Source organism: Melanotaenia boesemani, chromosome 14 (genome assembly GCF_017639745.1).
Source record: "Melanotaenia boesemani isolate fMelBoe1 chromosome 14, fMelBoe1.pri, whole genome shotgun sequence".
Lineage (NCBI taxonomy): Eukaryota > Metazoa > Chordata > Actinopteri > Atheriniformes > Melanotaeniidae > Melanotaenia > Melanotaenia boesemani.
Window position 1 is genome coordinate 10,872,966 of NC_055695.1, and position 144,179 is coordinate 11,017,144.

Consider the following 144,179-nt stretch of genomic DNA (forward strand, 5'->3'; position numbering starts at 1 on the left):
CAGATGTCTAGTTTGACCTTTTTGTGCCATTATTTCCTGGAAACTTTCTCAGTTGACCTGCAGACATCATACATGAGTAGACAAAGACACTTTTGATGCTTTGTTTGACTGTTTCTCTCTGCAAAGTTCATTCATTCTGATCAATTCCCTGCAAGAACTAATGGAGGCGTCACTCCAGGCACCAGCTTCCTGGATGGGGCCGCGATGGGCCTGGCCTCACTATGTGACACTGCTTCTAATGGCCAGCGACCTTCACCTGGTGGACCCCCAGTGTCCAGCCCCTGTGTATGGAGGTGTGGCTGGACTGCTGGGGTCAATACTGGACTTTTTCCTGGGAGCTCACATTAATTTGAAATACTCAGTCTTAGTCACAACTGTCAGGGCCTCAGATATTTTAATTGAACTGACAGTTGAAAAAGGGGCACACAAAAAATTCTAATGTAGGAAATAGCTGGCTGGTTGGAAAATCCCAACCATTTCACTTTGCCAACAGGTTACCAGCACATGTAGTGGATGTGATGGCAGAGCGCCCTCTGCTGGATCATAAGGCAAATTACTTCTAATAGTATGTCATGGAGCTCTCAAGATTTTGAGATTATACACATATTTAAAATGTTTTGACACAAGATAGTGGTGTCACTTGAGAAACCTATATTTATCATTTGTAAATAGGTGGTCTGAGTTTGACTCCCGGCCTGACTTTGTGTACCAGTCCAACCATGAGGATATGTGTATTGTAGTTTGAGCCAAGTACTATACAGTACAAAGAGGAGCCTGATGCCATTTGACTACATTTACACACTGAAGCCTCATGGTGCCTTGATGCAGTGATGAGTCTTTGTTTGATTTATGCTTTTCTAATAGTCACTAGTACAATTTCTGTCTTTTTTCTGCTCTTGCAGATCTGATCATACTTACAAAATAACCAATATTAAATCGATATGTTATTTCTGCTGCTCACTGTATAAAAAGTACACCCGATAAATGCATACTGGTACTGTTTGAATGAAAAAGTTAGAAATATTAGTGTATCTTTACTCAGAAAATTTGCAGTTCTGATTAAAACCCATCACTGATTAAAAGTCACCTAACCAATAACAACTGAATACTACTATCAAACAAATGACGAATATCCACAGTACTTTATAACCACAATTTAAAAAAAAAAAAGCAAGATCTTTTCACACAAACAATTTCTGACAATGTTTCTATATTTGCAGTAGTTTCAATTTCCCTCAAAGACAAAAGTAGATCTCATATTTTGCCCAAACTGAAACAAAGTTACAAATACATTATAGCACAAAATACATGGGCAGGTCATGCAGGTGTTGCATGAACTGCCCATGAATGCAGTGAACGTCTAAAGAATCTCCTTTATTCACTCAGGCTGGTTTCATTTAGTAACTGTTTAAAAGTCAATGTTGCCTGAAAAATATATCTTTTTCATCCTTTTTGAATTCCTATTTGTTCCATTTGTTTATTTTTCCTGCATCAGTCACTGATACTACAAAAAAAGAAGTACGTATTTATGAGGCATGTACCTTTTTGATGTGCATTTTCACAGAACATAATTGTAGCAATAATGCATATAATTTTACAGTCTTTCTTAAATTCCACTGTCTTTTTTTTTTATTTTCTGGGTACACATCATTTAATCTTCAAAGTAGTGCGATGTAAATCTTTAGTAAATGCTAAAGCATGACACAGTTTACAATGTATTTAATTTAATGAAGCATATTTTAAATCAATGGTGGGACTTGATTCCTTGAGGTTAGACAGAGTTGCCCTGTGCATGGAGCAGTTCTGCACTGAGGCATGTAAAGCGAGGGGAAGCCACATGCTGACACTGACCGCATCTCCGAGTGGAGCAGAGGACGCAACAACACAGAACAGTCCTGTCTGTGCAAGACAGCATTTCCAGGAAGCTCATTTTTTGTTTTCTCACCTCTCTGCTTCTCTTCCTTGGTCTCCTCATTCTCTACTAGATGTTCCATGCCTAAATAATATAATTCCTCCTTTTCCCCTCCTTCACCCATTTGCTTTGCCATTTTGCACAGGTCCTTCATAGTATTGGAAAAAGAGGTGCGTCTGGGCTTTTTGACCTCTGTACTGTGACAACTGCCCGACTCCCACAGTTCACTGCTGAGAGATAATAAAATGTCTGAGTTGATGGCAGAGTAAATTTCCTTATCACAGGAGCTGCTGCCACTACCATCCTTGTGATCAAAATGAATGGGCTGCTGAACAGTGGGGTGCACTTTAGCATATACAACTGAAGACTGGGCTGAGCTGTCAGAGCTTCCTGGATGCTGGTCAACTAGGGGATGAATTGGTGGCAATTCATTTCTACTTAGATTTGAAATTGAGAAGGAAAATCCATCAAGGAATGCCTCACTCTCCACCAACTTGTTAACTGAATGGATTAGGCCTTCGCTTGAAGATTTATCAACGATGATAACTTTGGAAATATCCTCGGAGGGCAGGAGCGGTGGCAAAGCTTGCAAACATTCCAGAGACTGAAACGGGTTACCAGAAGAGTCCATCTGGAGAGACAATAAAAGCATTTCAGTCAGGATATTAACTGAAATGAACTCTGACACATATTTAGTAGTGAGTGTTGTAGAACTGTAACTTTAGCCTCTATGGCATGGCACAGAAAATAGATTCATCATAAGATAAATACAGCAGACCAAACAAAAAGACTTGATTATTGGAAGAGACTGTGGAAATTGATGTGAACAGAAAGAATATGAGTACTTTGCCGGTCATAAAGGGTGATGGGACAGACTGGAGTAGAAGATCATTGTACAGTAAAGTTCTTATGAGTATTATGAACAAATGGTAAGCTGCATTGGATTTTCAATTAGTATTCAAATTATAAAGCAACATGCAAATAAAAAACATCTTTTAAAGGGAAAACATTAAAAAGAGAGATTAACTGCACAGACACAGAGAAACTTGTGATATATGTTACAATGTTACGGGAAAAAAAATGGAGAATTTAGTAAATCTAAAGTTTGCCTTTATTTATTTTAATTGTTTTTTTGTGGTGGCTGTTCTATGTTTACTTGTTCAATTAAATGTTGGATTAAAATATTAAATAGTAACAATTTTTTGCATAAAAATAATGTTTTCATGAAAAATCTGAAATAAAAATTACTTAACATACAAACCAATCACAATCACTACATTAGGCTAAAATAGAAGCTCCAAGTGATACTGAATGAAGGGTCATTTGGGAGCTGAAAGAACCATCGACCGAAAAGAATTGAGTCTTTGAAATAAAAAAAAAAAAACGGACCTTCCGTCACTGCCATGAGATTACATGGGGGTGATGTGGAAAAATCAAATTTATGAACTTTTCAATTTTTGTCGGAAAATGGATCAAGGTTCATCATCCAATTTATTTATTTATTTATTTTATTATTTATCTTGTTTTTGGAAACGAAAAGTAGGGAAAAACGTGTTTTTTATGTGTTGTCATGTTTTGCTTCAAATAACAAAAACTGCCTGAAAGTCCATTGACCTACTGTTTGTTTTGTTTGTTTAACTGTGTTAAAACACAAAAAAAGATATCTGGCAGTAAGACAGTTGAGTACTTCTGTGCAAGTATAAAAGAGCTTCAAGTAATTTCGTTTTACCTTTTTGAAGTCTAGTCCTTTAGCCCATGAGCATTTGTTTGGGTTGGGGACATCCTTCCACACTAACTTTTTCATCCTGTAAATTCAATATTGCACATGTTCAGGATGAGCATACTATTGAAACAACCCTACTCCCTTTCTTTCTCTTCTGTTATCCCTCCACCTCCTATTAGCCAAGCTAAAGTGTGAGTTACAGCCCTTACTAAATGTCACACTTCAAATTGTTCATAATTAGTGTCACTGTGCCCTTCATTAAACTGCAACCCAGAGATTACCATCATTTATCATTCCTTACAGGTGTGTGTGTAAAAGTCTCATTCATTTTACCCGAATGCCCAACAATTAACACCTTAAACAAGATAAATACAAGACTTAACATGATCAGTCTCATTTGAATAACACAAGCTTACGGTTTTTGGAAGAAAAACAGGGTGACCAACAGGAAGGTGCAAAGGAAAGAGATGGACATCAGCATCCCATAGGCTGTAGACCCTCCTCTGGATGCTTTAAGAAATGAAGCATACACATAAAAATATTTAATAATACAATGAATGTCATGACATTTATTCTTGCATATGATACCGATAGAAATCTGTGAACAGTAAGCATACCTGAAGTGATTACTGGCTCCCCTTCCCCATCAGAAAACACAGGGTACAAATGGAAGTTGTACTCTTCAAACAAAAAAACTCCTGACATGGAGCACAAAAATAGGTACTGATCAGTTTGATGAGAGCACTTGCAGAGTAATAAATAGACAAAAAGAGACAGCAGAAATTTTTTTACTGTGTATATAGACGGGAAAAACGGTGTAGGGTAGTCTGACCCATGAATTTTGACTCCAGTCATAGTCCTTAAGGTTTTGCCGCCTTTGTGGGAACCACTGAACCACCATGAACTGAGGCACAGAGCTGCTGTCTAACAAGCTCCATGACAGAGATGCACAGGTGCTGTTTTTAAGTACCACGTGAAACGACTTCACACAGCGACCTGCAGTGCAAAAGAGCAGAAGAAAAATTGAGTTAGATGGAGATGCTGATGTGGTTCATGCTGCTGTATAAAGGCCCTGGGTATTTGTCACTTTAAAATGTGTTGAGTGTCCAGGATGAAACTGACATCTGAATCAGCTGCTTCTAAAATGTTTTATTACTGTGTCTGCAAACTTTAGGGTATTTTATATTTGTCTACAAATTTGACACAAAACGTGATGAATTTTCTGGCAAATACAACTATCGGGCATACCTCGATCTGTCCATAACAATCTAGTAATTCTGCTCCTTTTTCTGTGCATGTGAGCTCTGACTAGGAGTCTGTAAGCGATGATTATTGTTTCACAAAGTGAACCACGGATTTTAACACACAACAGACATCCTTTCATCTCAGACAGACATCAGCCAAAGCTCCAATGTTGAGAAGCTGCAACTCTTTCTGCTCATAAATTCTCACAAATTAACAAATGATGTGCTCCTATACAATCACGGTGGATTATATGGAAAGGTCCACACCACTGTGATGAGGGCATATTCTCAAGTATTGTGAGTAAAGCAGATTATTTTCCCTGAGCAATTGTTCAAACTCCCTTAAGATTCCTTCTCACTCACGTTTAGGTTGTTTCTCCAGGGTCATGTTTATGTTGTTGATGGAGCTTCCCAGACTATTAAAGGCCTCCACAGTCACAGTATGGTGCTCCTGATTCCAGTCAAAGCTGTAGGGAGACAACTGACTGATCCTTTCTCTCTGGATAGATCCATCTGAGTACAGATGCTGAATAATAAATCCATCCACACAGTAGGAGTTCCAAAATACCGGGAAAGACTGGGAAGACAAGATGTTCCAGTCTTTAGAAAAGCAGAAGAAAACCATCAACATAGTAATATGAAAACAATCTAACTTTAACATCAACTTTAAACTGCTCTTTTAGATGCAATACAAAAATCCACAACTGGCAATCACTCCTTCATCATTTAAATATTTTATTAAACATCAATTTGTACCCAAGTCCAAAAGAAAACAGAGCCCAGCTTTAAATATCCCCAAATCATCCTTCTTAACAAGTCAGTGTCTACCTCAAACAGCACAGTGATGTTCGAGTGGTTTCTGTCGGTGGCATCTTGACGAATTCTCCAGAAATTAGGGCCACGTTCAGGAACTGAGGAGGAAACAGATCACTTTACATTAGATGGCTTTTACTCTTTCGACAACTTGCAATGAATGTGCTGGACCATAAAAGCAAAAATCACAAGTCATGATGTAAGTTAACATATTAGACCCAAATCAAGCTGCATGTGTCAAGATTATCATTAGATCAGAGGGGAAATTGTTTTACCTCTGCTATTTTCAGGTATAGACTTAACAGAGTCACTCCAATCACTCCAGTAGCCTTTCCCACTTTTGAGCATGCAGCGTACTTGAACTATGTACACTTTGCACATATTTGGTACCACAACCTCTGCCCAGTGAGACTGCAACGGACCCTGGACCTGCGAACAAAACATTTTTAAAGATCAGAATGCAAACAGACACCACTAATGGAAATTAGATGGGTACTAAGACAAAAATTAATTGAATTATAATTTATTAAAGGGGGACACATTAAACACTTAGGCCCCCACCTAGGCACCTACCTGTTCGGTCTCTGCTCATAAAATGCATATAATGAGTATACCTCTGCAACAAGGTCTATTTGAATATTTCTGGAGTCATAGTAAAGGGCACATTTGTAAGATTTTTTAAGATGTGTAAACATCAGAACATGAAGATGGCACATAGCATAAATGAAAAAAGTTTCAGGCTCACCCAACAAAAAAAAAAAAACACTTTCAGGATGAATGTCACTTAGGTATTACACAGCCTGTTAACGTTCTGCGTGCTTTGCTCTATTGCAGTGTTGATTTATAGTTGTTGTTTTAAGTTCTGTCTTGTTTTGGGTTTATTTCGTTGAGTTTATTCCCTTTTGTTCTTTTCACCTTATTTCCTGCTCTAGTTACCACACCTGGTTTCTTTTGCTGATTGTCTCACCTGCTGCTTATTTTGTCCTTAGTTCCATGTGTTTTTAGGCTCCTGGTTTTCATTGTTTGTTACTTCCTGTTTCGGTTTCTGTAGTTTCTGATATTTCATCATCAAAACCCTAGATGTCCTTTTCAACACCCTCATTCTCATTGGACCATCTATCATCTATTAAATCATGGCACAATTTGTGAACATTATCTCTGCAAAGGAAAACAAAAAACAACAACAAATGTTAAGCAGAGCTAAAATAGCTAAGTATTAGTACAGAGTTCAGGTAATGTTCCCATATGGTCTGTTTGGCATACTTTGGCACCATTTGTTCCCAAAGTCCTCCAATTGTGGACTTCAGGTTTTAAAAGGTTAACATTTTATTCAACAACTCTTTAAGATGAGGTGGGTAAAGTTAAATCACTTGATAACGTTTTCCAGTCCTTTTTATCATTGTCTGTCTAATTTCAACTTCTTTTTTTATTGGCTCTCATCATTAGTTCTATAACATTAGTTCACTTAACTAAAGAAACAAATCAGTTAATATTACTCTACCATTACGCTGATGTTTTATACGTCGATAAGGAAATCTGACTTCTTACTGACATATTTTAATATTTCTACCTGTTGGAAGTTGGTATTCCTACTTCCATTTTATTACTGAAAGCACCAACAATATAGCGTTTAATCATTTGGAGCAGATATGTGATGGGCGAGTTATGATGCGAGTTCTTGTGTTAATAACCGACCAGGAGTAATAATGGATGGTCTTAGATGTGCACTGCCGAATTTTTTAATTAATCCAAATTTTTAGGAAGCCCAAATAAGAAGAGACTGCAGTTACGGGAATGGAGGCTATAAACACGTATGGATGTACTGTAATTAATTACTATTAATGTTACCTAGACAGAATGTGGGATTGACATGACAGGGTATTGTCGAGGATGACACCCAGACTCTTGACCTGAGGGGGGGGTCAAACAGAGGAGCTGTCAACTGTGATGAAAAAAACATCTGTTTTGGATTGTTTTGAAATTTAGTGTCATTGCTGTTATTTTTAGGAAATTTGAGTAGAGCTAGAATTTTAATAAAGTAAGCTAGTGGTGATGAAGAAAAATTGGAGGATGCAACAAGGTTTGTTGGAAAGACAGAGCTAGGTGTCATCCACGTAAAAATGAAAATGGTTTTCCAGAAAATATTGATGGTAGAAGAAGGTGGATGGTAGAAGGCAGAAAATGAAAAGAAGGGAACCGCTTGCAGGAGCACACCAGTGGTATCATGAAAGAAGTGAGAGGTGAAAGATTTTAGTTGGATGAACTGAAACCAGATAAAGGTGAAAATTAATAAAAGAAGGATCTACTGGCATGTCTCTCTAAACCAAAGCATGTCATAAACATTTTACTAAGACCTCAGGGAATTGTGTCAGTTTTTGTGGAAAAACATCATTAAATTTCCCCGTTATTCACTGAAGGAAAAGTATGTATCTCTGAAAAAGGGACATTTTTGTAAGTTAACTTCAAATCCTGCTTTCAGAATCAAAACAATAATAAATAGACCGCATCCCATTTTCCATTTCTGAAGTTTTACAATTGGAAGAAATCATTTTTGAATATTTTATTCTAATGAGTTAAAGCAATCCCTGGCCAAAATTTCAGTAAACACCTTTGATAGCCAAGCTAAGCCAAGCCAACTTTATTTATAAATCACTTTACAACAGCAGCTGCTGAACAAAGTGCTATACATAAGATAACTAATACATTAAAAGACATAAACAGCGCAAAAATTCACCTTCCAGTTCTCTGTATCAGTGGATCTCAAGCGGTATTGAAATTGGAGGCTCTGAACAGGCAGTTTCGGACGCACCCAAGTTACTTTCAGGACCCCACTGCTCTTGCTGTTTGCCATCACATTTGTTGGTTGGTGAGGTTTGACTGCAGTGGGGACAAAGAAAAGCACAAAGTTTTTGTTGGCTTCATTAAATGTCCACAAATCTAATATATAATACTGAATTCAAAATCAATTACAGAACATGATGTTGTAAAAGAATTTCTTTCATTTTAGCATCAGAGATGAACAAATAAGAAGGGCATTGTTAAATATACAAGTAAGTTATGTAAATATTTTTCATATATCTTGCTCACCATGATCCAAAGGTGATATGTAGATGGGCTTGGACTGGATGGTACACTCCGTGGAACTGCTATCCTTCTCACACAGCCCCATCCATAGTTTGTAGCAGTAGCTTACTTTCAGAGGACTAATGGTGCAGAACTTGTCTGAGGATTTCACCGCCTTGCAAGAAGAGCTATCCTTCAACACTTCCTTGCCAGAACTTTCCACCTCCTTCATCATGTCACATGTTAAACTAGTCCACCTACCGAGAAATAAATGCAAAGAAATGAGGTCATGTTTTGTCTCATGCCACTCATGGATCCTTTCTCTCCATTGAACTTGAACTTGAATAAAATGCTGCTGACTGGAAAGCGCATCAGATGTCCACATAAATAAATTAAAAGAGAATTATTTTTCTTGAGCTTTACTTTGGCATCAGATTGATAATTTACTTTTCCAGAAAATATTATTGGTTGCTCATGAGCTCCCCACACACTGAGCCCCTGTCCGCTAAGGTATCCTTAATTTGTAATATCACCGATACTTTCAACAAGGCCTCTGTATTTGCTGTGCAAGTCAATATCAGGTGGTCTTAGAATCGCCTGGTATTGTGTTTGCATCACACAATTTCTTTAAACAATTATCACATATTCCACCTTTTCCTAACCCCTCTGCCATGAATAAAAGTCCAAATTTGCCATGAATTAGGGTTGCATATAAAATTACAGTTTGTCTGGTCCAAACAGCAAGATGTTACTCAAATCTATAAATTTCTTCAAGTGCTTTTTTCTATCTAGTTAAAAAAAAAAAAAAAAAGAGTTCAGAAAGAGAACAGAGAAAGATTTTGGTTTTGCACAGCTGATATCTGAAATCCATCTGTCAGAAACAAGAGCTTTCAAATTGAGGATACTTGTTGTGCTGATGAGGCAAAACATGCAGTTGAAATTGTCTAAAGCATCACTTCACTAAATGAAGGGTTGCGTATTAGTATTTCCAGGGTGTTTCCGGTACACTGTGTTTAGTGACTTCCGGGTTTCCAACACACCAAGTCCTAAATGTTTGCAATAATAAAGTCGCTGTCTGTCTGTTTACACACAGAAACGCTAAATACAGGGAATGAAAATAATATGTCAAATGCTGCCTTACTCAAAAAATAATATAAGTGTATGTCGTTCTTTGTTTGTCCACTTGCATTTCATAGCATCGATGTCACCGCTGGTCATACAGTTTATATCAATGAAACCCCCTGAAAAAGAGACATAGACGCAGCCAAGTTTAGGGACAGAAAAACACAAATGAAGTAGAATAATATCCTGTGTTTGTTTTGCTTCACACAGTAAAACTGTCTCTATCTTTCCTGTTTTTGTTGACTTCAAGAAAAAAAAGCAGCTTCACTAAATATTGATGTTAAAATAATTTTTTTAAAACCATTTATGCATTCCTTCCATTAAACTTGAAACTGGATTCATAATCCTCTGAATTGTTTTAAATTTTGTTTTTATTTATGCACAGGAACTCACCTTGTACATAGATCTGACTGTAAGGTATCGAAAAATTATTTTTGCATTGCAGCTCGTCATACAGCCCAGTCTCAGATGCACAGAATGTAATCTGGCTGACCTGTTAGGAAAAGAAAAGAAAAAAAGATATTTACAATGAATACAGTTCTTTAAACTTCTCTTGCTTCACTTCTCACTTTGCTAAAAAGTTTGAGAGTTAGATAAGGCCCAGGTTTTCTTACCCACTCGTTAACCGGGTGGGACAGACTGTGATCAAGCTCTTTGCCATTTAACTTCCACACGGCTGTGCTGGCGTTCATCCTGCGGTCATTGAATACACAATACACTGATACATTCTCCCCTGTTTGTGCCACCACTTGTTCAGGGATGTAACTCACTTCTGCAGACAGAACGATTTGGAAAAACATTTAAAAATCTCTTACTCAAATTGCTCTTTAGAATAAAAGACATTGAATAGATGTCAAATGAAATAAAAGAGACTTAAGCATAACAAACACTTGACTCATTCTAAAATGTTCCATTTAGCTTTTGTTTACATGTCGTAGAGTCATGTGAAATCAACCTGAAGAAATGAAATAATTTTTCCTGAGAGCAATGGCTCATCTCATTTCATTTACTGTTTGGAGGACTTTCTCTTAGCACTTGAGGGAAATTGTGCAACTTATTTCTGCTGAATTATTTAAAGCTGCTGACGAGCAAAACTGCTCATGCACAGACATGTTTTAAACATTAAAGTCAAGCAACTTTTACTAACACCCAATATAAAGAGGACAGGTCTTTTTTAAACATAAGTTTTTAGCTTGTTTCATTTTTAACATTATTCCTCAAAAAACTGACTGAGTGCCAGTTTTGTCATAGAACAGAGAAGAACAGGGGGAAGTATATGGGGGAAAATACTACTTCTCTGTTCCTTTTCCATGTAAGGAAGGAAATTATCCTTACCTCCCAGGTAGATGAAGTGAGGTTTGCTCCAGTTGCTCCACAGTGGAGGTTCTTCCAGGCTGGAGCAGCGAACCTGAATAGTGTATTTCACAAAGGGCTCCAGATGCAGAGAAACCCTGGGCTGATCAGAAACAGACACCACCTGGAGACAGAGGAAGGGGAATGAACACAAATATGCACAAACACTCTTTGATGTGTAACAGGTGAGTATCTACCTGTATGGTTGGGTGGGTGGTACTGAAGGAGTATTGAACCTCATATCTCAGTGGACCAGAGCTAAAGTCTGATGGGTCTTTCCACTGGACAATGAGTTCTGCTTTATTAGTCTGAAAGTGAGACAGGCTGACAGGAGGGCTTGGCTTTACTGTAGAAAAAAAGAAGTTCTTAATCGGTATGCTATGCATATGACAAATAACTCAAAATGATAACTCAGTTTTGATCCTGTCATCAAAAATGCATTAATGCATCATCACATTTGTATTATTAAAAATATGAGAGGAATCAGTTTGCAACAAAATACAGTTCTGAATAATTCCTGCTGTTATCTGCCAGTTTTCATGCAAGGAGAATCAGTAATCTCCTGTCCTCTTGTCAGTTTGATCAAAATTACATAAATTAATCCATAACAGCCCTCTGATAACCTGCATGTCATTTTGTTTTTCTTTTAGCATAAATAGTAAATTAATTAAAATTTGATCCATTTTTTGTCTAAATATGATTTATACATGTTCAAAAACCAACAATGTCTAACTTCACAAAATCATAAAAACACAGAGGAATACCTTGACTTGACAGACCAAAGTTTCATATTCAGTGTCTTGTATAAAAATGACCCATCCAGCTGAGCTCCATGCCATAAATTAAAGCTTGTTTGTCTTTTCTGAGCTGCTCATTAGTTGCAATTAGACTCAAGGAACATTTTCCAGGACCAGGCTCTTTTAGCCAAGATGGCAAAGAAACCCAAATTTATTCATTCAGTTTTAACAAAAAATCCAGAAGCAGCTGATTCTTATAAAACTAAGAACATTTAAGGATCATTTTATGAATTTAATGCTGGGAAAACAAAACAAAAACGCAATAGATGGTGCTGCAGAGATCTCACAGCTTCTCTGTGGCTGCACACACAAACAAGGCCATGAACCAGCTGCTCTCAGCTGTATTCCACTCATGTCTGCAGCCACAGCTGAACAGCCATCTCCAACCTTATCGGTCTAGATTCAATCTTAAAGCTTGATTATTCCAGAAATGGCGTAGCTTTCAACAATGAGAGGATCCTCCTCATTATCATCAGCATCATCATCATCATGCAGAACTGAGGGCAATCGTTACCTCTGAAAAAGGGTAAATGCCAGGAAGTTGTTTCCTTGGTCTCTTACTGGTATTGACTTAAAACAATTGTGCTCATACATGTAAAATAAAACCATTTTTACTTATTCTTCAGTGAATGAACATTTGGTTTAAGGGTTCATATCTGTTTACTTTAAACTTCCCACCAGCAATATCTATGCTTATCTATGTGGATCATGTTAACTTTGTACTGACCAACTTTGTTGTGAAGATGTGATAAGCCAAGGATAACAGATAAGGTCATTTATATGTTTATTTTGTGTGTGTGTGTGTGTGTGTGAGTATGAGTGTGTGTGTGTGTTTTTAAGATGCATCAAGATTGCAGCCAAATCATGCTGTCTTATGTGTTTTTGGGTAATTTTTTACAAAATCCTTGCAACATGACTAGTCTATAAACATGAATCAGCACTTTTCTTTGGAGCTGAAGGAATTGAAGGACTGAAGCTTAATAACTGTGTTCAAGATTTACTATTAATTAAATTTGAAAGTATTCATTTTAAACTAAACACATTTCTGGACTTTGTTTCTTACCAGGTACGGCAAGATTTCTGAGCAGAACTGGTGGAGCCATGGCATTGGAGATATTAACGGTTACCATGGTGACAAAATTTCTTGCAGGGTCAACATGGAGTGAGCACACTATGGTATCCTCCCCTTTACAAACAATAGGATACATAGATGCTGGATTGGACACTTCCGTGCTGTTTTTCTCAAACCTGAAAACAGATGAAAATGCCCTTTATTAGAGAACTTAAAATATGAAATATGATCAAAGTGAACATTGTTAACAGTCCAAAGTGCAGCAAAACAATTTAAATAAACCATTAACATTCTGCATAAATAAATGGAAACATTTCTGCTTTAAGCCATCCTTCCCCCTCTGTTAATTGTGTGCTGGATTAGTATTTGTCTTTTTCTCCTTGCCAATCCAATCTTATGCCACTTATCTTCCCGTCTACTCATCAAAGCAGAAGTTGAAACAGAAGCAGCTGAGAAAGACTTGGAAATACGAAGCACTCATTTTCCCATGAAAAAAGGAAACAGCATCATACTTACAGCTGCTGAAAACTGACAACCGTACGCCCAGCCCTCAGGGTTCCTGATGGTTGGTTGTGATGCTGAAATTCACAAGTCAAATTTGGCCAACTTTCACCGATTCTGCACTGTATGTCCAAACAGGTACCTGAAAATAAATTACAAATTAGATTGTGCACCTCTCCTGAAGTCCTCTGTGAAAACGGCCAAGCTTAAGATTCTGAGAACTGAGTCATATATGAAACTATAAACGTTTATCTGGGAAAAATTAACATTTGCTGGTATCAGTCTGGTGACTGTCACTCCTCCAGCTGGGCGATTTGGCCATTAAGCCACAAAAAAAAGGGATTAAACTCTGACTTACTGTATGCTGAAGCCATTAAATCACTTACATATGTGGCAAGGGTCTGATGTATATTAGGGAATTTTAGTAAGTACACATCTGAAATCTTTTTTACAATAAGCTGAGAGCACTTATGTAGAAATGCCTCAAAGATGAATGCAAACAAACAAATCCTCCTCACACCCCTGCGTCATGAATAGCAACAAAAACATTTTTCATAATGTTGACTAAATGACTCATGTTGGCTGTTTTAAATGAATGATCTGCTAACCCCATTGAGAAGGCAAGCCCTGTTGTGTGGAATGACACAAGGAACAATCCTAAAAAGTAATTCAAGTGTAAAGAGGGCGCCGTCCTGAAACTCTGTCAGGAGAAAGTGATCCCAATCTGATGTTACAGGTGGTTTATTTTACAGCTTAACACCTAAAAACAACCTGACCCAGCCAGTACAGGACGCTGTTTGCTCCAAACTAATATTATAGAGTGAATGGATAATGGATTCAGTGTTAAGTGTTTTGTCCCTTTTAAAAGCACTATATAAATTCCATTATGTTTTTGTGGTCGTTGACATTATAGCCTGAAGCCTGATGGATTCTCTTGTGAATGTGATTGCAAAAATCTAGAAGGAATCCCACTGCTTGTTAAAGTGAAGCTGTGGGAGACAGGATCAATTTAATGCAGGATTATGCTCACAACAAGGTGGTTTGAACAATGCTTGAAGTGATGAATAGCATCTACTTGGTGCAGTTACCCTAATGCATTTTTTAAACAAGCAGATTGACATTCAGGGTGCATGTAGAAACTGGTGTTAGTTCTGTACTGATTTGAGACAATTAGCGAGGGGTATGATCTACTACTTACTGTCATTTATTATACAACAAGGTCACTGGGAGCTTCTTCACTGATTTTTTTTTTTTTTTTTTTTGGGGGGGGGGGGGGGCAGGACTTGTCTAAATCTGACTGTAAAATGTATGTTTTTTTTTTTTGTTTTTTCTTTTAAAATAATTTCTAAAGTTCACTGAACCGGATTGAGTTTGGTTTAGTTTTAGCTCTTAGAACTAACAAGATCAACATCAAGATCCAATTTCATAACTTCATTTTAGATAATCACTCTGTTCTAAGATGCCTTTAAAAAAATAAAACAAACATAACGGAATCAACTTCCATGTCTGCAAATACAGCTGAATGGTGCAGCATGAGAGAATTAAACTTATTTTGATTTCTGTTCAACCTGAATTTAACCAGGAGATTAGACGCTTGAGATTTTAAATCATTCATTAACACCTTGCTTGATCAAAGTGATTTTAGAAGACTGTGATAAAGACTGACATTTAACTGGCATTGTAGATCCTGACTGGTATACACTTTTTAATATATGAATAAGTTTGGTTTGAAAGTATAAAAACACAGAGATGGCTTGAATTTATCATGACTTTGCACCAACTCTCTCAGCAGAGCTTTATCAGTCTGAACAGAAGAAACTTGGTGATTACTTTTCTCTGTTTTTATAAAAAGAAGAGTGTGTTTAACTGAGACAACGATAACACAATACCAGTTTCAAGCACAGACTCTTACCGCCAGGCGGCTCATTAGGCTGCGATTCCCTTGAGTTCCTGAAGTTGCAGCGGGGACAGTGTGGGAGGTTAGATTCAGAACAGTTTGTCTCTGCTGCATGCATGGCACCTCCCTTTACACTGAACTGGACAAGAGGTGAATCACAGCACAGCTCATCTCGCCAAGGGAGCTTAAAGGCAGCTGGAAGAGGAAAGGCTTTGTCCTCAGGCATCAAACACTGAACACCCGCTGACAGAGAGGCAGCAAATACAGCAAGATCAAGGGATCAAGGGTTATAGAAAGAACTTTTGATCCAGATTTTTAAATTTAACTGCAACAAAGTTAATTTTAAGGGTTTTTTTTGTTTTGTTTTTTTTTTTTTGCTTTTTTTTTTAAGGTTGTTTCTCAAAAATCAGCGACTCAGAGGTACCTTTCATTTACATCTTCATTTCAATGTGATGCAATTTTCACAAAGTAAAATCAGAGTCTTTGTGCATCAGTGATAAACACAGGACCAAAGGGAGGGGGGAACATGGAAAAATTAAAAGAACAATAAAACTAGAAGCACTCAGAGCACAGACATCCATGAAGATATTGTAATTTTGGGGCAGTTTTTTGCCAATGATTATGTCTTTCTCCCCATCGTAAAGAATCCTTGGCGGAGGTAATGAGTTTTCCAAATATAAAAATTGTGATCTACCAAAAGTTCCAAGTGCTCAAAACACGAGTTGAATAAGAAGACAAAGACTTTATCTAAAAACACGTAGCTTTTGTTGTTTGCGAGGGTCTAACTCTAAATGAAGATCTTTATGACTGAGTCATCTGCATGAATACAAAGAAAAAAAAGTCTCAGGAAAAAAGTAAAAACACATTTAGGGAAAACAATAGATAAAATAGAACCCAGAGAACTCTCTGACAATCTCTGTTATATGATAAATCACCAACTAAGACAGTCTCATATCAAACTGTCAAAATTAAAAAGTTTTGCTATTCATCAAAACTTAATCACAATTAAGGGATGATGAACACCAGCGGTGTGCAGAAACATGCTGTCAGTTTTATCTATAACTAAAACAAGATGAATCCAATGTTTTCCCAGTCTGAACTTAATCACTTCTGCAAGTTGAAGACATTATTTCCCTCAAAAAACATCTTAATCGTCATTTAAACATGCCATGATGTGTGTTTGTGGAGCTCATTAATGATGTAATTACTGGTATTAGTTTTTTTTTTTTTTTTTAAGACATGTTTGTTCTTTCTTCTCTTCACAGGTAAGAAATGTCCATTAAAAAAAAAAAAAAAAAAACACTTTAAATAATTAGCAAATGGCTCTCCAAATTTATATGGGCAACTAAAAAAAATTTTTAAAAGACTTTTTAGTACCAAAGAAACTTAATTTGAGAAAATATTATTGTGCAGCTCGGCTCAGATCAACGGTTGCCTGGATATCTCGGGATGAAGATAGTCTGTGGGTTGACATAAACAGAGTGACTTCCAAAATATGTAGTTAGACATAACTCCATTTATGAGCCAGGATACCTGGAGATTGAACAAAAATACTAACCTATGGATCAAAAACACCAATAAACATGGTCACAAGTGAGAAAATACCTCAGACTCCTAATGTCAGTATCTAGAGCAGTGAGAATCGAGCATAATGATTTTCTGCCATGTAAACTAGGCGCAGGCTTTAAAATGGGAAGAGACAGGTCTGAGTACGGTTGGACAGTTGTTTGATGGAGTAATCTAAATGTCCTATGAACACCATAGACAAAAGTATAACCTTCCATCTTTTTCAGATATCTAACTTAGACACTATTTAACAAATCACAAAAAATGGGACTACCATCAAAACTGGAACACTTTCTTATGATGGCAATTAAAGGAACTATCAACAAGAATTTTATTTCACACATATACAAAATATTACAAGAAAAACAAATAGATAATAGCTTAGATATCTAAGTAAAATATATATAAGTATTTTTTTGTACATGTATTTATGTGGAAATAAATGCAAGTACACAAGCAGTACTTTATCTGTTAGTATGCCTCTTATCTATCCGGATCCCTCTCTTTGTGGCCAATTGAACAACAAAAGATTAATCACTCTATATGTAAACTCTGTGAGCTGGATTATTAGGTGAATTTTTTTTTCAGTGCACTGGAGCTATATATGGACACTGGATGATGTCTATGAACTCCCCAATAGAACATGCTTGTGTGGTATCACTGAACATTGGACTTTATGGTTGATTATTATTTTGTTCAACTCAAAATCAAACAAGTTTAAAAAAAATAAATAAAAAAACACAAGTTACCAGATGAAAGCTCAAAGCTGTTGTGTTGCTTTGCGAACTCACCATGGGGTAGCAGGAAAATATGCATCAGGACTTTCAACATTACTGACCGAACCCTGTAAGAGAAATGCAGGCAATAAATATTTCATGTATGGAAAGACTAAGAATAAAACGGCAAACAAAAGAGCAAAATGTGAGCAGAACAGACACAGATGAAGAAAGAAATGTGATAGAAGAAAGCTGTAAGTTGGAGTATTAAGTGTGTAACATGCTTTTCATAAAACCTTTAATAATTTGTAGGATCTGATAGTTTTCAGAGCAATAACCACACCTAAGTGATCCATACTGATCTCACTGGGCATGTGACGATATGCTGCATGTAATCCATGCTTCATGACAAAAAAAAATAATAATAATGATTACCCAAGAACAGGTACTTATGGGAAAACAGTGGGAGGTCCAGGTGTGTGAGTAATCCACTACTAGAGAAAATGTTGCATACTGGAAGGACTCAACCTACTTATCCAAATATTGCAATGATTCACCTGTCAGAAACTCTGTTGCTGGAATATAAGATAAGGTACAGTCATTTTTCAACAGGCGTGGCAAGAAGTCGGTGCCTATTTGATTGTGTTTGCTGTTGCTACATGTATAAATTGTAGTGATGGAGGCTTTGTGGAAAAACTCAGCAAGATCTAATACCCTTTCTTGGATCCTGTATTCTATGTTTTCACTATATTTTAATAATTTTCCACAATCTCAAATGTTTTCTGACCACATGAAAAAATGTTTATTAGGTCTTACTTTTTACCAAATTTGAGAAAATGCTAGCATTTTCCTTCAGTTGCGCAGAATAGACCGAACAAAAAGAGGCTGAAATCCATGATTAATCTACACAACTGTGATCCATCATTAGTCTAATTCAATTCAACATTTGAGAAATGGAAGACTAGTTTAGACACTGCCGGACTTAAACTGCAGTGGTCATGGTAAGAGACGGGCTTTCACTGAGGAGAATCTCACTAAAGGAGTGAACACAGCTTTCAGAAGGCTTCTTATACTGCTAATGGTGCATTCCAGTTGAACCAGAAAGTCCAAACATCTGAGATCCCAGATGGGATGATTAATAGGAATTCATCCCCAAATTGAATGTGATTCACTAAATTTCACGATGAATGCCCTGCATATTCAAAGTGGTGACAGCTGCAGAAATAAACTGCCGTGCTATCGTCCCTCATTCTGCTGCTTGGACTTTTCATCCTGCTATGCTTCACTTCCTTTTACACATACTGTCAAGCTCAGTTACTTAGTATTTTTTTTATAAATCATACGTTATAGAGACTTTATTCTCTAACTTATTTTATTTTTTTCTCTTATTAACTATGTCATTCATTATTAATTCTTGTTTTGAGGCCTAACAAGCGAGGCAGAAAATAAATATGATAAATGTATTTTAATTCCTTGATGTTCTCAAACAAGCTGCGCATCAATGAGAAACAGTTCCACAGACAATAACGTGAAACTTTGTGTTTCATGTGTGAGACAAACTCAATTTATATACAACCTGATTCTGTCAACATAGACTGAATTTATATAACTCATCAGTGTTTAGTTATTGTGTTAGTGACATTTAGATGATGTTCCATTCCAGATAACAGAAAGGTGCACTTAAAATTGCCCCTAAATTTTAATTGCAAACAACACACACTTTACAGTCATGAGCAGGGAAGAAGAGGGGGGTCCTCTCATGGGTCCGGGGTCGTCTTCGTGGTGAGGTGGTTTGGGTTCGAGCTCCAGGATTGCTGCTGGTCGCCCGGGTCTCTGGACTGGCCTAGTCTGCCTCTAGCCTCCGTAGAGAAGTGGTCGCATTTACATGATCCCACTCACCTCATTGCTCGTACTCTGCATGCTGACACAGTCACTGAGCTGTCCAGTGGGTTTGTACACTAAGAGCTACTTTTGTTTAGGGTTTTTTTGTGTGTGTTTCTGGTACTTTGGTTGTTGTTGTGATACATGTTTTATTTATTTATTTATTTATTTATCTGCATTGTTTCTGTACAGGTGTTGCAGTTGGTTGTCTGGTGTTAGTTTGGATTGAAGGATCGCTGTCTTCCATCTGTTGTATCTTTGTCTTCTCTTTTTTCTACTTTTTTAACTTCTCTTCACTATTATCCTTTTTTCTGCCCCCTCCAGTCAAGTCCAGCAAGATTAAATAAATTTCATAATTCAAAATAAATAAATAAGATTAAAATAAATAAATAAAAAGATCAGATTATCAGAAGAACCCTTATACCCATTAAGCTCCTCTTGGCAAGCACATTTGTTCAGCACAATACAGCAGCCAGACCATCATTCTGTTTGCTACAATGCTGGACAAGTTAAAAATAAATAAATAAATAAATAAATAAGTAAATGTGGTGCAATTACCATTAACAAAAAGTTAAAGTTTGCTTGTTTTGGATGTGTGGTTTGATTTTATGTTTTAGCTACTGACAAATTTTCTACATAAAACTGGATATTTATTGCTCTTTTAAATAGAGCATTTGCATTAACATGACGTTTTCACTGTAAGCATTGATAAAATAATCTTAGATTGTTGGATTTAGAGATGGAATTTTGGAACAAAAACTTTCAGATTCTATTAAATCTTAAACGCTTTAAAAAATGTAATGACTTATTTGCATAATCTCTGTCTCAGCAAATGTGATTTTAAGTGAACATACAGAGCGAATAATACCACAGATGTTCAAGAAAATCTTCAGGAAGATGTCCCCAGACAACATCACCCAATAAGCGTGTCCCGTGTCAAATTTATGGATTAACCTAAACAGCAAACATTCCCCACAGATACAAATTAGAATTTAACATTGACGTAAAGAAATGAATCTGATCAGGATAGCTGTCACACCATAAACAGTCCAAATTTCTTGATTTTACAGGTAAACAGTTCTTATGACTCACTCAGCCACCTGCCTCACAGTCTGCACACACTTTTTGGCAAAGGATGAAAAGAAAAGAAGCATCTAAAGCAGCTTTTCACTTTGAGGAAAACAGTTTCAGGTGGTTCTTTTGCAACGTTAACCAGTCCTGTCCCTCAGCTGTGCATGTCTCCATCATGCTGGTAAACAGAAAGGTTGGTTTTTCATACAGATTCAGGAATTGTTCCTCACAACAGATGTGTGATTTATTCCCCACATGACAAAGAGACGATGGTGCAGAAACCCATAGAAGCGGCTGTTTGACTCATATTAAGCGTAAAACGCGGCATTGATTTAAAAAAAAAAGTTTCTTACATCTTTGCTGAGGAGCTTCGTGGAAGTTTCCCATTCAGGTTTCCCGTAGTCGCGTCCTCTAATGCAACTGAATCAGTTCACAGCTGGGAGGTGATGAGGATGTCCTCGAAAGGAAGGTTTTCAATTCCTCACGCTGATGTCGTTTTTTATGCCTAAAATTCAGTTGCACTTTCCAGCGAGAGGAAGCGGCTGCCTCTAATGAGGAGCAGAGGAGGAGTAAAGGAAGCGCCATCAGAGATACGCCCAGCCCACCGACGGGTGGGCAAGGTTTCAGGTTGAAGGACTTTATTATAATTTCCATGGCTCTAAATAAACTTTTGTGATCATCAGTCAGTGTAGCTGGTTGATTCCTAAAGTGACCAGTGAACCATAATTCCCACTTTTTTCCTCAAATAAAATAAGCCAGATTATGAATACAACTAATATATTTCAAGGCATGTAAAAAGGCCAGCCAATGATTGAATCCAGCCTGAATGCAATGATTGGCTGACATAAGTCTTCCTATTAACTTTTCACCTGCATGCGCTCTGCCTGCATTCACTACACAGGGGGTATCCAGGAAATCTGCAGTAGCCAAGATAAAGCAGACGTTAGTATGGAGTAGCCAAACAATATCACTGTCCAGCAGGATTAGTGTCATCGTTAACAAGGATTATTGGGTGTCTGGAACCCTTAAATAACAGTTTTAAGACCTTTCTAATGTCAAAAACAAACTTTAATGTTTACATTAAAAAATATAAAAGGTTTGAGCTTTGAAATATAACTAATTGTTATTACAAACTCAGAAACTCCATCTCACAGAGGAAAAAACTTGAAATATGACTAATATTACAGAGGAAAAGACCAACCATCAACCAATCAACACAAGTGCAGTTTTTGCTGCTGGAATCCACAGACTGAAAAGTGGTTCTATTTTTAAAGGTAACAGAGTGATACCCACCAAACCCTAAACCCCGCTACCCCCTGTCCCATGCCACCCATATGTCACAGACTGGTTATCCACGTATGCAATGTTGGTTCTATTGAATACATCTGAAACATTTGTTGTCATCTTTTTGTCATTAATTTAGAAAACATGACCATATTCAACTCAACTTTATTTAAACAGCACTTTATCAAATGCATGAGCAACCAAAGTGCTTCACAGTGCAAAAAAGTACATGAAAACAATTAAAACAATTTATGTTAAAAAATAATAATAATAAAGATGAAAAATTTAATAATTACAAAACCAAGGTTGGTATGAGTAAGAGGACAGGTGTTTACCTTGGTTCCTTTGCTAATAAACTTATCAAATAGTTGGGGTGGCCAATGAAATTTCAGGCATTGCCCAGGCCCACCGAGGTTCCCACCGCCCTAAAATCAACAATGGCATGTCTCCCGACCCAAAACCACCAAATGCTGCAGAACAATCCCAGTCTTTCCTTGCATCTTGTACCAATAAAAATGAAGTCCAGGCCCTTCTGAAGATTAGTCTCTTCTCATTTACCAGGAAAAAAATTGTCTCTTGGAGGCTGGCTCATCCACAAAGGACACATCACTACAGAGGACCGTCACTAGCTGAAGTTGACCACCATCTTTGTGGTTTACTTGAGACTGAGATCTGCACCACACTGTAAATATCTCAAGAAGCGCCTGTACTCACTGTGATGGGTTTTGACCAGTGGCTGCCCACCCTGTCTATCTGCTCCTCCTATGTCAAGAGGGAAGTGATTACACTTAAATACCAGCAAGAATAATAAGCTGTAATTGCTGTAATTGCTTCAGAATGAAATTACATTGATGGAATATATTTTTCAATGGATGATTTCATACTGAATGCCTCATCTCTAAAATAAAGATAGACCTACATATCATGGCATTACAGTGATGCCACAATGTCACCAAATTTCCAGGATCCTACTTAGGGGGGAAATAATTAAGAAACAGCATCCAAAGTCGGAATGTTCTAATTGATAATTCATGTGAACAAGTAGCAGACAGATTTAATTATACTTTTTATCTAATAAAACATTGTACAAAGTACTTTTAGAGCATTTTTAGCTTTTCCTTTTAATAAAGAGAGTTCTATAGACTAAATTCTTTTAAAAAGCAAAATAAAAGTTCTCGCTAAAACCCAAGAGTATATGCTTCTTCAGGTCATTGTGGCATTATGGCTAAAGTGCAAAAATATAAAGAAACTTTATTTAGTTAGATTAAGCATCCACTTCAGTCCAGTATCATTATGTCTGTGTCATCATTGGCTGTCTTAGGGTGATTTGGCCACAGAGCTACAGCATGAAGACAACGGTTAAAAAAGAAGATGTGAATCAATACAATGTGATGTCACGTTTTAGCAAACATCCTAATTCCCTGTCAGTATAAACAATCACCGGAATAAAAGCACAAAGATACTGTTTACATATATATATATATATGTATACATATATATATATATATATATATATATATATATATATATATTTATATATATCTGACCCCAAATTGCTCCTGATGAGTCATGGTTAGTGCATTGCATGGCAGCTTCCATGTGAGTCCTGTGTGCTTTTGTGTGAATGTGTGTTTGAGCAGGTCAATGTGATATATGAAAATACAGACCATTTACCATATATATATTGTTACCCTTAAATACCCTTAATTTCCGCTCATTTCCATGTCAAGTTCTGAGTGGACACCTTTCTGTGGAGGCACCTTGGTGCTGCTGCAGCAGTCTGTGTTGGAAGTCGTTCAAGGGGGAGGAGTGCTGGGAATCTGAGGTGGCAGGTCACATTGCAATTAAAGTCTAGTCACAAACTGCTGCCAAATAAATTATATTTCCCCTGAAACTGCTGTACTATAAGTAAGAAACTATTTCTTTTCAAATATCTTTAATAAACTATTTGATAATCACTATATAATCAGTCATTAGGAGAGGTGTATTATTTTAACTGTACTTGGCTTATTATATTACAGTAATTTGTCTTCCAGGGTAGCTTCTTTTAATCAAAAAATTTTTCTAGTCATTTTACTCAATTAATGAGCAACCAGCACAGTATCATAGGCCAGTATTACAGTATATTCTGTACATTGCTGCCCTCTTGTGTCCAGGAGGAGAATCACCAACATTCAGCCGAAGCCTGAAGACTGCAGCTCACTGCTGTTTTTGTCTCTTTTTACTGTTTATTGTTGTGCACTGCACTTGTTAATTATGTACATCCTGTAATGGTAACCAGAACTAAAAATAAACACATGAACATGAATTTTTACACAATTTAGTAATACTTGAACAGCAGACAGGCAAACACATGACATACAGTACTCAAACTCAGTTCATACATACCACAACTTCAAACAACACACATCCATTGACTACAATATAGAGATTAGCTTTTTAACATACAGTAGCTGTAAGATTGCAGATTCAGTCAGCTAGGGAGCTCACGAGGGTTATTTCACATGTAGGTCCTCAGTGTAAATGAAGCAGACTACACACTCCTCATATCTTGTAAGTCACCAAAAAAGAAGAGAAAAAAAGCAGAGGCTTCAAGTTCAATATTTTCAGCCTGAGACCCGGCGTCTTTACATGGACCCAGGACAAAATCTTCCTCCCATTTTTGTGGTGCGTTCTGAAAGAAACAACACTTTACTGCATCATTTTTGTTTCTGCGCTAGTCAGAATTCAATCAACATCCTGAATGCAGAGACATAAACTGAACACCCTGGGGTAGAACCAACTCCCAACAAATGGAAAATGTATAATGCCAAATGTCTGACAGTCTATAAACGTATAAAGGCAAATATTCTGCTAATTGTTTGTGCAGTGAGTGGTTTCTTTAAGGTACTGAACAGCAAAGTGAAATGGGTCTTCTGGCCAAAAAGAGCACAGACTTAAGAAGGTCATGTTGCCATCCTGACAAAACCTCAAATCCACAAAAATAAAAACAAAACAGATGACTGTTTTTAAATAAAACATTTTTGATTTTGCATATATATTAGTCATTTACCCACAGACCACAACCTAGGATTATGAAATAGCTTCTCTACAAGGAAACTGTGAATCACACATATAATGCAGAGAGAAATAAGTTCCCATCCATTAGATTAAAATGATTATAAACAGCACCTGCAGCATGGACATCTCTTCTGGACGAAGTGTCCTGTACCTCTAGGATGATATGAAATGGTGCCTGATCTGTGACAGCAACACATGCTTGCTATAAATAAAAGTGTCAGTGCATTGAAAGAAATATCTCAGAAAAGTAAACGAAATTAATCAAGTCAAAGTTTAAAATAAAACAAAGTGCAACAGCTGCAAAGTTTTGTTTTGATGACACTGTGATGATAGATTTGTGTAGGGCTGATTATAATCATCTACATACATGAATAATCTAAGAAATTATTTATCTTAAGCTTATTTCTAAGTGTGCTGTTGAGTTAAACAAAGATATAATATGCATTTTATTTTGAAAATTAATCTGAATAAAGCGGGCAACAAAAAATAAAAGTCCTTCCTTCAAAGCTGCTTAAACGATCTTTGTGCTTCACAGAGTTTCATTTGTAAAAATCACATTATTTTATGAGTGAGAATCATGAGGCCTGAAGGTGCTTCATGTAAGGAAATGTGCATGTGCTAACTATACAATATGTAATCCCCAGGTCCCAGAAAAACACAAAGCTTCATTACAGCAGACACTGAGAGTTAGTGACTCTCCTAAATAAATTAATTTCAAGTATCGTTTAAATATGTAGTCAGAAGTTTAAATGTTGTCTTCCTGCTGCTTACCTCAAATGAATGTAAATAAAAGCCAAACTGTAATCAGTGTACTTTGCTTCCATACATGTTTTCTTTCAGAATACTAGATTAGATCTACAACTGTAAAAAGAAAAAAAATGATGGAATACAAGCTTGGCTCTGTTTAACTTCACTGTTTAAGGTACAGTAACATGATGCTGTTGTTTTCTTTATTATTACTAGCAAGATTCACTTGTATGAAAGACTGGATTTGATATGATGGAGTTGATCATGGATTCCATTTTAACACACACCTTACAAAGCAAAATCAAAATCCCCAATGGCTTGAATGTTGTTGGATATTCGCTGAGCCTTAAGGCTTTCTGCCACTCTGAACCTTTTCTGTAGAGCAGTCTGTTTACTTGTTCAGTTTACTCCCTGATGTGTTTTTCTCTTATCTTGTGAGACCTTTGTCCCATGCTCTCTTTTGATCTGTCTCCCAGACATCTCAGTGACTTTGTTAGGTTGATTCAAAGCAAAGAGCTCAAAGACGGATAGAGTGGCACCACAAACATACAGAGGATACATCTAGGGTCATTTGTTCAGTATCACTGTTCATAGATTGCTCTGCAGTCTTTTGCCATCATTGATTTTGAGCAGGAAGATAAGCATGAGTCAAAGCGCAGGTATAAAGGCAGATGTTGTTGCAGGGCGCAGCCGTCAGAAGCCAAGTGGTAATATTTTTGGGGTTGGATGACCGAATCAACAGGAACATCCTCATGTCGCTTCACTTCCGCTCACTTGTCCTTTTTCAGTAAAGAGGTTTTTGTCCTTGGCTTTCAAATTCTGACCAGGCGTCATTTAGTTCCATGAAAATCATTTTGGCATATTGTTCATATGGTTGACCTGTTGCCTGTGAAGGAAAGCACACACAGTTTTACACAGATTAAAAATTTCAAAAACCTCAAAACTGTCACGCATGTTGTACTTCTGGCAAACACCTGGGTACAAAAATGCTCTGACATTAAACACAGTCAGAAAAAGAAAAAAACAACAACAACCTCAAATCTAATCAACAAAGAGTAACACAGCAGCATTTTCTACTTTTCTGATATGGTGGTGTTTTAAATTTAGCACTGATTCGCTCAGACTGTGGATGGAAAACACACGTGCTTGCACACAACATCATAGCAAATACATGTGACTAAGTCTGAGATAACAAATAGGTACAGCGGGTGGCAGCAGCTCAGAGATCTTATATCAGAGCCCCAAACAGGATGACAACAGTCGTGAAAAAAGTGAAGAAAAGAACCAGAAGTTACTAGGAGCACAAAATGTCTAAGTTTAACATATAATTTTGTGAAATTATACAAGTGAATTACATAAGATCAAAATTGCCACGATGCCTTGAGAATGATTACATTTCTGCTGTGTTGCTGCATTTGATAAGTGTATATTGATCCTGTGAAAGGGTCACGAAAGCCCTGTGATTGGCTACATTTTGAGTTGTATCTGCTCTATTGTCCTATTAAAAAGCAGGGTTGATAAAAACAGCACAAGTATTGCATCTTCTCCTGGCATAAATTCTAGTAAAGGTAATTCATGACAGATTTAGCAGAAAGGGAAAGCCTGACCTCAAGGCTGACACCACAGGTAAGGAGCAGTAGATTACTAGTAGATGCTAAGATTCAGATTTAAAGTTATTTTCTTCCTGATGGGGAACTCACTGCATCCTCTGTTCTCCAACTGTCAGTCATTCTCCTTTTTATTTTATGCATTTTACAGATCTGATTGGTGTTCCAGACTCTGGTTGATGGTGCTGATGTTCACCTCCTGCCTGGAGATTGGTCCTAAAGTAAACAGCCACTCCTATATAACAGATATATCCAGAGCCAGAATATTTACTTCAGCCACAATGTACCTTTTTCTTCATCTCTTCATACTGATCCTGGTGGAGTCCATCACTATACAGGCCATAATGAGTCCAGACATAAAAGATGACATCAATGTTTTCCTTACTATGGCATGGCAAGTAGCCAACCACCTCCGTCCTAATACCAGCTGCTATGTCTGTGGTTTGATGCCATACACAGCCGGAGTAGGTTTACCTCTCATGGCTTTGCCTGCCTCTGACTGTGACACATGTCATCTTCTGCATATTGACTTGCCTAAGCCTTATTCTCATCCTGACTGCCCCAGTATTAAAATGAGACCACTTGATTGTTCTGAAGGACATGGAAACTGCAACAGATGTCTCCAAACCCCAAAATCGGTTCCCATACTGCTCATTCCTCAGAGGTTCTCTTGGTGTCTTGAGAATGATGGTAAGACGTCAGTAGGACACTCAGACTGCCTTCGTACATTTAAGTGGAGCCCAGGGTGGGACAATACTGGATGGAAATCTCTGGATTCTGTTCCTCATCAATGTTTAAAAGCAGCAGGAGAGACTCGACTCAATGCGTTGGCTCATCGCACTGCTAGTTGTTCAATCTCTTCTCCCGTAGGTATGTACTGGGTGTGTGGGAACCTTGCATACCCATACCTTCCGGTGGATTACAAAGGAAGATGTGGCTTGGCATATGTGGTACCTGCTATGAGAGTGACACACTCTCTGCCAACGAGATCACCAATTAATAGAGTAAGACGTGGCACTTCAGATATATTTGGGACACATCATCAGTCACCTTTTAAGAATGCACTTGGTCCCCTTCTTCCGTTTTATGGAGTTATGTCAGCGTTAGATCAAATTGCTGATCTGTCTCATTCAATAGAGGTTATAGCTAATGTAACTGGAAAGGCTCTCATGCTCATCTCAAGTGAGCTCGCCTCTGTTAGACTTGTAGCTTTACAAAACAGAGCAGCTTTGGATTTTCTTTTAGCTGCCAGAGGTGGAACTTGTGCTGTCATTGGTTCTGAATGTTGCACGTTTGTACCTGATTATAATGTTACAATTAGTGAAATAGTCGACCACCTTCATGAAACTGCTGTATCTGTTCACCAGGATGGTAGCTCTTTGTTTGACTTCTTAAAGCCCGCTTTTGGATACTTCGCTTATCACATTATTCAGGTGCTGGTCATTTTGGTCATTTTTATTGTGCTCTTGTCTATTTTTACAGCATGTGTAAAAAAGTTATTCTTCAAAATGAGGTAAAGAACAAACAACTCTTGAACATCTTGCAAAAAAATGGCTATTTTATCTCTCAAATTCAAAAATAAAACAGTAGGGAACACCTTTTATGAATCTGAGAGCCACTGAGCATATTAGTGCAAGTTTGAACTTTGTGCATTTACATGAGCAGAGAGACACGCACAGTAGAGATGGGTCTTAATTCGGCATATGATTTTCCTTTCAAAGAGATTGCACTCATGCCATCATTACATAAATAGTGTTGCAGTGTTGTCCAAAAATTTTATACTAAATTAATTGGGGTTAAACGTTCTGCAGTGCTCAGGGGGCTGCAGCCTCTCCTCTCATCTACAAGCAATGATGATGTGGATGGTTAATCCCAGTGTATATGCATAACATCAACATACAGTTTAAATGCTTTTAAACAGTTGTTTCTCATTCTTTTTGTCTGAAATAATGTGATAAAATTACTCGGTACTGCAACTAATTTTTACAGGTAAAACCATGGGTGATGAAAATTTTGGCTGAACTGTAACCTGACCTCATTGGTTTCTTTTGAACATCTGAGTAGAAGTCAAATCAAGTCCTGCTCCTTCATGTTTGTACATTAATGTTACTGCAGCAGTTCATTCTTGTCTTGTTTTGAAAGTGGATTGTTTATTTTTCAAGGTAAGACCTAATCAGACTGTTATCAGTAATGTTAAGATAACGCAGCAGGCCAGTCATACACAACTGACACAAACAGATTTAGTTGCCACCATTAGAAAAACTGATTGTGTTTGATAAGTTGCTCTAAATAAATTACACCAAAATGATGCATTTGATTCCACCTGATGGACTTAATTTCAGTATTGACTTTCTTTTAGTTTTTTTTTATTTAGTTTTTTTTTTTTATCCCTGTAGCACTTTAGCTGCAAAACACCTTTCCAATATCTGAACTTGTCAGGAAAACCACTATGGAATCAGTCAAAGATTATTTAAACTACACACAACAAGCTTGTTTTGACTTTACGCAAAGCTAAAAATAGTAGTGAATATAAACAAATAAGTTGCCAAGCAAAACAAAAGAGTGAAATGTTCCTTTATGTTCCTTAAGGCAGAGGAATTGCACAACTGATTGAAGATCATATTATGGATCTATCATGAGCTGCTGTTCAAACCAGTGTTATAGACAAAAATAAGTTTTATATTGTTTTATTATAATTTGTTTGCTGAATTATCTGCTTTTTGCTTTTTTAGTATTAATCTCCAGAATATTATTATATTTAAATATTAATTTTTTGATTCATGAAATCATTTGAAAATAAGCTATTAATTTGGTTGAACCTATCCAATACCAGAGATGTTTTCTCTTGTTGCATCTTTACAGACACATATTCCTAATTTTTTAAATTTGAGTTGATAAGTCATTATCTGTCTCACCTTATCTGGGTGAACAACCAGCACTGCTTTGCGGTAAACCTTCTTGACCTGTTCTGGAGTGACCAGGTCAGCCATGCCCACAGGCTTCCAGCGTGTCTCACCCTCCCAGAGCACAGTGTGCATGGTGGACAGCAGAGCACGGATGTTACGCTCCTTCCCCTCAATCCAGTCCAGAATCTGGGACACAAAGAGAGGAGGCAAAGATGGGGAGCCATTAGCCAGAGAGGACCAGATTTGAAACAATTATTAGCATAAATGCTTTCAGAGATTTTGGCTCTGGTGAAATGCTACAGGAGTAATTAGATGAACCAAAGTTTGGTCCTGGGAAACCTACACTTGTTGCTTCATTAATTCTGGAATAAAAAAAGAGGCTTTGACACCCAAAGGCTTTTTGAGATCACTTTTCAACTTTTGGAAAGTGCTGAATTGCTGAACATGATAAAGGGATCAGGTGTTAATTCTACCCAGATGTCATGACACAGCAGTCAATAAGACATGATTTTGTATCTCAAATAAACATTTACAGCAATAAACTCATGTCTATTTTCATTACTATCAGAAAAGCAGATCTTGCCTTTATTTTCTCAGGGTCCATCTCTTTGGCCATCTCCTCCTTCCTCATCTCTGCTATAGTCCTGGGCCCTTTCTTCTCTTTGGTCCCTGCAAAGCCCTGACCAGACAGCAGGTCATCAAAATTGGCATCCGACGCTCTGGGCTTTGAACCTGGCACAAATACAGAGGAAATAAATAAATAAAAACCATTATAAACCACTCTGGGTGTGCACTCTGGGTAGGTAAGAATCTATTTTTAAGGGGGAGTTGTTTGTTTTTTAATTGAGCTTGTCAAGGTCACTCCACTATATCTTCATGCTCCACATAAATAATTTGAATTGTGCATTTTATAAGCCATAATTTAATAACTGGGTTTGGGAACTAATTATACAAATTTGATAACAACTCACATAAATTCCTTCTACAGTGCCATCTATAACTGTAAAACAATATGTTTTTGCCAAACAGCCAGAGTTAAAGGATTAGTTTGTGTGATTTAGTGACATCTAGTGTTGAAACTGCACAACACTGTAGAAATGTTTCGATGTAAGTCGATGCATTTCATGGAAGACCTATGCTATCAATGGATCCCACACTATAGTGTATATAAAACACAATGACTGATCATTGTACAGTAATGACAACACAGTTCTGAATATTATGTTCCTTTTACAAACACTGGAACTTTAAGAGACATCTAGTTTCATCTCTCTCAATCTATATCTTCTGCTTACCCATTCCAGCCTGTGCTTTGCTCCCTGCACTAGGAGAGCCTCCACCCATTGCAGAGAAGCTGACATTGTAGTTAGGTCTGTTCTGGGGTGATGTGTGAGGCATGGAGGTGTGGCTAGGGCTGGGCTTTGGCTGTGGAGTGGAGCCCTGTCCTTGGGCTTGCCACCCTCCACTGCCTCCCGTGCTGGGCTGCCACGAGGGGAAGCTTGGACCTGCGTGAGGCTGCCACGCTCCTGCATGTTGAGGTGATGGTGGAGGTCGTGAAGGAGAGCCCATTGGTGGGAAAGACGGGGTTGTTCCTGTTGGAGTGGTGGGCTTGCTGGAGAACCCAGAACCTCCTGGTGCAAGAATAGCAGTTATATAATATGAGGTAGTAGCAAATATGACAAAGCTTTAAGGAAATGGTCAATGTCATACCTCCAAGGCTTCCACTCAGGTTGCCGATGTCTGCAAATGGATCCAGAGTGTTTGGCTTTGTTTGGTGGGTAGGGGTGCTGTGAACGGAGCCAGTGGGACTGGTAGTGGCTGACCGACTGCCCATACCAAAGCCTCCTGCTGAATTAATCAGAAGACAGTACTTCAGAAGAGTGAATAAGATTAAGGCTTTGTTTACATGACAACATTTCCACACAAAACGCAAAGTTTTTCTTTTGCGTTTTTGAAAAAATAAATAAATAAATAAATAATTTATAGAACAGTGGAATGAAACTGCAGTAGAAAATGCAAAGAGGACCAGAAACAATGGAGTGCACATGCCAGGCGGTGTAACTTTGCAACAAAACACCCAGGTGTGCACCACTTCCTCATACGACCGGAAAACACAACACATCAACAGAAGTATTATATGCCAATCGGTGGGAAAAAAAAGGGAAGAGGGAGAACAGCAACAACAGAAGATGGCAACCGTGCATTCTAGTTTTGTGTGGAATAACAAACTAAATAAATTAAAAGGATGCAGCAGCACAAACATTACATGGAGGTCCAACATTGTTGTTGTGATTGTCATGGGTCTGAATGTGCAAGTGCAAGATGGCGTGAAAGACGTCATTGTGCAAAGAGATTCCACTTCCAGTTTACTCTGACGGAAATTGCGAGAAAATTTCACTCTGGAGGCCGTTGTCAAATCTTTGCGGTTTTATCCACCCAAAACTGTTGCTATGTAGACAAGAGGCCAGAACGCAACAAAACATTTGTATATTACTGTCTCAGCATTGTGGTGTAAACAGGGCCTAACATTCACTGCTATGTACGCTTGTGTGTTCACTGTCAAAGTGTGTGTTTATGTGGTGTTTGGGAGTACCTGTGTTTGTGGTAGCGGGTCTGTTCCAGTCCCATCCTCCCATGGCATTTTGCTGCTGAATGTTGACAGTTGGGGTGGTGGGTGGGACTGGGGAACTCCGGCCTGTTCAGGAAAATAAAGGTTGGTCACAAAGAGAACACAAAGGGGATGTGAACTGAGTGAGATCAACCAATGTAGCCAGAGAAAATAAATTTTCATAATAAGACTTATGATTAATGTTGTGAGAGAGTTGCAAGTTCTGAGGGTTCCTGAAACTAGTGCATTTGAAAAATCTAAACTCTTTCCTACACATTTGTTGCAAGACAGGTTCAGATTGTTTTCAATTACACTGGTTATATTTAAGCCAACAATCTAGATCACATGTTTAACTCTAAAATGAGACACTTTACACTTCTCTATCTTCAACAAAAACAACAACAAATAAAAGTAAAAATCTGAAGTGGAAGAACGCCAAGAATGCAGCTGAAATAATGTTTTTAGCCTGACAAAATATTGTTAAAAGATGCAGAATAGACTGTGTTGGGATTCAAGCTGTGCATGGACCGCAACTTAAAATTAACATACATCATGCAAACTCATTCATTGTAAAGCACGTATGAAAGTAGCAATAACAAAACAATTACTGCAAATGAGACCAAAAGTTTAAAAAAATGCAGTGCAGTCAGATTTATCCATCCATCCATCCATTTATCCATCCATCCATCCATTCACTTTCTATACCACTTAGTCCAATTCAGGGTCACAGGAAAGCTGGAGCCTAGCCCACCAATTAGCAGGCAAGAAGCAGGGTACAGAACACCAGTCTGTCGTAGTAGATTTATTTATTTATTTTTTGTTTTGTTTTACAAAAAAACAATCTTTCATGTGATGCTAAATCATTGTAGGCCAATATGTAAAGGCAGGCTTCCAAATTATGAAAAACATGCCTGAGCAATGGAATGTTTTTATGAGATCCCAGAGGATGTTGTGGGAGAATGTCAAAAGAGCAGCAGAAGCATGCCTTACCCTGGCTTGGAGGTTGCAGGGTGGGTGATGGAGAGCGAGCAGCATGCAGGAAAGGGTCTGGCTGCACAACATTACCTGGTCCGAGGAATGAATCCATCATGTCCTGAGGCTTAGGCATGGGACCTGCCCCAAAGGGATCAAATGCTGAAAGGTCAAAATAACCACCAGTGTTAGTGGTGAAAATATCCCAAGCCAAATAATTTATCTGAAGCTAGTTGGAATGACAATAGTTCTTGAATTATCTTCTATTCCCCCAAATGAATATCAAATGATTTTTGTCTGTTTTTCAAACATCTCACCCGGTGGAGCAGGAGACGGACATGGCGAGGCAGTGTTTGGGGTAACTTTGTGCGGAGTGGAGTGGGTGGATGAGGGTCCACTCACTGGCTGAGTTGGAGCCCCAAACAAGTCTCCTAAGAGGTCAGTGGTTGTAGCTGCTGAAGACGGAGGCTGAGATGAGGGGTGTAGACGGTTAATGTTCCCCCCATCCAGGCCAAGAAGATCCACTTCTTCAGCGGGTGCAGTTGCAGGAGTTGGAGTTGGAGGTTCAGGTTTATGTGGGGCAGTACTGATGCTGCTTCGTTGGCTGGATAGTGATAGCATTTCATCATCTGAGGGCTCGCTTTCCTCACCATGGCCTCGACCATCTGGACCTCCATGGGGCCGGCTTGGTTCTTTAAAGGGACAAAATAGTAACAGATAGTTGGATGTAAAGAGACAGCCTTGAGAAAGATGGATTCAAACTGGATAAAGCAGAGACTGAACTATATAAAAGCAGACAAAGGACATTAACTGGACTGAAGGCAGATACAAGCACAGTGCAGGCTAAAGAGGAAAGGGATGCGAATAAAGCAGAAAACAATGGGAGGTCCTCACCTTTGCCTATTCTCCAAATACTTTGTTCTATGCTTCTACACACAGTAAGCTCTAGCCGGTAGCTGCTTTTAGCTATTTGGAGGAGGTGTAAAACATTTCTCTTTACAAGAATCCAATCTGTATAATCTAGATGCTTTTTAAAGGGGATGGGGTGTGTGGTTAACCTCAGCTAGTATTAGTTTAAAGCAGTATTCCACCTTGGTAGAACATTTTGAACTCTGTGGTGTGTTACCTCCCCACCACCCCCACCATAATTTTCAATAGGATTGTGTATTTAATGTGCTCTCGAGATTTAGAAAAGGATATCTTCAAATCATCGTTCTAGAAACAGAAAAAAAACATTAACATGTGTCAGGGGATCTGCATAAAGGGATTAATTTAGTAATTTTACGCAGGGCCCAAGATAGATAGTATATTTTCACCAAATTTCTACCAAAGTGATTTATTGCTTTGTAACCAGGGTGGGTTTAATTTCAATTCAATCAATGCAAGTCATTAATACAAGCAGCAAATTGGATTTTACAGTAACAGAACGTGTATAGGTCAATATTTTAATCACCTTCTGGGGAAGAGTATATGATTGAATTGAACCAAGCCCAGTTCAATTAAGTCACTGTCCTATAATAGATCTGTGGTCTCCCTCTGCCTTACCCTCCAGGTCCAAGCCCTCCATCTCATCTTGCAAGGACAAAAATGGTTAACATTAGTTTGTTTCTGTGTCTGCATGTTAATGAATGTAAATGTGGCGATTTTTCAGCTATTCACACCATTTGAAGTCTTAACTATTAATGTCCTCACTCAGTTGCTGTTGGCCTATAACCTATTTAATTTATTTAGCTTGTCTTACCAGTCTAATTTCTAAGTAATTTTGGTACAGGGTTAAATAGTTAGTCAAGTTATTTCAGGGTCAGGATTGATGGGCTCATTTAGAACTGTGGTTAGTTTCAGGATTCTGTTAGCTGCTACATGGACCCAATAGCTCACAAACAATAGGTTTTTCCTTTTCACTATTCAAAAAAAGAATAAAATAATATATTTTTGTTTCAAACTTGCCCACTTAACATATTTCACACTCAAGTTGAAATGAGACAAACGTAGTTCTTGCTAGCAGCTAGCATAGAGATCCCACTTACTTGTTGTTTGCTCATTGAGCTTGTGAGCTAAAACTGGACATGCTATAGTGCTTCTCTCTATATGTTTTTATCTTGAAGTCATCAATGATTGACCTAGTCCACATTTGATAAGCAAGTTTGGATCTAGACTTTCAAGAGTCAGGTGTCCTGTATGTAACTGATAGCTTTGATAAAATGTTTTCTCTCTCACTCGTAAATTTGATTGATAGTATTGATTAAACACTAGTGTATGGTGCAGCTGTCTATATTACCAGCAATAGCCAGGGCGTCCTGATGTTCCTCATGGCCGGAAAAGAGCACATTGGGGCTCAGGTCTTTACAGGGAAACTGCTCCCATGGCGGTGTCAGGTCTTTCTGTTTGTCCACCCCTTCTACCTCCACATCCAGTATAACGTGGAATAGTTGGGGATATTTCTCAGGGGAGTCACAAGCATCGAGTTCTGGTCTGAGAGGAAAAATTAGTTGTGTGGAAAAGAAAATGTTATTGCAAAAGACAAAATAGATAACTGATTTGTTTTTTAAATACTGACAAATAATGACAAACAAATTTAATTTTCTCAGTTGAATTCAGCTAAAAACAAATAAATAAAAAATATTCTTACTTGTTAAACTTCAACACGTTGGTTCCAGGGGCAATAAATCCAGTGTGGAACTGAATCTGGAAGATCTGGGTGTTTGAGACCTAACAATGGCAGGACAAAATTATTATTATTATTTTAAGACAATGCATTTTAATTTAATTTGTTTAATATTTTTCAAGCACGTTCTTTAATGATAACCCACTACTGAGTAATTATGTAAGATAAGACAATCAGGTAAAAATCAACATAATGGACACATACATGCATACATACATACAGACATACATACATACATACATACATACACGCATACATACATACATACATACACGCATACATACATACATACATACATACATACATACATACATACATACATACACGCATACATACATACATACATACACGCATACATACATACATACATAATTAAATAAATAAATGCAAACAATAATTACAGGAAAACTTATTCACCAGGTCTGCTAATCCTGTTTGTATTCCTCTAAAGTCACTTACAAATGTTGGTAGCTGATGTGTTTTGTTATTTATTTATTTTTATTTTTATTTTTTATTTATTTATTTATTGTTGTGTTTTTATTTTTGTTTTATTCATATTTCTTTACATTTGTTGCCTATGTAATTTCCCTCTATGTCCCCTATCTCTTTCTATTATACCCAATGAATTAAGTAACCATTGTAACATCAAGTGTGGGGCATTTTAGAGAAAGTGTAAAGCTTCTGTAACTATGAAATACATGCACATCAAGCAGATCTTGATCAACATGCAGCACTGATAAACACTGAAGAAACACAACACTGTTCTCATTGCTGAAGTTCAAGGACACTGGATAAAGGAATACATGACATACATAAGCTGAAGGCGATGATCTTAATGGAGTGTGGGCAACTTGCATTTCACTTCAGTATTTTTATGTAATGCTTCTTTCTTTTGTGCCATTATATGTTTTAAGTTAATAGTATGTTTTGTATTCCTCAACACTTATCAAATTTTGGTGACAAGTTATTTATAAAATTTGAATTATTTTTAAAAAGTAGCAACTATCAAGAACCACTTTGTTATATACTATACAATAGTACAATAATCTTATGACTAATTTACAACTGTATACGTAGCTGCAGCTGCAACCAAAATTGTTGTCTGCATGTATGTATTTGTTATCATTGGTGCATTATGACTTCTACTAATGATCTGACACATTCTCGTAAGTGAAGAATTTTAGATTTGTTTATGCATATGACAGGTAAGCCGGTAGAGAAGTATCATGATGGTCTGTCATCTTGAAACTATAGCTGCCAGCAAGGGACAAATAGTACCAATGTGGAATCCTTGCAAGACAGCACACAGTGATTGATACGCCGGAGGAGAAGATAACCGAGAGAACCCTACTACCCCGGCAAGTTAAAAAATCTGTTAAATTGTTATTCACAAAATTGTAGGCTCATGCATATGCAGCAGCAGCATGGGAGCCATTTTCACCATCTCCAAAAGAATGAAAAAGGAGAATTAATAGGCAGCGTGACCAGACGATACAAAAAAAGAGGATCAGCGTCGCACTAGCTAGCCTTCCCCAGGTGGAAGGAGCTCAAGAAGGAGAAAGATTTTAAAAGGGATGCTGAAATTGCAGCTTTCTCCTCAGCAAGTAAGTCAGTGGTACTGCCAAACTGAGACTGAAGCTAACTTTTTCCATTTGGTTTTGTTAGACAGTGTTGCTCGTTACCATAGACAGCATAACAGTACACCCTGCAGCTGTAGACCCAGCCTCGATGGTATAGAAGTGTATGTTTACATGGTTTCAGTCGCTTATGTAGTCGAAGTAAATGTCGGCTTTCAGTCGCGGTAAAGTTGGACTAAAAGTTGGTGGGAAGGCTTTATAAGCTGGCTTTTACTATGACAAAAAGCCGGCGCTGTGTCGAGGCCAGTTTCCCCATCGAGATCCAGTCCCCCTTCCTTCTGAACACAGAGGAACAATATCTGACAGTTGCAGTTTAAAATTTTTATGAAATCATGAACCTCTTCACCTGAGTGAACACTAAATGAACTATCAAATGACATGCTTTGATTGGTGTTGTGGAGGCTTTCTGAGACACAGCGGCTACCATTGTTGCATAACATGTTTGAGAAAGTGAGAGACTTGAATGCACTATACATTAGAATGCGATTTATGATTCCAGCATTAGATGAAAGTAATTTTTACAAAGAAAACAAAGAATCTAGATGAATGATTTAGCCAAAACTGTCCCTGTGTCTGATCTTGCTGCAGTGACATGTTGAGAGTACCTTGGCTTGCAGGCGTCCTCCAATTGTCGATCTCATGTGGTAGACAGAAACCACAACGTCTCCTTGTACACTCACACCCAGAGGAAAAACAACTTTCCCCTCCTGAATTCTGTGCTCTCTGGGGCATGCAGACATTGTAGAAGGTACAAGCGTGAAGAATAAGTAGGGCCACAATTATCCGTGAAGGGGGACATTGCAGAGAAAGAAAATAACAGCATGATAATACTTTATTTATACTTCAATATTACACATTTTTTAAATACATTCATATATTTTATGTATATGTTATACTGTATAATACTGTTTAAAATCAGCAGACTCATTACATTACTCCAACTTACCTCATCCTCTCATATTCTTGCGCAGTGGTGAAGATCTTGGTTTCTCCAATGAGGACATCACAGAAGGGTCGACAGCCGCTACGTTGTTTGTTAAAACAGGGGACTGGACTCATAGTGAGAGCCTTTATCACCAAGGGCTTTGAATGGGGGAGGCTGGGCTTCTCCGATACCATGCTACATACATAACCTATGTATCTGCATGACAACAAAGACACAAATCTTTTTACTGTTTCTTTTTTTTATTCACTCAGTTCGCTTATTCTTGTTCTCAATCTTTTACAGACTAGTGTTCAGAGATGCAAACCTGCGGTGTGAAGGCCAGAGTCCAGAGCCCGGTCTCTTGGCGCTGAGCAGCTGCATGGCAGGAATTGGGTTGTTGAAAAGATGGCAGAAGCAGAACATGGCACAGACCAAAACACCAGAGGGAGCACGACCGTCCTGTGAACACACAACAAGGTAAATACTGACTGCTGAAATCTTTAGAGATCAGTTTCACTGATGTACCTTTAGGTGTCAGATAGTATTTAGTACATTTTTGTCTTAGCACTACAGCATAATTTGGGCAGATAACTTTCTAATATTTCTTCTGTGAAGGCAAAATTATTTAACTCTCCTATCAGGTTATACTGTATCAAACATTTCAGATGACTGAAACTAAATTCATTCACTGCTGCTTAGTTCATTTCAGGTTACAGGGAGACAAAAACATTCTTATGAGCTGATGCAGTTAAAAGAGAGAGAAAGGGGGGGGGGGTGTTTGTAAAAAGAATGGTTTGGTTTGATTATGCAAGAATAAGGAGTTTGCCAACCATGGCCAAGCCAAACTGTAGAGACTTGGCAAAAACATGCACCACCACCTGCCTGTGTACTGCACTGCTGTCACTGAATGAGAACAGACTGAAAGACAGTTTTACTCTGGTGGTCATTGGATTGAACAGTACAGTATGTGAAGTTTTAGCTGTGTTTAAAGCATGCCTGACATTGTTTGGTGTTATAATGTGGTGTGGTGAAACAGGTTGCATACAAAGTATTTTCCAGATAGTGGATGAAAATACTGTCTGCACTCAAACACAAATACCCAAATAAGAGTACAACAAAGACAGTTTATCTTCTCCAACTCTTTAAAAAGTGCTAAATTTGATCTGATCACTAAGTTAACAAGGACCAACAATGTTAATAAATAATTCACTGTTCAGTTATAAGAATTACAGATGGATGCAAGAGATTTTAACAATGACTCTGTTTTTAGTTAGTCATCTACAAGCATATTGCAAACATTGTGTTGGGCCCAAAAGTGGGTCACAGGACAAAGACGTGCTCCAATAATGTGTTGTTGGATGATCAAAACAATTCCTGCCTCATCAAACTGCATTACCATGCAGCTACATTTCATGATTAAGTAGCATTACTAAGTAAAATCAAGAAAAGATTATAGGACCTGTCTACAATTTTAAATATGTTTTTGAAAACTTGGCTGTGCTTGAGGCAGTCAGAATGCAAGCAATTAATAAAAACTGAATGAATATGGATGATTGGTATTGATCTGGATGTTTGAGTGTCTCCTTACCGAGCAGGTGATTACACATACATTCTTGGGATTCTGTTTAAGCCAGTTGTGCATATTCTTACAGACAGCAAACAGGTTGTGGAGGCTGGGAGCTTGGCGCGAAGGCCAATTACACTCTGAAACCTGGAAAGGGGTTGACACAAGGTATAAAAGAAGGAGAAAGGATTACAAAAAAGAAGAAAGAAAGAAAGAAAAAGAAAAACAAGGAGAAAATGGGGAGAGAGTAATAAAAAACCAAATGAGGTGGAAAAAGTAAAGAAAACACAAGAAAAGAATTAAACGTTTAAATAAAGAAGGGAGAGGAATGGGAGATGGTGGTTAGTAACAGCTCTACAGCACATAGCAACACAACTCATCAGCTGCCATGATGAGTCATTTGATGCACATATAGAAAGTTCCTCGAGCAGACGGGGCCTATTTTGGCCATATGAACTTCTCAACTGGACTTCTCAGCTTTTTTGGATTTATCTACCAGAGGGTAGCAGTCTTTTATTAATATGCATCTATTTGTCATTTCACTTAAATCTATAGCCAGCTGTGCAAAAGTACAGAATGTCATGAGCTAAAGTCCTTTTGTTGAAGATAATAAATCCACAAAGCATTTTGAATTTTTTTTTTTTTTTTTAGTTAATTGATTACCAGACTGGAATATTTAGATTAGTTACTCATAAATCATAAATATAAATTTTGTTTATTTTGATATAGTTCTGGGTACAAGCTATTATTGTGATGGTGACATGATTAAAACAGTTTTTTTTCTCCAGAAGTCCCCAACTCTATGTCTGATCATTGTTTGTTCACAAAAAACTGAAATGAAAGATGACTTTGTGAATCAATTATTTTGCAGGCCTTGATAATAAAATCATACATCTCTAAAGCATGAAAAGTGATGGGATTGTTCCTGTAAGTAGGGAAACCAGTTACTGTAGTGGAACAGAGTGGCTCTGTGTTTGCTTTCTGGCATTATGGTTGTCTTTCTATAGGTTGAACCAAAAACTACAATTACAATGTTTTATCTAGACAGCCAGCAATCTAAGTATCTTTTGAGAAGTCAAAAATGTAATAATTCAAAAAGTATAATTTCATGGTTTATCTAAATGTTTCTGAAGAGAGAACAGAAATTAATTGTTAAATACACCTTTCGGAGGCCTGAAATGGCTTTTATTGTGGAAACTAAAAGGCTATATTAGATCATCTACTGGTCATTTTGACATTAAAATGACAGTGATTGCTATATTGACAGTTCTCCTTTAATATAAGCTCGTAGCGTTTGTTTTCATAGGATTTTCTTCTATGGCAGTACACTTTCTATGTATGTACTAACATCTTTTTCAGAACATTCTGAGCTCAAAATCTTTACAATTTTCAGTAAGCTGCTGATGTTACCATTGTTGCTACTTTTCAGACAACCAAATATCAGGGCAAAACTTTCACACAAGTAAATAGCAGGGAAGCTGTTCTAGCTGTCCATCTCGAGCTGAACTTGTGTGATCTGTCAAGCAAAAATGCTTACAAGCACATGAAAGCCCATTTGTAGAAGCACATTTCTAGGACACTGATGTCACAGGCGTGTGCTGTGAACAACACTTGCAAGAGCTTTTTGACAAGGTGTTGAAATGAAGTGGTAAACAGTGCTATGCCTTTGTAACAGGAACTGGGAACACTGAGGTTTGTGAAGAACAGACTAACTAATCAGTACCAGGAGCACCAAGAGTCTTAAAGCAAATGTGTACCTACATGAAAAGCCTCGTGACCACTGAAAATAACACAGTAATTAACCAAGCTGCAGAAACCTGCACAATATTTCAAATGTATTATTAAAAAAAAGATTTCCACAAGCAACACTTTACCACTGCTGATAAAGCACCACTTTCAGATAAGGTGGGATTGACACTAGGCTCTTTCACACTTATACATTTGCAGAAATAAAAAATGCTAATATTTTATGGCATCTAGACTAACAGAGAAAAACATGTAAAGTTGGCTAATAATTTCCGGTGGATTTGCCACTGATTGACCTGTTTAATTGTAAACATACAAAAATTACCTGATGTATACTAAAAGGGGACATAAATTTTTATAACTTTTTTCTGTGAATTGAGAGCATATATTTGCATGACTGAAATCAGTACAAACTCAAATATTTAGAATAAAAATGCAACTCATTTTATCTATGGACCCCAAAATCTAAAAATGTGACTTTCAAAAGCTTGCTCAGATTTAAAGTCTGTCCTCGTGGTCTCCACCAAGATTCAACTTTAAATAATGCTGGCTTTGTTGTAACTAGTAAATGAGAAGTTGAAAAACATTGCCAGTCAGAAGTTAGCAATTCCTATTTCTCTTTTGTTTTTAAATGCAACATTGGTACAGTACTGGTATATGCCACAACAAAACCAAACACTGCAGAAATATCGGCCATATAAACAACAGTTCTTTAAGTTACCTGCTAAAAACATAAATAAAAAACATGGAAATGAGTGACAGTAAAGTCCAGAATTTATAGTTATATGAAAGAGGAATTAAAACTTGGCTTCTCAGAAGGGTTTATAAACAACAAAAAGCCTTTTTGTTCAGTGTTGATGCATAAACCACAACAAAACTATTTCTGAAAGAGCATTCATCAGACAGCTGTACGTGGTAAAACTGCAGAGGAGGGAAGTTAAAGTTATTATTTCATGGCATAACATGCGCTACAATGATTTTTAAGTACAATAGGGCTCAAATGAGGCAGACCCTGATTTAGTGACAGACAGATAGTAGTTGAGTGGGTAGCTCCACACCCCTAAAATAATCCACTGAATAGTGGTGAAAATCGCTGCTACAGTGTCTTTGTGTTATTTTTACAAAATCATGTCACAGACATTACAACAAGATCTCAAGAAACTATGTCAGCTCATGAAAAAGGCCATAAAATGCCTTATTTAATGACAGAATTGGGGCCATCAGTGACAGACCAGATTATGAAAATTTTATAGAATCATCACTATGTGTTCCTCTCTTCTATATTCTATTAAAACATCTAACACCAGTCCCCATTTAAAACGGCATCTAACCAAAACTAGCTAGAAAACTTCAAGTAAACATTTATATATTGCATAAAGGGAGTTAAAACTGTGCAACAACCAACTACTAACTACTAACAAAAATTGGCCCATCAGTTGCTTCAGGAGATGTAATCCCGCTCACCCTGTTTGAGAATTTGGCGCCACGGTAGTTACGCTGTGAGAGGTTGAAGACAGTGTAGTGGTCCGCATGGCGACTGTCAAGGAAGGAGCGGATGTCTTCAACATGGTTCTGATAGCCAATCTGCACTGATTCCGCTGGGTAGGTCATCACTAGTAAAAAAAAAAAAATAAGAAGAATAAAGAAAAATAAATCTCCTGCTTGTTTACAGGATTTTTTTTAACAGCCACAGACTTTTACATGTGTTTGTGAATTTAATACAATGACAACATAGTTTAGTACTCATAATTTATGAAAAGGTAAACTAAAAACTGAAATATGAGCAGTTTTTAGTTTGGTTATCAGAGGTGGCATGATGTAGGCCCTCAGGTGACAATTTGTCCTGCTGAGTGTGTCCTCTAAAAGTCAAGCTACTGTTCTGCACTCAAGATTATGTAATGCTGTAAGCGATTCAGCAGTAAGTGAGCAGGTCAGCCAAAGGTGCAGGTGTCTGTTTATCTGTGATTGTTGGAACTGTGCATGTGGAAACAATCTCTGAATCATACATGACCCCCCCCACACAAAATATATTCAAAGCCTTAACAGCGTTTCAGTGTGTGATTCGAACACACGTAGATGTAATATTTTTGTGCAATGTTCAGCACATACATGCTCAAAAGTCTATTATCTGCAATAAAATGTTTTTACCTATGATTCTTGATGTAATATAAGCAATGTCCAGCTCCCCTTTGGTGTACCTGTAAAAAAAAAGAGACTTTTAACAGTATTTTTTTACAGTTTATTTTCCCATTCTGTTTAAGCAGAGGGTCAAATGACTGTAAGAAGACAAAAAATTAAAAATAACTGGCATCAACATTTGTAAAAAGTGCACTTTACTTTAGATAAGACTTAGATAAGACATGTCCATAGTGCTTTTGCTCTCCAAAAGGTCTGATGCTGCACTTGAAAAACATTAAACAATCAAAAAAGACAATCGTGCCTGAGCATCCAAATGGTTGATCCACCCCACTGCCTCTTGCTGTTGGTGCATCAGACAGCATGGCATGCATATCTAAGTCATTATACTCAACAGGCTTTGGAGTGGAAGCTTCTGCATGTCAGGCTGGGTGGAAGTTCGTTTTTCAGGCTCATTGCCCTCTGCTGTACTGCCCAGGATCAAAGGGATGCCATATGTGAATTCTTCAAATGAGCAACATTGCCTTTCATTGCCAAAATTAGCCATTCCATATGTTTTAGTTTTTTTGTTTGTTTCTTATTTTTTTGTTTTGTTTTTTTTTGTTGTTTTTGTTTTTTTTAACGGGCGCAGCTGCCCTGCACACATACACACAAGTACAACACTACAGCTGCATTGTATGAAAAATGATGGAGTGCAGCGTGAAGTTAAATTGGAATTTAAGAACTGACAGCAACAAAAAAAAGGACATATTTGTAGGTTAATGTGTTTCCAACTGAGCTGACTCGTTGCATACTGTGAAAATCCTGCAAGGAAGGCTGATCTGGGTGTTTCAGTGTGGTCATGGATCAGTGCCATATGGCTTCAAAGCTATCCTAGTCCTGGTTATGTAATGCTCTGCTCCTCATCTAGTCTGCTTAGGACTGAGAGACACCTAAATGTGTCTTAGGATTTCTGTAAAACTTGAATCCAAATCATGCAATCCTATTTTTAATCCAATTCTGTGTTGATACTAGATTGAAAAAAGGAATGAAAAAAGGAATATGAAAGATGATGTATAAAACTTAAATAAAAGAGTTCAGTTCATACTTTAACACTCAGTATAATCTTGTCTTAAATTAAGATGAGACAGTGCAACACACACTTTCCATTATTTTGCAGAAATGAAGAATATTTGAATGTGTTCAACAACATATTTTCCATAGTGTCTGAACATAATGCAACCTGGATAGTCAGCTATAAAAGAAATGTGCAGTTTCACCTGTCCTGAAATAAACTGTTGATCATTAGAGGACTAAAGCAGGTCAGGTGTCAGGTTTAAATGGTCATGGCCAGTAGCCATGGAGTATGCAAATGAGCAGTGTCATTGACCTCTGGTAGTAGCGTTAGAGCTAATTAGAATCCAGAGTTAGAGGTGATGAAAAGATGGAAATTAGAGTGGGGAAGAAGGGCAAAGCGCACAGGTGTGAAACTAAATTGGTCAGTGAATATTGGTCTTTAGATTCTCCCTGGGAGTGAGTGTCAGTGTGACTGTTTCTGTCTCTCTATGTTGGTCTGTGTTGGATTGGCAGCCTGTCAATCCTTTACCCCACATCTCACCTGATACCAGCTAAGATAGGCTCCAGTCTCCCCACATCACTGAACTGAATTAAGTGTGTATAGAAAATGAATGAATTAATGATTGTTGGCCTTTCTGTTTAACTAAAAAGCTCCCAGTTATGTTCTTGATATTCTAATTCATAACTTATTATTCACTATACAAATAAACAAAAAAATAACAGCACAAATAAACCTTAAACTTCTACTTTTCAACAACACCACAACTATTTTGATGACTATAAAGTGCATGATATGCTTTTTGTGCTATATTTACTGATTCATAAAATAATTAACTTTGATTATGGCATAAAATCTACTAGAAGTCTGATTTTAGTAGGTTGTTTGGGATTATCTGAAGACTATTTTCTTCTTTTACAAACATTTATAAACCATTAGACTCATTTCATCCCCACGGAAACTGCATGTTTCCTTATGTAGAAACATGCAACATTTCTATTTTACAACTTGTATTTTTTTAACTACTCCTTGTATAAAGAGTGTAAAGTAAGGGGGGCAATACAAGGGCTTTAGGGGTTAATTTTGAGTCACCACTGGTTAATGTGATTGAAGACAGTGCACTTAACACTTTTCAAGTACATATTTTCAAGTAAATATTCTTTGCCAAGGCCTGTAGGTTTGTCATCAGTGTGTTTGTGTGTATGATACATGCATGTGTAGAACTAAGAGTGCTCTTTAAAGGTTTTGTGTGAATGAGAATTTCACTGTAAAGCACTTAAAAGCACCAAGCAAAGGTTAAAAAGCATATGCGATGAACCAATTACATGTAAATAGGTCTTGCTATGTGAGACAATAATGACAGAAACAACTCAGTGCTGTGCAGGACAGCTGATGTTATTAGTGCTTCTGAAACACATACCCGTACATCAAATTAACATGAAGTCTAGTTTTCTGCTGTCTCTCTCAGTCCTTCATGTTGCACATTAAAAATTCTATTTTTAACTGTGCAACTTAATGCTGTTGTTTCAATAAAATCCCAAAGGTCAACCTTACAGCTGTGTGTTCACATGCATGATGAAGATAACACACCACCACAGAGCTTTGTTTATGTTTATGTTCTAGAAAATAAACATTGTAGGGTGAAAGCAGCTTTAGACTAAATTCCATGAACAGAGTGGTGCTCTAACATGGTCTCAAGTGACTTCACACACCCATGCAAAAGGGTGTAAGTGGGTTAGATCTCGATGGATATTAGATTTGGGCTGTCTGCATTCATGCGCTTCTCCAAAAATTCTGTTTTTCTGTTTGAGAAGGATTCTCTTATTGCTTGTCTACCTAATTATTGAAAGGTTCATTAAAAAAAAAAGAGCATTTAATGTTTGCAGCTGGACTTTTTGACTTCAGATCTCATTTTAGCTTCCATCACTGTCTAGTCAACCAAGACCACCCAACAGTGGTTGTGGTTAATACTGATTTAATTATTAAAATTCTTTTGATTTTTTTTCAACCTGAATTATGACTATGATATTTTTCCTTTTTAAACAAGATGCACTGATGGTTTCTGATCTGATATTTTGGCTCCAGAAAACTGACGGTGAAAGAAATGCTTATCAAACTGGCTGTTAATGAAACTAGGACAAATATAGAAAAAATAAACGAGGAAGGATAAAAAATGGTGATAAAGTGACCAAGTAAAACAAAAGAGAGATGAATGCATGTCTGGGGAGGTCTGGGTTCAGCTCAAGGACAGTGCATCTTATACAAAACCACGTCAGCCATCCTGGCTCCACCACAGTTGTGTTTCTCCCAGACAGAAACACACACTACTCTGAATACTTTTGACACATTCTGTGTTTTTGTGTGCTCTCCAGCCAATAAACAGCAGAGAATTGTGTCTGAAGAGTGTACAAATACTGTGAAGACTTCTTGCAACTTTAAAACAATTAAATAATACTAAATATAAGGTTTGTAATATTCTGCTCATTTAAAGAGGCTACAATTTGACTTGGAGCTATTCTCCTGGACAGTAAGTAACAGTGTGCACATTGCAAGTTACTTAGACATGTTTCACAAAATGGTGATGTTGTTTTGTTTTGCTCTTTGTGTTTGCACTTCACACATTCATTCGCATATGAGGCGAGTGGGGGGTGGGGGAAGAAGTAGAGGGAGGTGTGGCTCATTACACACTTTTGTCTATAGGAAGTGCACAACAGCAAACTTTGTGGTGAAACAATTTCACTTTTTGCCTCTTTGAAAATGGAAACATGGACATACTTTTTAAGACTGTGAGTGGGACACTTTGGTAAGAGGCCAGTAACCACATACTTGTCATTGGGACTGCCCCATCAGTGTTTTTTGTCTTCCTATGTCTGCAGAAAGATATTAATGCATTTTTAAAACATCTTAAATACTTTCTTTTATGCTAGCTTTGCCCATCTAACATTCTTTCTTTATGGTTATTTCAGCTGGTTCTTATATGCAGTAGCTTTGCTTCCGCTGCCCCATTACCCAAACCACTCATTCACAAATGCCTATACAGTTTCCACTGCACACAAGGCTCTCATGAAATGAATCCTTCTGTATCAGTAGTGCACTGGCCATTTGGCACAATGGACTTCCATGAATAATTCAGCCAGAAGAGGAGCAAAACAGCAAAGAGAGAGGGGGTGGGGGGAGTGGAGGTGGAGCTGAAATGTAAACAGGAGGGAACGACAGGACAAGAGGGGCAGAGGAAGGGAGACACAAGGGAAGAATAATCATGATTAAAACTTGCTGAGTCAAGAGTGAGAGGAACTGTGTGTGTTTCTGACTACACAGAGGCCCCTTTGTGCTGCCCTGTTCAAACGCCTGTGTACAAACACACTGGGACGACCGAGCTGTGCCAGACTCTGCAACTTCCTCTCTCCATCCACACTGAGCGGCTTCACTTTTAAAGTTGCTGGAAAAATCTTGTTGTAAGCACTGGCCAAAAGAACATTAAACACACGATGAGTTTGGTGGCATTTCTGACAGCCGTTTAAAAATTTTTTGCCATAGTTACAGTGTATCTAGAATGAGCAGCAACCAGGTCTGCACAGTCTACAAACAAAAGTTTTACAACCTAACTTTATATTACATTATGTAAAATGCACCTGATGTCACTCTGTGTGAAATGAGATATTTCAGTTGTAATGATATCCTGCTAGTCTATGCTTTTAAAGAAAATTATGAAGAAGACACAAAAGAAGTTGGGAAAGGAAAAGTGGATTTTTAGCACTTTGCTACTTTACCAGTGTACTCTCCATTTTGTTAAGCTGTAATCTGATGGGTGGTATATGGTTTTGTATTTGCACATGCAGTAACGTCATACTGACGTTGCTTGGGAAAAAGTGCTGAGTAAAAATTGCGTCTTTTGGAAAGGAGGAAACACTTCTTTTTAAAAAATTCTGATACTCAAACATCTTAATTAGCAACTGAACAGTGGGCATATTGTGCATACCTGTGCATACCTGCAATACACCTTTTCCCAAACAAAAGCGGTATAATCAACAGGCTGGGTGCTCAATATTTATCTTGTCTTTTTTATTTGTAATGGTAAAACATAAAAAAATATGTTTCCCACACTAATTGCACCCCTTAACTGTCCAATCATACCATCTGTGTAATGTCAGATCCTCATTTTAATGTATGTGCTCATCTCTCTCATGCAAACCTGTTAAAGTGATGTAAGTTAGCTAGAACAGCAAGTAGCAGAGCAATGACCTGCTTTCTTTTGTTACTATCGGTTTCTCACTTGTGCCAACTGATAGGAAGCAAAACCCAAGGTTTTTTTGATCACTTCGAAATTGACAAAATCTTTGGTGGAAAGTTATTTTTTAATATAACATCTACTGAAAGGCAAAAACAACAAAAAATAAACCTCACAAAAGTCTGTCAGCTATTTTCTTAGATTTAAATCAGACTAATAAATCAATAAGTATTCATTTTGGGATCTTGCCTATTTTTTTAATTACTGGAGAAGATGGGAATCACTCCAGCTTAGACATTTGAATCCAATCTTATTAATTACTTTTTTCCTTAGGAAGACTTTCAAGTTAAGACAGTTACTGACAGTTTGGAATAACTGGGCAATTTGTGCCATGATGGGGCTTCATGGTAGTAACAGTGTTTTTGGTTCTGGCAGTTTTGCGGTTTAGTGAAAATGATGGTTTGTGGTTGTTGTGTTGTGTGTTATGACTGCTTGTAAAGGAGAGTAACTACCAAGAAACTGCAGACATTACACCTTACATATACTGTAAGGATTATATGATAAATATTGTCAAAGCAAAAAGCTGCATTGTAATTGTTTCTCTTAAATAATTTATGGAAATACCGGATATTGTCTGGCAATGTAAAGAATGCTGAACACCATTAACATAAACAGGGCTTTGTAAAGAATCTCCATTTAAACCAGTCAAACTACAGGATCATGCAGAGTAAATGTGATGATCACTTACGTAGCTACTTGATGCATGACCTTGGTGGAAGTATCTTTCAGGGTGTCTTTCAAGTTGTCTTTAAAGTTGCTGAAGAACTTCCCGGCTCCTCCCTTCACCATGTCCAACAGTCCTCCTCCATAGTTGGCATCCATATCTGGAAACACAAAGATTTAGCCAAGAAGAATCTGTGGATGCTGGAATTTAGAGGTTTCATTTTAACTTCAGTACTGATGAGTCACTGTAAACATGTATAGGTGTAAACTAACTGTGGACAAGGACACAAGAAACAAGACGCATAAAAAAATACTACAGCATTTGGAGCTGTGTGTATATAGTGTGTATGTGTACACTCTGAAGAGTAAGCAAATGTTGGAAGAGACCCAAGTGTTGTCTGAATCAGCATGCCTCTGGTGATCTGAGAATTTCTTTCCCCCCTCTTCTGTCTTTTTCATTGTCACACATGGCAACCACAGCATCGTCACTTGATATGTAACTTGTCGTGCTGACAAGTCAACTGGCATTATGCACAATGTAGCAGAAAAACACCCTCAGTGGGGTATTTTGCAAGCGTCGCTTCTAAGCACCAACCTTTATCAAATACCATTTGTGTTCTTATGGACAGGTAGCCATCCAGAGACCAACCTGCAGTCAGTTGGTGCCCTGGTTGATCATCTTACAAGAGTGAATTTAAACTCTGAAGCAGCAGTTCTTTAGGCTGGAGTCCCACCCCTCAATCAATCAATCAGCAGTTTGGGGCTAGGTTTGGACCATGCAGTAAATATCTAATATGAAATGAGCACATCTCTACCATCTTAATGTCTATTTGAATACTTTTAAGATCATAATATAAGGAACACTGGTAAGATTTGTTAAGATGTTATTGGTGAAGAATAAATGTAGATGGCATATAACACAACTAAAAGAAACTTTCAGGCTGGCTTAAATAAAATGAAAAAGAAAATATTTTCAGGATGAAAATGAATATGGCTGTGGAATGATGCAGCTGTAGGTCTTATCACCTATCAACTCACAGTCTAATGTGTGTACATTATTTCTGCGAAGACCAGCGCTAATAAAGTGAAGCAAAACAAAATTAAAGAGACTTCAGGTCAGATGGTTCCGGTGAGGTGTCCAAAATGGCCAATTTGGCACAGTTTGGCCATCTCTTCTCAACCTCCTCCAATTGTCTCTTGTCACTCTCTTGTTGAACTTATATAATCCACAGAAAACTTATATGCAATTTAATCCATGGAAACTAGTGCTAAATAAGGATTTAATGTCTTGTACCAAAATGTGTGAAAATGAGAGAAAATGACTACATTTAGTGTTTGTAATGAAACAGTAACTTAATTTTGTATTAACTAAGCTTTTCTCTCTACTTATGGTAAGCCAAGCTCACTAGATGCAAGCTGTAAGGTCATATTTAGGCTGTTAAAAAGAGAAAGATCTGTATTATTCTTTTTTGGTCATCACCAGGAATTCAAGCAGGTATTTCTAAAGCTAACAACATTTCTCTAGAAGCATGTGCTCATTCAAAGGGTCCACAAAGATGAAATAAATGATCTAATGTTGTGAGTATTTCATGTACTGCTGTGAGACCATAGGTTGACCATAAATGTCCTGCCTATACTCAGATATACAAGCTGAAACTCCCCCTGTGCTTTCTTCAAGCAGGGCTGTAATTTCACCAGTAAGTTCTGGCCTATTTTAAGCTTCCAACTGTGCATCTCCCACTCAGTGAGTATAATAGGATCCTGCTCAACCTTGAAATCAAAAGCTAAGTAAATCCAACCTGGATGTGCCAATCATACTTGATACCTGCACAGGTAGAGAGGTACCAGTGATGCTAAGGGAACAAACCTGCATTGAAGAAAGCCTCACAGCAGAGAGAGCTGTTCCACAAAAACAAAACAAGGCCTATAGCTCATTCCTCTTCGCTCACTCAGCCACCTCTTATTGTTTTCATCAAGGCAACCAAACAGACAGGAGAGGAGAGAGATGGCTGAGGAAAGGAAAAGGAAAGGATGCCTCTAGTTACATCCAAAGGGATCAATAGGGTGTCTGTATATGTCGAAATCCTCCTACAGCCTCCGACCTTTCTCCTTCAATACCCAGCTTGGTGTGAATGGCATGTGATTGCTGCATAAACACACAATAAACCCTGACAGGCAAACACAGTGCACGGCATTCAGTTTGAGGGCTGTGACTCTGCAGGGCCTTGTTTTGTCCTGGACTTGAATGACTGGTGCCAACCAAACTCTAATCTGCTTAGTTATAGATGCTGGTGATGAAACAAGGAGCCTATGATTAATAATCTACTACACAGCTTAACTGGAGGTATATTCCAGTCCTTTGAATAATGAGCAAGCTATATATTATTATAGCAATAAAGGATTTGAAGTGTTACAACCTCTTCACATTTTACCTGTTTTGAATGCTTGGTTCTGAATTAAATAATATTATAAGGGGTTTTTTGCATGTAGATTCTCCAATTTAAAGAGTTTTGAAGCAAGTCTCTGTAGCATAATTAATTTTGTACTGCCATATATACTTTATATATATATATATATATATATATATATACACAGTATGACATGACAAATCATGTTACATTATCATGTAACTTTATATATATATAATTTATTGGTGTTTTATATAGTTGTGTTACTTTATATTAGTGTGCGTAATACTACTATATGAAAACATATAGTAGTGTGTGTTATATATATAAGGATTAGGATAAGGATTAGTGTATGAACTTTTTTCTCTTTTGTACTATTATTTGTTTTTATGTGGACTTGTACATATTAAAAATGACAATAAAATCTTGAATCCTGACTTTATTTTACTGTTAAATATAACTGATCCGATACATTTACACTGGCAGAGATTAGGAAAAAATGAGTATTTAAACAGATGTAACACTGAAGTCAGACAATGTGAAGTCTGTCACAGCACCCAAAGGCTTTACTGTTTATGTCTGGGTGCCACCATAGAACATCTCCAGATGTCCTGAGTACGCTCCCTGAGAGGTTTAGTGCTATTTTGTCAGGCTTAATGATGTGGACTCACACCATATTACCTCACAAGAGTAATTCTGAGAGATCGGAGAGCTTTGTCTGCTTAAAAATTAGATTTATGAAGCTAATGCTGTGGTCCCAACCTTTTTGACTGTTGCCTTGTTCAAAGTAAGTCATACCTGCTTCTAATCCCTGTAAATAGAATATGTTAAAATGCTGTGAAAGTAATCAGATGTAATCATAGAAAAACAACTTTCTCTCTAAACATTGTAGGTTGATTAGTTTTTATCACCATTAGAGGCCTAAAGAGGCAACACTCCATGATAAAAGATTTGGGGGAAGCCAGAAAAATAACCTTCTGATGTGTTTCTCTTGTTGTTTCCCCGACCAAAAGTCAATTACAACTGCAGTATTTGGAAAGTATACTTTTATCTTTTCCTGTTTTATTTCCCTGCATGTTTACTTGAATCTGCCTCTTGCATCTGTGTTAGTCTGCTAGCTGGTACTTGTGCTGCTGTGTCCAGATGGGTGTGGGAATGTGCAGACTGCTGGGCCAGATACAGTGACAAATCTTGCTAATGCAGACTCCAGGGGAGGCTCTGATACCAGATCTATCAAGTAAAACAGCAGCAGAGGGCTCAGCAACCAAAAAATAAGACAAAAGTGGAAATAGACAGCACAAAGAGCTCTTGGCTCTGTCAGTGAGATAAAATGGTTTGTTTAAAAGTGCCCCCCTCTTTCATGCCAACCTTTAGCCTTCAATATCCGGCTCTGTGTAAATGGGGCAGTTGGACTCAAAACACACACACAGAGAGAGGGTCACAAACTCACATCAAAAAGACCGACAGTAAGAGAGTGGGTAATGCCGCCAGTCCAGACAGACATCTGACACAACCCATCGCCCCCCACCCCCAATCCCCTCTCCCCACTGACCCTCCCACACCTCTTTTGTTTCACACAAATGTTCCCTGGAAGCTGGCTGGCTCCATAAACCTCTGCAGTGAGGTGAACATAGGGCAAAACCAGACTCTACTAACAAGCTTCTCTGGCCTTAAATATTTTTTACTCATCATAGTTATTTTTGTCTATAATCAAAACTTCACTTAAGTCACTTAAGTTAGTGCTGTTTACTTTTATTCCTTTGTTTCTCAGTAAAGAATCACAAAAAGTAACATAATCATTGATGATAAGTTGGTTGTTTATCATCAAAATGAGAAAAACAAATCAAAATCAATTTACCTGATTAATAGTATACAACTGGATGAGAACACACACCTTTCTCATCAAATATTATATCATAGTTTTAAGTGTGATTAACTGGATGACAAGACATTATTCATAATAACTTGATTATCATGATTATGTTGATTAATTTTAGCTTCTGCTGCTTGAAATTGATACAGGATTCATTCAGACACTGACATTAAAGATCTATTGTAGTGAGCACATGAACATGATTTGAAGAGCCAAGAAATGTGGTTTTAAAACTTGATATCCCTCAATATTGTCTGTAAAAACTTAATATCTTTTCCATCTTTTATATGATCAAACACCAGAATATCTGATATATAATGTGAAGCTCAATCGAATAGGTTTATTATTAAATAAGACATCTTTGGTAGTGGCTGCACATGCCCACATGTAAGCTGTAGCGTCCCTGAACAGGCTACTTTCACTGTTGTTAGCCATTATCATGTCTACCAGGACAGCTACAGGCCCTGTTAAGACTGTAAAGTCGTCATATCCGGACTTAAGTTCTATCCATGTCAGCACCTCCAAACGACCTAAGGCGACGAGGACGCTTACCTGAGCTGTCCATGGTGCTGCAGTCCTCCTCTCTCAGCGGGCCTGCCTTCGGTCCGAGGGTGGCCGCTATGGAGCCGAGAGTGCCGCCGCCGCCGCCGCTGCTCCCTCTGCTGATGCTGAATCTGTCTCCGCCGCTATCGACCAGCTGCAAACATTCATAGCCATCGTAACTAGTCTTTTTTTTGTAGGCCCCCAGTAAGCTCATTACCAAAGGATACAAAATATATATTAAAAGACAAAATAAGTCCCAAAGACGTGTAGGGCTAAACGCTACGCCGCGTCGCCGCCGCCACAGGCTGCGTTGCTCCTCGCGCTGCTGCTGCTGCTGCTACTGCTAAGTGCTCCACATGTCCGAGGGCAGAGGAAGGGAGGAAACCGGTCTCCTCTTCTTTCTGAGGACAAAAAAAAAATACCGGCTGCTCTGCTCTCTCTTTCTCTCTGTATCGCCTCCTCGTTTTCTCAGCGCCGCATTTTTACTACGAAGCTGCTGCCGTCCGCTGTAGTCCTCCACCGAGTTAAAGGGAAATCCGCCCCAACTCACGGTCCTCGAATGATGCATCAATTATTCACATCGTCACTAGCTGACACCACAAGGCTTTTCCCCACTGATTCAAAACATGATTTTACACAAACAATGAAGTGCAATTACTGAACTGTTTCAGAAATAAAAATAATATATATTTATACCACAATGGTATTGTAAATGTCCTCCAATTAAAAGTCATGTGCGAATTGTAATGATGCAAAAGCAGAGTCAGTTAAATTTTTCTTACAGCCAAATCTGAGCTTCATGAAAAAATAAAGTAACTTCATATAATTGACAAAATAATTTAAGTGGAAATCTGCCTGCATCTTAGTTGTTTTCACTCAACATCATTTGCATCATTCATGTAATTCAAGGGAAAATATTCTCTTTATCTAAAGCCTTATATAGTACACTGCCAGAATAACTGCAAAAAACAATGACTGGAAAGAAGAAAAAGAAGATAGGTGTGTTTAGAAGCTTTGGGATCATAATATAGGAAATTTCTGATCTGAGTTTTGCTTAAAAATGAACAAGTGTCATTTGTCTTTTCATGATCTTTGTGCTTTGTGGTCATAATGTAAGACATGAAACTGTTTTTCTTTTTTGTTTTTTTGTTTTTTTTGGGGGGGGGGGGGGGGGTAAAAACAACAACAACAACAACAACTTTGGATGTTGATCCATATATAAGGTCAATTAGTTCGTTCCAAATTTGTCATTCTAGGTCTAATTTTTGTGTTCTGACCCCAGGTCCCTGCAGGACAAAACCCTGATCAGCTATGGGTTGTTTCCTTCCTGTGCCCTGTCCCTTGGCAACAGAAACCCAGCATGGTTCTGAAAAAGAGGACATGAGCCTGGGAAACCCTTTTTGGACAGCAGACGGGAGCTCAAAGCACAGCCGGAACGGAATGTCCAAAAGGGAGGAACGATGCCCTCGCCATAACCGGATACAGCATGCTGTCGCTGCATTGTTACCAAGCAGCTTCATATCAAGCTCCTCACTGTCTTTACTAATATTTGCCACTTGATGGCCTACATGCTTGATGCACAGCAGGTGCACTGCAAGATCCGTGCTCAGTGCATGATCAGTAATTTACATCTATGTTAAAACAGGTTCTTTGGTATGTATTGATTTATTTAGTTAGGTTTTCTGATCAATTTTTGTCAATTTTTGAATATGAATATGAAAAATGGAACTTAAATAATTAGTTTGATAACTGTTTTGACCATCAACAAAATTAAGTGACCATTTCAGTTGATTTTCAAGTAAACGTTAAACATTAAGTGATTCAGCATCTTTTTCTTCTGTTTATTACTCCAAAAGAACCAGCATGTTTCTAGAAAATGTAATTTGCATTTTAGTTTAACTCTTTTGGATGTGGGTATGCTACTGTAAAAACGTGGATGACAAGCCCAGAACAAAACCTTCTTGTTAAATATAAAGCTGTGGCATGACTTGGTGACCTCTACTGAAATCTGATAAACTGCAGGTTTTTCTGAGCTGCTAATATGTACAAAACAAACCAGAGAAAGCTGTTCAATAATCTGCAATTAAATGCTCTGAAGCTGAATTTGGAAAATAGGAGCTCTAAATGACATTTTGTGAGTCCTTCATAAGGAACCCTGGGAGCTTATTTACAACATTGTTTTAAAAATGTTAGACTCATTAAAACCCCTTTTTCAGTATCTAACTGAAAAAAATATATTCCCTGTACGTTTTTCAGACTTCTGTCCCAGCTTTTTACATGCATCAAATAAAGTATATATTGAAAACACACCGTTTCTCATTGCCAACATATATGCCTTAGTAATGTTTTCAGTCAAAGGAAGTTTTTATACTGTATAGATTCAGGATCAAAGACCACGTCTTTCACTTTTTATTTCTTGTGTTTAAAGACTGCCTTCTTTGTTATGCATCAGGAAAGAAAAAACTTGTGGTCCTTACCCGGTCTATAACTGATGCAAGTAACACCTCAAATAAACAATAATACAAGACATGTTACACACAAACATAAACGAAAGTACACCTAATGTATCAGTGACATGTACAGGAGTGATAACTTAATAAAATCATTTTCTGTATGATTTTATTTGTCATGCAGGCTTTTCCAAGATTGATGGGCAGCAATGATTGTTGGTCCAAGCAGGATGCTACTTATCATCTTAGCTACCAGGAAGCAGTAAAGGTACTTAATTTTTTTTTTAAAAAACACTGCTTCTGCATTTTGGCTTGGCTTTTTGTATTCTGTAATTATCTCAGTTTTAAAAATCCTCCCCAGAAACCTTATTTTTCCTAATCTTTTTCATTATAAGAGTCAAAGCTTCTCAAGACATGCCACCACTCTTACTGTGTGTGTGTGTGTGTTGCTTATAAATGGAAAGCAAACCCTTGCCTTTCTAAAAGAAATTTTTTCCTTTACAAATTCTTTATAAGCCTTTAAATATTCTGCTGAGTGCCACTTTTATGATCTTTATGACATGCTGTGGTTGTAACATTTTACTCAAGGTGTTTCACCATTTTTTTACTAGTTTTTACCATTGTAAAGTATACATTGAGGATTGAGGATTAGTGATTATCTCTATTCCAGTTAAAGCAGAAACCAGGAATCTGCTGGATCAGGGCTCTCACTCTTAACTAGTGGCTAAGTGTGTGAGACTTCGAGATTCTGTCCAAGTCCTTTCCTGTGTAGCAAGTGACTTTCTAAGGCCACAGTGGAAGCTTTCCTTGTGAGATAAATTCCTTGTGAGATACATTTTCTCATTCCATTATTTATGCTGATGAACTGTTGTGAACAAAATGAGGATCTCTTTCCTGACTCGTCCGGTATCTTTGCCCCTAATCGGAAATAACCTAACCCCTTTGCACACCTGCAGGTTTAATTAGAGAGATTATAAAGGCTGCACTTTGAATCTTTAACTTTGAATCGATGTGTAAGTTACTGGTTGCTTATCTTGAATGGCTGTTTCAGTGCACAACATCCTGGATGACTAGATTGCCTAAAGCTGGTGCAAAAACAAAAGTGTGTCACTGACAGACGATTAGCGCACGAAACCAAGCCGCTTTAAGCTGTTCACGTGATGCGCGTGACGCTTGGTGATGTGATGGTGCGCTATTGGCCAAGCGGAGAGGAGCTGTCCTCTCAGAATATAGTCGTTCCTGGGTGATAAAGATGGAGGTTATGATTAAACTATTTACAAAAACACGACTGGCATCTCGGTTAAACAGTACTCATGAACAACCGAGCTTTTTTTCTTTTGGCCTATACAATATCAGGCCTCTCGAAATTATTCTCAGACTAAATGCTTCTAATGTTTTCCTGGAGATGCATCCAATCTTCCGCTGACAGAAATATCCAACAGTTTGAAGTGCCCCCATGTTCATTCAGTCAACTGAAGAGGGCTTGATGTCATTAATAAAGAGACTGAAATAACAGTTTGTGTGATTTTTCTTGCATTAGGAAAAGATTTTTATGACATCGGAAATTATGTCAAAACCCTGACTCTTCTGACAGAAATATCTCAAATGATGTCATTCGTACTGCGCGTGTGCGCATCCCAAACAGGCCTCGTGCCGAGGGCAAGTTTTTTAATGCAAATGAATTTGTATCAAGGCCTAATTGAAAATAAATAGACGTGTAAAACACGTAATGCTTGCCTGGAATATGTGCATGTTCATAAAAAATAAACTAATAAAGCTGTACGTCTATTACAGATGCACTGTGGGGCGAAGTGGTCACGATTTCCAGAGGTAGCCTGGTATTATGTAACATCAGAGCACAGATCATGATGCTATCCTCTTCGATCTCAGATTTGAGCCAATGCAAGGAGGCTGAGATTTTTACAATCTGATTAAATAAATGAAAACAAACGAAAAATTTAGCAGATGATCGTACCTGTCAGAGCGCTTTCTATCATTCTCCCAGGAGCGCCGTCTTGTGCCCTGCTGGAGATGCGCTTTGAAATCCGGCTCCGCGCACAAACACCGACCTTTGATTTGTCATTCGCTGCCAGTCAGAGGTCAAGGCGTTAGACGTCCCGCGAGACAACGCTGTCCTGTCAGGATTTCTGTCGGTGGAAGGAGAGGAAGTGCCAAGCTATCATCATATAATCACATTTTGGCTTAAGATCAGAAAACAAAGGTTCCTCGATTGCTGTTTGTAGATCTGTAGATGATGTGGATAAGCGTAAGCAGGTTGACAGCACCGCTGTGGATGTTTATGGATCTGTACAGTAGCGCCGCGCTCAGTGCATCCTACCAGGAACAGGAAAACCTGGAGTGGACTAAAGAGATTGGATGAACAATAAAATGTCACACAAGACACCTGCAGGAACTAAAAAATGAAACATAAACTCAGCGATTTGCACTGAATTATCGTGCAAATTTGAAATATTTTTACATCACTAACTGGTTTTCAACCAGCAGAGGTCCTGTTAAGTGACACTGACAACTTTTTGCTATTCAGAATCGGTTCGGAATGTGATCGATAAACTAATATTTATCTTGCTGTATTCATGTAAACCTAAACCTATCAAACAAAGGTATACCTTCTGTCAAAGGCAATCGTATGACAATGCGAGACATAGTGGGGCAAGAGTTTCACCTCAAGCTCTAATGCACATGGGCTTTATCTACAAAACTGAAAGGATTGGAAAGGAAGTGGATCCTGTAAGACAGAAAAGAAAGAATAAATGTCACTGATTGTAAGTAATTTCTTTGTTTATGTTGCACCTTTCAAGCACAGCTGCAGCTCAAGTGACTCACATGAAAGAAACATTATGTTGTATGTGGTTGGAAAACCAACTTTTTCAAACATTTATGTGCCTGCACAACCCTTTTGTTTAATGTTTGAACATACTAATACATTAAAAAAAACTTTAGCTTTACAAATCACCTACACCCTGTATGATCAAATTAATATATATCAGTTTGTTTCTCTCACAGAATATTATATACATAAAAAAAGACATTTCAGTGCAAGTATAATTCATGCAAAAAATAGCCATGGGTCCAATAAGTTTTATTGTTCTTGAAATGTAACATGTTTGGTTTGCATGATATGTGAACAGGGCAAAAACGTTACTGTGTTACATAAAAGCAGCAGGATATGGAGGCTTACATTTTAAAACTTTCATACCACCATACCACAGAAGGGGGATCAAAAGCATAGTATAGATCTAAGATGCAAGATTGTACACTAATAAAATGACATTTCATTTTTCTTTGGCCTTCCATCTATAGAATGACATTCAAAATACCTCAACATCTCATTTGTTTCTATTTAGTGGCTTCTTACTAAATAAAGTGACAAAAGAAAACTCACAGAAAGTTACAAAACTGCAAGGCCAACATTGTCACAAAGCTGAAAAACAATACAAATTTATTCAATCTTGGTTGGTTTGCTGCTCATTGGTCCACGGTAGTGTGTCTGAGTTATTACAGAAGGTAAGTTTCAGCTGGTAAATGGTGAGCTATTAGGTGAGTCATCATAAATCTCAAACAATCACTAACAACAATAATAAAAAAAATTCTAGAAAAATCTGATGTTTTACAAATAGTTCATTCTGCATCACTGATTTATAAAGTACATTCAAATCTGCAGAAAAAACACTACATATGTAAGATAATATCAGAATCCTAAAAATGACCTATTGTTCATATTTAAAACCAAAACTGAAAAAACATCCCAACAAAAAGATCACATTTTGTGGATGAAACTCCTAAAGCAACATGAGAAAAGGAATGTAACAACATTTAAGGCATCTCAGGCACAGAAAGCTGCAGAGCGACTGCAAGGGCTTCTTGTACACACCCAAACATGACTGCATGCAACCCAGTAACAAAGTAAAGATTATTATCAATACAGTGAAAATAGTTTTTTTGTTTTTGTTTTGTTATCACAAAGCTGACAAAAAAAAAATAAAAACTGGTTCATTAAACATTTTAAATGGACGATTTGCAGGTTGTGAGACTAAAATTTGTTTGAATTTTCTTAACTGAAATCTATCCTACAACTGTCATGAACCTGATTTAAGTTGAAGAGAAAGAATGTGCTATGGATCATATTCCCATATGACATTTAGTGATTTGGTCATATGTTTAATACCATTCCCCTTCATTTTTGGTTTCCAAAAAAAAAAAAAAAAAAAGGTATTTTAAAGGAAAAACTGACTAACATGCTGATTAGTGCATTTCTTTAAACCATCATCCATCCTGTATTAAAGATATCACCCACTTCCTCACTGCAATCTCTTCAGTTGAAGCGATGTCAGGGTGTTTGCTGACAGGTGTCTGCTGGCAGTGTTTGCATCTTGGTGGTGAGGAGAGAGTTGATGTATGGCCAAATCCTGTCTGTCTCTGTACCAGAAAATGAGTGCAGGATTCCTTGTGATCTGAGTGAAGACAATGGAGAAGGAGGATGTGGGAAAGTGGATTGTGTAAATTATAGAGCATTTATTAAAAATTTGACTCTGAAATGTTGATCTTACATAGAAAAGTAATAAAACCACAAACAAAACCTGCATCCTATAACACCAAGACTCAACCCGTAGTAATTCAAATGAGGATTCAGGTGGATCATAATAACAAAAGCTAAAACAACTTCCCACCTCAAGCAAAAATAAGAATCGGTTTACTAAATTCTGTTAAATTCCTCTAAAGGAAAACAGATTTTTTTTTAAGTTGTGCACGTTTGAAAAGAATAGCCGCTATCCTATAAATTCACAGTTAAAAACTCTGATTACAGACTGTCCACAATAAATAGGAAGTTCTGACTGACTTGTACAAGTCTATGACAGGCTTTGCCACTTCCTTGTAGTGTCTGAGTCTGGCCATCAGGGCTTCTGGTTTGTCGTCATCATGCTGAATCAGTGGGTCCCCTGTAACGTCATCCTTACCCTGAGGATGACAAACCAAGGTCACTACAATGCAGCAATATATCAGACAATAAAAACTTGAACAAAATTAATTACATCACAACATAATCATTTATTTAAAATTTCATGTAAAAATGTTTTTATATTATAGTCCTGTATTCTTTATATTATTTTTTACATTTTTGCCTGTCCATTTTTTTAAATGTAATTGTCTCTTTTTCTCAATTTGTTTGTTTGCATTTAACAATGCATTTAATTAATATGTTTTTGTCATTCCAGAGGCATTTATATGTTTGTATAATTTCACCTGTGTCTCCACCAATGCCAACCAAGTTCTCACACTAGATGTATGTGAAGCAAATAGCTGAATAGTAAAGAGACTGACATCCCATAGTCCTAAAACATTTCCCAAAGAACACCATGTGATACACAACCTGCTCCAGGTCCACAAAACAGATGAAAGCTGTTAGACGAGCATCTAAGCCTCCTCCGTTGTTTCTGCGATTGTCCAGTTTTTTATGACTACAGTGTAACTGCACAGCTCTCCAATGAATCCATGATTTAAATATCAGCAGGAATGATCTCTCCACTACCCTGGCGTAGACTTTCACAGGAAGGGTTAAAATGTTATAGCCTGTTCCCAGACCAGAAACTGCCCGAGAGTGCTTGGACACAGCAGTGTACAGCAATGTTGTTTTCCAGCCTGGAACCACACTAATTTATTATAAGGTATTACACCTGAGGGCTCTCCGAAGGGATTAATAAAGTATTTCTATTCTATTCTACATCTACATCACTTGACAATAACTATTTAACAACATACTTTGACTATAATTTCAATGTTTCAATAATGTTTAAAAAAAAATGTGGCAGAAGTTGGGTAAATAAAAACACAAGGCAGATACCACAAAGGGTCCTAAGAAATCACTACATAGTGTGTAACCAACAAAGTAACAAGGACAAAAATAAACATCAGACAGGGTTTTACAGAGTTTGCCAGTCCAATGCAAGATGGGTGGGTGAAGAGGTGGCTTTTTTTACTGATCAACTAGTAAGTGGTAACAGATTAGCTATCCTGTGGTGTATCATGTTTGATTTGATTTGCTCTGCTGGAAAAGTCAACCCGTGGTTCTGTAATTATGTAAAGATTTGCACATATACCACATTCATATGCTGTAAAGGTACAGTGTGTAAGAATTACTGATATTTAGTGATTAAGATGGGCATAGAAATTACTTCAAACACCAAACAATGGCTGTCAGTGGCCAAAATTCTTCCAAACATAAATATGTTTTTATTCTGTGAGTAGATCCAGTAGCCTCAGGTGCAGCAACGACTTCATCACAGGAAACTTCTTCAAAATTGTGTACACGTGTACCACCTTCTTCTATGGTCCTTTTAGGATATTCCTTATCCCAAACGGTGCTCTAGCATCTATCAAACAAAGCCAGTGCTGCAGTTTTAAAGCTCAGAGAGTTCTCACTTCACACAGAGCAGTGATGTTACATCCATCAACTATAAGGAGAGCCCAAGAGCAAAAAAAAAAAAATAAAAAAAATTAATAGAGGACATCAGACTGGTTGTGAAGATTCTCAAACTATTCCCTCCAGCACCAGATTTTACCCCTAACTGAGGTCAACAGCACTCCATTCTCACTAGTTACCAGATTTGGGGAAGATTCCTCCTCCTTTGACTCTCCTAAAGCAAGACATCGATTATTTTCCAGCTTCGGAAAGCACTGACACAATCTAAGTGGGGAAGAAACAGTGGCTACAAAAACAGATCAAATCTGAATGTGTGAAATATTGTCGCTTTCAGACGTCTCACACCTGCACTCGGGGTGGGTTGAAGCCCATGTTGTAAACTCTACCGCTAGATGGATGGATCCAGCGGTCAATCAGTCGTTCCTTCAGAGTCTCATAAGGGATGTTGAGGCTGATGACTAAGTCGAGCTGATACAGATTGTTCAGGGCCAGGGCCTGGGCCAGCGTCCGGGGAAAACCTGGATACATAGTATCAGAGGGAGGGATGGGAATGTGTGAGACACTGTTAACCAGGAAAAGTGTGTGTTTTATAATGAGACATGACCGTTGTTTTTCTATCTGCAATAGTTAAGTTAGTAACTAAATATATTTGTAAAATCTGCCATTTTACAGTTTCAGGAAGTTTAAAAGTTGCAAATCGATAATAAACTTCTTAATAATGAAATAAACATGATTGAGACAATTTAGACGCATGTATATGTGTGTGTGTAACCTTGATTTTTTTTAATTCCTTGTTTACATAATGACTTGTTAATTACTGATCATCTTTCAAGGTTTTGATCTATTTAACTTGGTTTGTTTCATCAATGTTTGGCACCTCTCTCAACCATAGTAGGTAATATTTAACCTTGGAGAAGATGCTGTGACCTGCTTATGTTGCCATTTCAAGAAGACCCACAATACCCTCATAAGGTATGTTAACAAAACAGTGAATGTGGAGGTTTTGCCAAGATGTTTTGCAAGATGCACCAACTTTGGAATTCTGGGAAAATATAAATGATGTTATATATATTTAAGGATTTTTAGGCTCTAGGGGCCTTTATTTTAACAGTAGCTGGACAGGAAAAATGGGTCAGAGAGAGCAGGGAAGGACCTGCAGCAAAGGACCCCAGACCAGGACTTGAACCTGGGCCGGCTGCATCGAGGACCTGTAGTCTCGGTACATGGGGCAGCTGCTCAGCCAGTTGACTTACACATCGCCCCGTACTGTTTTATCTTAAACCAATACTGTTAAAAATAAAACTTTTGTTGAAAAAAAAAAGAAAAAAGAAACAGCAACTAAAAGTTTAAAAGTATTTAAGCTTTTCATCATATTATCTTTAAATGAGCACGAGTGATGTCATAGTTTTTAAAAAAAGTAACAATTCACATAAAAAGAAAAAACAAAACAGACTTTCAGCCTGGTAAACCATTTCAAACTCAAGGAGTTTTCAGTGCATAATTTAGCATTTACATTTGATTGATTTGATTCCCATATTATGCAAAACACACTTTCTAAAGGTTTTCTAACAGTCATATGTGTCCTCATAGTCTGTGTGTGAGGCCCAAAACTGAGAAAGTTCTGTCTCCTCTCTCACTTGTTCCACTTTTTAGCGAATAAGTGCTCAAACGGGCGAGTCTGAGATCTTTCCCTTTGTGACCTCATGAAGGGAAATAACTACTCCCCCTGGTAGTGAAAACGGTCATTGACCCGCATTTGTAAGGAAATTTCATTTGTGGGATAAGCCACAGAGTTGAGGATGTGGATTGCGCCCATTAAATTAGCCAAAATCTCCTCTGCCAATGCCAACCAGCTCATTCTGCCTAATATAGAAGATTTGAAGTTTATCATAGGGGTCACAAATATTTTAAAGGGAAAATAAGCAGGCTTTTCAACGGCTTACTGTTTGTTTTTTTTTTTTGCCATGAAGCATGGTTACAACAAAGAAATAATAAAAAGAAAAAAAAAAAAACACTAAAATTTCTTTCATTTTTTTGTGCTAAGTTTAGTGGTGTAAAGTAAATGTAAATGCATTTAAATGTAAATGTCAGTTTCTAAGTAAAGTCAATCCAACAGCACAGTGGTTTGGGCATCACAACTTCTTTCTTCAAGCCCAAGAAATCCATTTTGTTTCAAGAAAGTTCACAGGGCAGAAGTCTGTGACCTGAAGGGGTCGGGTGATGCAACAATACAATGACCTCGAATGTGCAAGTAAATGAGCAACAAAATACAGAGGTTAATAAATTCTTTGCAGTGGCTAAGTCAGAAGATGCCTTATGACCTGAAGAAGGCTGTTGAATCATTAATCTAAGAAATATTAATAAAGTAAAGTAAAACTCTTTTCAGATTGATGCTTGGTTTATCCTCTTGGTTTAAAAGTTGAAAAATTACTGATTTTATTTCAAAGAAACTCTCTTTCAGCGCTGTAACATGACACAAAGTTTGCCTTTCAGCTGAAACTTTGTGGACATGTTTGTAAAAGTGCTTGCATATGGCCTTGCCTCTATAACAGCTATCACTTGTTGGATTCTGAGGGGTGGCATCTGTACTGGCCAATCAGATTTTAGGGCTAGCTGGAGTAGTTTCCACTACTCCCATAAGGTTGCATTATAAAAAGCAGAGTTTCCTCATTACAAATTCTCAAGACAAAGGACAGAGACAGCTATATTGAACCTTTTGGTTTCTTTTGTGCATCATTACAATACACTGTAACAAAGGCATTACTTGTCTTACCGTCCAGCAACCAGCTGTGGCCACTCAGCTGTTCCAGTTTGGACAGCATCAGTCTGGTCATCACATGGTCAGGCACCAGCATTCCTCTCTCTATGTAGGTCTTTGCCATCACCCCAGCCTCTGACACACAACAGTCAGGTAAAGATAGGCAAAGCATGCTTGATTGTGTTTCCTGATACTGCAGTTAGAATAGACAGGGCATGACAGAACAGAGCCTGTTGTATCCAGTGTCACCATCTGAGTAGGCTCTGTCACTGCAACCCAAAGCCTGTAACCTCTTCCTATCCTTTTCATTTTAACTTACACTGGAAACTGTGTGGCCCACTCTTACATTACAAAAATATTCACAAGAGTCACAGAGTTCACCAAACAAACACGCCTCTTGATTTCACAGGCCTAGAAATTAAAAAGGAAAAGGGTGTAATTACTACATCAGGCAACTTTACTGAGTCATTTTAGTAAGCTGAGCACACATGCCTTTACTTAAGTTCTCTGCATAGGACTCAACTTTACTGTAAGTAAATTTAAGCTTGGCACGTGCTGGGGATTAAAATGATTCCAGCTGGTTAGCTGCAATAAGGAAGTTTAGAGACAAAAGTAACAGTTCAACGTGTGTGAGGAAGGATGATAGTAAGCATTCATCTAAAGCTACAAATGAAGCAACACATTCTTTAACAGCTCTACGGGCAAATTCCAGAGATATCAAACTATCGATTGCTTTCATCTCAGTCTCGTGCTCTGTCGCAAAATCGAAGTACCAATGTTGACCAGAAAAGTACACCTTCACCTTTTTCACATTGTATTTTTCTCAAAAATTGTTGCATTTTATATTGGAGGAAACTATAATAATTGTGAAACAGACAAATGCAGCGCAGAAAAATGAAACGTTTCATTTAGGACTGGTCCTTCCTGTTGACGCCACAGTAGCCTGTTAAGCTTTGGGCTGCTGCACAGAGCTCTCTCTTACCTGTATTGTCAGCTATGCCCTCTCTTAAATAGTTGCCACTGGACAGGTACTGCAGGCCAAAGCTTTGCGCAATCCTCTTGGATATCGTTCCTTTCCCCGATCCTGGTGGACCCATGATAGCAGCACGGAATAATTTGGCCATGTTTCCTCTAAAATAACCCGCCGCTGTCAAAAAGTTAAGATCTCAGTATGGTCGTTATTAATGTAAACTCCTAGTCAGCTGCACGCATGAACGATAAAAACTAGTCCGAAGCTGCCTTGAAACTCTGTTAATGCAAGAAGCGTGTCACTTGAGCGTGTGTGTGTGTGTTTGCAGAGCCTGCTCTCTATGCGTGTTGGGACTTCTGCCCTATTAACTCAGCTGAAGTAAGTAAAAAAAAAAAAACGTCTTTTTCTTTTCCCCCCTCTTCTCTTCTAGCCCTCCCCTGGATGCATGTCGCTTCTGTACGTCCTTAACAGAGAGACTTTCCTCTGCGAATGAATGAGGGAGTATCCACAACGCCCTATTTTCCTGCGCACATCATCCAGAAAAAATGCGGACGAGTGAATTTCGCAAGGTAAACTGGTTAATGTAGTTTTTATACTGATGTCCGTCAGTTAGGCCAGTAGCCTCATACTTGTGTGTTAAAGGAAAACATCTTCCTCTTATCCTATCTATCTATCTATCTATCTATCTATCTATCTATCTATCTATCTATCTATCTATCTATCTATCTAGACATCTAGACATCTATCTAGACATCTATCCAGACATCTAGACATTTCTGGAAGAGCGAAAATAAAATTAGAGGGTATATATATTAAGGAAGCAAGCAAAATAATATGATGAAGAGTAATTAATTCAGGGGTGCATCTTTTTGATGGAGTGGGACAGGCAAGGGGAACGTAACATATTAATAGTGGTACAGATGAAACAAGATTTTAAAGACACATTATGTAACTTTCCAACCTTAAATTTGTGGTATTTAGTTGACTGTGTAAAAGAACTTCTTCTTCTCCTCACAGTCACAACTCACTCATTCAAACATGCAATTCTATAGCGCCCTCACTTGGTGCTCATCCATATAACAGAACAGAACACTTTGCGTTCTGGACTCGTTTGATGGCACAGTGACATCTATTATGTGCATTTCTGGAGCCGTCATTGCCCAGCAGCATTCTGAGGCTGAAAAACTGCACTATACAACTTTTTCATTTGGGACACCGTGTGACATTTACAGCTGACTTTCGCTTATGCACCATGTCATGTGCTAGCAAATGGATGTAAACACACCGGCCATTTTAAACACGTGCATGATTCAGCAAAGAAACGCAAGAAAACATTATCGGAGGTAGAGAGGAAAAGAAAGAGAAAGAGGCAGAACAAGAGATAAGACAAGAGTCAAGTTAAGACTTCTTTTACTGGCTCAAGAGAGCTCCCGGTACAGGTCGGATGCCAAATTAGACGTTGATAGGGGGCACATCACTGAGACAGTAGCAAAAGTTCTCTAGTGCATTTTTTAGGGTGCATGCACACCAGGATTGTCTAGGGGTCACAGTTCAATATGGCTGGTAATTCCCAAAATTTTTGCTTTGGTTTGTACTAAGTTTGTCCAGTGACATCAGTACAAAAAAAAAAAAAGAACTTGTTGCCACTTGTTACTGTGTCAACAACTTGTCCGTTCACGACTATATGACATATGCCTACTGTAGTTTTTGAGAAACAGTTTAACTGTGGAGCTCCTGTTGAATGGTGTACCCACTGTCCCATCTAAGTTTATAAGACCAGACACCACATTAAGCTTGTTGTTTTGTAGTTAAGCTGTGAACTGATGCTGAAAATGATGCTGCAATAACTGCTGCATTATGATCAATCACATGGTAGTGTGGACATAAAATAAAATACAGAAGCACATTACATGCTGCATTCACTTACTTGAGCTTTGCAGGTAAAGGTCAATGAACACTAAATATTAGTAAGAATCTGATGTAAGTGACTGAGAAAACCCATGAATTAATTAATGAAAATACATAAAGTATTACAGCCCCCTAAAATGGTGAGAGATGCCTTTGAGATAAAGACAGTATGCCAAGATATTTGTCTTTCTAAATTATTTTAAAATGCATTGTAAAAATTTCCATGGAGAAAACAAACCAAAAAAAAGTAATGTAATAATAATTTCAATGTGGCTCTTTATCCGTATTTCATAAAGACAAATATCTGGTCAGTAAATAAAAACAAGGCATAAACAGTCTATTTTATGCAATAACATTATTATTATTACGTTCCTAACTAACACTCTCAGTTTGCCCAGTCAATGTCCACTTAACACCTTGAGCTCACTGGTGAAGCCTCATGTCTCTGAATTGTAAACTGCCTGTTCTGGAACCCCCCAGAAATATTTTTTAGGTAGGAAAGTAAAAATGTTCATCATGAATATTCTTGCATAGTGTCCACTGTGTTGTTGATACAGTTGTTTCACTCATATAAGCTCAAGTTGTAGATTCTCTAGTATTGCATTAGTGCTAGCTTGGAAGCTAAATGCTAAAAACGGTTAGCTTTTTAATGGCTGACTGGCATGGGGAGGGTTTTAACTACCTATCTAATTAAACATAATGTATTATGCCATAGGCGGTTTGCGTAGTTAATAGTTACTAAGTACTTAAAAACACACTGTTCAAAAGTGTTTTGTTTATTGTTCAACAGACAGTTTAAATGTTCAAATACACCTACTTAGTGAAGCCTTTGCACCACACTGATCAAAAGTGGTTTGTTAATTGTTCCACAGATCTCTAAGTGTTTCAAATACAAAACACACACACAACATACACTAATTTATACTTTTTTATTCGTTATTTTATGTTAGATATATTTATTTATTTATTTGATTGTATTTTTTATTGTATTTAATGTATACTTTTTTATTTATTTTACTATTATTTTGTAGTCTTACAAGTTTATGGTTTCTTCTTTATTATTCTTTAAAGTGCTTGCATAGATTTACAAGTGTGAGTCTTTTTTTACTATAATAATTTAATTGTTACATCCATCCTCAAGTAGTGTTCTCACCCCGGTACCGGGGTAGATTGTAACAACAAACCTCTTTGTATTTGACATTAATTTAACTAGCTAATCTGTGATGGTGTAGTAGAAGTCCAAATGTATGTCATTTATAGCAAACAAATATGGGTACCACACATCAAAACTTTAGATCTCTAGCACAAAGAACCACCGAGTTACACTCGTTCAAACAAAAAGTGTTAACTATCATCCTCGGTATGCCCTATTTGTTTTTCAAATTATTATTTATAAAAGCTTTTATCTTGAATTTTAGTTGAGCAGAAACCTTTCATCGCGTGGTTGCACCAATTTTTGATGGAGTTACGGAGCTAATTTTGTAATTAATCACTTGTTGGCAATATTTCCAGCGAATCGGGTTACATTATGGTCTCATGGTCATATTATTATTCTGTTTTACAGTTTTGCGCTGTTGGCGGGAGGAGGGGAGAAAAAAAAACCCTGGAGTTTCTGTTATTTGCGGACGGGAATCTGGTGAGTACTTGTTGCGAGCCATAAGGCGGCGGAAGCGTCCCAGGGCTGTCAAAAATTGCGCACAGCCTTCAGCCGTCCAGTCTGTGGAGTAAGCAGACTAATCCATCAGACAAACAACACGCAAGATTAACCTTTTTTTTCTTTATTTCCTTGTGTCTTTTTATTTTATTTTATTTTTACCTTAGCGAAACTCATTTTTGCCTGCGCACCCGGAAGCGTGTTTTAAAATCACGATAATTTTTGTCACATGGTTTTGGAGAATTCAATAACAACAAAAAATGGCGACAATCACGTTGCTCTGTGTGGTCTTGCTGCGTCATTAAAAATATTCATGTAAACACGGGAAAATAAACGCAGGGATTGCAGGTAAGTTTGCGCAACATGTACTGTATATTTAACGGGCAATGAATGTAATGAATAGTAAATAATATAATATTTGGATCTAACAGCATGCTATTTGTTTTTGCACAGAAAAGGGGTGTGTATGCAATGCTGGGCGTTAACGTTTGGCTGCACAATATTCAATGCGAATATAAGTCTTATAATGATCTTTTCTTGTCTTCTTTTAAGAGAGATTTTAGCGCGGTTTTAAACAAGTGCGTGTGTTATTGTTTGGCGACAGAACGACTGTTATGTTTATTTTTGGTGAACTTTCGTGCAAATCAGCAACAAGCAGTGGCACCGCTTCTTTCAGTTCTCCCGACGGGCTCATTTTTAGCAGAAGTATTTTCCAGGCTGCTTGCTACCGTGACCACTATATTATTCTGTTATTTACATAGAAGGTTTACGCAACACGGACGCGCTTCAGTCTAAGGGATTCTTTCTACAGTCTCTGATGACAACAGATGAAGCATTGTGGATATAAATGTGATTTTTCTCAGCCTTGTTTAGCTTTTTTTATACAGTTATTACAAATGTTAATTTGCTGCGCACGTCTGACACGTACATTTCTGGACAGTGCCCTGTGCATCGGGGTCTAATGGAGTTGTTTACATGAAGTGCAGAGGGCGGACTGAAGAGAAGGAGGAGGAGCCGCTACGTCGGCCAGCGACACCGACTGCTCGAGAGGCTTCTCGTGCGGATGGGAGGGGCGGAGCCGCGACAAGAATCATAACAAGTCTTGACATCACTCAACCTTGTGTTTGGTATGAATAAAATACAGTAGTGTGCTTCGACAGAGTCCCAGAAGGAGCGAAACATTCTTCTAACTGCGTTATGAGATGAAGAGCTTTCTGTCCTGCAGAAAAATGGAAGAAAAAACATTTATTTCATGTAGAAAAAAAGGGCTTTCATGTAGAATATCATTGACCTTAAATCAGTGTTCATGATTGTGCATTATCAACATTTAAAACTGATTGTTCAGACTTAAAAAAAAAAAAAACGAAGTTATATTGTGCATTTTTTAAAATAGTCTAATTTGCTATTTAAAGACTGGGTGCACCACAGTCATGTGATAGGAGGCCTATGCATGAAAACATCCCATAAACATGTTCATTATCATATGGACAAAAATTATTAAATAATTATAATAATAATGATATAATAATAATTACATGCTTATAAAGTATAATCTCTGTATTTTCAAAAAGCATAAATACATAGTAATATAAGAACTAAAGTTATAACACTGAAGACATTTCTGTTCAGGCACTATGTTGACACAATTTGTTCTCTGGAAAAAAATATATATTTATTCTCACTCTAACTTTGCTAGTTTATCATCTCTTGGTCCCATTGGTTGTTGGGGTTTTTTTTTGGGGGGGGGGGGGGGGGGTTGTTTTCTCCAGTTTAATGTCAATTTAAAGGTTTTTAACCCTAGTTTTTTTTTTAAAGGGGGAGTGTACTGTTAATGAAAATAATATTTCAAGAATGAAATTCTTGCTGCTGTGAAGTAGTTGGAAATGACATATTTTGCAGGAGTTCCCACTAAAGAGCTGCAAAAATGTTGAAGAAGCAACTTTTCTCGATTCTCACTGATCAACAGCTGGATATGATGGTGGAGGAGAAATGGGCTGAAAACCATGGACTGCTAGATTTGACAGGCTCCCCTGGTTCAGTTATCACAGTGCTGATGCTGTCCCATCGAAGTACAGTACTGTGATAACGAAGATGGCTGCCAACTTGACACTAGATGCAAGCAGTCCGAGAACATTCTGCTAAAATGACAGAGGACCAAAGAGAGGTGGAGCAGTGTGAGTATGTAACACATAAAGGGTTTTTAGTTTCATGTTTATTGTATTCCAATAAATAATGTTTAACCTAATATCAAAAAGTCCATGAGTATTTATTATATGTTTTTACTGTTTGATTCTAGCAGTGCAATGCAAAATTATAACTTGGAGGATAAGATTAACTTCACTTCAGGAGAGGTGTTATTTAATTATTTGACAATTAATTTTATTTTGATATTTAATATCTTGAAAAATTTATTCTGCTTTTGAAATGTACTCTTGTGGTCACAGTATATTTAGTTAGAAATAGTTTTAAATTAAACATTTCAACGCAGTAGCTATATCATGCAAGCTTTAGAAATTAAATTGTTTAAAAAATCCAAGACTAATAAAGGTACTAAAACACATAAAGGATAGACCAGGAGTCTGCACCTTGTGGCTCTTGAGCGCAAGTTATGGCTCTCTGGACCTTCACAATGGCTCCTAATATATGGCTAAAAATGCTAAAGAACTAACTAATGTTTTTTAAATATAGAAATAATAACAAATGCAGGTTTTAGCTTTTCCTTTTTTTTTTTTTTTGTTGTGGAATGATTGCATTGGAATTCACAACATAATGACACTAAACTACCAGTAATATTTTTTCTATCTATTTTTCTTTTCATTAGTTGGAAGCTATGGACTTTTCTAAAAAACTATTTCTACTAATATCTACATCCCATAAAAGAAAGTCTGTCTACTATAAAAGTTTTTTTCTTTATTTTAAAACCTAAAAACAGAAATTAAAATGTGGTTTCTTAAAAAAATGACAAAAATTTCCTCTAGCAGATATTTATTAAAATGATAAGTTGTCTTTTTCAAAATTTCTTGTAATATTTGCAGCTCTAAATGAGTTTTATGTAGCTGGGCTAAGGGGGAAATGGCTCTTGGATTGTAAAGGTTGCAGATCCCTGGATAGACATACACATTATTAAAATTGCCAATTTAGTTTATCTATTCTTTTATCTAATGATATATGGAGTAATACATTTATTTTAATTTAAATTCTATGTATTCCAAACATACATAACACTTTTACAAGTAAAGAGAAACATCTTACATGACATGCTTATGAACAAAATTATTTAAAAAAAAAAATAGTCTATTAGCCATAATCTCGTCGACAGTTTTCCTTTGATAATTTTCGTCTGACTCATGTAAAAAACATGGTTAGAGAAGACTAGAAGAGACTAGGATTAATCAGTACATATTCACTTATATTATCATCCTGACATTCTTCATTTCGGTCCAATTTAATGTTAAGACAAAAGTGCCAAATCTGAACCCGATTACTTTGACGTAGTTTAAGTCTGTGCTCTTTTAGTAAAGTCATAACTGCCATGAAACAGCAACCAAAGAAGAATCTGCGAGTGTTTTAGCTCCAGATCTGGGGACACTGCCCTAAATACGTCTTGAACAGCTGACCTACATTGTTGCCAACAGGGGGCGCTGCAGGACTAATGCTGATGCTTCTTATGGTTGAGACAGCCAAGTTCTTCAGCTTTTTCACCGTGTGTTCAGAAATGTGGTTCTGAAACCTAAACAACTAGATATTGATTTGAATCCTTCATCTGGTTTTATTAGCACAGAAAGGACAAAACTTTTCAAGTGTGATCCAAACAAAACACAGCAGTTAAAAATTATCTACCAAACCAATTAATCTACAGCAACTCAAGCCTCCATTTCACTGTGAATTACTGCTTTTGTGACTTTTTTTTTGGCACATATTATTGAGTTTATCATGCTGTAATCAGTGATGTCTACACGCTGTGATGAATCATCTTCTTCGGAACATTTTTGAGTCATGTCTCAAAACACAGATCACCACCTGTCATTATTATGTTTTACTGAAAGGGTACAAACTACTGCTTTCCTACGGAAATCCCCTCGAGAGTAACAATACAGCACATATTTGTTTTTGTCTCACTTCAACCTCAATCTGCTAACCTCACCTTGTTTCACATGTTTCTTTCACTCAGCCATGTGATAATATTTTATTGGTATTTCATGGTTTTAACACAGCATGAAAATCAAGCGTCTGGAGAGAGTTGTTTTCTAAATGAAAGCCAGAACTTGAGTCCAATCAAGTTTAAGTTATATGCTGTAATATTGTTTGCATTTTCAAGTCTACTCGCCATTAATATCCATGATCATGGGGATTTTTTTCTTCACATTTCCCTTAAAGAAAGGCAGTGGGTATTTGCTGGGATGTGCTTTTTGGTAAGTCCCTCCCTTAGGAACCACCTCCTTTTTAGTCTTTTAAGGAACTTCAGGTCCTCATTCTCTCAATGCAGGGAGAAAGAATTTATTTTCCGTTTGTCGTAACGGGTCCCTGTCCAGTGTCTACGTGCTGCTGAAGCAAATGACCAATACATTCCCTAGTGATTGCAAAGTTGATCTCATCTGGAGGGCTGCTTCCTTTTCCCCAGTGTGAGACATCTTTAGGTCTTTGTTGGGCTTTATACTAACCAGATGATTCAGATGTGATCATGCCTTACTGGGGGTCCATGAAGCAGAAATACACTGTAGTTGTATGAACTGTGGATCAAAGCTAAACTTATGCTGCCTCAGTTTATCCGGCAGGGTATTACATAAAGTGGGACCCAATCTCAACTGAAAATCCTCACATGTACAAAGGGGGCATGCAAATTCCACACAAATTGGCCACCATGTCTAACGGTTATTAATGTTGCTTGTTAATGTTTTATCTTTAGTCTGCAATCAGCAGGGAAACTCCACTGTTAGGTGAAATTATCAGCCAGAGGTTGAAGTCAGACTTTATACACATGTCCATGACTCATGTGTCCGAGCTTCCTGATTTTAAATTTTTGCACTTTATAAAAGTGCTATTCATGCTACTTCATGCCACTTTATCTTCAAACCACTTAATGGAAACAAAAGGGTAAACATTGTTTTAACAGATATATAAAGTGTGGATTTTTCTTAATCACTGAATTTAATTAGCAAAGTTTCCAGTATGGAAAGGACAGTTATGCAAATTTGTGACAGAAGGGGCTCTTCCTGCAAAAAAAAGAAAGAAAAACCCTTAGCATGGCAAATATGAGAGATAACCCTTCATACTTTAGTGTTTTAAGTTTCGGCATAAGAGTCAAGTCCATAATAGTGAATGTCCTTATTTGTTTAACCTTTGTCCTTGTTTTATAACTTCTTGACATTGGATTAATTTAGATTACCGGACTTTGATTTTCTCAATTTATGTCCATAATCCAAATATATCCTTTTTTATCTTTGTAAAATGAACCTCTTTAGACTCATGGCTGTTAAGTCAAGGTGATAAAATACTAAATCTCACAATTAAATGAAAATAATTCAAAGTTATGCACTGGTGTGGGCCTATTTTCCACAGAATGAATTAAACTCCCCAGGATACTGAGGCGTTTTTTAGCTCTTCTGTTTGATAAAGCTTCAGTTTAAGCACTACACATAAGATTTCAGTGAAAAAAAAAACCATGAATGCAAAACATTTCAGTTCATGAATTTGGAACCTAAGCATGTTTTTTATACATAGAATTAGGATCTGGTTTGTAAATAATTATAGCATCACACATTAATTGTGTTTCTCTGAGTATAAATATTCGTACAATAACTCTGGATATTATCAATTTGAATTTTTTCTTATTTACATCAGTCCAGCCAGAGGATACTGGTGCATGGAAATAATAATTATTAGAGCACATGCTATAGTATTTATTTATTAGTAATTTATGAATTTTACTCCACTGCTTGAGAATCAAAGAGAAGCAAATCATATGCTGCTATAATGTTTCTGTCTTATGTGTCAAACATTGCACGTTATATGTATAAGTTGCAATGTTTGAATGACTTTTTTTATTTATTCTTATTTGGCATTTATTTATTTTTCATCTTCTCCATTCTAATTCTTTTTTATTTATTGATTTATTTATTTTTACTTATTCCATACTTATTACTATGTACATCCTTTCTGCTTCCATAGGAGTTAAGAAGTGCTGCTAATCAAATGCATTTGATCATGTATTCATTTTCAAGTGTAAGCACTTTAATAAAAGTCAAATATGTTGGCGGTTTGCTGGTTTGGAGCATTCAGGTATGTGTTAACACAATGCAACAAAAGAAGGATATCAACAGTGATCCTAAAGAAGCAGTTGTTGCTGCACATGAATATCTTAAGTGTTATAAAGCAATTTGCAGTCCATCATTCTACAGTGAAAAATATTATTCACCAGTAACACTGCAGAAAACACCCAAGAGCTACATCTCAGATTCTACACATCTCAGTTAGCGTGATGAATGCAAGTTCATCACAGCATGGTTAGTCAAAGGCCACAGTAGTACGCGTGAAGTTTGGAATATTTGGGGACAAATGCATCTTCTATATAAATATCTTCTATATAAAGACATCTTCTCTCTAAGAAAAGAAAATGGCAACGCAGCTGGGTTTCTTCATACTTCTGGCGAAATGTACTTTAAAATGGTGATGTGTGGCAATGATGTGTACTGGTATGCAGAAACCAAACAGCATATAAGCACAAACATTACATAATTAATGCCAAGCACAGTGGTGGTGTGATGGTTTGGACTCATCTTTTACATTGTCATGGGTCTCTGGACTCTATTGTCTGCCCTTCTGTTTCTTCCCTTTCCTTCTCCCATGTGTGTGTGTTTGTGTTGTGTGTGTGGATGTGGCTGTTTCCTCTGACAGGTTGCTAAGGCACAGCTGCCATTCATCTACTCATCACATCAGCAGTATATATACCACAGTCCATCCTTCATTCAATGCCAGATTGTTGAACTAACAACATGTGGTATCTGGTCTACTTCATTCTTGGGAATTTTGCCTTGCTCATGTTTCAGGCCTAATTTGTGCATGTCCTTTTCAGAGAACCCTGCTTAAGCCTCTTTGGATCCCTCATACTGTTGGAAATATCTCACCTCCTGGTCCTGACCCGCGCCTGCATCTACAGCCCTCTAAATCAACTCAAGGAACCAAAGTTCATCTGTCTGCGGGTTCGTTCCAGTTCACAGGACTGTTTCTTCTCACAATAAAACCCTTTTGTTTCTCAGCTGTAGATCCCTGTCTGCTTTCTGGGTCCACAGCCTTGCTGCTGTGACATGCACCGTCCAGTGACTGAAGTGATGTGAAAAAACTGGATCAAACAACTGGAAAATTATTTCAAATGCACCAGCATAGCAAAGAAAGAATAATACAAAGTCTAGACCTCTGACAGAAATGCTGTGGTGGTGCAGTACCTTAATAGAGCTGTACATTTAACAAAAAATAAAAAAAAAAATGTTGGCAAACCCCAATGAGATGAAGCAACATAGCAGAGTTTGCCAAAATTCCTCCACAGTGACATAAGACTGAAAAAAATCACAAAAAAAAAAAACATTTATTTTTACTGGTTCCACTAGTTAATAATTGGATGATAAATAATAATAAAATGGAGTGTAATTTGTTTTTCATACACTGCTTCTGCATTTTGGCTTATTTTATGTTAAATAAACAATTATACAGTATATAATAGCATACTTTTTATAATTGTGTGATATTCAAAAACTTAGAATTAAATGGTAAGGTACGGTCTTTTCACTTAGCTGCAACTAGTACAGTGGACTTATCTTTATAGATTATAGCTACTGCACTTGTGTTTTAATTTGAATTTAAACTTCTTTTATAAAATAGTTCAGATGTAAATAGTTAAAGTTTCTTTCCCATCCATGTTTACGTTACTACCATCCTGAACATTTATTTTCAGTATTAAATAAATAAATATATATGTTTAAAAAAATGGCATTAAATTATATTCAAAGTTTTAGGTTTCAACATGCATGGATGGATGGATGGATGGATGGATGGATGGAGCAAAGTTTCATTGCTTTTGTGTATTCTACAGTGGTTCCCACAGTTGCTTCTATTTTCCTTCAAGAAAGTCTCCATACAACTACCAATAAAGTTATGGACCCCTCCACCCCACCCTGCCCCATTCTGAAACCATGCTTGGCTTTATGCTGTCATTAACTCGCTTCTTGCCACAAATGATGCATCGTGGCTGAGTCCTGCCCTTTGGTAAAACTGAAGTAAAGATAACTATCAACATATATCCCTTTCTTCTGTTTTAATAGGGAAGACTCATCTACACTGTGGCATTTTTCCAACACATTCCATTAATAAAATTTGCAGGAAGAAACAAGGTTACCGGGATGGATGGGAACTACGCCGCTACTGTAGCTCCACCAGCTCATTGACCTTCCTAAACCACACAGCATGGACAAAACTTAATTAGATGCTCAAGATGTAGCCTACTAAGTAGGGTGTTTGTTCTTTACTAAGGTTATATGTTTTAAAACGTTGCTATATTGCAGATTTTGATGACCTCCATTTATTCACTTTGGGACCTGGTTAGGAAAGTTTTCACTTCCCAAAACTCTAGTTCCATGTGAACAAACCAAATGATTAAAAAGAAGGTAAAATAACTTAAGCAGATACATGTCAACTCATCTCTGCATGGACATGGCCTTATTTTAACAATCACTGTACAGTCCAAGCCTCTTGGACCTACTGTGCTCTTTAAAGAATGTGGCCGGAAACCACTCCTCTAGGAGAAGATGTTGAAATGGAGGAGGATTATGTAAGTGTCCAAGCTGAGGAAAAACAAACACAAAGACTTTATATAAGTGTGAAGAGCAGTCTACTTCATGAGGAAGCTGATGTTCTTTATTGTCCACAGCAGAATAATTGAAATACTGTGGTTGCTAGTTGAGAGACCAGTGAGACCAAGATGCTATAGGAGAGCATCACTGGTGCCGGGCGTCCATAACTGGCACAGAACCAGGTACCCATAAGAAATAACCAGCTCTCCATTATGAATGATCCTGACCACTCTCCACCTCTATCTGGATCTGCTCTGCCCAAGACTAGTTTAGCTTAGTTGTCACAAGAACTGATACAGGAAATCTTCTCTGGTCAAACCATTCTCTTTTTAGGCCCGAGTACTAATGTGTTGTGAAGGCCTGTTTAATTTTGTTATTCTTATGCTGAATAAATGTAATTTTTAAGGGCTGTTAAATGTCCACAAATGTCATAAATTTTTTGTACACCCTGAAGGAAATGATCAAAATGTGACATGTTAGGTTTTTTTTCCAAATTTGGGTCAAAGTAACTGCACAGCACCCTTGATACCCCCTAAACTACATTTCATAGCAGTTTGTGAAATCTGGCAATGAACCATGGCAACAACAACAGAGGAATTATCTTTGACTAAGAGCCAAAAGCCAGAAGGAAGGAAACCATTTGATGCAGAGGAGGTGAGCTTTTGGTTAAAGTATTTTAATTATGATAAGCATTACTTTACTCCACTTTACTTACTTGTTTTTATTTATGCACAATAGCTTGAACAAATATTTTCCTAATTGTTAGCAACAAAAGAAAAAACTAAATTTACACTTGTTTTTTTTGTGTGCCCCCCCCTCCCCTCCCCCCCCCCCCCCCCCCCCCCCCCCCCCCCCCCCCCCCCCCCCCCCCCCCCCCCCCCCCCCCCCCCCCCCCCCCCCCCCCCCCCACACACACACACACACACACCACCACCCCAAAACAACAACAAAAAATAAAAAATAAAATAAATAAATAAAAAACACATGACCAAACATAATATTATTGGGAGCTTAAAATGTATCAAAAGTGAAAATGATTATGGGAAGATGGGTAGGAAATGGCCACAGACCTCTTCCTGTTTAAGTCTTTCATTTGGTGGATACATTAGTCACAGAGTTTCACAGGGTTAATGCTAATTTTCTTTACTTCCTTATCATTAAATGACTGAGAAAAATCTGAGTGGAACAGCTTTGCCAAACTTTTAAAATTAAATCCTACATAGGTCTAAACTGGGTACTGACTATCTTTAAATAGATATTATTTAAATTTGAGTGCATATTTGGCATACGTGCTGTTGAAGTGGGGATTCCAAAACAGTCATTTTAACTGAATGGTAATTAAAGGTACAGATTGTTAATTTCTGTGTATTTTCGTTGATGTGTATGGGTTAAAGATAAAATAACAAAGTAGCATTAAAACTTAAAACTTAAAACTTCCGGGTATGAAAAAAAGAGGATAAACAAACAAAAAGACCAAAACAATTGTCAGGTGTTAAAATAAACAAAAGTTTTACCCGCAGTATTATCGCTTAAAGAGTTAATTTCGTCATCTTGAGTGACAGGGGTATCAGCCAATCAACTCTCGGGTTTATAGTTCGCTACTACGTTATTTTCGGGAAGGGGACGATTCTTTTCAGGAAGGGTTAGCAGGAATACAGACGGGTTCCGCTCAGACTGTATAACATAAAATGTGTATTTAACTCGATTTTTTTTTGGATACTGGACATATTTCTAAGCGAGTTTTAAACTCAAATTAACGCCAAGACGGATACAACCCCCCTCAGAAGCATTTCAACTTGATCGAGGCGTCTAATGTACTAAACGAAACGGAAGTAACTTGCCAGCTCTCTGGCGAAGCTCGCTAGGTAAGTAAAGAACGGCTTATTGACATTTTTCCAAAGAATGGTTGTCACGTAGTTAGTTGGGCACTCGCACATCTTTAATCTATTCTGTTGTCCTCAGGCGTAGAGCTTCTTTTTAAAATCTACCATCCAACTTAACTTGCTAACAAGCTAATGTTAAAACGTCAATCTAGTTGTCGAGACTAGTATTAAGGCTGTTCTTACATCGCCAGTGACACAGTAAATGTATACTGACGTATATTGACGTAATTCTACTCTAAAGAATTATGCTGAAGAAAATGAAGACCACTCACTGTAATTTTAGAATAGGCTACATGATGCAGTCAAATATACAACAACGCGATCATAACACAGTCATATCACACAAAATTAATCCTAACGCCATATTGAGACAAATACTGGACTAAGACATTTAAACGAAACTGTTTATGTCAAGGTTGATGTAATAGATTTAATTATTTACTCACCCGAAAAGTTATATATTCTCGCTGTGTAGAGAAAAATCGAAGAAAGTGAAAGCAAATTATCTAGCATACCGTTTATTCTGAGATATTGCCTTAATATTGTCTAGAAGTAAATTAAAATGTGTTTTTGGTTATATCTCCTGCTAAACTGACCACAGGGGACATGATTTTAAACGAGCAAATGGCTGGTCCAACATCTGTCATAGTGCAGAGTCTTTTTTTTTTTAAGTGAACCTTTATTTACCAAGAAGGTCAATTGAGAGCCAACAGTTCTCATTTGTAATAACAACCTGGGCCAAAAGCAATAGTAACATATACAATAATGACACAAGTTTGTACACATGGAATTTGGTTTATTTTGTATGTGGCTAAAGCAAAATGTTGAATAACAATCAGATGATGGTTTCCTTTTTTTCTTTTTGCTTAACTGAAACATAAAAAGTAAAAAAATGTTTGCAAATTGTTCTTAGTTTTGTAGGAGGGAGGCCCACATATTAACCTTTTCACATGATAAGAACATGGTCTCCATGTCCTTATTACTTTGGTAGCATTTTTTTTTTTTTCACGTCTGTGGTTAAGCAGCTCTTAACCAAATGAGACATACATGCACGTGGATGTAATCTGATGAAAAAAGTGGCAAACAAAATGGACACTTTTTATGTTGTAAAAAAGGACATTTAATTAATATTATTATATTATATTAACTAACTTGAATAGCATCACCTAATAGCAAAAATGAAAGGCTATATCTTTATGCATTTTTAAAATGTCTATAAATAAATAAAGTCTAGAGATAAATTATATCACTACATTTTCAGTTATACACCTGTGTGCTAATGAATATAGATTGTCTATATAATTTTTTTAAATGCATAGAAAAATGTGGTTCTAAATGAGATATTTATTTTTTACTATGAAAGCTGCAGAACTGTGGGAAAAGTGGGGAAAAATTCCAAAATGGGACAACAGAATCACTATAATCAACATGAACTTATGAAAATGTGTAATTTTTAAGTGGTTGCACCATTACTTCAAAATATATAAGCAAACATAATAGCGGTACGCATTAACATAATGGTAATAATAATAATAATAATAATAATAATCAAGCAAAACTTAGAATTATTAATTATGCAGCAAGTTAAAATGAGAAAATATGAAGTGCTTTGTCAAGTTAAAACAGTATATTAGAAAGTCATTGCTAGTTCATTGCTTAATAACTTTTTTCCCCTTTTTATTAGAGAGCTGACTTCTCTTATATTGTTACATAGTGAATTCCATAGCTTTGGAGCATAACTGTTTCTCCATCTCCATTTTTTCTCCAGCTGTTATGGGGAACCTTTCTGGCAAATTAGCAATAGATGATGTCAGTTTTCTTGAAAATAACTAATCACAAAGAGCATTAGGCAGATTGGTCTTGTTTGTTAAGAGCTTTAGTAAAAGGTCTTGAAAATCGATTCTGAATGTAATAACCAAATAATGCAATAAGTAAATAGCTAAACATGGTTGGATCACCAAAGGCAGGAACATTTGAAGATATCACCATTGACTCCAGATATTTTACTATTTTCTTAATGGCATATTAAGTAGTTAGCAGGTTAATGAAAATGCAATTTATAACTCACCACATCATTGTATGTTGGGTCTCAAAAGACTTTAAAGCTGATATAGGCTAAGCACTAGAACATTTCAGTGTGCAGCCAGCAGTTCTCATGTTTTTCTGCTCTTATTGGTTTCATTTTACAGTTTCAACTGTTTTTTTAAAGAAAACAAATAAAATAAATAAATAAAAATTCCTAGGCCTAATCCTTCTTATTTATTATTCTTATTCTTATTTAGTGATTTTATTGGGAAGCTGTTATAGCCCTTGGAGTAACGTCACATGAAAAGTTCAGACAATGTTACTCAGATACAGACAAGTTAACTGAGCTGCTATCACACATGTACTGTGAGTCCTGAAGTGTTCCAGAGATGTGTGCAATGGTGGCATGCAAGAGTGCAAATTTAGACGTTTACCCTGCACTTTTCGCAGATTTTCCACTCATCAGTATTCACAATATTAGTGGGTAAGATGGTGCATGAACTCGTCAACAAATATCCTGGAGCAGTTTTAGTCAGTGTGCATCCTTTGACTCTTTGATGTCATGAAAATATATTGATACATTTTCAAGACAATACATCTTGCATGAGTCACAAATCTCACTAGGACATGTTTAAATGGAGGGAGAGGGACATTAATGAACATGGTATTAAATTAAGAAAACTGCATTATTTTACTTATCCTGAAGACACAGTTTTCTCTTTGTTCAGTGGGAATTTACAAAACCACACAAAACTCTTCAGTTTGGTTTTCTTAGAACAAGTTGTTTCACCTTAAAAACCAATTTCAAGCTATCAAACATGCTGGGATGTGTTAAAACAGTAGTTGGAAAGAGTTGAAAGTAATTAATATATATTATGTTCGTTGTAGTCAGATTGCTATTACAAAATGTTTTGGAAAAGCCTCATGGCGCTCATTCAGGCATTAAACCTGCACATTTGGTTGCTGCCAGATTATTGGAAAGCAGTGCATGCATAAAAGTGATCTAGTGATACACCCTCAAACACTTATGAGTAGTCTGCGTCAAGGCCCAGTTAGGCTCTATGCTGAAGACAAATATGGAGCCTTCTGTCTGTCTCCTGCATCCTCTACATGGATAATTTGATCTGTTTTCAGAAAGCTTCCAGATGTGTACCCTGACGCAGCAAACAGAGCAATTCCACCAGAAACTGTGGGGGTAGTGTTGTGCAGTATAGCTGATGTAGAAGAAGAAGAAACATATATAATGGCTGCATGGCTTTCCGCCATCACTGTGCTCTCTTTTTATGTTTCTTTCTGAGAATGTGCATTATTATGAGTTTCTCCACCATCACCATATTGTTGTCTAAAACTGGTATCACCTAAAAACCTTTTCAATGTAAAGGACAAATGGAAATCTGAGAGCAGTGACGTTTAAGCAGATGTACCTATTTAAACGCGTTAAGGGAGCATAAACAGGCCTTAATACTGCTGTAGCCAAAATGGACGGCTAACTAAGCCCTCTATTTAGAATCAGAGGAATGTCATTTTAGCCACTGTGCTTGAGATTGACATGTGACACAGCTGTTGTCTTTGACAGTCAATCTGCAGTAATATAACATGACCTGCAGTAACTTTTATTTTTGTTGTCGGTTTTTTTTGGGTCTGATGCTATTTAGAATAGAATTTAATGATTACAGAACTGCAGCGCTGGTAGAATTAGTGTCAGAAAAAATTCCAACAGGTCATTTGTTAAAAGATTTTTTAACAAATTTATTCTTTTTTTTTCTTCATAGTTTTTATCTTTATTTTTTTAGATTACACCAAAAGAGAGCATTAGACCTATTTAGTTGAATTTACTTGGTAAGCAAAGTGAAACAAACTATCACAATGATCCGTTTAGTAAATCAGGAAGAAAGATGATTCACCTAAAACTTCTGTAGAAATTTTGCTGTGATTAATACTGAGCTTGATTAAAGGAACGCTAGTCAGAGATGAGTGTTTTGCTTGAAGATATTTGAGAAACAATGTCAGATAACTCACATTGGTTGGTTTTAATGGTTGGTTTGAGCTTGTTGTAAAAACAAAATAATACAAAAGCAATGCTTGTAGTAGCCTAATTTTTTTTCTCACACATTTTAATGGGGAGAAGGTAGGCGTTGACAAGCCAGAATGTTTTCTTGAAACAGATGAACAAAAACTTTTGCAGTCTGTCCTATAGCTTCTGTGTAATATGCCGGGCTTTGGCTATTTGTGCTGCTTTTTTCTTTCTGTTTGTGCATATTTTCTGATGCTATGTGCCACCAAGTGTGAAAAGATGATAATGAATTGTTGCAACGAATGGTTAAGTTATTTTGGGAGGGCACTTATTACAGTGTAAATGATTATGTATGTCACATTGACACAAAATACAGTTATGTACTTATATGTACACTCTAATATTATAATGTTAAATAGATTTTGGTATGAAATACAATATTTTTGGTCATTTTTTGGGTATTAAAATGCAAAGTTTTTCTGGTACCCATCACACCTGTCAACATGAGAATACCTAATGCATTGAAAATGTAATATCTGAGGGGCCATAATCTGAACTTTATTACTCATAAAAAAAAATAATGATAGTAAGAAGAAAACAAACCAACAGAAATAACCCCTTTTTCATATGTTTTTATACTTATTATGAACTGTCATTACTGGAAATACCCCACCTCCAATGCTTGAGAAAATCCTTTTGTTTTTTTTTTTCTTATTTTAAAAACAAATATTTAATATGGTATTTCTCCAGATGCAGATGCACTTATAGGATGTATAAAGTCACAACACATGTGGGTCACATTTTTGCTTTGGCTGGTACTTTATAACAAACAGACCACTGAAAGCTTTTTACTGATGTTCCACCAATTCAATCCACATTCTGGATATGCTAGTGATGGGCTTTTCTGCTGCAGCTTGACCAAACTTTGCAATATAGTTATGCAATGCGTTAATATTATGACAAGTAAATTAAATATAAATCTAAATCTTAATGCTGAGCACCATCCTCATGCTGCTGTCATGTTCACGTTAACACTTTGTCATGATTTTCTAAAAATGGTTTAACTAGGTCATTTTTTTTTGTTTTCTTTTTAGCTTTTTTCCTGTCTGCACTGATTATAATTTACCCAAAGGTTATTGTGCAGTTGTCAGATGTCTATTTTTATCTGTGGAACAGTCCAAAAACCCAAACATGTTTATGTTGGCATCAGATCTAACTTTACCTGTAAGCCAACTAATAAAGTTGAATGCAATTGGCATCAACAGCAGAATGCTTTTGATGGATAGATAATGAGCATTCCTGCCGTTTTGGACTTTTATCAGTCGTGTCAAACTTATTCTCAGCATTTAAAGAGATTCCTTCCAGACTTAATTATGACCAAGTGGGGAGAATTACAATAGGTAAACTTATGGTGATGTTGCCACCAGGGTTTGAATTCTGTGTAGACTCAATTTTTATGTTCAGCATCTGTTTATACCTTTATGTTCTTTACTTAGTCAAATGTAAAATAAAGTGTAAAAAAAATTAATGCTCAAATCACTGCACTCCCATCCTCAGGATAAAGATTTATTATTGTAGTCTCATTTGTCATTTTTCTGTCTTTTGCTTCACTTCTCCAGCCACTGAATGCCAACGTTGTGGGTAATGGAGTTGAGCAGGCAGCTCTGTTTAAAGATGAGGAGAAATCGGAAGGCTCAACTCTCCTCCCCTCCTGCTTCCACTTTGGGCCTTGAAGTCCACTTTTATATTCCAGAATTTCACCAATTGGAGTTCCTCAAAGGGTGTTTTACTGCTGAAGAGCTCTGTGTCGCTGCTGCCAAGAACTGCTGTGAGTAACGAACCTGGCACAAACAAGTTGGAAAATTCACTACTTGTTATTTTATCACTTCCTATTGCAGTTAATCAGTTTGATTGGCCTGTCACAGTTCAACATAATAACAAACAATGCTACAATTATTAGATAGGGATGTGGCGTACTTGTCAATTCTGTATTGATGACAGCTGAATGCAAGATGTTCTTTAAAATTATTAACTCCGGAAAATGTTAGAATATGTGAAAAATACTAATACATTTCAGAACTGTTTAAATCTTCACTATATTTGGATTTAAGTAATTAGAATCAGACTATTTGTATGATTCATTTTCTTAGTTAGCCGTCTGGACAGATAAACTATGATTTGGTTGTCCATAATTTAGATTCTTCTCTGGTTAAGTGGCTCAAACTCCAGTTGAACATTTACAATTGCTTTACATTTCCAGTACTATTCAGCATATAAAATGTGTGGGATCAAAATGATTTGATAAATTTATCGATTAGTGTTTTTGTAATTTAGCAGTACATGGTCCATGGTTCTACTGTAAAGCAAGAGCAACCACAGTTTAATAAGAAAATTAAAGACCACTGTAGAGACTCTAAGAATATGTCTCTTGCTCTTTCCTTAGAGAATTGTTTCATTTTAAATCACCAGATTAAAATAGTTAATTTTCTTTTAAGACACTGGGAAGCTTAAATTTCACATAAAAAGTGAAATATAAAACCAGAATCTTTCTGAAATGTTGTTTTTACTTTATAAACTGATTGTTCTCTTAAATGCTCACTTTAGAGGCACCGCTGCCACTTGTCATGGTTCAAGCAGTCTGTTGATCTTTTTACCTTCTTCCCTTTCTTAGCCATTTCTCCCTTGTGCCATAACCTGTTTGGCCTATACGATGAGACAATTGGCACCTGGTACCCTCCCAGCTATGAGTTCAAGATCACAGAGGAAACCAGCATCAAGTTGCATTATCGGATGAGGTAAGAATGATGTCATGCCAGTGAGTGACTTAATTGGAGGTCAATATTAGAATTTCAAGCACCCCTCAGGTTGTGATTGTGATCAGCATGTTCTTGCCTATACAATGTCTCCTTCTTATTGATGACCTTGATAAGTGAAGGTTTGATTAAAGGTAGCTGTTTAATTGTTTGAATGTGAATTAAATTTAAAAGGTCATGCAAAACACTTAACATGAAAGCAAAACTAGGGTTTGGGAACAAACCTAAGACTCCTGTGTTCACACCACAGTAACGTCAACATTTCCTTGTCAGCTTCTTTGCTCATTTTAGATGGCTCATCTCTTGTTTCAAAGCTTTTCCTTCACATACAAAAACTGAACAAGTAATGAACTTCCAGTGCTAGACTAGTTTGAATCCAAAACTGGAGAGAAAGTTTTCTTGGACCAAGACACTTTAATAAGAAGAAAACACTGTGAATGGAGAGGGCAGACATCTGACACAAACTTTGGGGTTTGCAAAAAGGTCAAGATTAGCAAAACAGTTTTAAAGCTAATATAATCTGTGATTACATGTCACTAAGATGGAAGTCCAACTTCAGACTTTGTGTGGTACATTTAAGGGAAGTTTTTCAGTGACAGGTGAGCAAAATCATGGTTTTATTTGACTCTGTTTGACTTTAGAGAATCCATTCCACAGACAGGGGCAGCTTTTCATGCACGGAGGAAACATTTGACTGCGGTGTCAGTCACACTTCCTCTTTCTGTGCTTTGACAAAGATAGCCGAGAGAAAATTGGGCGTGCATGGAGCATAACTGTGGCGCCTGTTGTGTCTGCTCCTGTATATGAGTTTATTGTTTCAACCTCCTCTGCATATCTAAATGTGGATCAAGCCCTCTTTAGAACAGGCAAAAACCCACATCAGGCAAGCGTGTACTTCTTTTTTTTTTTTTTTTTTTTCTCGACTGTCTTCATTTCCCTCTTCCTAACATCTTCTAAATAACAATGAAAATCGTCTTGCTGGTCAGGCTGTACTTAATTATATTATTATTTATAACTTAATTATAATTGTTGTCAAAATGTATTTGGCTGAATCAAAGTAGTTGGTGAATAAGCATACTTGCTGTTTGGACAGTTTTTCTGTCCTTTTTTTTTATTTTATTTTATTTTGTGTCACAGAAAACAAAACAAAACAACACAGTTTTTGGTGCCTAGGATTATAGTTATGTTGGAAACATTTTAACTTGAGATAACAAAACAAAGAAAACCAACAGTCAAGTATTTGCCCTGAACATTTCTAAACTTTACCAATCACTTATAATACAGAGGGTCAAATACAGTAGCACTTCATTCCTTTCTGTCTTTGTGCACACTTGTGCAAAGGCAAAGCTCCTGTATAATACGGGCAGTTAAATTGTTAACCTAACATTGTATTGAAACTCTGTTAAGTCTCCTCCAGCATTTCTTAACATAAAAAAAAATCCAGTCAATATAAATGGATGACCTACTGTGTTATTAATGGAAGCCATTTCTAATAACTGAACGTGATGTCTTAGTTTACATATTCAAGATTAATATGACATTTGCATAAAAAAGAACTAATAAAAAACAGGAAGTCAGTCAAAGTGTTTTTTTTTTTTTTTGGCCAACACAGCCTCTGTTGATTTGGTTAACTGGTTTTCTGTGTGCCTCTGAAAGGTTTTATTTCAGAAACTGGCATGGCACCACTGAAGGAGAGTCACCAGTTTGGAGGCACTGCATTAGCAAACTCAGAGGACAGAGCCCACAGAAAACACCTGAGGGAACACCTCTACTTGATGCTGGATCTCTGGACTATCTGTTCTTTCAGGTGTGTGCTTGAGAAATTTAAAGTTTGAAGAAATAAGGATTTTAGCAATTTGTGTTAAAGCTTCAGTGTTAATTCAAATCTTAAAAGAAACTGATTAATCAATGAAATAAAGCAGAAATTTGCAACCAGTTTTTAAAAATCTCTTGGTACAGTGTACTTGGAGGCGAGGTGAACATGAGAGAAAGGAAGAAACGTCTTAAAAGAAATGTTAAATTCTTTGCTCTCATTCAGTCCTGAACAGGGGTGAAAATGTCCCATTTTTGTCTCTTTTATTCCTCTAAAACTAGAGTGTTGACACCCAGTGATGTTTTAATAAACCGGTTTTAAAATTGCACTGATATGTGATGTGAGATGTAATTAGCTTGATATACAGAGCTAATGTAGTTTTAAAAGGGAATTTATGGAAACATGGAGAAGTTAAGTTATGTTTCCACTTTTTTTCTGGGACTTTCAACATGAATTAAATCCAAATATTCTAATTTAACATAAATTTTAATTCACAGACCTAATAAAAGTTCAGTTTACTTTGTTTTTCTGTGTTATAACACATGTAGTTATTTCTGAATTCCATATGAATGCCATGTCATTATGCAGTTTAAAGCGTTTTTTTTCATTTTAGTCCTAAAACTGGACCTTTAAATATTTGTTGGACAGGGACAACATGACTTTCATACAGGCATGATTCCACTGAGAATGTCCCAGTCTGAGGCAGAGCAACATGAGATAGAAAATGAGTGTTTGGGCATGGCTGTGCTTGCTATCACTCACTTTGCCATGATCGTGGAAATGCCCCTGTCAACTGCTTCCCGTGAAATCAGGTAATAAACACACACACACATATTATGATCTATAAAACAAGATATCAATTACTCATGCAGATATTCTCCAGAATTACGTGCATTTGCACACTAAGTAGAACAATCAAGCATGTCATCTCCATGTGGTGATTTATATTGACATGTTTGGGCAAGATAATAAAATATTTGTGGTATAATTCAGATCAGGATCAGAGAAACTTGCATAAGCTACCAACCTTTACCAGAAGCAGAATGTTGTTTTGTTAAATATAGTGTATGTATTGGATTGTGTTGTCAAAGTTAATATGTTCAAAATCAGTCATCTTTCTCACTTTATTAACATTAAAACATAATCACCATTAATGGAGTTAGTTTCATAGTTTGATTTATAATCTGTATTCCATAACAGCTGATGGCGTAAATTTAACCACAGTGTTGTTTGCCAACCACCTTTCAAATCCGGAAGAGGAAATTGCTCTTTACTCTCTGAATTATTGGGTTTAGTTATTACCATAGTGCATTCAGCCAACATATCTCATGCCACTCAAGAACAAAACTAACACTAACAGCAGCAGTCAGTTGGTCCTGATACAATACACTCTACAGCTCAACCTACTGTAGTGTTCTGGATAGCTGACAGTGTTTGGCACTGCTTTCTTTTCCCTACTACTACCGTTAGGGTTCGTTCCAGCAGCTTCTGAGACGCTAAACATAATAAACAACTTTTAAATGAGTTACTCTGGAGTCTGGGCCCATCCAAAAACGATTTAATGTAGGCTTTTTGCAACTTTGTTAAATGGAAGAATTGGCTTGTAATGACATTTATATGGAGTTGACTTGTGTTAGATATTTCGTTACGGTGAAATTTCCACACATCTGCATTAAAACTAAACTTTTGATCAATTTATGATTACTCTTGCTAACAATATATTTATAAAATGTCATTTTTTTTATTGCACAACAGCCCTAAGCATAGAATCCACAAACACCCAGCAGTATGTAATCGTACTGATATCTTAAGCAAAAGACTTAATCTGTGTTTCTGTTTTAATCCCACCAGTTACAAACGTTTCATCCCCGAGTCCCTGAACCGCAACATTAAGCAGCGAAACATTCTGACGCGTGTCCGCATCAACAACGTGTTCAAGAAATTCCTCAGTGACTTCAACAACCGCACAGTCAAGGACAGCAAGATTACACCCTATGACCTGAAGATCAAGTACCTGGCCACACTGGAGGGGCTGACCAGCAGCCTGGGCATCGAGCTGCTTGAGCCAGTCTCTCTGAGTGTAATGCAAGAGGAAGAGCCCTGCAATGGAGGCTACCACGGTAAGAATGAAGAGGCTGTAACAACAGATAAAAGCCAGTGCAGAGAAATTGATGCACAACAACACAAAAATCCACAATAGTATATTTTGATGGTAGTGGTGCAGTATTTTAATCAGGTGTTTGCTTTTGTTTGCTGTGGTTAAGATCATCATTTTATTTAAATGTGTGGATAAATAAGCCAGGGGACATTTTCCAGGCTTCACCCATAATGCATATTTATTGTAAAATTCCATCCATCCAAAACAAATCTTTCCTACAGCCTAAAATACTTTCTGTGTAAGTGCTTTGATTTAATGGTTACTTTTTGTTTCCAGGGTACTCCAACCAGAGCCAAGGGCAAAGCCAGAATCAAAACTTAGGGACAAGTCATGACATGCAGGTTCTCGTTACTGGTACTACTGGTATTTCCTGGAGGAAAAAACCAACTGCGGTGAGTAAAACTATGGCAAACACTTAGGACAAACATTTAATTTCATTATGTAAACTGGTACAGACAGGCCACTAAATGACCAATGTCAAGTATATAAAGTATTCTAAGAGAGGAGAAACAGACTGATATTAAATTCTGTTTTAATACCATTTACCATCTGTGAAGGAGCTACAGCAGAACTTAGATGCTACTGATAAACTTGAATGTAAGGGCTTAACCGTTGTGAATGTCTGCATTTTTGTCTTTGAAACAGGCTTCTGTAATGTGTAAAGAGAAGAGTAAGTCAAAGAAGGGAAAGCAGGGTGGAAAACAGAAAAATGACAGAAACAAAGAGGCAAACGAAGGCTGGGTGTTGTTCTGTGACTTCCATGAGATCACACACACAGTCATCAAGGAGGCAATGGTCACCATCAAAAGACAGGACAACAAGAAGATGGTGAGACAGATGCATCAATTTTAGACCACTGTCTTTTCTACAGTATCAGCCTCATCACTGATACAGCCATGGTTGTAAAAGCTTTATCCATTTATTCCTGGTTTGATTTTTTTTAAACATGTTTTACTCTTATTAAACCATGAAATAAACATTAAGTCTAGTCTACAAGGTAGACACATTTTCTAATTTAAAGTTTAATAAAGAACCATTTAAAGCATAACATATAATTACAACCAATTTTTTATTGTAAATTAACATATTTTTTTTATAATTATTTTGGCATTTCATACGAAACCACAATACTTCTGACAACATTACTGCAGATTTATTGTTTCCCAGACCTACATGCCAAACAAAGTAGCTACTATTTCCTTTATAATTTAATTTTAATGACAGAATATACTATTAAAATATTTGTAGTTATTGTAACTATGGCAACATTCAATCCATTAAGACAGGCTATTGCAAAACTTGCTCTTGAGAAATGCTAGCAGTCACTACTAATGACGCTCCCTCATAAAATGGGTTTGGAGAATACGTCATCGCACCGCTGCAGTATTACATGGTGTTATTAATAGCTGTCTGTTTGTTCACTCCACATCCTTCCTTGACTTTGCATGATGACTGTCATTTTAGGAAGTTCAAATGACTTCCAGGGCTGAGGCTCTGTCCTTCGCAGCCCTTGTGGATGGCTACTTTAGGCTGACTGTGGATGCTCACCATTACCTCTGCAAGGAGGTGGCGCCTGCTTCAGTGGTGGACAACATCAACAATGGTTGCCATGGACCCATCTGGTTTGTACTAGCAGTTTTATAAGTAGAACTCGTTCGTGTGAATATCTTGACTTACTTCATTACAGTTCCAAGACCTTGAATACCTCTATCCTTCCACTGTAGAGAGATTATGTGCCACTATTTCAAATCAGCCTTAATGAAAGTGTTGAAAGATTGATCATATTCTTCATCGTCTTAACCTAAAATCATACTTCAGAGTAGCTCTAAATAATTCCCCCCCTCTGCTTTCAAAATGTCAATGCCATCACCAGGTAAACATCTTCTTGACTCTGTCACTTACTGTATTCTTTTTTCTTCTTCTTTAGTTAAAATAATTAGCATTGGATTTTTTAATCATTGATAGTGCGGAAAATAGTTTGGTCACCAGTGGACAAGAGGAAAGGACACTAAAAACTACACATGAAAAAACATTTTAAATGGGCAGCACTAATAATAGCCTTTTTGATTAAGTTGACCTTTTTACTTAACTTTAATAAATTGCCATCATTTTTTATGTTTCTTCCCTCCCAGTACGGAGTATGCCATTCACAAGCTGCGTCAGGAGGGTAATGAGAAGGGTTCCTATATCCTGCGCTGGAGCTGTACTGACTATGAATACATCATCATCACTGTGGTCTGCCATGAGGTAGTGTTGGCATTCTTAAGATGTCTTATGAGGAAGCATTTCATCTGTTCCCCAAATTAAAATGAAAAAAGGGGTTCCAAATTTAGCCGTTTTGCATGAAACTGTTAAGTTTTAGACATTTTAACTAGAACCTTCCTGCTGACTTTATTTCACTCCCCATTTATTTTGAAATAACTGCTGTGTCATGTATAAAAGAGCCTTTTGAGCGTTTAAAAAAAACTGTCTGATTTTGGAAGCCACAACAGCAACCAAACAGGATCAAAACGACTCTTCAGGGAAAAACTCTGAATTCATAAGCAGAGATTCATGATGCAGTTATCACAGTGTCAAAGATGAGTCCTGTGTACCGTCAGAGCTGTGTGGTGGTAATAAATGAATGAATCATACATTTTTGGCCAGTGACACTTGATGAACTAGAACATTTTCCATGCTTTGATCAGTATCATCTGTTCATGGTTGTTGTCTATTGTATTTTACATTGTGTGTGGATTTTGTTGTCATTGATGTCACATTTTAGATAAATACTGAAAGATTGTTGGCCAGTTAAAACAATTCCTCCTTTCTTTATACAGACTGACACAAGGCAGTCTCGTACTGTGCGCCAATATAAGAACTTCCAGATAGAGGTGGTCCCAAATGGGTTCCGCCTCTACGGCACGGATACATTGCGACCCACCATTAAGGAGCTTTTGGAGCACCTGGAAGGCCAGAGTCTTCGCACCGACAACCTTCAGTTCCAGCTTAGCCGCTGCCACCCTCCACAGCCAAGAGGTGAACCTGAAGCATCCACTCACAAATATTAGATTATATCATTTAATAAAATGCATTCACATTTAGAAGTGAGTAAAGAAATACACTACAAACACACAAATGAGAAGGCAAACTCAGACCAGAACAAATATGTATTATTTCTATAAAGCATTTGTTTGCAGCTGTTTTTAAGTTTGTTGTTTCAGAATTTCCAACAAATACAACAGTAATATGTGGATAAAACTTAAAACTGCTTCTTTTTCTTTCTGTTTTTTAATCTAATTTTACCAAATGGTTTTGATTTCACATAAGTCTGCATACTTCACAGATATACAAGAATGCATTGTGTTGGGTATACAAATGTGAACATGTGCAATCATAAGGGGAGCTTCTTTTCTGTCATGTTTGCTGTTGGCTAAACTGATCAGCACTCAGATATGCAATAAAAGTGTGAATGCGAGGGCAAAGTACTCGTCATTAAGTTTAGGACTTGCATTATGTTACTTCATAAACAAAATTGTCATAAAGATAACAGCTGACATGGCAGTAAGGCAACTATGTACCCTCTTTCTTTATTTAAGAAGTTTCAGTATTATGATGATTATAGAAAAACATTCTTCAAATCCATTTTTGTTGCTGCAGCAAGCTACATATCCTGCTTTCCATTTATTTGAATGTTTATTCCACACCCTCTACAGTACTTCATGCAATGCAGCATTGAAACAGGGTGTGGTAACAAGTCCAGCACACTTCAACGGACTGCATTTATGGTTGCAGTCAGAAGTGTATCAAATTTGAACATTTCAGCATAACAGAGCTCAGTAAAACAAAGCTTTCCCTAAATGTGATGTGTGTGTGAACTTGATCTTGAAGCATAGGACTGTGTATGTGTGTTTCTGTTCTGGGGTAAGAGAAACCGTGCTGGCAGGAACAATGTGTGTGTGTTTTTGTCTATGTCTGTGAAATGGTACTGGGGAGGAAGAGAGTTGTAAGTGCGGGTTTCCGGAGACAAACTAGCACTCTTCTGTTTACTTCACACAGGGAAAGGTGGAGCCATGTTTGCATTTAGGCATAAATGTGTTGAGGTGCTTATGTTTGCTTTTATGGGTGTGCTTTTTGATACTTATCATTATGCAAATCTTCTAGCTGCTAGACGATAGGAGTTAAAATGGTTGTCCCTGTTAAAATGGTTATTAAAAATGTATTTCTTACTTTTGTTACCACAACACATTTATGTTGTTTGCCCACTTCCTGTGTGAAAAGTTTGCGTTTACGTTTGATCCAAGTCTGTGCTTGGTGTTTATTCTTGACATAGGATAAAGAAAGGGAATAGCATGTTGCTAAAGTATAACTGGATTACTTTAATTAATGACTGCAGTATTTTAGTGGTAACTTGAATGCTTGTTGTTTTGGGGTTTTACCTGAACATCCAGCTTTTTGTCGAGATGCTGATGGAGTGCACCCCACTGCCTCCTGCTAGTTCTCTACTTCTGTCACAACATAAGCACACACAAAATGCACACAAAAACATTTACTATAGTACATTTTCACTATCATTTTACATACAACTCTGTATATACACATGCACACACAAAATGATCACATATCACTATGATAAATTATCCATCCTATACATACCAGATACAGTTTCATGTGAGCAGCTGATCCTTTGTTCTCCACTTGGCTGTTGCAACAACTTGCAAGTTTACCTGTGTGTGATTATCATTCCAACTTTCATTGATGCCAGAGTTTATTGTTGTTGCTTAAACCTGGTGCACTACTCTACTACAACAATACGGACAGACATGACATTTTTTGGAGGGATTCCACTCAAGTTTGTTAATAAGAACCAGAAACTCTTTCTTGTTTTTGCAAAAGGCTTAAAAAAACTGGGATTGGTATATGCATTTACGGTATACACAGCTCCTTACAAACTCTCTGTGTGTTTTGTGTTTCAGAAATTTCTAACCTGCTGGTGTTCACTAAAGACAGAGCACTGGCTCCTCAGACTCCCAAAGAGGACAGCCAGCTCAGCTTCCATCGCATCCTAAAGGAAGAGATTGAACAGGTACACCCTCTGTTCTCTGCATATCAAAGTGTGGTGCTGCAGCAGTGGACTGTAAAAGTGTAAGACTGGAAAAAGTCTAAAATGATGGCGATGAATAACACTGTTTTAAGTAATTAAAGATGTTTTCTTTTACATTTCAGCTTAATTTCTAGCTCATTTCTAATGTTGTTTATTTTTCTACATGTTAAGACCCATTTAAGCTCCCTTACGTATGTTAATAGAGACGTCTCTAATAAACGTTATCACACGTCTCCGTCTATGTCCATGTGTCTTTTGCGTTGCCATGGTTAAGTCAATTCCTCCACTAGTGGGCAGTGCTAAGTTCAGAGTTAACTCCAGCGAGCCGACGTCTGTTTCAGAAACCGTTTGGTAGCAGTAATGCATTCGCTATTAAGTTTTTTTCCAACCACCCCGACCACGCCCTAAACACTCGCATATACTCTTTTTTATTTCTTTCAAAAGCTAGCTCAGTTTTCTACAGTTGTTGTCTTCGTCTTCATTCTTCAGCTTTTTTTTTCCCTTCCTGATACGCTTCTTCTTCTTTGGTTTGGTTTGGTTTCTTTCAACTGGTCACATGTCAGCTACTCTGCCTCAGCACTATCCCCTTGCAGTTTTCTGGTTGTATTACTCAGTCTTCTACGTCAAGCGACATGAAAATGGACCAAATTACGGTCATAACCGACCAAAACTGTCCATCCATCTGCGTATCTGTCTTTTACGTCGAGCATAAATGGGCCTAAATAAAGTACAGTGGCTTGCAATAGTCATATCCCTCGACCTTTTCCCACATTTTCTCACATTATGACCACAAACCAAAAATATATGTTATTGGAATTTTATGTGAAAGGCCAAGACAAAGTGGCATGCACTTGTGAAGTACAAAGAATATTATACATAATTTTACATTTTTTGTAATAAATAAAAAAACTGAAAAGTGCGCTGTGCAAAGTATTCAGCTCCACCCCCTTTTTTTTTTGCCTTCAAAAGTTGCCTGATGATTGCTGAATGATCGAATGCAGTCCTGATGACTAAATATGAGTCCGCCTGTGTATAATTTAATCTCCGTGCAAATACAGCTTGTTCAGGTGACGGCCTCACAGGTTTCTTAAGAGAATTTTGTGCAGCAAACAGCATCATGAAGTCCGAGGAAACACACCAGGACAGGTCAGGGATAAAATCATGGAGAAATTCCAAGCAGGGTTAGGCTATAAAAGATTTCCCAAGCTTTGAACATTTCACGGAGTACTGGACAATTAACCCGGAAGTGGAAAGAGTAGGCCTACGCCACAAATGCTGACCTACGTAAGACATCACTGTCCACCTAAACTTAAAGACTGAACAAGAAGAGCACAGATCAAGGATGCAGCCAAGTGGCCCATGGTGACTCTGGACGACAGCAGAGATCCACAGCTTCCCGTGTGGGGGAATCTGTCCACAGGACAACTATTACTCGTGCACCTGCACAAATCTTGGCTAGAAGAAAGTTATTGTTAAAAGGAAACACATAAGAAGTCCCATTTGCAGTATAAAATATCTAAATATATCTGAAATATATTTCATCTTATACAAAGTAACACAAGTGCACACATGCAGCATTTCGGGAGCTTAGTCCTCAACACAAACAGGAATTTTATCTTTATCTCCTATAAATTTAACCTCATATCTTTATTTTATACTAATGAAAATGTGAAAACGCAAGGCAGACCATATAAAAACATTTTAATATAATTTTTTACTGTTTTGGGAGCTTAAATATGATCTGTTTTTTCATGAACTGCTGTGTTTTATTGGACTCTCTGCTCTGTTACCAAGGAGGAGCATCTTGGTGTTGGGCCACGAAAACCAACATCTACTCAGCGCACGCTCAAAGTGAAGAGTGAGGAGGCATGAGGATGCAGGTTACACATCCTTCCAGGAATTTAAGGTTGTGCTGAAAGTGTTGGGTTCTGGACACAGGGACATCTCCTTGGTGAGACAATCATTAAAACATCTTCCCTGCTTCTTATAAGGTACTTAATGAGATTACACCCATTCTGTAACATGTAGCTGTGCTTAGAAATCATGCTTGCTTGCTCCAAAACTGTTTCAAAACCCACGTTTTTAATGAAAGTCTTCGTTTCCATTGACAGGCATTCTTTGAAACAGCCAAGTAGGATGCAACACAGTGTCTCACAAACACATCGTGCTCCTCTATGGAGTGTGTGTCCGCCACCAAGAGGAGTAAGTGCCACATTGAAAACTGTTGTAATAAAGGATGACATGCTGTGTTTTAGCCACCTTGACACTACCCTTTTATTTGTATCACAAATATATTATGGTGGAGGAGTTTGTCCAACTAGGACCACTGGACGTGTTCATGAGGAGACAGCAGAGTCCTCTCAGCACACCGTGGAAGTTCCAGGTGGCCAAGCAGCTGGCCTCAGCTCTCAGCTACTTGGTGAGAGGAAAAACAAAAATACTCACAATGGAAGCCAGTAAAGATACTGGCACTTAAAGATGGTGAATGCACATGGCAATTCACCCTTTTTTCTATGAAGCCCTATTGAAGATACAGAGCCCCCGGTTTCCACATAAGTGATTAAACTAGGCCATGTGTGAAATCTAAAGTGGGACATGACCTCTATGTATATATACACTTGTTGTGAAAGGCCATTGATTTTGTGACACCACAAAAGTATAGGGCACTACCAACCATGACCATAATGAAGACCAAGGAGCTCACCAAACAGTCTGGGTACTCAAGAACTGTTGATTATAGTTTGGTTATGAAAAAATGAAAAGTAAACAAACAAACAAAAAAGTGAAGATCCAATAGAGCACCACTAAAGAAAGTGAAAGAACATTGCACCAGCACAAACCTGCTGAGAAAGGACAGACCACCTAAACTTACAGACCAACAAAAATCTCTTGGATGAAAAGACATTGCACCAGCACAAACCTGCTGAGAAAGGACAGACCACCTAAACTTACAGACCAACCAAAAATCTCTTGGACTGGTCCGTCAGTGACCCCAGTGTGATGAGAATTTGTGGAATGACTAAAGGCAGAATACACACTGTGCAATACGGTTGTTTTCTAATTTCACTGCTTGTCACATTGTGCAGCAGACATCAGTATGCAGACAATGCAGTGATGATACCTGCAGAATTGTAGTGGGCTGTGACTTCAAAGTTGTCACGTTAATATTAAGGAGACTGTGTACTTTCTCTGTTATTTTCTTTCCATGCTGCATTTCATGTTGAAGTCACTAAATGACTCAAACTAACCAATAATTCATTTTAATGTAAAATTTTAGTGAGAAAAAGTAACAAAGTAAGAAAATGCCTAATGGGGCAAATACTTTTGCAACTCAATATACAAAGAAAAGGGGGAAAAAATGTATTTTGCTATGGGATTTTCTGTTACAACTATAGATGAATTCAACATCTCATTTTAAAAAATCTTACGAACTTGTGTATTTTGTGTGTATTTTTAGGAGGACAAAAAGCTGGTCCATGGCTCTGTGTGCGCCAAGAAATTCTACTGGCCAGAGATGGGGCTGGGTGCAGATGAAGGGGGGGCCCTTTATCAAGCTCAGCGATCCAGGAATCCCAATTACAGTTCTTACCCGACTGAGGGTGAGTACAAAGTGCAGGCAATGTCACAATCTGTCACAATACCACTAAAATGGTTACAAAATAGTTTCCATGAAGATTTCACCACTATTTTCCACTTTGTCTGCTATAATCAAGTGAAAACCAAAATGGAAAAACGTAGTTTAAAACAAAGATGTACAGATCAGAATTTAATTGAGTGAATTTTGTTCAGACACCAATGCAGATTGATCTGTCAGAGAGAGACTTGAATCCTGTGGAAAATATGGCACTTGCTCATCGTCTAACACTTTAACTGTAAAGCAGAGATAAAGTAACTTTTTTGTTTTATTATCCTCACGCCCTTATTATCTTTCCTACACAACACAGGAAAAAAAGAAGTTAATAAAAGATTTCCGATCAAGCATTAACTGTTGGGTATAGGAATCATATTTCCCACATAGCAGTGGGCACATTTCCGTCTCAGACTGTCAATTGTTTGGCTTCTAAAAGCTAGATCTGGGTTAGAGGAGACTGCACAACAAGACCATGTCTCTGATTGCCACATAAATGGCAAGCTTCATGTTTCATGTTGTCTGTTGGTATAGACCGTTAGAAGTTGTTGTATAACCAGTGTGGCCATTTAGATGCATCTTGAAGCCACTGGAAATGTTTTCTGTACAAATGCACTCACCACAAACCCATGGGATTACCCCTTCTCCTCACTCTTTGTTCCCAGAAATCTTTAACATTTCTCCTTCTGTCTCTATCACTGGCTGATCTTCCAGTTAAATATCGATGTCCTTTTACATAGATTGATTGAACACGGTGGCATAAAGTGCTCTGAAACCCTTGGAGCACTTTTCTCTGCTTCCCAGCAATCTGATTGCTTTACCATAAGCCTCCAATCTATTCTTCTCTCTTTCTTTTTTTTTTTTTCTTCTGTAGTCCCAGCATTCAGTCCTGCTCCCATTCCTGTCTGCTCAGCTCTCCAATGTGTCTTTGGTCTCGTTGTTCCTCTTTACTTATTAACATGCATCCTCTTATTTGATGCCAAAAGGCCGGGGTCATCTATCCGTAACCTTCCGGTCTTCCCGGTCAGAGTGATATATTTTAGGCAAGCTCTTGCCAATTCATTGCAAATCAACAGTATGTTGGCTTTGTTGCACACATCACTGTTAGCTGCACTGTAATTTTATTGGTAGTACCTGGTATTTGGAAAATGATAGGAAAGATGAGGTTGTATACTGAAATGTGTTTTTGCTTTGTAGCATGTGGTCAGTGATTTTTTTCTTTTTCTTTTTTAAGTAATTCAAGTTTAGTAATTATTTAATAAGAATAGAGCCAAATTTACTCTTTATGATCTATGAGATCTTAGTAGAAATGTAAAAGTATTTTTGTATGCATTTCCCTTTCTAGGAGACACTGAGCATATTTATAAAGGCAAATCATGTCAAATGAAAAATCAGCACTTTGCTGTAGCAGTTTAGGACGAGGGTTAGGATGTCAAATTGTATTCCAGTGAAGTGATGAGAGACATCCATGTTTTGCTTTGTTTTTATTCATTTCAAGATTCCTGAAATTTACTTTGAAGAAAGGATAACCTTTTGTTAAAGATACAGATTTCTAAATGATCTCTCTCTCTAGACTGTAAAACTCAGTCCAATTTGAACCTTTCTCATTTCTTTTAGTCTCTTATTCCAATAATGTCCTCTTCTGATTTTATTTAATTTATTTTGTTTTTGGTTTGTTTTTTCGCGAAATCAGCCATTGCTGCACGTTCAAAACTACTGTTGTGATGATGTCCATTTGCTAATGTGTGTAAAGCGTAATTCAGCTGCCACATCACCTGGTGTCCAAGAAGCATAATTTCAGTGGTTAAAATGGGTTTAACTTCACTGCTTTACTTTTCACACTCCACACATGAAGTAACATTCAGAACATGTTGGTTGACCATCAAGCCACACAGTCAGCCAAAGCTGCCATCAGTCGCCATCTTTTATGTAGTTTTAGATCTTTTCTAAACTTGACTTTGTGTCTTCAGAGTGTGTGGATCGTAATCCCATGGATTGCTCCAGAGTGTGTGAAGAGTGTGTCATCTCTGGGTGTAGCTGCTGATAAATGGGGATTTGGTACCACCCTGTGGGAGATCTGCTATGATGGCGAGGTCCTCTTAAAGATAAGAAACTTACCGAGGTACAGGCAACACACAATCACACACGACATGCACACAAGGCCCATCTTTAGTTTCAAGTTTATTATTTTTTGGTTTGTTTGTTTCTACTGCTTTGTTACTTTATGTTTTGTACATCCCCAAAAATGATCATATTCGTCTTTTTGTGCATTCCCTCATTTAAATTGCACGTCTTCATGCTTCTCTTCTGTGCAGAAAGAGAGATTCTATGAAAACTGAGTGCCAGCTGGCCCACCCCGGACCTGTAAAGAGCTGGCTAAACTCATGACACATTGCATGAACTATGATCCTAAGAAGAGACCTTTCTTCGAGGAGCCATCGTCAGAGACATCGACATGTTGGAGGAAAACGAGTATGTGACAGACATGTGTATACTTGAGGGAGTATATAAGCATTGTTTACATTTAATAACCTCAGGTAGCATTTTGATTTGAGCAGTTTCATTACCACTTTGCTAAGCTTTAACAACCTTAGTCAAAGTAGATTTAAAACAGGTCAAAAGAGTTAAGGCACAAAGGTTCAATTGCACAGCTCTGTGGAACACACCAAAAGCACATACAGTTTGTTTACAGTTGAAAATTGACCTGAATGTTTTGCGTGTTTTGTTTCTCACCTAGTAACTGCCCCACAAAAAGACAGAGTTGTTTACTCTGCTCGGATGTTCATGAGGAAGTTCACTGGGTGGCATTATCAGAGATCTGCCCCTCATCTGGGCCTCATAGCCACATACTATACTCAAGTCTTCCACCTGCTGACCATTTTGGATACTGCAATTTCACCAAGTCTTCTATTAAAAATACAATAACTGCTATGAATAATAAAACTGCTCCAGCATCATGGACACCTAGGTTGACACATAAGTTGCACCTAAAAGGCGTAAATCACTTCGTGTGTTATTATCCTTTTTATAATAATCATACATCATGGTTTTTGCTTAAGTAAATAATTTTCCCACTAATACGAGTTGCAGACGTTGACACTAGTTCTAATGAAAAGCAATAATAATAGACTGGAAATTCCAGAGGAAAATGGTGACAGCGTCGACCACAATTGACTTCTTATGACGCAGGTGTGCTTATTTCATGTTTTTAATGCACCTCACTAGATGTATTTGTTCCTTTTTTTCCATCCCTCAGATCCATCCATCAAACCCAAGCCACACCGGAGGGTCGAACCCCACTGTGTTTGAAAAAGAGATTCCTGGGAGGATCAGAGATCTGGGAGAGGTAAGCTGCTGCTGTGTTTATACTTAGGTTTTTATCATAATCAAATGAAATCAAAACTTTTCTATAAGCATTTTTCATATAAAAACAACAAAGTTCTTTTGTTTTATTCAGTTATCCTAAGCTCAAACATTTTAAAGGTCTGATAAAGTCCACTAGTGGCTAATATAGTAAACTGGCTACTATAATTTGGAGTTTATTTTCTATTAATTGTATTTTTAATGAATAACGTACGTCATATTTATGCTAACTGAACGTTAGGTTTTCAAATATGAAAGATAAAACCTGTGTGAATGATTGTCATGTTTCTTTCCTAAAAAACAGTTATAAAGTTGGTTAGTGTTATCACAACACTAAAATTAATGAACAAAAGTTTATAGAGCAGGAAGTTGTTGCATTTATTCGTTACTGAGTACATTTTGTTCATGTTCCCCACCAAGGGTCACTTTGGAAAGGTGGAGCTGTGTCGCTACGATCCACGGGAGACAGAAACAGGCGAGCTGGTTGCAGTAAAGTCAATGAAAACCTGAAACCCGGGAGGAGCAGAGCAACAACCTGTCCAGAGAGATCGACATCCTGAAGGCTCTCTACCATGAAAACATTGTCAAATACAAAGGCATCTGCAAAGAGGAAGGTAAACCTGAGTGCAGACACAGATGTGCTAAACCACCTTTTTATGTTAAATTTGGATCATTTGTCCAACTTCCTGCAGAGTTTCTCACTTTGCTGGATGCTGTAAAGGAGTTTTGTCTTTATCAAGGAAAGGGCCTTGCAGTTTTTCCATTAGTCGCTTCAGAGAATCAAATATTTGCATCTGTGGTGAATTAGTAGTGAATTATACTACGCAAACGTGCTGGGATGCAGAATAAATGGTACCAGTTTCTGACTGCCCTTGCTCATAAATGTTTTGTAGGTGGTCGGCCATTAGCTGATCATGGAGTTTCTTCCACTGGGCAGTTTGAAGGAGTATCTACCCAAAAAGAAAGTGAGACCAGCTTCAGCACCCTGCTCAGCTACTGCATTCAGATATGCAAGGTAACGGTTTCTTGTCTCAGAGCCATTGTTTGATTAATTCATACTGGATCTGCTATGGAGTGATGGCTCTTTTATAGTTATTATTATTATTCTCTCATTATGTAAATTTAAATCCATTCTATAATTTCCCCTTCAGGGATTAATAAGGTATTTCTTTAATTATTAAATGTTGTTTTTTCTTTAGGGCATGGGACTATTTGGGATCTCTAAGTTACATCCACCGGGACTTAGCTGCCCGCAACGTGCTGGTTGGAAAACGAGAGGACAGTGAAAATTGGAGATTTTGGCCTCACCAAGAGCATCAAAGACAACGAAGGATATTACACGGTCAAAGATGACCTCGACAGTCCTGTTTTCTGGTGAGTCAAGAAGGAGAAACTTACTAAATCAGGTGCTGTAAGACAGTAAATTACTGAGTTTAGAAATGTGGACAAAATGGCGATTTTGGCAAAGCATTATGAAAAGATGTTATTTAAAAGGCCTTTTCTTCTTGTGGGTAGTGAATTCAGCTTAGTAATAAATTGATTCTGGTCTCAGCTGTTGTAGACCTGTTCCTTGAGGAAACACCAAAGAAATGAAAGTAGGCAGTGAAGCGAGGGAGAACACAGTGCTGCTTGTGTCGCAGGAGTTTCTACAGGCGATTTTGCTTTAGTTATACAGGCCTTTTGGCTGATTTGGAAATAAGTCTACATGTTTTCTTATTAAAAAAAAAATTAGTTTGAAAAAATTGTTTATCAAGTGAAAATAAAATGAAAAAAAAATTCACATAGAGTATCAAATATTATGACTTAAAGTATAAAATAGACAATTATTTAAGAATCTGTTGAGGTGTTTGCTCTAAATCATTTTATTACCACTTGTACTTCTTTAGTTTAACTTCCTGAAGCAAAGCCAAGTCATACGAGTTCCCCCACAGGTGTAGGGTAACAATAATCTGCACAAAATCCCACAACATACTGCACCTGCTCACTGATTCAGTCCCAGCTCTTGTAATGTACATTGGCAAGACAACTTTTTAACACAAAGAAACCAGTGTAATAATGTGTGAAACTCACTTCACTGATATTTTCATTTCTATCATACAAATCTCAAAAATGGGATGTTTAGCCTTTGTGTTAGCAGCGAGTGCTACAATACTGATACACTCCAGAAAGATGCCCACAGTAGACAAATTATTCATCTCTACATTTTTGCTTTTGATGCTTACATCAAAACACAAACGTTGCCCACTTGAGGCTGACTTAGTTTTTACCCCCATTTCACCACTGAAGCAGACCCGTAGCTGTACACTAGGATATTCTGTCATGTTTTTATATAGAAACAGCATTAAAATCTACAGTAGAAGTTGCTCCATGTCTGCTAGATATGAAGGAGAAAGTCTTGATATGGTGAAGAACTCTGACAGGGACGCTGGTGTTTGTCTTTCAGGTATGCTCCAGAGTGTCTGACCCACTGCAAGTTTTACCTGGCCTCCGATGTTTGGTCTTTTGGGGTAACGATGTATGAACTCGTCACCTACTGTGACTCCTCCAAGAGCCCGATGACGGTCAGTCTTAGAGAAACAAAATCCAAAGACTTGCATGTGTTAGATGTGTGTGGGTCTGAATAATTATCAGGACCTTCTGTTATCATGAAAGGAGTCATGTCCTTTCTTTTTTCACTTTTGTCCCCCTCTTTAAGATCTAAATGAAAAAGACTTGATACAGAAAAGTGTTTGTAACCAGTTTTTGTCTATCCTCACAGCGCTTCCTCGATATGATTGGTCGAAGTCACGGTCAGATGACCATCATCCGCTTAGTAAAGGCATTGCAAGAAGGAAAAAGGCTGCCATGTCCTGATGGATGCTCAGAGCATGTAAGTTATTTCTCTTCTGCCTAAAAAAAAAGAAATACACACTCTGATAAATGGTCTTTAGTTTTAAATTGAAAAGAGAAACCTCCTTCAGCACATAGTTGGAGAAAATTAATGTTTTAATTTGAGGAATATAAAAGAGAACAGATTTCCTCACATTGCTTCTTTACAAGTGGATGCAGCACACCTCCAGTCTCCTGTCAGTATGTGCTACAGCTGCACTCTTTTTGCCGCCTGCAGTCTGACTCCGTTCATGTTTCCCAGGTGTACGAGCTGATGAGGAGGTGCTGGGAGAATGCCCCCGAGAGGAGAATCACCTTCAAGCGTTTGATCGAGGAGCTGACCATCCTGCAGCAGAACCAGTAAACGTCCCACTGTTGGATGTTCTGGGAGTAAAGCTTACTTCGCTGGCCAGCTCAAAACCAGATGCAAACTGCCAAACGTGACCCCTGATTAGCATCTGCTTGTACAGCTTCACTGTAGTGAGAGACACACGGCACTTTGCTCCTTCGTTCTCCAAGTCTTATCATAATTTTAGCTTGCCATATTTCAAATATTGTTTTCTTTAACGGTTATGATATCTTTATATATCCTGCTTTGAGCAAACATTTTGGTTTAAATAAACCTTGTAGCCTTTGCGCATAAATCAGACCATATATCCTACATGCAACTTGAGTGAAATATCTAACATGGACTCTTGGAGCACACTGAAGATTTAGAAACTGTTTGACTGGAATTAATGCTGGGACGATGAAAACAGAGTGGCGAAAGGAACTTGTTCACTTTCATACAGATTTAACAGATATGTAGCAGCCTTTAAGTGATGGAGGCCGAGCAGATCATCCTTTTAATGCAAAGAAATGCTCGGATAGACACGATACGGAAGATGGAAAAAACACAGATACTTGTTTTGTGCTGCTTGTTTCATGGACTCCTGTGTGCGAAAACCAATGGCCTGATTTATTTTTATTTTTTTACTATGTCATGAAAAAATTCTTTCTGTTCATGATGTGCAAATGCAGCTTCTGAGAAGTGGCATTAAACCAGAGCCAGTAATCAGTCAGCTGTGTTCCTTCCTCTGCATTGTTGACACTTTTAAAAGCCAGATGTCAAACATCCACTAATACTCAATTTTAAATGTGTGGAGTTTGAGCAGACTAGATGATTTTAGACATGTTTTAGAATGAATGAAACTGAGCCATTTCCCCGTTTAGGAATTTTATTGACCAACAATGAAAAACAAAATGAATGTAAAGAATTTCTCTGTAGAAGGGCTGTTTAAGCTGCATTTGCACAGGAACTGAACTTTTGTTTCCTTTACTATGCATCAGTTTACCTGTTATTTGAGAAAAGTTTCTGTAAGACACCTGAGGGCAGTATAACCTTAGTTTTCCTCTCCAGTTTTGTAGCTTAACATGCAAGTTCAGTAGCAAATATGGTAAGAAAGCTGTAGATCTTTTATGAAAAGAAGGGTTTAATGTGGAGGAAAAATATCTGTATTGCTTTATTTCTGAAAAAAAAATCATGTTATGAAAACAGTTATTTGTGCATTTTACTGTATCCAGTTTTTCTGGCTTGTGGTAAAATATGAGTCTTTTTCTGTTCTAAAACCATCGGTGGGTGTAGCCAGAAACTCACCTGCTCACATATTATTGTGTGTGGATCAGTGACTGTAAAGGTGGAGGACAACAGGACAAAGATGCGCGTCAGCCCACATTTTATTTAGGAATGTAAAAGACAACTTCAGCTCTAAATAAGAGAAAAGAAATATATAATTTTTCAAAAAGGATATCTATAAATACACAATGAAAAAATAAATAAAATAAGTGTTTGCTGTTTTTTTTTCTCAGTCTAGCAAATTATTAACTACTGAAAACAAGTTCTATACAGCTGTATGTAGGCATGCTAAAACGGCTGTAGAAATGCTTTATTCACAGTAAAATATCAGTGAAATATAAAATTTAGCAAAATCTACAGTTCAGAGGAAAACAAAACATGTAAAGCCAGAGCAATAAACACAGCAAATCTAAAAGTATGTACAATCATTGAATGGGTGAAAAATCTGAAAAATTAAAGTATTGCAAAGCTGTGGTCAACACACCAACTATTGCAAAGTTCAACATGTGTAATATGCAGGATTTATATAAGAACAATGGCAGATGTCCTGAAGTGGAGAGAAAACCATCTACACAACAGAAACGCCCTGATTTTTAACTTAAACCTATTTAGCTGCGTCAGTTCTACAAAACGCAGCTACGCAAGACATCACATTTTCTATTCTGCTATAAACAAGCATTCTCCAAGAAGAAAGAAAGTTTGTACCATGGGACGCCGCAAAATGAGCCTCATCAACACAGTTTATTAAATCTGGGGTCCAAACTGCAGCTGCTTCTCAGACAGAGAAAGATCAGAGCAATGCAAGATTTTGAGTGCATCATTGTGCAGTTCATTTCTGGGAACGAGCCCCCTTTTTTCCCCCCATTATGACATCATACATTTGGTAGCTCAAAGAGTCAAGATATAATGATTTATCGATCAGTCCAAACTTTAAAGAACAAATAACAACAGACTGAAGTGTCACTTTCAATGTTTTCAAATCTCTTTTCATTTTCAAGTCAGACGGCAGGTCAACTTCCCCTAAACTCAGCCTCTCTAAGCATCACAAAGCACTAATGGTGCATTCAGGTGGCTCTTGTTAATGCACAAACCTAATTTTAAAGCTTTTGAAGAGCCAACTAATCCCTGGAATCTGTCAGACCTCAATCATGCTGTAGTGTGCTAAACTTATTGCAGATGTGTGGTATATACACTTACATATTTATATATACACGTCTATCAGAAGCTGGGGGTAACTACAGTGTTGTATGGTTTGAATGCAGCACCGGCTGAAATGGGTACTAAATGTAAACAAGTTACAGGCAGTAGACAGAAAAGGAGGGAGATGAATGGAAAGATGCCCTTTTTTTTTCCAGCATCCCAGGAGCAGAAGGTGTAATCTACAGATTGTTTACATGTTAAGCCATTCCCACTTCTTTTTTTTTGTGCATCTTCCAACACAGAAAGTAAGCCAAATGGGGTGTTTGTTATGTTTTTTTGGTGCAAAAATACAAAAACCAGTGATGAATTCAGCTTTACTTCCATTTAACTTCAGTGCATCTTTTTGAGCATCAAGCTGCAGGAGGGGCTTAAAAAAACAAACAAAAAATGATACACAAACCCTGCTGTTTATTTTGAATAAATTTCACAGTCCTGCTGCAGAAAACACTCAAATTTTCGAAAGATTCATGCAAGCAACCGAATAATCTGCATATATATATATATATATATATATATATATATATATATATATATATATATATACACACACAGCAAATCTAAAAAAAAATAAAAAGTTCAGTATAAATTCTTAAGCCTTTAAAATATGTAATATTGCTAAAATAAGGGACAACCTGTCACAGAGTGCTGCAGAAAATCTAGTCCATGTATTTGTTACTTCAAGATTTGACAGTTGCAATTCCTTATTGGGCTGTACCAAACATGTCCTGAAATGCTGCAGGGAGAGTCCTGAGGAGAAGTAGTACGAGAGATCATATTTCTCTAGTTTTAGCTTCTCTTCATTTCTCTTTTTCTCTCCCTGGCTAAAAGTTTTTGTTCCTGTTGATTCCTCTTTCAGGTCCTCTCCTTAGCTAGGGCATTTTTTTAATGAAATGGCTTATATGAGCACAGCGATTATAAATCGGACTAATGTGGATTTGTTTAATTGGCTTGAATTGATTATGTCTATAAAGTGCCTTGAGATGACTGTTGTGAATTTAGAAATCTTTAGTAGAAACAAATACTCAACATTACTGGCTTCTGCTCAGATCGGTAAGTAGGATTGTTCTGCACAAAGCCACACTTGAAGCTGCCATGACTAAGCTGCATCCTAATGTGTCATTTGCAGCTAGACTGCTGTGATAAATGTGTTTAGTAAGGAGGCAAGAATCACATCTCTCAGCTGACCTTTGATAAATATGATCATTTCCTCAGCTGACACTGAAGCAGAGGGACGATTCACTCCACATGAGAGACAATAAAATGGAAATAATGAGCTTAATAAATTATAAAGAGCTGAACTTTAGTTTTAAACCTGTCTGCAAGTTCACATGTTTCCATTGTGTTGGAGTGTGTGTGTGTGACAGCTCTACAGGTGCCTGCAACATGCAGGAGTCTAGCAGACATAACCAACACTTCACTGAGCAGACAGAAAAGAAAGCCAAAAAAAAAAAAAAGATAAATCACTGCAGGTTGGGCAGCTGAAGGCAGCTGGAGTTTTCAGTTTTTTTTAGCCCGACCTAACCTGCCAGTAGCCCATTTTTAGAGAAACAAACACACACTCGTTATCAGCATCACAGCAATCAAGGGAAAATAGAATTAGTGAGAAAGCATTAATCAAGATGTGGACACAAAATGGTTGTCATAAAGACACATCTCCACCTAATTAGCAGAGTCTGAACGCCAACAGGAAGACGCTTAAAATATGCTTTTACCCACAGTTTCTTGCACATTATTGCAGACAACCAGCTGCACGATGAAATTCAGAAACTATATGGAATTACCAAGATTTTGAGATGATAGCAGTCTGAAACAATTTAAGTCATACTGACAGATTAGCCAAAACACCTCCATGAGTACAAGTGCAACACTCACTCCTACACCATCTCAAATGTCTCTGAGCCAAAGAGAAGGCGACGGGACTCGTCCAAAAACAAGTCACCTTTACTATAACAGCAACCACTGCTTCCCATGAAACACAACACTGTAGGCTGATGATTAAAAGCTATTGTAAAAGCAACCAGGTAACATCTGCCATCAATGTGATCAATATTTTTTTTTTCTAATATCACAGTATGATACACTGTATTGCAATGATCTCACTGTTAAGCATGGTGGAGGGAGCATGATGGTTTCAGACTGATGACAGATGCAACAAAACACTGAAGCAAGCACACAAAGAAAGCACCAACAAAGGTGAAAATTCTGACCGAAAATACATCTGGGATGTTGTTACATGAGCTGATGTGAGTCGTTTAATCCCCACATTTTAGAAATATGGACTTTGTGACATTTTTACAGGGAGAAATGCAAGTTACTGAATTCAGTCCAAATGTTTAGTGCAAGTTCTCTTGCAACTGCACCTTTTTTTTAGGTGCAAGGTGGAGAAAATTTAGAGAAGCATCTGTCAAGTTAGCAGACATGTTGGGGAAATTCTTGTCTTGTGCGGTGGGTCCTTGGGGAAAAAACTGAGTGATCGCAGACAGAGTAAAGGGAAAAGTGCTTCAAATCCAGTAACAAACATATTTTTATACAAAAAAACATGCAAAAAAGTGGAAAATGCAATAAAATATCTGGTCTTATTCTTCTGGTCCTGCTTCTTATTCGTGAGTGGCCATTTTAAGTTTCTACAATAAAGAAAATGAAGAAAACCAGAGGAAATGCAAACATATCTGAACAAAGAGTTTAAATTTGAACAATCTGATCTGAAAATAAACAGAACAGACTTTCTATGTCTAGCCCAAATGATGCATTTGTTCTACTGGCTGAGAAATGAAAATGTTTTGCAGAGGCCAAGTCACTGTAGCAACACAACACATCACAACACCACACCACACAAGGTCTGTCTGTCTACGAAGTGATGAGCTTCAATAATCCCAACAAACTGGAAATGGCCTCAGCGCTCTCAAACCTGGACTTGATAAAGTTTGTCTTCAGTAGTTTAACACAGCTCTGTAGTACATAGCAATGGTAGTTTTAAAGAAAAAGCTGATACAAAATACTAATGAAATAAAATAAATGAGGCATACTTGATGAAAACCGACTGAAACGGTCAAGCCAACAATGTGTTTGAACAGAGGAACCTTCAGACTCCACCTTATACAGACAAGCATCTTCAACACGGCTTTCACTGATATGAAGGTGAGAGCAATCGAGATGATGGAAGCACCGGATGAAAAATTAGTTGAAGAAATGCAAGAGAGGGAAAAATGCAGACAAGCAGCCGCATATCTAAGAGAAACACCATCATGCAGCCAATTTGACCACAATTAACATTTCACCAGGCAGATGGAGCACCTCCCCACCAGTCTGTCCAGTCTGTAGCAGAAAGGCAGTTGATTAAAAACAAAGGTTCATGTGATGAAGTAGAGCTTTACAAATGTTTGACTTTTGCCATTTTAAATGTTCAAGGGTGTAATGAGCAGTTATAATAGTTTTCTTCAAAATATGAAAGCATGCATCATGTTTTTTTGTTTTTAAAAAAAAACACTACATAAGTTTCCAACCTTAAAACTTTGTGCTTCTGACTGCTTTTAACAGCACATTGACATCAATCGTGCACATTCCTGGAGCTACTGTAGCCCTGCTGCATCCCGTGGCCGAGGAACAGCATTTCACAACTTTTATTTCAAGCTTGGGGCATCACGTTACAGCTGCCTAACCGTAACCCTCACACCTGAAGATCAACACACTAGCTGTTTTAAACACGCACTATGGTGGATTTAGAAAACAAACACAAGAGACAACATCAAAGGCAGAAAAGGAAAAAAAAGGGACAGAGCAAGAGAAAAGACAATAGTCCACATTGGACTGACTTTTACTGCTTGGAAAGAGCTCAGAGAAAAGACAGGATGCAAGATGGATGTCACATTAGTTGTCGTTGAAACTTAATTTGTGTTTCATGCATTTACTTAAAAAAAAAACAAAAAAACAAAAAACTGAATTTAAAGCCTGATGTTGTGGTTATTAAAAAGAACTCAAAACATCTAGAAAAAGCTTCATCTGGAGGCACTGGTTCCAACTTTTTCCATTAATGACGCAGCTATGGAGTGAAAAAAAAAAAAAAAAAAACTAACAAAAGATTTCAAACCAGTAAAGTTATAGCCTGACAGAAATGCAAAGACAATTTACTTGAATAAGAATATAAACCAAACATACTGCAGAATGCATGCTAAATAGAAAATATACTGAAGGATAAAGCAGAGAAGATAATATTATCTTTAGGAATAACACATACTGACTTATGTTTAATGTTCTTGGATATGCAGAGACCTGGATATCAACTAAAATCACATTCAACCCTCTAAATTCAAATATAAATAGTCTGTGTGGTCTTTTTGCATGGTATTGCCTAGCTACATAACAATGAGAAGTAACAGGATAAACTGTTCATATCTTTTACAAACACATACAAACTACAGTATGCAAGGATGCTAATTAGACCAATTTAAACCCTTACACAGGACTTTTCCTAAAATATTTAGGTCAAAATGGGTTCACTTTGTTTCTGTCGGACAACATTTCCTGTTCTCTACTGGAGTCTTTCCTTTGACTCGACCACACATTCAATCCTTCATGGATGTACACTCGACAATAAGCTGCAGTTTAAATGTTTAGACCGTTAACTGCGTGTTTGTGTGTATTACCCTTAGTTTAGTAGTTAATAATTTTACGTATTATTACTCGCTCATCCCTCCTGTTATTGTGAGTGAATGTGAACATCATACCCATCCCATATAGGCAAGCCGCCCCCTCAGTCCTGAGAAACTCACACCACTTATCTGAACTGAAATGATGTGCACGCATTATCTCATCTCACGTGCTATTGGGTTTCACAGTGAGAGTGTGGTTGCCATGGAGATGTGAGTACTATTCTGCTCAGACATATATATCATAGATAGATATGAGCAGAATGCAAAGATAAAGGTACAAAGAAAGAGAAAGCTCTCCCCATGCATATGAGCCTGTACCAGTATATTATGGCTAAAAACATTTCAGATTAAAAACAAACAACTTATACATTCATCTTTCTACAGCAGTAGGAGCTTTTGTTATTGCTGCTTTGTTCAATAAGAGTTTTGTGAACATAAACCATGATATGAAAATAATAAGCCCCCCTCCTCTGTGACAAAGACGAACTGTCTGCATACTGACTGCGCACTAATATTAATAACTGCAGAAGTACAAATAAGATAAGAATAAATAGTTTGAAGTTCCGTCTTTAAAAAAAACCCTGCATGAATAGCATCTTATGTGCAGAAAATATCAGTGCAGAAAAACTTGTTTTCAATCTACTGCACACTACCTTCATGGTGTACTGTTTTATTGAACATACAGCTGCAAATCTGCTCTAACCATTACACAAAAACAGGAAATGATGCAATATGTGCACCATGCACATGTGATCAGATTGGGACTTTTAAATGTCAATTAAATGTCACAGAGAAATGGCTCAATTTTCTTTTTTTTTAATCCACAAATGTTACTTTATTTGCTCCTGAAGCTGTTTCATCACCTTCAGTTAATAATTTTCTTTATTTGATCTCAGCAGCACACACATTTATGTTTTGTTAGTGACTGTGGTGTGCAGACTTAATTACTGCAGTGCAAAGACACTTAAAACCTGCTTTAAATTAGCTTGTGCTGTAATCTAATGAGTTAAACGTTTGTGGAAAAATGGCATCTGCATGTGGAGTTAAAGCTCCTGTTAAAGTCCAAAAAAAGGTCCAAATGTTTTAGTTTGAAATAAAAGAGGAGGACTGTGCCTTAATATTGGGCTTAAGTGTTAAAGCCCATACATTATTACTCTATTCACACATTACTTGGATTGCCTTGGAATATTATATTACAAATATATAACAGTATATTGTCGACTGAGCAAAAAACCAAATATGACTTTTAATAAATCTTCTCCATTTGTGTTTTACACTCACAAAGGAGCTTAGAAACACCCATTATATTATGATATTGTCTGTTATGCATGGCTTCATATACTTTATATTACACTGCAGTATTTACACAAAGGTCCGTCTGTCGAGGGAAGCTGTTGCAAGTCATCACAATTAAGGGCTTTAAATTGGATCAGGCCCTTTTTTTCCTGATTAAATTTCCCCAAACCTTGGGACTGAAATGGCTGACACTTCCTACAGATACAGCATAGCGACACAAACATAACACACACGTACACTCCAATTCTCAGCTGGGAGATTTAAAAGGAATCAGGGTAATAAAAGGCAGTGAAGCAGGAGGAAACAGATGTCAGTCTGACTGAAGAATCAAAGCGTGATTGTGCAACATCAGACATGTTTAGTCTTCAGGAAAAGGGAGGCAGAAAGGGGGAGACCTGACTGAAAGACCAATCCTAAGACAGCTCGAGCGGGCAGACAGGTCACCTGCTTGCAAATACAAAAGCAGCTTGTACATACAGATACGATATACTTTAGTGTACATTATATTAGAAAAGAAAACATACAAGATAATAGTAGTTAGGTACAGTTAACACACTGACTTAAAAACAACAGTTTGAGTTAAATAGTTAAGGCTTAAACAGGACAAAAGCAACATCGTGTATGTACGTGTACATAAGTGCCAAAATCAAAGAGCACTATGGCTTGCTTTCACCTAAGCCATTTGCAACCCTAACTCTATTTAACTCAGTACCTACTGCTGGGATGCAAAATGGCAGCCACAGAAAGGCCACTAGAGGGAGCTGTGACATCCAGCTGATTGTCCCTCCCTCCCTAAATTGTAGGCTTTAAGGTGGTTTGGTTCATTCAGAGCCTCTTCCTCTTAAAGTAGTCAGCATACTGCCCCCCGAGGCCCTGGGAGTGCTGCCCGATGTAGGTACCCTCCGATGATGGCACTTCCTGCACAGCCAGCTGAGGATACTCCCTCTTGATGCCCCTTGTCTGGTTCTGTTAAGACAGACATGATGAGAGAGGAGAGGGAAGTTTAAGTATAGTTGTGCAATTCATGTGTGGGGGAAAAAAGGATCAGCCATCAGCCTCCATTGTTGTAAAGTTACTGATGGAAAGAAAAGTTTTGTTTTAAAACTTTAAAAAAGAAAGAAACTAAACAAAACAGCATCCTCTTGGAAACATTTATATCTTGCCTTCCACTTTTCGGGAAAAAAGTTTATAAGTTGACATGCACAAGGCAATGTTGACAGATGTACATAAACAGTTTTTGTGCAAGTAAGCATGAATGCAAATTTGTTTAAGACTGAGCTAAGCAGGTCTTAGCCTCAGAAAGAGGGGCCACAGAGGCTGTCTGCACAAACAAACATAGATCTTTGCAGAGACGAGTATTGGCTCTGATGTCTGGATCTGCTCGTTTACGTCATTATGCTTTCTCTCTGTGAGTCTCCTCCACCTTCTTTCTGAGTGGTTTTTACAGTCTTTAGTACAAGGTGTAAGCTTGCATTCCTATTCAAGATTCATTTGTTATAACTGGCTTGCTTTTTTGCTTTCCTTCTTTCTTTTTATTTTTTGGTTTAGCCTAATGGGTGACAGAGCAGAAAAACTTCATGGGCTCTGTTGCCTTTTAAAGTGAAAAGAAAAAAATCATAAAAATCAACAAGAAAATAGCTGACAAGACAATTTTGATCCTATTGCTGATACTGTGTGATCCAGTCATAATAAACACATTTACCTTTGCACTTGTACCCTTTTCATAAAACAGTCTCAGAGAGCCGTCTTCCAATTACATAATATTCTGCTTTTTTCCCCAAGAAAAACTAAATAAAACAGAATGAAGCTGTTGTCTTATCAAATGTGATAAAAGACACTTAAAAATTAGGTCCAGCTTTCAGAGAAAGGCCTGGTTGTCCTTGCAGGTGAACAGATACTGTTCCATGATCGACAAAAAATGCAGCAGCTTCTTCTTGCTGCTTCACATCAACATTTTATCTTCAGACCATTTTCCTCTGGTTTGTTTGCTTTCATTTTGAAGCAGCCAGAGAGGAAAAAAAACATTTTTTGTTTCATTCTCTATAATTTAGTTTTAAAGCAAACAAGGATGTCCTGGCCACTGTTGAACACCGGTACAGCACAGCTGTGTAAAGCAAGTCTGTATCCATGTTTATTCTGAAGAGGATGAGCCTGTTACACATAAAAGTATGCAGAAGAAATTAGTCTGGAAGTTCAACAATGACTAATAATTCCTGCTGACTGTCTGCTGTCAACAACCAGAACTACAGGTGAAACTGAAGGTGAAACTGAAGCATAATGGAAAAAGAAAAAATCTGAAAAACCCACAAAACAGTCAAAAATGTTTCTCCACTTTGTAATCTTTTTTTTTTTTTTTTACTCACATAATAGTAGGTGTTCCAGTCCGTAGCAGCGGTGTGTGCATGTGTGACAGGGTTCGGTGTGGCTGCCGCTGGGTGTGGCGCCCCCAGGAAACCGGGCATTAAAGGAATGGTGCTGTAGGCCGGCAGCACGGCGGCGGCTGGTAGGACGGCCGGGGGCGGGGCTGCGCCGTTACTCACCGCATGCAGAGCAACTCCCAGAGGCTTACACACATCTACCTCCTGCAGGAAAGACACAAACACAAATCATAAAAGCTTTATACTGTAAAAAAAACTATATTCAGACCCAGAAGTAAAACATTATCTCAAAAAATTGAAGCTTTAGTTCAGTTTTGTTGTTTTCAGATGGCAAATTATTATTTGGGAGTTTATGACATCTAATAGTTTGCCAGTAAGAGACCATCGTTCTCTGAATTATTTATTTGTTCACTTTTCTGGTCTCTAGTGGTTCCTGTGAGAATAAATACTTGCTAAGGCCCAGTCATTCATCTCTTCAGCTGTTATATGAAGAAAAAAGAAAAAAACTAAATCAGAAAAATAAATAACAAAACAAGGATGAAGACAAAAAAGCATGCAAGCTAACCAAAATCTTTGAGCAAACACTTCACACAAACACTAACATTGATTCAGGAAGCTAACCTTCAGGATATGCATTGCTTTTTGCCTAAAAGTTGACACAGATCCCCATGATATAACAGTCTGAAGCCCCACTACTGAACTTTGGCAGATTTAGTCACTTTTGTGGCCCCTGACGAAACCTTATTCAGCACCCATCTTGCATCCTGTCTCTTCTCTGAGCTCTCTCTTACCAGTAAAATTGAGTCCGATATTGACTATTGTTTTATCTCTTGCTCTGTCCCTTTCTGTCTTTCTTTTCCTCACTGTCTCCGATAATGATCTTTTGTGTTTCTTTAATGAATCAGCCACGGTGCAAGTGCTGTAAAGTGATGCTCCGGGCCAGAAAAAAAGCTTTGGGAGGGCAGGGCAACAATGGCTCCAGGAATGTACATATTAAATGACAGTGTACCACAAAAACGAGTCATAAGCACAGAGTTTTAAGGTCAGAAAGTTATATAGTGTGACTGTAAACTGATGAGTCTACAGCATACAAGTATACACAAACAGAGCGGATAAACTTGGACCTGGATGTGTGTGGAGATGGCTGGTATCAGTTGCTGGGTGCAGAGTGATGTGTTCCCTCTAAGAGGGTATCAGTATCATACAGAGAGGTCATCCTCTCCAAATAAACATGCAGACAAACCTTGTGTGCATGCCAGTATGCAGATTTGGGGCATGCAGCACAGATAGTTCAACAGGATGAGAAATGTTTTGGCTGAAGTTTGCTTTCGAGATTTGGTTTCACATAAAAGCTTCAGGTTTTGTAATATGAAGGCCTACAGAATTTAAATGACCTAATAGTTAAAATCAGCTGTTAGACTTAGTGCAGATGGTCTATACAGGGCCCATAAAAAGAAGACCCACCACTGTAAAATCTTGTAAAATCTTTGTCTACATCATCTGTAAAACTGCAACCCAGTTGTTGGGTTGTTAATTTAATGTTAAGTGCCTTGAGAAGACTTTTTGTTATAAGCTGAAACTAAATTAAAAGACACTGTTTTGACCAGGGGTACCCAAGTTCGGTCCTCGAGATCTACCATCCTGCAACTTTTAGATGCAACCCTTCTCCAACACACCTGAATCAAATGACTGGCTCGTTACCAGGCCTCTGCAGAGCTGAATGACATGCAGGTGACATTTGATTTAGGCGCGTTGGAGAAGGGTTGCATCTAAAAGTTGCAGGATAGTAGATCTCGAGGACCGGACTTGGGCACCCCTAGTTTAGAGAGAAAAACAAGTTGTAGTTGCTGCAAAACATCAGTCTCCCCAAATCCTTTGGAAACGCTGGTAGTACCATATGAGGGCAATGTTGAACCTTTTGAACATCTCAACACAAGGACAACAAACCCAACAGAGATGGCAGGATTAAGCTTTAGGTCTGCTTCAGTGTCTCTATTACCACAAACATAATGACTCAACTGTGTTTGTCTTATTCTTACATGTCAGCTTGTTGGCCTTATCTATTTTAAAGTAACGAATAAAAAAAGATTATTATTGTTACAAGATGCACAACATATTCACTATGTCAGAACTGATTTGCATGAAGGCAACCACCTCAACCTTTGCCAAGTTTTTCAGGATTTTGTCAAATCCAACAATCTCTTTTAATTTTGAATTTTTAAAATGTGTACAAAAAAAAAGTCACAGATAGACCCGACTACTGCTGAAATGTAGAAACATAGTGGAAATCATATGTCACAATCTGTCATAGAAATCCATTATATAAATGTGAAAGAAGTTTAGAGTGTATGTCTGTGTTTTCATACCTTGCTGGCGTAGGCCTGGTTGGTTGTTGCAGGCTGAGTGTAGTACTGAGTAACAGCCTGCATGTAGGAACTGTAATCCCCATAAGATGTTGCTGCAGCAGCCTGGAACACAAAATTTATCATAACCTAAGTATTGTGAGAATCCTTTGACACTAGAGAAAAAAAAGAATATAGCAGCTTTCATTAAAACAGTTAATTGACAATTTAATTGATGTTTTCAGTCTTGTGGATAAATCTTAGTAGGTTTTAACTTCTCTTCTCACTTCTTAAAGGCAAAATGTTCTCAGTTGTCCTTTAATTACTTTATGGAATTTTGTTTCCTTTATCAGTCAGTCCAGTATCAGTCAAAATTTTGGACACACGTTCCCATTAAACCGAATGAGAATGTGCATACAAATGTTTTCATATATGGAAAATGCCAACATAGTTACTGTGTGTGTTACCTGTGTGTGCTCCTTGCTGTAGTCTGCAGATGTGCTGTCCTGTGGAGCAGCAGTATTGTAAGTGTGTGTTTGTGCTGCTTGGTACTGCTGGTACCACTGCTGCATGGCCTCCTATGACACAGACATCCACAAGCAAATATCAGGGGAAGACTGAACAGAGCACACACACATAACGTTCGCTCAGTTGTTTTCTTGTCTTTGAGGATCTGAAACCTCCTTCTTCTCCTTCTCATCATCCTTCGTTCACCATTGTTCTTGCTGACAGCTCTCTCTTGCTTTCTTCCTTTGTCTTGTCTTTTCAGACAAATTAAACAGGCTGTTTTATTGGCTATCTAATCATGACTCATTTGTTTGGAAGAGTAGATTGTAATTAACATTTAAAATTGGGTTTCTTCTTGCTTCAAAATATCAGATATGCCACTTGCTGCTGGAGGAGGCACAAAAACAAGTGGAAAGAACAAACAGAGTGACAGGAGAGAAAGAAATGAAGGACGAGAGGAGCAGACAAACAGCCAGTAGGAGAGCTTCATGACTTGTTTTGAATGGAGGGTTGAGAAAGGAGGGGAGCAGGGACAGATGGAGACACAGTGCTCACTGCCAAATCTACTCTCATTCTGTCTGTCCAAATATCCAAACCCATTCTCATCTCCTCCACTTTCCTGCCTAGTTACAGCTCACCATCATCCATCCACTCATTTTCAATCATTTAATCACTTCATCCCTCGCTTAGCCAGTTGTGAACATGGCCCATCATGGCACATTTCTTCATTTCTATATGCGTAGTGAATCTGCTTGTGTAGTACCTGTGAGTAGGCTTGGTTGTATTGGCTGTAGTCAGTGGAGGTATCGGAGGTGTACGGGGCAGGAGCTGTAGCTGTCGCATTGTGGGAGAAGGAGCTGGATCCCTGGGACACAACAGGTGTGACCGGGTTGCCGAAGGGCCCAGAGCCAGGCTGTCCTCCCTGGGCTTTGCTCCCTACCGACCCTGAGCAAGTGGCACAGTGTGTGGGTTCAGACGTAAAAACTTGGAGGATAAACTTAAAATTCTCCCCTGAGCATGTGTTTAATTTTTTTTTTCAGAACAGTAAAAAGGTGGCTGTGAAATGTTCCTCTAGACTGGACGGCAGCCGTTCAAATGAAAGCTACATCTACAGAAACTACTTGGCACAGCTGATACATGTTCAACTCATTAGCGACTGCATAAAAACCTCCTGCCTGAAAGGCTGAATAGATGTTTGTCTACATTGACACCTGATAGACACCTTTTTGTTGTATATTTGTGTACTCACCTTGCAGAACAACTCCTGGCATTACACTGGCCAGGTTTAGGTAAGGATTAGAGGGCAGTCTCACTTCCTTAGGAGGATCTCCCAGCAAAGAACTCTGACCACTGTTTGTCTGAAGAGAGAAAGATGGATTTTAATTGTATTATTTAAATACAGTCTTTCTGTTCAGGGGTTGTTTAAAGTAATCAACATAAGACTTTAAATGAGAATTTTATGAGGTGTTGAAGAGCTTAAGAGGCAGCAGAAACCTGCGAGGAATTGTTCTCTCTTAATTACACTTTCTCTCCATTAAAATACTTTACAGAAGACAGCAATGGGACAGGAATCGGTTCCCTGAAGAACTGTGATCAGCGCTGTCATTATCTCTGCACACTGACTTATAACGAATGAACAGGTTAGAGTAGCATAGCAGTGCTGGATTTAATCAAGGCCTAGTCAAGGAGAAAGTAAATGCAGGTGTAGAGACAGGTTGGCACGAGCTGTCAGAGCTGGAGAGACAGCTGGGGAGGCAGAGGGGCTGACAGAAGTTTTCATACTGTATCATAAAATACGGGTGAGAGAGAGGTGCATTTTGGGAATCTTTCTAAGAAAGAATCCTCCTGGGATTAAGAGTGTTTGCTTGCATGTTCCCTCTGTCTGGGTTTTTTTTAAGTAAGGTTGAGGGAATGAGGAATAAAATAAGGGTAGGACTGAGAGAGTGAAAGAAAGCGTAGTTAGATATTATAGCAAGTATTTAAAGTGACTTTTAGTGAATTCATTTCTTTTTTTAATAGCTAATATTGTGGACAGAAGCAAAAGAACTATGCAGATTGTTTCTGCAGATTTAAGTGCAACAAATAAAATTCATAGGCTTGTATGGAAACTAATTACATGAGTTATACAGTGAAACCTTTGCCCCACAAGAAGTTACAATTAGCATGTGTATGAAATCATAACACCTCCGCTACATACTGAGGTACGTTGTGTGTTTTATGAAAATGCAGGAGTTAAAATAACTCTTGGGATCAATGAATCTACAACTCTATATTAACAGCCACAATATGCTTTACAACATACCTTGCGGACATATTCATGAAATAATGAGACCCACAAGCGGACCCAGAGGCCTGAACTGAAAGAGACATGCAGAGCAAAGACTGCCCTTAAGTGCAAACAGGAATGCAGAGTTGGATCAAATTTAGGGGACGGAAGCCACAACAACGTCTTCCAAAAAAAAAAACAGTCCAGAGTTTCTGTGAGCATCTTTAGGCACAGATTTATGCACCAATTTACTCATCATGAACATGGATCAGGAATAAGTCTTGTTTTGTTGAGGTTGATGAGTCCTCATCACAGCCTTTATGAGTGTTGGACCTAAACCTTTCCAGCCATGGAACTCAATTCACTTTAGCCTCATTTATAAAACGCCATTTCACAAAGAAATCTCAAGGCCCTTTTCTGGAGACCGCTCCATTCAGTATAATTCATTGTAGTCTAATTATGATCATATTAAAACAAATCCACTACATGATCCACATTAGTCCAGTTTATAACCATGTTCACATAAGATCATTTATAAATAGTAACTGAATAGTAAAATTTTGGTTTATTTGGAAATCTCTGGCTAAAATATGTTAAAGCCCCTTTCGGAACTTTGGCGCCCCCTAACAATGGCTTTTTAGCATCCATCTGACATCCTGTCTCCTCTCTGAGCTTCTCCAGCCAGTAAAAGTCAGTCCAGTGTCGACTGACTGAATCAACATGTTGATAGCTGTAAGTGAAACACAGTTCTAATGTAAAGGGATGAGAACAACAACCAAAAAAAAAAAAAAAAAAGTTGTGAAATGTGGTTTCTCAGCCTTGGACAGCTCCAGGGATGTTCATAATAAATGTCAGTGTGCCATCAAAACGAGTCAGAGGTGTGGAGAATCAGATTTATGATCAGTTTATGCTTACAGACTTTGTGTTTGTACTTGTACTGTGTGAAGAGTCAAGCCTGACCTGTGGAGGTTTAGGGCTGCAACAACAGTCAGTGGACACTTAGTGGATTATTACTGCAGAGCCAACTCTTTCTTCAGTTTTCACCTGGTAGTTTTATAAACTTTTAGAGAGCTGGGGTTATAAGATACACCAAAACTACCCAGCTGGCGTGTTCCTGCTATGCTGTTGTATGCCCCTAAAGTCCTCAGCTGCTACCCATGTAAGCTGCACAATTTAGCAATATGATAACTCAGTCCACAGCTGGAAGATGAAGATGCTTGGCTGGGTGGTTAATAACATTTCGTCTGTGATATGACAAACTCAAGGCAGTGATTTATTTTAGCTTTACTCAGACTTTGAGCTTCTATTCTTCAAATAGACTGAATTGAACGTAACTTCATTCTTTTAGCTCTAAATCTGAAAACCTTTACAATCCTTCAGTAACTGCTCTGTTTTACATAGATAAATAAATGAAAAAGAAACCTGGCTACAATTTGGCAACTTTTGGAACAAAACAACTTCAAGAGAACCATTGCTTTGCATTTTGTACTCATTCTAACCTGACAGACGACAGGCAGATGCTCCAGTTTACCAGTGTTACTTGAAAGCCTCTTGGGTAGGTATTTGTGGAAGCATAAAGGGCCCACACATACAGACCCAGATTGTAAGAATACAGTTTGAAAAAGAAGACGCTATGAAGAAACGCGCATTTCTAAATAAGCTAATTCATTGTTTGCTGCGATTTAACCGACATGAACTAACACTTCTTTTTATATCTGTTTCCCAACATTTCACTGCTGAATTCATTTAAGATGGTGACATTAAGCAAGTGGTATCTGGTTCTTTAGTGGTAAAAACCTATAAGAAAACTATTTTTAGTCCAAATATAGAAACTTCTCATTTAAATGACTTTACACTTGACACTGCATTTCCTCTGGTCCTCAAGAGAAGTGAACAAAACACATATTACTGGATTTGTTAGAGATCCCCAATTTATGCAAGTGGCTGACTTTAACTTATTTTTATTCACTTTACAGGTATATGTTAAATCAGGGTTATTAGGAAAAGAAAAATGAAATATTGCTGTTGAATATTAGAGTAACAGTAAGACATGTAATATATAAACATATACTTTCATACATGGTGCAAATTTCAGGTGTATTAATCAGGGCTGCATTCTACTTGTTAATAGTAGTTAAGAATGCAGCCCTCATTAACACACCCGCGCCTGTCTTATTAAAAGTAAAATACCTTTGCTATGTTGCATTTGTCTTTGTGATGTTGCTACGAATGCTGATATTGCAGTAACGACTGTAAAGACTGTATTGACTTACAAATATGTTTTAAATCTAATAAATAGAATCTTTTATGCATGATCTGCTAATAACATTGCTGCCTAAAGTAGCTGATCTACTGTTAAAATACATATTTAAACACAAGAAAAGTGTATATGTTGCTTATTTACAATGTAGATATACTAAACTAGCTAGAAGAGTGGGGTAATAACAACTTGTGATTTACACATGTGGGTTTTTGGCTGTGCTCACCATGTTAGTCAGGCTGCTGCCATCTGAGCTGTTGTGCTGGCCTGTTGATGTATACACCCCTCCAGGGGGTTTAGTTGGAGGTGGGCCAAGGCCGGAGTTACTCATACCCAAGGAATAGCTCTGTCCCTGGGGCTGGGAGCTCACCATTGTCCCTGGGGGTGCCGGCTGCCTGTCGCAGGAATTGGATGAAGAGGGAGCAGAAGGGGTTGTGATGTTTTGGTCTCCTGCTCCTCCAGTTCGACCCTGGAGGTAGGGCATCACACCTGCAGCAGAAACCACTACTGTGGCACTGTGGGAAGAAGCTGGCATCGTCTCCTGGCCCAACTCTGGAGGAGAACAGGAAAAACAAATGAGAACTAAAAATAGAATCGGAGGTAACACATTAGGAAAAAGAATTTGCTGTTCCTAAAAACCTGCAATGCTGAAGAAGTGGAAGTCTTAAAATTGCTGAAGACCTGATGCTAAAGTCTTCTAAATGCTTCTAAATTCTAAATGCTAAAAGCAGAAATAGTTTAAGTGTTTAAGCAAATTGGAGAAATCTGAAGCCTAAACTAGTTTTGACATGTTCAAAATGTTAATGCATTAATGAATCATTGTAGAAGGCTTGAAGGTAAGCATTAGCAAAATGCCAAAAGGTAATAAAGTTTTACATTTGTGAGAACGTAGGTTGTTGTATTCTTACAGCAACAACATTTAGCTCCATAAATCTGGTGTATTAAAAGGAAATACAAAAAACAGAATATTTTTCCAGATAACCTGCTCTCATTGTTTTCTACCCAAGCAATAGTTGCTTAGACACCAAACTGTTTGTATGTATGTTAAAGATTTTGCTTTGGTGAAAGTCTATAATCATGCATGTAACCTCACTGATGGGGAAACTTGGGCTTTCGGTTGCTCCACCCACAAATCAAAGCTTGTCCAATCATTTTAATGCCCTTAACATTTTAATGAAATGCTTTATATTCTTAGAATAAAGGTCAGAAATACAGAAAAAAATCCTAGTACACACTTTCTGAATGAGCTTAAAAAAAGATAATGAGACAGTAAATCAAATAGCCTTTAGAGAAGTTTTTTTAATTCTTGAACATGTTGATTGAAGAATGAAGTCTTTATTTGTGAGTGGAGCAGGATTTTTGTGAGTGGATTAAAAAATAATAAAGGAAAACAAACGTACACAGACTAAAAAGACGATGTAAAGAAAACAAGTAAAGGAAATTAAGTGAAGAAAAATGGAGGTGGGTGAAGAGAGATGCCAGATAAACATATGAAATGGCTTTTACTGATGACCATCAGCGTCTCCTCTGGACAGAAACAAACCACTCAGACGGCTGGAACCTGAGCGCTCAGCCCGACTGTCTCTGCAATATTCGAGAGTGGGTTTCCTGCTCGTACATCATCACTTGTGTTTATTTACAGCTCAGCACTTATCTGCACACTCCTAGTATCTCACATACTCCAGGGTTCAATAACACAAATATATACACACATACATAAAGACAAAGAAAAAAAAACAAAAAACAAAATAAAATACAACTCATATTTTCAACACGCACATAAACACTAATGGTGAACACACACACACACAGTCATACTTATTACAAATCCAATAATGCTGTGACAAATTGCCTCTATAGCACAATAAAAGAATCAACTCTAACAAGCCTTAAGCTAACATTCCCATTAGACACTGATGAAAGTCCCACATTACACACACACACAAAACTGAAAACTCATACTCCTGCAATCAAACTGGGACAGACCAGTAAATACATCAGTGCACATAAACTTATACTGCGTCTGTGCACCCCGTCTGTATATCGTTTCCATTTAGAAAAGAACAAGGCTTTTCTCAGCTGAATATTTGAATTGTAAATGTATTGCAGCTTCCTGGGGATGTTTTGTACAGTAATGAACAACTGTGAGACATTCAGCCCTGGCAACCCAGACATTCAACATTTACTGATGCTTATTAACATGTTTGCTGGTGGGAGAAACCTTTTCCAGGATGACCCCCCATGCATAGGGCTCCAGGGGTCACTGAAAGGTTTGTGAAAATGGTGCTGTGCTCACATTATCTGAAAGTAGCTGAACACCATGGGAAGGATTTGGGCTTGCATTAATCACCACCATTATCATATCATTATCATTAAATCACTAAACGAAGGACTTCTGAACAAAAAGTTATTTTCAACCAATATTGATGCAATGAAACAGTTTAATCTCAGTTATTGGCCTAACATGCTCCTTAAACACTTGTCATTGGCTCCCTGTTAAAAAAAACTCTTTGTAGACAGCCTTTAGTGTAGCTAAAAATCTCAAAGTTCCATATTTTCCCAACAGAGCACTTTGCTCTCAGACTGCAGGTTTACTTGTGGTTCCCAAAGTTTCTAAAAGGCAGAACCTTCAGTTATCAGGCTCATATCATACATATACATACGTATATAATAACAAATAATGTTAAAAAGTATATCCAAGAGAAGCTGAACAGCTCTGAGAAGTTAAATGCTTTGCTTTAAATTATTTGGAGAAAAAGTATACAACCCAAAAAATAAGTATTAAGATTATCTCTTTTGTTTGCAGTGATTACACAACGTTGTTTTCGGCAGGTAACCGGGATCATCTCACCTGTAGGAGAGTCTCCCAGAAGGCCTTTCCCCAGCGGGACGAGACCCGGAGGGCGCAGGGATAAAGCTTTCTGCATCAGCAACCTGGACGGGTCTCCTAGCAGACTGGAAACCTGAAAGGGGAGCAAGAGTATGAAAATAAACTAAACAAAATATTTCACACAAATAACAAAGGAAAAGTAGGATTAAGGGCCAAGAGCATATAAGGAATTGGAGAATTAAGGTGAAAAAGAACAGCAGAATTCAGCTCTATTTAAGAAAAACAGCACTAACACAAAACAAAATTTGATTTTAAAGTGATTCCATACAAATGAGCAAAAGAATATACACTATAAAAACAAGAATTGTAATACCAGAAAGACTTTTTTCATAATCAGTTCTCGTTCTACTCCGTCTTTTTGCACTATTACCCACAGCTGCATATTATTGAGAAACGAGGGAGGAAAAATTAGAATAAATTAAAGATAAACAAATGTAGAGTACAGAAAAATAGTATTTTTCAAGGCAGTGGTGTGTTTGAGGGTCAAAAAGACTGCAGTGATTAAAACAGAAACAAATAAAAATATTCTAGATGACATTTTGAAAGAAAATCTGCATATAAAAATACTAAGGAGAAGTTCAGCAGCCCACAGTTGTGGGATTTGAAAATGGTTTTATTTAATTATGCATCAAGTCCTGAAGATACAAATGTAAGAGCACATACACCAGTGCCCATAGCTACCTTTCTCACTAACCTATGCAAATCATCATTCACACACAGAAAGGTGTCTTACACTGCTGATGCGTTTGTCTTTGATGTGGAGAAGCTGCTGCTGTGCAAGCTGCATGTGCAGCAGATTCTGGAGGACAAGTCCGTTACCGACCATGGCATTCTGCTGCATCAAAGAAAGAAGACATCTCTATAACAAACATCCACATAAACACACACCCTGAAAACTCCACCAACAATGAGCTGCTATTGTAACCTGGTGGGCTTTTCCCAGTGTGAGCAGAGCTGTAGTGAGGGGTGGTCTGAGGAACGGCAGGCTGGTGTGACGCCCATATTTTCCTAGAAATACACACAAGAAAAACAATCAAGGCCTATTTATTTATTTTTGCTTGTTTCCACTAATGGTCTAGTTGAGCATCATCTCAAATTATAAGTAAAACTTCCCAGTCACTACAAGCACAAGCACAGATGTGCTTCATAACCTGTACAAGGAAACTAATATACTCCTGCTTTGGTCTCTTTGCATTGGTTCCCAGTACATTTTGGAATTGATTTTAAGATCTTACTACTGACTTTCAAAGCTCTTCATGGCCTTTTGTCCTCTTATTTATCTGACCTTTAGGAACCTTATGAGTCTGTCTGAAGTCTAAGATCCTCTGGCAGAGACTTGTTCCAGAAACTCGATACAGAACCAAATGTGACGTTTGCTCTCAAAGCCCCTAAACTGTGGAAACAGCTGCCCACGGACATCATGTCAGCAGAGTCACCGTCTTCTTAAAACACACTTTTATCTCAGATTTTATCTGACACTTTTGATTTTATTTAACGGTTGAATTGCTGCCCTACAACTACATTTTTATTGTTTTATCATTTCACTTGATTATATCTACTGATGTGTGAAGCACTTTGCAACACTTGTTTAAAAAGTGCTTTATCATCATCATCATCATCATCATCATCATCATCATCCTCTACATTATTACTTTTATCTTTTTTTCATGATCTTTTGTTTTACTAATTTTTGTCAGAAACAACAGAAGCAAATGTTAGATTTGGATTCCTAGTTTTAAAAACACTTTTCCTAAAAGAAGGAAAAAATGGTGTAAACCAGTTGCACAACAGCTGCTGATGCACTGATGAAGAGGTAAATGTATGAAAAAATATTCCATGTACTGTGAAGATGTTAAATAGCCATGAAACATACTGAAACCATGACAATAAAGACCTCACTGTGTTTGATTTACACAAATACCTCATTGGCCATGATCAGTAAATTATATACAATATATTTCCATGGTGGGATTACATGATAGCTTTAGTAGGGAGGGAAAAAAAGAATTCGCTTCACCTATTAGTCTGATTACATGCACAGTTAAGTAAATTATAGATCAGGCTGAGCATTTAATTGGACCAAGAGCATAGTCCTGAAATGTATCAGTTATTCAGTGAAGTATGTGCGATACTGTGTGACTTTCTGCTGCTTCTAACTTTCTCTGTGGTTCCTCATCACACGTGAGCAAATGATCCCTCATCTCTTCTTTAAGGATCAACCTCAGCTCAAAGTTTTCTAAGCAGAACCAAATTATTTAAAGTAAGCCAATGCCGACATGATGACAAGGCTTCTGTCAAATTTAATCACAAACTGCCTGCAATTTTTTATTTGCATTATAGCTTAAACTGTTTGGGGGTCCTTTTACACACTGGTATACTAGTAGGAGAGACTTTCTAAGTGGTCGCAGTTATTAAAAACACATTTCAAAGTGCATAGTATGACTTCAGTTAAAGGGTACAGTAAAGATCAAAATCCATATGTAATAAGGTTATATTTTCATCATATATTATTCTTTGTTAGTTTAAACTGTATGATACAACAGCTGGAGAGTGTTGCTGAGAAGAGGAATGTCTGAGTTTCCCTCCTGAACCTGCTGCCTCCATGATCCGAGCTCAGATAACTGGAAGAAAATGGATGTACAATACAGAGAAGGCGTCAACAAAGTTCATTTTCTCTTTATTCAATGGACTGGTAAATGGTAGTTTGGTGTGTGCTTATCAGACGTGTGGAATATGTAAAATGGGTTCAATGCTTCCAGTAGGCAAACTAATCTGTCATAAATTGGGTTTAGGGTTGTGCCACCAAATGAAAAGGATGAAACAGGTAAAAAAAAATGCTTGGTGATTGTCTATGCATTTGTAAAGCAAGCGTTAAATATCTGAATAGATTTTACTCAACACTGACCCAGAACACACATTTTGTTTGCTTTTTGTATGCATACCTGTTACCTCTGAATCACAAGATCTCATAATAAATGTAAGCGTCAATGCTAATCATAGGTTCCACCAGAATAGGTGCAGAAAGTTTAACATTTAATCAAGGCCCTAATTTTAGACTTTAATTGTGCATGCTCTTGTTTAAGAGAGCTCCCCCACCTCTCCCATCCTCTTTCCTTCCTGTTCTCATTTGTTCCGCTAATGTCACACGATTTCATTTTATTACCTGATTAGCCATTCATCAAATAATGAAGACGAGGTGATTACAGTAGCATATATAGTAGGGCCTTACAGAGGGACAGAGATAGTGGCTATTTGATTACGAATCCAAGCCCCAAAGGAATGGAGAGACTGCTGATAAGAGTTCAGGTCACCCAAAATCCTGAAAATATACAAAATTATTCCAAAATTTGCCATGTATGTGCCAGTTTAAATGATGATCTTTAAGTTAGAAGTTTTTACCTGTACTTGAAACATGATGTAATCAATGATTTGGAGAAGTCCACAATAAAATAATTATCATTAGTCTGTCAAATTTCTTTTAAAAGATCATTATTGCCATTTTAGTGGTAGGCCACAATTTTCTGGGTGGATAAATATAGTGGATGCAGACTAACATTTCCTGGGTCTATGATATTTTCCAACAATCACTCCACCGTCACTTCATCGCACAGGTGGCTGGCTGTTCTAACCTTGCATTTAACTTGAAGTGGATCCATCACATCTCCAGCTGTGATCTGAATTATCACTCCTTACTTGTTCATTGCTATCTGTTTCAGGTCTTTACAGTCACCTCTTCTCATTTCTCAGTTGTTAACATCCTTGCCTCCTCTCTTTGTGAGGACTCCTACACTTCACGTCTGAGTGAGTAAAGGAAGCAAGGAAGACGCGTGAGGAGAAAAGATTTATTTATTCTTTTTTTACCTCCTCTTTTCCCACCGTGGTATGGTCTCATGAGGATCTGCAGGGCGGCTGGGTTGGTCATGCTGGTCAATAGCTGAGCCAGGCTTGGTTCTGGTAGTAAACCTTTCCTACTGCTCAGAATCTGGAAAAGAGAAAGAAAAAAAAAAACAAAAAACAACACACCAATAAGTTAAAAGGAAAGTCAATCTGTGTGTATGAGCGTGTGCTCTGTACAGTATGTGTTTGATCTTGTCCTCTGATGGCTGTAATAATCATTACACTGGATTACATCATGAGAATCTGTCTGCAGTGTCAGCAGAGGGGAGTCAGTCTGAGACAAAAGAAAAACACTTGACAAAGCTCCCGACATTGTTTTCCTCAGTCACCTACTTCAGTTTTTTTGTTGGGGTTTGTTTTTTTTTGTGCGTGTTTTTGTTTTTTGTTTTTGGCTGCTTCTGATTTTCTTTCTTATTTTTACCTACTTCAAATTTCTTAACCCTTTAATGTTCACACTAGGAAGAAAGCAACAGAAATGTTCTTTACATGTCATTTCCTTGGAACAAGAATAATAATTTTCAACAATAAACAATCAAAAAAATGTTTTTTTTAACAAATGGTTGAAATAAGAGTTAATCATATAGTATCAATAGTTTAATTCTCATAATGGAAACAGTAATGGAATAACAGTTTTGTGGTAAAGATGGCTAAGGCAGGTTTATATCCACAAATTTGAAATAATTTTTTATTGTAGTCACTGAAAAATTTGCTCTACAAAACACAACAGCAAGATATTAAATGCTTAATGGGAACTGGTTTCTCTCACTCAAAGAAATCTCATAATAAACTGCCCCAGCTGACTAGTTTTTTTTAAACAAATCTTTCTGAAAAAAATCACAAGTATACCCCCATTTATCTCACTTAAAAATGTTTTTGGTGTTGCATTGTGTACTTTTCCTAACACATTTAGAGAACATTGCTATCCAAGTAGCTTGGAGGACTGTTTACTTGGACATGAATTAGGCTGCAATTCTTTGTCCATCATACTCAAGCTGAAGAGGGGCCTTCCTTTCATTTTGTTAATGAGTAATTTGTTTGGAAAGAAAATATCCAAGTAATTTCAGTACATATAAAAATGCTACTTAGTTTTAGGTCTAACTCAAACTTAAGTCTAATTTACTTGGTGAGCACAAATTTACCAAATAAACCAAAAGAAAGTTTAAAAGTCTCATATTATACATCTTTTCAACAATTTCATATGGGTGTCAGAGGTCAGACAACATTGTTTTGAAAGTGTCTTACCCCAAATTCAGCCTTCAGCTAGCTAGCTCTCTCTCTCTCTCTCTCTCAGTCACATCTGATTAGAAGTTGCAGGACCAGTTAAACGATGAAAAAAATTGTGACTCATAGCTCGAAAAATACAGTAATTGTTTTATGACGAGTTAAGTCAAAGATTTCACAGCAGGCTCCAAGCTTGTTTTTGCCTTGTGTATAATTAGTTTGATTTTCTTTTAAAAGTATGAAAAAGATGGTTGTAAAAGCTTATCTCTAAATTTGTGTCATCCTATATCTATTTATAATCTCACTCTTGGCATGGCTGTTTTTCTTTTACGCTATTTTTTTTATATTAAATATGGAATAATTGTTACTGTTGCTTTCTGAGTTTCTTCCTCCTCTGTCTGCTCTCCTGTCAAACATTCATTCACATTCAGGAAACATAAAAAGATTTCTTTTTCAAACAGTCTAAGAGTACATCAAGCATTCTTGTAAGTTCACCAAGCTCCCGATCTCATTCCACAGCATGGAATGAGATCCCTGTAGTAACACTACAGGTAGTAAACAACATATAAGTCATTTTAAATAAACTCAAAGATTCATAACAATAAAACAGGTCACTAATATAATTTTCAATATTACTTTAATTATACATTTAGAGTCCACTACAGTTCTGGTTACACTTTTTTTCACTTCAGCTTCATCTTGGCTTGCTGGTTGACTACAGTATGTGTATTTTATATCACACCAACCTGTTTTATTCTTGAATAAAAAAAAAATCTATTTTATTCCTGTTTCTTTCACATGTAAAGAATTTATTACTAGTAAAGCTTATATTCAACTTAAAATGAGCTGATTTACCTTCAACAAATCTCTGCTGACTCATGTTTAATCAAACATGACAGCCTGGAAAAAGATTCAACTACTTATTATACCCAGACAATTTAATTCAACTCAAATTAAATCTTATGGAGTTAAACAGCACTGAATCGGTCTTGCTCAGTTAGAGCTTCAAAACTGTTAGTGTGGTGGCAGTGCTCGCTGGCTGGCCCAAAGATATGGATATTTAAAACAACATTAAGCATGATGGTGATATTTCCTCCTCATCTGTCCCTCAGCTACAGCATGACTTCAGCTTGTTTCCTCTGTCACATCTCAGAGATGGAGCTTTACTGATGGGGACAGAGTGGGTTCGACTCCATCCTGTCAGCAAGTCTACTGCACAAGTACTGTATATGTGTATTTGTGTTGTATAGAAGGAAGAGTTGGCATTTGTGTGTGCTGTGGTGTTGAACAAGGCCACTCGTAGCTGACAGCGTCTTTCAAAGGAAGAGAGGAGGAGGAGGAGAGCTCTCTCGTTTCTTTTCTTCTACTGGAGAAAATGTCAGCATGCATCAGTCTGTTTGGCTACTGGCACAAAATCCAGCCACACACCCACGCACGAACGCACACCAGGAAGGTAAGGAAGCCGTGAAGATGGGGAGGTGTGAAGTACTGAGTAAGAAGAAGGATTTATGGAAAAGAAAGGAGGAGGGAGGAGGAGGCCATCTGGTCCTCAGCGTTCACACTCACATTCAACCAACTGCAGAAACGAGAGACCTGCCTCAAAGGAGATCTGTAGCCAGGAGAAGGTCTTGATCTCTTTCTAAAAAGGTCTGTTGCTTTAACCAGCTGCTCACATTAACCACAGCAATTCTGAAGAAGCTTCCAGCTACTGATTTAACCCCACAGTCCTCACAGTCTGTGATGTTCTCTGTCCCTCTGGCTCTTTATTCCCCTTAATTTTTCTGGTATCTTTTGAACTTCAATTTATCTGAATGTCATTTTCTCTGTTGCAATTCAGACTGTCACTGCTTTGCTTTTCAGCCTGTAATTCAGTCCATTCTTCGAAGCTACAATATTTTTACCACCACCTGATTACTCATGTTCTGCAGAGGCTGCAAAACCATCAGATAGAGAAAAACACTATGCACCATTAGAGATGTGATTTTCCAGATTATTTGCATAGTGTTACTAAAACTATCAAAATACAAGAATTGGAAGTTGTAATTCAACTATTGCCTTGAATCAGCTCAAAAGTGTAATCTTAAATATTTAAAGAAGAAGCTGTAAGAAATCTCTCTGGTCTGCAGGTAACTCATAACTCATAAATAAACTAAAAAAAGCCGAAAGTAGATTTTAAACTTTGCTTAGAGCATGTAAAACACTTACCAAATTAATACAGTATAAATAAATACATGCAATCCAAAGACATGCATGTTAGGCTAATTGATCACTCTAAATTCTCCCTAGGAGTGAGTGTGTGTGTGAAAGGTTGTTTGTCCCTTTATGTATTGGCCCTGCAATGGACTGGTGACCTGTCCAGAGTGTACCCTGCCACTCACCTGCTAAATGCTGGGAGAGGCTCCAGCTTACCCGCAACCCGTAATGGAGAAGTGGTAGAGAATGAATGAATGAATGAATGAATGAATGAATGAATGAATGAATGAATATGGTACACACATAACGATTTTTTTAATCTTATAAGATTTTTTATCTGATCGAGACCCCACATGTGAAGATACAAAAAATCAGTTTTGATCGTACTGTGTGTGGTCGAAACATAGAAGAAGAACCACAGCAACAACCGCCAAAAGACAAAGAAGAAGAAACATAATAACAATCGGAAAACACAACACACAGCATGGAGGGGGATATATAGGACGAGGGAATGACGGTGGTCTTATGACGGTGGATTATTGTTAACAGAAAAAGCCAGAACTGAAAAAAAAAATATATATATAACAGACTGGAGACGACGTGACCACGGACTTTATTTACTCCCCTGTTCCCCAGCCAGCTCACTCTTTGATTGGCTACATTCCCTACCACGTCACAATGCACGAGTCGTCGGCGTTCCTCAGAAATCGGCGCTGAAATATTAAGCACGTTCAATGTTCCCAATTGTCGGCTACGACCTGTTTCGGCTCGTAACACACCACAGGCCAAATGATAATTGGACAGGGAAATCTCACAATCATCGGGCGTTTTTTGCCGAGGTCGGGAAGAGGCAAAATCTGGACAAAAAACAGCCCAAATATCGTTATGTGTGTAAAAGCCTTCAATCTATAATGCTGCTGGTCTAAATTGCTGCAACATGTGTATTACAAAACATGGCCTCTGTTTGTCCTCTGGGATAAATACAAAATAAATCTATTTCATACCAGAGTACTGCAACAAAACTGCAAAAGGCATGAAATGACAGCAATTTAAAATAATGGAGGAAAAAAAAAAAACAATCAAAAACATAAAATTTCACAATTAATGACACTCTTTATAAACATTTAGTTTTAGAAGGTTTGATTTCAGCATGTTAAATATGTCTTTTAGCCATCTAGAAGCTTCTTTCACCTGTTCACTGGTAGTGTCTGCCACTCTTCCAGCGCTATGCACTCAAGCTTTTAGGTTGCAGGGTTCCTTTTTGTAATGGCAGATTTCAGCACTCAACACAAGATTTTTAATGGAATTTAGGTCAAGACATTTTGCGGGTCAGTTTAATGTTTTTTTTTTTTTTTTTTCTTTTGTGCTGTTGGATGTGTGCTTTGTAATGTCCTGCTAAAAACCTGAGGATACTGACTTTAAACCTGTCTTTTGAAAATGGGTAGATTTTGTACTAAAATGCCTTTGTGATTTTCTGAGTTCATCTTTCCTTTAATCCATTTACTGCATCTACTACCAGTGGAAACAGCAGGACAGAGTCTCTCACTTACATGGAATAATTATCCCAGGTAGACTGGCTTCTCTATCAAAGCTAGTTTGGCTTTTTTGTGCCTTTATATTAATAGTGTTGTCCTCTTTATTGTTCAGCTACAGAAACCTGCTTTGTTCATTGTGCTGCATGCTATAGACTCACAACACTATAACAATTTTTAAATCATAACTGAGAATTATCTGTCACTTTAAAATAATTAAGATTACCCACTTAACTTATTTTTATTTGTTAATTTTTGCTTTATAAATCCTAAACTCATGCAATCATTACAAAAAGCAACATTTACCGTGATTCAGTACCAGGCACGGCGCCAGGATTTTTTTTCTCCTGGTGCTAATGAGGGACTTGACCAATACGTGGGGGTGCTAAGAAAATAACAGATTTCCATGACTTAGGTAACTTTATACATAGGTTATCGATTTTTTCAATAAAAGTGGCTAAGATACACAGCAATTTAACTGAATTAGCCAAAGAACATTCAGCAAAATAACCAGGCCTACAACGAGCCACAAAGCAACGGCAAAAATGTTTTCACGTGGAAAGGTGCAAGATTCAGCACCAGACAGCGACCATGTGATAAACAAGCAACACATACAGAATGCAACAAACGCATTTATTCTACATGCATAATTAATGAAATCAACTATGCATTGCTTTTATTGCCTCGGATCACAACATAACTTAAGAAATTAAACTGATTGCGAGATAAATTTAACATACTACACAGTGCAGGCGCAACGAGAAGTGCAAACAATTTGTATCTAATGATTCGGACCACCTCAGCCTAGCGTGAGTTTCAACAAAAAGTTTCCGCCCGCCCTCTGTCCCCTCTTAATCAGTGCACAGAAGAAACATGCAAGCGGAGAATCTCCGCAAACTGTTTTTAAACTAATACATTCCTTTATTATAATATTATATATAAATTCATAATTATATTTTTTATAATCTAATTTCTTGGGGGGGCTTAATGGGGCTACACAGATTTATCACGGGGCTGTAGCACCCCCTAGCCCCGGTGTGGCGCCGTGGATGTTCAGTACATGAAAATGAATAAAAACAAAGATGCTCTTTTTGTGTACAGTACAAGACAAGAGAAAAAACTAAAGCACCAGTCAGTCAGTTCCATCAAATGATGGACAACAATCAGGACTTCCGATATTCTGCTGGTTTCACTCATTTGTTTTCATACTGGTGACCGAAGATGATTCGGCAGATATGATTATCTCAATCATAACTATGCAACAGTTAGGCAGGATAAATGAAGGGAAGGATGACAGACGTCTCCATGCCATGTATTTTCCGGTGCATTTTCCCTCCATGGTTTCTTGCTAGCTTCAGACTGATGAGAAGAAAGTGAAATAAAATATCTATTTTTTAAGACATTAAAAATATAATTCAGTGGTTCATTCAATTTATCTTGGATTAATTAATTAATTTGAACTGATTTAAACCCATTAATTGACTTTTTTTTTATCCTGCTCTATCAGGACCACATTCAGGTTATGGAGAAAATCCTCAATACAGTCTGCTGTAAAACTTGAAAACTGGTCAAACTGGAACCAATTAATCTAAAACATTTAAAGGTTTAACAGATTATAATATGAACATTTGAAATGGCCCACATCTGAGTCAATAATCAGCGGTGAAGTCTTCCTTATTCAGCTCTTCTGTGCATCTATCTTATATGAATGTATATATGTACAAGAGCGTTACTGTGTCGCAAGCTGTGACTTGGGTTTATTTCGGGCAACAGAAGACAGTGGAACAGCCCAATCAGTCTACTGAACTATAATTATCATGTCAGTGCCTTTGCTACCACAGCACTGTGTAGGAGGGACATCACAGCTACAAAGAGTATCTCAGCCAGAGGGTGTTCATGCATGTGCACCATGTCAAACCACCGACATATCTCAACGCAAGATGTGAAATAACCACTTGGCACTGGCTTTGCAATTAAATGTAGATGTGAGCATGTCTGCTTGTTTGCATGGCAAGTCTGATGTTTTGGGGATGCAGCATATGGTTTCACAGATAAGATAAAAATGTTTCTATGTTACCTTTATTAAACTGATTTGATTTTCTTTAGTCTGAGAAGTAGCTCTAATGACAAACTCTGGCAGCTTGAGTCCAATTTTACCTGTCTAGAAGGTGTTTTTGTTACTCAAGTGAAGGCTATTCTAAATTTGCTTTTTTTCCCCCAGAGTGAAAGTTTGAAGTTTAGAGCCAAAAACTTATGTAAACTGCACATGATCTGCCTTGACATTTAATGCTTAAATAAGCCGTGGGTCAACAATAATGTTTGTGTAGAGCAAATTCTTTACCAGTCTTTTATTTGTGTAGTTAATTGTTTTTCGTAATTCTTGCAGATTGTTTTTACTGTGTTAGAGATCAAAGCTCATTGGCAGCAGAGCTTTACATGGCCCAAAACCCTAATACAACAATATGTAGGGACGTAAAAACCAGAAACTGCAGCGGAGCATATAAAGCTAACCAGCAATCTAGCTATGCATCCAATCTGTGGTTTAACTATGCTGCTCTTGTCACCACAAACGCATTTTACCTCCATGTCTGAATTTAAAGAATTGTTTATCTGCATTTGCAGCAAAAGATAAGCTAAAACATGCAGAGGATTTATATTTTAACTGGAGTGGACTCACTTTGCAAAGAGTCATGTTCGCAGAGCTAAGAATCCCCTCATGTTTTCCTCTGCAGTGGCTATTTAAAGGCGAATGACAATGACACCTAGTGTTTCAAATCAGAACTGCAGTCGAAAGAGAAAAACACGGAGAAGGTGCCCCTCCCGGAAAGTTTCGCACAGGTTGCCGTTTTGAGAGAGGACGGCTCTTTTATATACAGCCTATGGAGGACAGAGAACATAGCACCAGCAAACATCATAATGTTTTAGCAGGATTCTGAGACTATTTAGGTTTTGCTGAAACTATTTCTGGTCCGCTTCTTTTACTAGCTTCCATACCTACCTGCAGGCTGTTGCTCTTTTGCTGACATGAAAAAACAAACGCTGCTGTTGTTTGGCAACCTTGGGTTGTCGCATATGATTGGTTAAAGAACCAGGAAGTAGTAAAGAGCTGCACAGTGTACCGAAGTTATTCTGTCACATAATAATTTTTGCTGCCTCTTGGCCAGGACTCCCTTGCAAAACAGGTTTTTAATTTCAATGGGACTTTCTGGTTAAATAAAGGTTAAATAAAAATAAATAAAATAACTCTTATTTTGACAAAGACATTATTGATATAGAAAGACAGATTGTTTATAGGGAAGCTTCCTTTTATCCCTTGCAACAAATAAGAACATTTTAAATAATTTTTACAGAAAAAATGCTAATTATTTAGCCTTTAACAGAAGGTAGTTCTCTAGCATGCGTCTCTGATTTCATGTGCATTTCAATCTGATTAAACAAACTCAGGTTATTTTCTTTGTCACTTTGGTTTATTTTTGTAACCATGAGAGATCTTTATAAGCTACTTTTGTGGAGTTCTATTCTATTCTACTATTCTACAGTCATTTAGCAGATGCTTTTATCCAAAGTGACTTACATTTGAGAGTAAGAACAACACAAGCATGAATTCAAACAAGATGGGACGTCATAATTAAGTGATAGTCAGACCGCTTTTGAGTCCAGTTGGACCCAGGTGCTGTCATGTAGTGCTAGTGCAGTGCATATAATTTTTTTTTTTTTTTTTTTTTTTTTTTAGTCATTTTATTTAAATACAAGATCACGATTTCATCACACAATATCATCTTGGGCATAAGTGCGCACAGCTTCTTCAGTACTCGGTTGAGCCAAAAAGCTGGACAAATCTTTCTAACTCATTTAGTTAAGCTAAATGTGGAAATGCTCCTTAAACAACTGAGTCTTTAGCTTGGTCTTAAAAGTGGATACGGACTCTGCGGATCGGACGGAGTTTGGTAGATCGTTCCACCACCGGGGAACAACAGAGGAGAAGCGTCTAGCTACTGATTTTGCGCCACGTTGTGGTGGGAGCACTAGGCGTCTTTTACTGGTAGAGCGTAACTGTCGAGAGGGAGTGTAGCTCTGGATTAAGGAGTGAAGGTAGACCGGAGCCGTTTGGGTTATTGTTTTGTAAGCCAGAAGCAGAGCTTTGAATTTGATGCGTGCTGCAACTGGAAGCCAGTGAAGATCAATTAGCAGCGGAGTGACATGAGCTCTTTTGGGCTGGTTGAAGACCAGACGTGCTGCTGCATTCTGGATCATCTGCAGAAGTTTAACTGAGCATGCAGGCAGGCCAGCCAGTAAGGAGTTGCAGTAGTCCAGCAGTTTCCAGCAGAATTTTAAAGCAGAAAACTGATCGCATGTTATTGAACTTTTTATATTATCACCATCATTTATTATTATTACTAGTATTATAAGTATTGGTATTTATAAAAGTTGTGGTTAGACAAATCTAATACCACTTTACATCAAGTAAATAATCTCTAGAGATTTACACTTTAAAAAAGAAACTGTATGATATGATACTGATATGATATAACTTTAAATAAAAATGTATATAATTTATTTAAACATAATTGATGCATGTGCTCTTTTAAATAACTTCATTGCATCATGAGTTTGATATTAACACAAAAGGACTTCCCATTAAGAAGACTATTAATAGTAATGACTTAGGGACCTAGTTGGTTTAACAGAGGAGGAGCAGTTTGTATTTAAGAGTTGGTGGGAAGGATAAATCTTATGAGTTGTCGCTGTGCTTTGTTACACATGCCGATGCTGCTGCTGTTTTGCATTGTTCAATATACTCACCATACCCTGGGCGGCAATGAGTGCAGCCAAAGTGCTTCTCCCTGAGGTACCGGGGGTGCAGAGCGACAGACGGACTTCCTGTCCTCCAACCAGTGTTCGGTCCATCTCTGTCAGCACAGCCTCAGCCTGCTCTGCGCTCTCATATTCCACCACACCGAAGCCTCGAACTGGGCTACCTTCATCCTGAGCAAGCTGGAGGAGAGAAAATTATGGTAATTGACTTTTATGAAGACAGACAGCATCTATTGTTAGAAACTTTTTTCTGGCTGCCTATACTTTTAATCCCTTATATACTTTATAAAGAAAATGTGTTCAGTGCTTCAGAAGAACAGAAAAAAAAAAAAAGAAAATCAACTCGTAATTGCACAACAGCTCTGCCTCGACAAAAATGTTAATTAAATGTTACATTACAGTGTAGGTTTAATTTAATTAAACCTGTGCTATTAAATTGCTTTGCATTAACATAAACACAAGAATCTTTACATTCAAACAGTTGGCCACATGTGCAACCACTTGCACATAAAACATGTGCAAACAGTGAAACTGTGAAGAAAACAGCTGATGGCTGACCACTGGGGTTAACAGAAGCCTTTTTTTCCTTCCCAGATGCTTGGAAACTCCACTTTCACTTAGTTTATCTTTTAATAAATCATCAGGGTCAGCGAACAAGGTCAGACTTGCTTTTACATTAGGTTATTGGCTCCACCTAGAAATCGCAATATGTGGAATGGTGTTTTAGATGTTAAAATTATAGAGGACAACATACAATTTTTTCCAGAAAAGAAAAACTGCAACCCAAGTTACCATGGCAATGCACCATGGATGAAAGTAAATCTCCACCAAGCCATAATGTCAGTTTCCAAACCATTCAATGTTTGAGAAATATGCACATGACTGTAACTCTGGAGAAGAATATATAAACATAAACATAAAGAGTTTTTTTTTTTCTGTGCTTGCCCACCAAAAGAAAATTAACAGATCGTGTGCTGCAGTGAAAGTAATCAGCAATTGTCTCAGCTACTTTTGTCAAAGGAAAAAACATT

The 144,179-nt window shown here is 37.5% G+C and overlaps 5 protein-coding genes and 1 long non-coding RNA gene across 11 annotated transcripts in view; 2 read left to right on the top strand and 4 right to left on the bottom strand.

Moving 5' to 3' along the window:
• Positions 1–853: 853 nt before the first annotated feature.
• Positions 854–21,281, bottom strand: lepr (leptin receptor). 2 transcript variants are annotated; one of them, XM_042005727.1, is made up of 21 exons: positions 21,085–21,281; positions 17,855–17,907; positions 15,513–15,740; positions 13,616–13,742; positions 13,091–13,275; positions 11,428–11,576; positions 11,213–11,354; positions 10,492–10,649; positions 10,271–10,370; positions 9,897–9,996; positions 8,780–9,012; positions 8,427–8,569; positions 5,968–6,121; positions 5,708–5,790; positions 5,243–5,456; positions 4,428–4,631; positions 4,253–4,333; positions 4,052–4,145; positions 3,642–3,717; positions 3,165–3,274; positions 2,461–2,543 (listed from the first exon to the last, which is right to left on the bottom strand). In XM_042005727.1, coding segments are annotated over exons 1-20 (2,610 nt in total). In that variant the 5' UTR covers positions 21,087–21,281; the 3' UTR covers positions 2,461–2,543; positions 3,165–3,190. The 2 variants fall into 2 exon arrangements, with proteins under 2 accessions (XP_041861660.1, XP_041861661.1); XM_042005726.1 differs by lacking the exon at positions 3,165–3,274 and having other exon boundaries at positions 854–2,543.
• Positions 21,282–24,319: 3,038 nt separating this feature from the next.
• On the bottom strand, positions 24,320–60,126 carry dnajc6 (DnaJ (Hsp40) homolog, subfamily C, member 6). 3 transcript variants are annotated; one of them, XM_042005730.1, is made up of 19 exons: positions 59,843–60,126; positions 55,427–55,571; positions 50,619–50,754; positions 44,601–44,650; positions 43,917–44,065; positions 40,731–40,853; positions 39,468–39,601; positions 39,164–39,358; positions 38,823–38,940; positions 36,545–36,624; positions 36,194–36,387; positions 34,233–34,607; positions 33,934–34,077; positions 32,929–33,030; positions 32,046–32,183; positions 31,631–31,966; positions 30,919–31,067; positions 30,345–30,521; positions 24,320–26,708 (listed from the first exon to the last, which is right to left on the bottom strand). In XM_042005730.1, the coding sequence occupies exons 2-19, from the start codon at positions 55,437–55,439 to the stop codon at positions 26,607–26,609; spliced, it is 2,715 nt and encodes a 904-aa protein (XP_041861664.1). In that variant the 5' UTR covers positions 55,440–55,571; positions 59,843–60,126; the 3' UTR covers positions 24,320–26,606. The 3 variants fall into 3 exon arrangements, with proteins under 3 accessions (XP_041861664.1, XP_041861663.1, XP_041861662.1); XM_042005729.1 differs by lacking the exon at positions 59,843–60,126 and having other exon boundaries at positions 34,009–34,077; positions 55,427–55,933; XM_042005728.1 differs by lacking the exon at positions 59,843–60,126 and having other exon boundaries at positions 55,427–55,933.
• An 824-nt stretch (positions 60,127–60,950) lies between these two features.
• On the bottom strand, positions 60,951–68,642 carry ak4 (adenylate kinase 4). Its single transcript, XM_042006191.1, has 5 exons — positions 68,047–68,642; positions 67,080–67,199; positions 64,652–64,824; positions 62,726–62,844; positions 60,951–62,339 (listed from the first exon to the last, which is right to left on the bottom strand). Exons 1-5 carry the CDS (start codon positions 68,186–68,188, stop codon positions 62,216–62,218), a joined length of 678 nt encoding a protein of 225 aa, XP_041862125.1. The 5' UTR covers positions 68,189–68,642; the 3' UTR covers positions 60,951–62,215.
• A 2,978-nt stretch (positions 68,643–71,620) lies between these two features.
• Positions 71,621–73,283, top strand: LOC121652574. Its single transcript, XR_006012635.1, has 2 exons — positions 71,621–71,944; positions 72,537–73,283. It is a non-coding gene; the product is annotated as an uncharacterized LOC121652574 (long non-coding RNA).
• An 8,789-nt stretch (positions 73,284–82,072) lies between these two features.
• Positions 82,073–109,570, top strand: jak1 (Janus kinase 1). Its single transcript, XM_042005245.1, is given in 34 exon segments — positions 82,073–82,304; positions 87,981–88,189; positions 89,033–89,156; positions 90,831–90,981; positions 91,636–91,799; positions 92,839–93,107; positions 93,422–93,537; positions 93,791–93,973; positions 94,610–94,767; positions 95,278–95,392; positions 95,965–96,163; positions 98,101–98,210; positions 100,023–100,094; positions 100,096–100,179; positions 100,340–100,360; positions 100,363–100,429; positions 100,520–100,647; positions 101,686–101,763; positions 101,765–101,827; positions 103,827–103,947; positions 103,950–103,978; positions 104,172–104,288; positions 104,291–104,332; positions 105,113–105,202; positions 105,640–105,720; positions 105,722–105,848; positions 106,126–106,176; positions 106,179–106,234; positions 106,419–106,424; positions 106,426–106,485; positions 106,487–106,593; positions 107,663–107,780; positions 107,978–108,088; positions 108,350–109,570. Coding segments are annotated over 33 exon segments (3,522 nt in total). The 5' UTR covers positions 82,073–82,304; positions 87,981–87,987; the 3' UTR covers positions 108,452–109,570.
• Positions 109,571–109,785: 215 nt separating this feature from the next.
• raver2 (ribonucleoprotein, PTB-binding 2) overlaps positions 109,786–144,179 on the bottom strand; it is a 96,395-nt gene continuing 62,001 nt past the window's right edge. Inside the window, exons 5-16 of one of the 3 annotated variants that reach the window (XM_042005244.1) lie at positions 143,137–143,328; positions 133,367–133,472; positions 130,416–130,498; positions 130,224–130,325; positions 129,452–129,563; positions 126,827–127,152; positions 123,324–123,432; positions 122,838–123,019; positions 122,035–122,145; positions 121,592–121,693; positions 119,211–119,429; positions 109,786–117,813 (exon numbers count right to left, since the gene is read on the bottom strand). In XM_042005244.1, the coding sequence (XP_041861178.1) occupies positions 117,673–117,813; positions 119,211–119,429; positions 121,592–121,693; positions 122,035–122,145; positions 122,838–123,019; positions 123,324–123,432; positions 126,827–127,152; positions 129,452–129,563; positions 130,224–130,325; positions 130,416–130,498; positions 133,367–133,472; positions 143,137–143,328 (1,785 nt within the window). In that variant the 3' untranslated portion in view covers positions 109,786–117,672. Of the gene's footprint in view, positions 117,814–119,210; positions 119,430–121,591; positions 121,694–122,034; positions 122,146–122,837; positions 123,020–123,323; positions 123,433–126,826; positions 127,153–129,451; positions 129,564–130,223; positions 130,326–130,415; positions 130,499–133,351; positions 133,473–143,136; positions 143,329–144,179 lie in introns of all 3 variants that reach the window. The other 2 variants (XM_042005241.1, XM_042005242.1) reach the window with 2 other exon arrangements.

Excerpts from the sequence above, each read along its gene's own strand:
- lepr (XM_042005726.1), bottom strand. Across the intron at positions 4,632-5,242 it reads CCTGGAGAAACAACCTAAAC|GTCGCTGTGTGAAGTCGTTT; the intron begins GTGAGTGAGAAG and ends TTTGCACTGCAG. Across the intron at positions 4,334-4,427 it reads TTTTCCCGTCTATATACACA|GAGTTTTTTTGTTTGAAGAG; the intron begins GTAAAAAAATTT and ends GCTCCATGTCAG.
- dnajc6 (XM_042005728.1), bottom strand. The coding sequence starts at position 55,631 with ATGAGCTTACTGGGGGCCTACAAAAAAAAGACTAGTTACGATGGCTAT. Across the intron at positions 34,078-34,232 it reads TCCGTCTCCTGCTCCACCGG|CATTTGATCCCTTTGGGGCA; the intron begins GTGAGATGTTTG and ends TTGACCTTTCAG. Across the intron at positions 33,031-33,933 it reads CCTGCAACCTCCAAGCCAGG|GCCGGAGTTCCCCAGTCCCA; the intron begins GTAAGGCATGCT and ends TTTCCTGAACAG.
- ak4 (XM_042006191.1), bottom strand. The coding sequence starts at position 68,188 with ATGGCCAAATTATTCCGTGCTGCTATCATGGGTCCACCAGGATCGGGG. Across the intron at positions 67,200-68,046 it reads GGGCATAGCTGACAATACAG|AGGCTGGGGTGATGGCAAAG; the intron begins GTAAGAGAGAGC and ends GTTGTGTGTCAG. Across the intron at positions 62,845-64,651 it reads TCAACCCACCCCGAGTGCAG|GGTAAGGATGACGTTACAGG; the intron begins GTGTGAGACGTC and ends TGTCATCCTCAG.